The 106,502-nt window shown below is 57.0% G+C and overlaps 9 protein-coding genes across 12 annotated transcripts; 8 read left to right on the top strand and 1 right to left on the bottom strand.

Moving 5' to 3' along the window:
- Positions 1–241: 241 nt before the first annotated feature.
- On the bottom strand, positions 242–17,831 carry AIFM1 (apoptosis inducing factor mitochondria associated 1). 2 transcript variants are annotated; one of them, XM_054169547.1, is made up of 17 exons: positions 17,686–17,831; positions 15,931–16,073; positions 11,775–11,868; positions 11,335–11,364; positions 10,268–10,380; positions 10,033–10,163; positions 9,282–9,372; positions 8,153–8,237; positions 7,532–7,608; positions 6,659–6,767; positions 5,955–6,062; positions 4,769–4,857; positions 4,555–4,695; positions 3,916–4,058; positions 3,306–3,430; positions 1,645–1,841; positions 242–521 (listed from the first exon to the last, which is right to left on the bottom strand). In XM_054169547.1, exons 1-17 carry the CDS (start codon positions 17,756–17,758, stop codon positions 450–452), a joined length of 1,821 nt encoding a protein of 606 aa, XP_054025522.1. In that variant the 5' UTR covers positions 17,759–17,831; the 3' UTR covers positions 242–449. The 2 variants fall into 2 exon arrangements, with proteins under 2 accessions (XP_054025522.1, XP_054025523.1); XM_054169548.1 differs by lacking the exon at positions 15,931–16,073 and adding an exon at positions 13,897–14,024.
- Positions 17,832–17,960: 129 nt separating this feature from the next.
- On the top strand, positions 17,961–21,756 carry MARS2 (methionyl-tRNA synthetase 2, mitochondrial). The gene is made up of 3 exons (XM_054169563.1): positions 17,961–18,217; positions 18,371–18,705; positions 20,552–21,756. Exons 1-3 carry the CDS (start codon positions 18,016–18,018, stop codon positions 21,728–21,730), a joined length of 1,716 nt encoding a protein of 571 aa, XP_054025538.1. The 5' UTR covers positions 17,961–18,015; the 3' UTR covers positions 21,731–21,756.
- Positions 21,757–23,639: 1,883 nt separating this feature from the next.
- On the top strand, positions 23,640–27,624 carry RAB33A (RAB33A, member RAS oncogene family). The gene is made up of 2 exons (XM_054169549.1): positions 23,640–23,861; positions 27,130–27,624. Exons 1-2 carry the CDS (start codon positions 23,640–23,642, stop codon positions 27,583–27,585), a joined length of 678 nt encoding a protein of 225 aa, XP_054025524.1. The 3' UTR covers positions 27,586–27,624.
- A 376-nt stretch (positions 27,625–28,000) lies between these two features.
- On the top strand, positions 28,001–30,622 carry RBMX2 (RNA binding motif protein X-linked 2; the record flags this gene model as incomplete). Its single annotated transcript, XM_054169577.1, has 5 exons — positions 28,001–28,127; positions 28,211–28,262; positions 28,337–28,466; positions 28,581–28,761; positions 29,755–30,622. Coding segments are annotated over 5 exons (894 nt in total), but the record flags the coding sequence as incomplete, so codon positions are not given.
- Positions 30,623–31,116: 494 nt separating this feature from the next.
- On the top strand, positions 31,117–39,811 carry SLC25A14 (solute carrier family 25 member 14). 2 transcript variants are annotated; one of them, XM_054169657.1, is made up of 9 exons: positions 31,117–31,223; positions 31,312–31,459; positions 31,896–31,990; positions 33,923–34,008; positions 34,765–34,860; positions 36,474–36,598; positions 37,650–37,785; positions 38,425–38,505; positions 39,690–39,811. In XM_054169657.1, exons 1-9 carry the CDS (start codon positions 31,160–31,162, stop codon positions 39,729–39,731), a joined length of 873 nt encoding a protein of 290 aa, XP_054025632.1. In that variant the 5' UTR covers positions 31,117–31,159; the 3' UTR covers positions 39,732–39,811. The 2 variants fall into 2 exon arrangements, 1 of the variants encoding a protein (XP_054025632.1); XR_008462706.1 differs by lacking the exons at positions 38,425–38,505; positions 39,690–39,811 and adding an exon at positions 37,125–37,327 and having other exon boundaries at positions 37,650–37,758.
- A 1,694-nt stretch (positions 39,812–41,505) lies between these two features.
- Positions 41,506–42,489, top strand: GPR119 (G protein-coupled receptor 119). Its single transcript, XM_009908258.2, has one exon. The coding sequence runs from the start codon at positions 41,506–41,508 to the stop codon at positions 42,487–42,489; it is 984 nt and encodes a 327-aa protein (XP_009906560.1).
- A 4,084-nt stretch (positions 42,490–46,573) lies between these two features.
- ENOX2 (ecto-NOX disulfide-thiol exchanger 2) lies at positions 46,574–80,115 on the top strand. 2 transcript variants are annotated; one of them, XM_054169451.1, is made up of 15 exons: positions 46,574–46,675; positions 55,931–56,074; positions 56,500–56,634; positions 59,425–59,580; positions 62,741–62,947; positions 64,674–64,907; positions 65,526–65,738; positions 68,272–68,378; positions 71,163–71,277; positions 72,092–72,273; positions 72,717–72,824; positions 73,567–73,623; positions 76,134–76,239; positions 77,594–77,679; positions 79,556–80,115. In XM_054169451.1, the coding sequence occupies exons 3-15, from the start codon at positions 56,538–56,540 to the stop codon at positions 79,685–79,687; spliced, it is 1,800 nt and encodes a 599-aa protein (XP_054025426.1). In that variant the 5' UTR covers positions 46,574–46,675; positions 55,931–56,074; positions 56,500–56,537; the 3' UTR covers positions 79,688–80,115. The 2 variants fall into 2 exon arrangements, with proteins under 2 accessions (XP_054025426.1, XP_054025425.1); XM_054169450.1 differs by lacking the exon at positions 46,574–46,675 and having other exon boundaries at positions 55,973–56,074; positions 56,503–56,634.
- A 6,460-nt stretch (positions 80,116–86,575) lies between these two features.
- On the top strand, positions 86,576–97,613 carry ARHGAP36 (Rho GTPase activating protein 36). The gene is made up of 10 exons (XM_054169815.1): positions 86,576–86,690; positions 88,651–88,713; positions 90,549–90,805; positions 91,833–92,028; positions 92,790–92,845; positions 93,306–93,456; positions 94,404–94,552; positions 95,449–95,619; positions 96,739–96,836; positions 97,236–97,613. Exons 1-10 carry the CDS (start codon positions 86,576–86,578, stop codon positions 97,372–97,374), a joined length of 1,395 nt encoding a protein of 464 aa, XP_054025790.1. The 3' UTR covers positions 97,375–97,613.
- A 2,185-nt stretch (positions 97,614–99,798) lies between these two features.
- LOC104307221 (regulator of cell cycle RGCC) lies at positions 99,799–103,670 on the top strand. The gene is made up of 5 exons (XM_054169589.1): positions 99,799–99,928; positions 100,643–100,798; positions 101,316–101,396; positions 102,370–102,432; positions 103,652–103,670. Exons 2-5 carry the CDS (start codon positions 100,645–100,647, stop codon positions 103,657–103,659), a joined length of 306 nt encoding a protein of 101 aa, XP_054025564.1. The 5' UTR covers positions 99,799–99,928; positions 100,643–100,644; the 3' UTR covers positions 103,660–103,670.
- The last annotated feature ends 2,832 nt before the right edge of the window (positions 103,671–106,502 follow it).

Here is a 106,502-nt window from a genome sequence, read left to right as displayed (position 1 = left end):
GGGGAGCTTTAGGTTGGACATGAGGAACAAGTTCTTGCCCTTGAGGGTTGTCAAGGCCTGGCCCAGGCTGCCCAGGGCAGTGGTGGAGTCCCCATCCCTGGAGAGGTTCCAAAACCACGGAGATGTGGTGCTGAGGGACATGGTTTAGTGGTGACCAGGCAGTGCCAGCTGCTCCCATGTTTGAGGCTCTTCCATCCCATCCATTCTGTGATCCCATCTCTCACTGGGTTGCTGGAGAGCTGAGAACTCTGAGCTCCCTCATCTTCTCAGTGGTGGAGGATCCAGGGGACAAGCTGGCAGCAGCAGGGGCACAGAAGAAGGCATTGAACTTACAACAACCTGGGTTTATTGGTGCAAACTGGGAACCCTGGGTGACTGGAAATATTCACAGCCTGGCTGGGGTGGAGGCACTGCTCAGCCCTGCCATGCTACTCCCCCACTTCTGGAGCTCAGTCTTCATGGATGTTGAAGAGCTTTGCTACTTCGTTGAGATCACTGTGTTCCTCCCCATCTTTGATGATCTGAAGGAAGGAAGAAAGGGTTAGAGCCAGCACAGATGATGAATCACCAGGCTGCACTGAGGTCAGCAGCCAACAGGAAGAATCAGGTCCTGTCTGAAGCTCTGCTGGTGGGAACTTCAGCTCTCCAGAACTCAGTCCTCACTACAGCCAAGTTCAGGTGGGAGAGTCTGAAATGCAACATTTTGTGCCTACACAAATGGCTGGAGCTCCAACCAGCCCCCCTGTCCCTGCAGGACCTGTGTCTCAAGCCTGGGGACAAGCATCTCCATGTGCCTTGATCTTAGCTCAGAGAAGATGAGCCAGACCTTGTACTGGGCTAGAGGAGCCACTCAAGGTGGTCTGAACTTGCAAACCTGCCTTCTAGACAAGGAGTATCTTGAGCACACCTGGCTCTGCTTCAGGGGAAGGGCTGCCAAGAGGAGGAAAGGATCTCTCCTTCATGGGGCTGGGAGAAGGAACAGCCTCGTGGAAGCTTACAGTGAGATCCCAACTCCAACTTCCAACATGAAAGAAGAGTTCACTGTGGAACAGATCACCTGGGGACACTGTGGAATCACTCTCACAGTTTAAGCTCCTGAAATTCTCCAAGGGTGTGAGAAAGTGACCTCAGCCCAGCTGACCTCACAGAGGTACAGAATAGAATAGACCAGGTTGGAAGAGACCTTCAAGATCATCGTCTCCAACCCTATCACCCAACACCAACTAATCAACTAACCCATGGCACCAAGCACCCCATCAAGTATTCTCCTGAACACCTCCAGTGATGGTGACTCCACCACCTCCCTGGGCAGCACATTCCAATGGCCAATCTCTCTCTCTGTGTAGAACTTCCTCCTAACCTCCAGCCTAAACCTCCCCTGGCACAGCCTGAGACTGTGTCCTCTTGTTCTGGTGCTGGTTGCCTGGGAGAAGAGACCAACTTCCGTCTGTCTACAACCTCCCTTCAGGTACTTGTAGAGAGCAATGAGGTCACCCCTGAGCCTCCTCCTCTCCAGGCTAAGCAGCCCCAGCTCCCTCAGCCTCTCCTCACAGGGCTTGTGTTCCTTGAGGGTGAGGGGGTGGAGGCAGGCTCTGGGGCGTGGGGAGCCCGCGGCCCTGCCGAGCAGAGCAGCCCTGCGCTGACCTTCCGTGCGATGGGCATCCTGTTGAAGATGTTCCACAGGACGATTCCCACCACGACTTTATCCCTGAGGTAGAAAATGACACCTTTGCCATAATCTTCTCCTGGCTTTGGGACTTGAGGCTTCGGGGAGGAGCTCGGAGAAACGTGAACGTCTGAGGCTTCTGCTTCCGTTTCGCTCTCCGACCGGATGCCTGTCCCTGGTGCAACGACAGCAGGCATCAGCTACCATCATGGTGTCATACTGACAGTCAGGGCTGGAAGGGACCACAAGGATCATCCAGTTCCAACCCCCCTGCCATGGGCAGGGACACCCCACACTAGATCAGCCTGGCCAGAGCCTCATCCAGCCTGGGCTTAAACACCTCCAGGGATGGGGCCTCAACCACCTCCCTGGACAACCCATTCCAGGGCTTCACCACTCTCATGGGGAAGGACTTCCTCCTCACCTCCAGCTTCATTCCATTCCCCCTAGTCCTATCACTGCCTGAGATCCTGAGAAGTCCCTCCCCAGCCTTCTTGTAGGCCCCCTTCACAGAATCACCAAGGTTGGAAGAGACCTCAAAGATCATCGAGTCCAACCTGTCACCACAGACCTCATGACTAGACCATGGCACCAAGTGCCACGTCCAATCCCCTCTTGAACACCTCCAGGGATGGGGACTCCACCACCTCCCTGGGCAGCACATTCCAATGGCTAATGACTCTCTCTGTGAAGAACTTTCTCCTCACCTCCAGCCTAAACTTCCCCTGGCACAGCTTGAGACTGTGTCCCCTTGTTCTGGTGCTGGTTGCCTGGGAGAAGAGACCAACCCCTTCCTGGCTACAACCTCCCTTCAGGTAGTTGTAGAGAGCAATGAGGTCACCCCTGAGCCTCCTCTTCTGCAGGCTAAACAATTCCATATCAGATACTGGAAGGCCAGTATCTGGTATCTGGTGCAGCAGGTAGGCCCATGAGGGTGGCAGCAGAGTTCTGTGACAGGCTGAGGTGTTGAAGTTTCAACAACAGGAGGTTGAAGAACCCCTAAGGTGAAGCCCAGCGTTGACAGCTTCCAACCCACACCACTGAACACAGAGTGCAGAGCAGGCAGCAGGGGCACAGTGAACCAGCCCAGGCCTCCTTAGTGCAAAACCTGCAGAGGAACTCAAGCTGCACTAGAGAAAAGAAGTGCTGCTTAGAAGAGCTACATGATGTCTCCCTGAGTGTCAAGAAGAAGGGGCCAAGCTCTTCTCAGTGCTGTGTCCTGTGAATAGGACAAGGGGCAATGGATACAAACTGGAACTCAGGAACTTCCACCTCAACAGGAGAAGAAACTTCTTTGGTGTGAGGGTGCTGGAGCCCTGGAGCAGGCTGCTCAGAGAGGCTGTGGAGCCTCTGAAGGCTTTCAAACCCCACCTGGATGCATTCCTGCATGGCCTGCCCTAGGTGATCCTGCTTGGGCAAGGGGGTTGGACTTGATGATCTCCAGCTCTCTCCAACTCTCAATATTCTATGAATGTTTGCATCCCATTGCAACACCAAACCCAGCTTTTAAGGCTTGGCCTAGAGAAGCAGGAACCAGGCTGATGTCTCCTGATGCTCTCTAGTGAGGTCAGACACCTGTGTGGCCACCACAGAGGAACACAAACCCCTCTGTGGGTCCCCAGCAGGACCCCAGCCCTACCTGACTGCTCTGTGGCACTCTTGGGTGTGTCTTTCGCTGTGGCCTTAGCAAAGACCCCAACTGTTGGCAAGCTGCTGTCAACCAGGCCGATGGCTTCATAGCCCACGTTAGGACCCAGGTCACTCCTAGGGATGAAGCAGAAAGCACCTCCATTTGTGGCATCAGGGAGACAGACACAGGCAATTCCAGCAGCCCCATGGTCTGCAGGAGTGTTGTATGGGACAGACTGCGGTGCACAGGTTGGCCAAGACACATCAGCCTCCTCTGAAACGTCAGGAGGCATCACACAGGTTTCAGGCTCTTCAGTTCAGTGAAGGCCTGCTCCCTTGGAGGAAGCTGGGGGGCTTCCAAGAAGGATGGCCACCAAGATGAGCCAAGGGCTGGAACCCCTCTTCTGTGAGGACAGGCTGAGAGAGTTGGGGTTGCTCAGCCTGAAGAAAAGGCTGTGAGGCCTTCTGGTGGCCTTTTAGGACTTAAAGAGGTCACAGAATCACAGACTGCTTCGTGCTGAAAGGAGCCTCATCTGGTTCCAACCTCTCTGCCACGGGCAAGGGCACCTCCTACTAGACTGCTGCAAATGAGGAACACCAGAGGAAGACATCAGCATTACCAGAACATGGACTGGTGCCAGTAGGGCTTTGCAGCTCCTGTCATGTTTTCTCCAGCCAGCCTCCCGCTCACAACGGCGTGGTCGTGGTGCTCCACTCGTCTCCTGCCCAGTTTGATGTCATAGAAGCAGGCAGCATCCCCTGCCTTGGAAAGGATCCTGAGTGAGGGCTTGAGCACTGACATCCAAGCTTGAAGTCACACCCAGACACGAAAGGAGAGCAGAGTGGAGCTCTGCTCTGAGTTCTGCTGACAATCCCAGCCCACCCCCAAGCCCCACTCTGCAGGCTACACAAGCCCTGGTTTCACCCATCTTTGGCAAAGCAAGACAGCACCAGGTGGGGTTTTCCAGAAGAACCCAAGCCTTCACTCCCACCAAGGGGCCTCCTCAGCAGTGGATGAGCCATGCTACCATTAGGCTCCCCCAGCTCCTCTTACAGCCCATAATTACCCTGGCCAGCAGTGGCAGGGCAGGACAGAGCTGCGGTGCCTGAGCACACCTGGGGCTGCGGGCAGGAGCTGCACCACAAGTGGATGCCACCACCCACCCACTCGTGGCCCCTTCACCTCCTGGGGGTACAGCTGGGTGTATGCTGATGGCAGCAGCACAGCCAGCAGGCAGAACTCCTCAGCAGGTACTCACCACCCAGATGTTGGAGCGTGCCTGCAGCTCGGCGTTCACCCGGAACCCCCCGAAGTCGGAGTCCACCTCCAGCCCTGCCGACTTGGCCAGCTCCACGTTGGGCTCCAGCCCCACGGCGGCCACGATGTGATCGGTCTCCACCTGGTGGGGGATTCATGATTCACCATCTCCCCGGCCCTGCAAACCTCCCCCCTCTCCCTGCTGCCCTCTTCACCTTCCGGCCATCCTTCAGGTGGATCGCCAGCCGGCTGCCGCTGACCGAGACGGACTTGACCACGGCGTTGGGCATGACCTTCACGCCCTCTGGAAGCAAACACAGGGGGCAGCTGCTTGCTCAGGGCTGCATTTCAGCTGAATCAGGCATTTTTGGTGCAAACAGAGCAGGGGCCAGGTTAGAAAGCAGGGGAGGGGCCACCTTGCCTCTGCTGCATGTGTCAGTGGAGCTCTGGGTGAAGTATGAGGAGAAGGGGCAGCCTTCAGAGCTGAGTTTCTATCTCAGTGACAATCAAAAGCACCTCTGATGACAAACTCACACACACAAGTACACCTCAGCCAGGTTCTCAGGCTCCAGATCACAGCCAGACCCAGGGCTCCACCAAGGCAGCTCCCACAAGCAAAATCCCCTAAGTCAGACCTGTGGGTACCAGGATCTGCCATCTGCAGCCCCACTCTATCCCTGCTCTCTGTCCCCACTCCACCGCCTGAGGCTTGGGAATGTTCTGCACTTAATGCAGCAGATGGAAGGAGGTATCTTAAATCTGCCCTTATCAGCTCAACACTGCACCAGCTGGCCTCACAGAGGTCCCTGGGGCAGGGGGCTGCACAACCCTGATCCTAGAGTGACTCTGGGATGAACTGGGATGTCAGAAGGAAAGTCACTCAAGGCTGGAGAGACACAGAGGAGAAGAGCGAGCAATTACTGGAAGACCACTGTGGTGCCAGGATCCAGAGCTGCTGAGGGAACTGCAGCTGTGGCAGCAGGGAACAGCCAGAGGGAAAAGCTCTCTGGCACCAGGGTGTGGATTTCATAGAACCATAGGATGGCTTTGGCTGGAAAACACCACTAAGATCATCGAGTCCAACCCTCAACCCAACACCACCATGGCCATCACACCCTGTCCTCAAGAGCCACAGGTCTCTTGAACACCTCCAGAGATGGAGACTCCACCACCTCCCTGGGTAACCTCAGCTTCCCCAGAGGAACCTGCAGCCAGGAATTCACAGCAGCTCTGTTCTGCCCGAACTGTGACTTGTCCTGCTCTGTGTCTGGGTCACCTCATGAGAGCCCCATCTTCCTGAGGCTCCACCAAAGCACCAGCAGAGAGCTGTGCTTCACCACAGCTACACCCCAGCCACCAGCCTGAGTGCCTCTGGCAGAGGAGCACCATGTGCAGCTTCACCTCTTCTGACTTTCTCTGTGGTCCAGTTGCTCAAATACTCAGGGAGGACCTTGCCCATGTTGCCATTCTCTGGAAACAGCTGGATCACCTCCAGGCCCCTGGTTCGTGCTGGAAGGACAGGACAAAGCAGGACTGTCACCAGCTGTGACACTGAGCAGCAGGACACAAACACAGACAGAAGTTCCCAAAACTGGGAGTTTTTGGCTCCCAGATTTTCCTCAGGAGTCACAAAGGGACTGGCTGAGGTTTCACAGACCCCTGCAAACGCTGGGAAAAGGCAGCAGCTTCTAAGGCAGATGTTTGGGACCTGGGGAAACCCTCTTTTATTGGAAGGGTGACCACAAAGACACCACTGGCAGCCAGGCTCCAGTTGTTCACCATCTCTTGGAGAGAAGTTTTACTTGGAGGTAAGAGTTTTAGGGTGGGTTTTGGCACTGAGGGAGAAAATGGAAGTGTTTACAGGCTGGAATGGCTCTGCTGGCCTGCAGAGCTCACAGGCAGCCTAGCTGCTAACCCCCCTCATGGTCAGGGGCTGCCCAAGAGAGGGAAACTGGCTGGTTTTGCTGTCATTTCAGGTTACTGCAGGCAAACCACCAAGCTGGGCAAAAACTGCAGGTGGGCAATCAAAAAGATGCTGCCAACATCAGGCTGCTGCCGCTCAGCACCCAGCACTTCTGCCTGGGGGTGTGCAGAAGCAAACTCACCTCTCCTCCCCAGAGCACAGGCCAGCTCGCTGCCCAGAAAGCCACCCCCAATGATTGTGATGGATTTGACCTCTCTTGAAATCTTCTCCAGGTTTCTGAAGTCTTCAATCTGAAAGAAAGATTTATTTCCATCTCAAACAGGAACAGCAGCAGCAGATCCATCAGGCCCCGCTCAAAAGTCTGCCCCCATCAAGCTCCTGCATGGCTTCCAACTCCTGATTCCCCTGAGAAGGTCCATGCCTGCTCCAGGTCCCACACTCTGAAGAGGAGTTTGTCAACAAAAAGCAGCTCTACAGCAAAAGACCAAGAGCCCTGTGACCAATCTCCATGTCTTTTATTCACTTTGTCCCAAGGCACAGGATGAAGGTGAAGAAACTCCATGAAGGCTATCAGGTATGATAGAACTGTCAGGGTTGGAAGGGACCTCAAGGATCAGCCAGTTCCAACCCCCCTGCCATGGGCAGGGACACCTCACACTACAGCAGGCTGCTCAGAGCCACAACCAGCCTGGCCTTAAAACCTTCTTAGCATCCAACCTGAACCCTCCCACTTCTATTTTTGTTCCATTCCCCCTAGTCCTATCACTACCTGACACCCTAAAAAGTCCATCAGAGACCATCAGAAAATGATCTAAGCCAATCCAAGAGCTACCACCATGAGATAATCACTAATCATCCTTGCTCTCAGAGCTGGGGCAAGGAGAGGGGTGGTCTAGCAGACTCTGCCCTGGGGAAAAGGACTCAAGAGCAGAGAGAGGTCACCAGTTGAGGGAGGCAGTTGCCAAGGCCCCTGCCTTGGATGCCCAGCAGAGTGAGGCAGCTGGAAATGTTGGCTCAAAGCCTGCAGCCTCCCCCCAGGCCTGGCAGCCCTTACCTTGCGGAACAGCGTCAGCCGGCGCTGCACCTCCTTCCCTGCTCGTTCAATGGCAGGCAGGTTCCTGGGGGAGCCACCTGGGGACAAGGGGAGACAGAAAGAGCATGATGATCCCATGGCCATGCCACACTGCACATCCAAACACAAAGCTCTCCTCAACCTGGACTGCTCAATGCGTTCCACCCCCTGGTGCTGCCTCAGATTTGAATGTTGAAGTCTTCCCGGGCGAGCAGGAGGTGACCCCACAGACACTCAGGGGAAAGATCTGATGCTCTCCACCTTGCTCCACTGACTGTCTCCAGCCAGCTCCACTCACCACAGAGCTGGAGAACTGCCAGGGTTAGCTGCTGGAGCAGTGCTCTGCACAAGCAAGAGCTGATTCTTCTGCTCACTGCTGCTACATCTGCAAAGGAAGTCACCTTCTCCGCCTTCCCTGCTCATCTTCACAGGACTAAGCTTTGAAGAGAAAAGCTGGCTGGTGCCATGCAGGTGAAAAACCCCAGGGCATGGCTGTGACTGTCCTTCAGCTGGATGTCTGACACATGCTGGTACTTCCTTGGCAGATAAAGGCCACTGCACTAAAGCCTGGCACAAGACAAAGAAACAAACCCAACAACTTACCAGTGGCAATCAGACATTTGTCATAGGAGATCTGGGTGCCATCACTGAGCTTCACAGTGTTGCCTCTGACATCCATGTGCACAACCTGCAAAGTGGGACAAGCAGGAGAGCTCATCTTTGGTGCACCATGGGCCAATGGAGTTCAGCTGCACAGAGCATGGAGGAGAGAAGCAAACTGGGAGGTAACATTGTTCCACCTCTATGTTTAGGAGGGTGGGGGAAGAGTGGAAGTAGAAACTGAGGCCATGACAGAGCAGGTTGATCTTTCCAGGGTTTGATCCTAGGAAGTGGACCCAGACACCTGGTGTGGTTGAGCAGTGAGAGGAGTCACTGACATCTGATTTTGGCAGCATACAAAACACTGGGGAAGTAAAGACAGGCCTCACCACAAGCTCTTCCACCTTCCCTGCTGACTTTATAACCCACCACTCAGACCCCCCCTCCTTTTCCACCCTCTGACCAACACACAGCCCAGCTCCCAGTTTGTCCCACCTTGTCTCTAATGCCTACTCATCCTTCCCTCTTCCTCATTTTCCCCTCACTTGGCTTACTACTCCTCACAGCTTCTGTTTTCAGTCCTCAGTTGTGCTAAGTGGTGATGGAGGAGCTGGGTAGAAGGTTGGACTTTGTGACCTTAGAGGTCTTTTCCAACCCTTATGATTCTGTGAAAGGAGAGGACAGGATGACCCCAGGCCTGAGGACAGGAAATAGAAGGTGAAAAGGGAGAGCAAGGGACCACACTAAGTGGGCTGGGAAGAGGTTCTTGGGGCTGTGTTGAGTCCATAATGACATCTCCAACACCTGGAGGAACAGCTGAGCCAGGAGGAGCTCAGGCAGGCAGCTGCCAAACAAGGTTATTTCAACAGGAGATCTTCTGCCTTGCATCTGTCTGGGAACCACCAGACTCCAGCTGTCTCTTGATGACCTTAGAGGTCTTTTCCAACCTTAATGATTCCATGACAAGATCAGTGTACTCCCTGCTCCAACCCAGCCTTTCCCCAAAGCTGTGCGCTCCTCCTCAGCCAACCCTCCACAGCACAGCCCCACTTGTTCAGTCTCAGCTCAGGGGGCAGGCCCAAGGCTGGGAAGAGCTGTGTGATGCCAGGACAGCAGGCAGGGCTGTACCCACCTTCTTGCCACAGAGCACAGCCACTCCACCGTTCTCCACGAAGGGCAGGTCACGAACGGGGACGTAGAAGGAGGGCGGCTGGAAATAGATGCTGCAAAAAGCTCCGTTACCAAAGGGGTTCTGCTCTCTCCCAGCTCTTCAGCAGGCACACAAAGGGCCACCCTGGGCAGCCACAAGCACCACTGCAAGGCTTACTGATCTATCTGTATGGATTAGGTCAAGGGTTCTAGACCAGCAAAGCTTTGTCACCAGAGCAAGAGGAACTACACGTGAGGCTGGAGCTGTGCAGCTCTCCCCTCCCCTGCACTAGCCACTACGCTTCACAGGACTCCTGAGCTGGTGGTGGGTGTCCAGTGGGATCACAGCAGGGCTCCAGAGGAATGGAGCACTCAGCTCACTCTCCCACAGGAAGCAGCCTTGATGGAGTTAGAGAATGGTTGGACTGGGTGATCCTGCAGAACTCTTCTGTGACCTACACCATGGAGTCAGCCACCCCAGGGCAAACCACCACCCAAGCTCCACAGGCAGCAGCCAAGGTTCTGCCTCCCCTTTGCTCGGCCTAGCGACAACACAGCCAGCCACAAGCGCACCCCAGGGCTCCCCTCACAGCGCACACCAAGGCAGAGATGTCCCCAGTGACCCCCCACCAGCACCCTGGGGTCCCCCAGAACTCAGCAGTGGTTCTCTCACAGCAGCCTGATCATTGCCAGCTTCTCCCCAGGCCCTCTCCTGGGCCCCTGCTGCCACCCACCTCCTCTCCTTGCCATTCCACTGCTTGAAGCGCAGCGTCTCCGTCACTTTGGGGTCGTCTGAGAACCAGAGCTCTTTGGAAAGGGGTGGCCTCATGTAGGGCAGGGCAGGATCTTCAGACACGATCAGCACCTGGAAGAGGTCATGGAGCACATCAGCTCTGCCAGGCCATGGCAGTCCCCACACGCTGGCAGCAGCTCTGAAGCAGGCAGGCTACCGAGCTGGGCATCTCTTACCCGGGCACCAGGGTCCCGAGCCCGGATGGACCTGGCAGCAGCAAAGGCAGCAGTTCCTCCACCAATCAGCAGGAAAGGGACATGAGATGGGACCTCAGGGCGAGCTCCTGCAGCTGCAGGGGACAGAAGATGGGGCACAGCTCACTGGACATGCAGCAGGGACACCAGCCTAGCCCCACAGCCCTGGCGCACACAGCCCGCCTTGGACAAACTGCCCTCCTCCTCCCTGTCCTTTCCACCCCAACAGCTTTCCCAAGAGCCATGCTGCTGCTCCACACACTGCTCCAAGCTCCACTCTGCTGGCTCCCTCAAATCAAACCACATTTGACCAAAATGAGGTTTCTTCTGCCATGTGCCCAGCTGGGCTCCAAGGCCATGGTAGAGTTCTGGGACGGGCCATGAGCACAGCTTTTAGCAGGGGGCTTTTGCTCCTCCATTGCAGATCCACTTTGCTCTAAGGAGTTAAGAGGAAGGATGATCTACATAAGGAGCTCAAAGAGCCACCACTGGGGTAGCCTGTCAACAGGTCTCTGAACAAGACCAGTGGACTCAAAGAGCTTCAGCTCATAAACTGATCTAGTTAAGAACCCTGCTGACATTTGCCCAGCTGGGTGAAGTGCCTGCAAAGGCCACTAAGTTCCTTTCCAGCATCCAACAGACAACTACAGAAGCTTCACAGAAGATCAGGATGCTCTCTGCAGTTGATTCAGGGCAGTAAAACCATTCCTGGCCTCTGCTCTGGTCAAACACCACAGCAGAGACTCAACACTTGGGTCTTAAAGGAAGGGACAGAGCTGAGCTAGCAAGAGGGACACAGCCCCAAGGGGATTCACCACAGCAGGAGGAGGGATATGGCCAGGGGGTCATTCCCACCAGGAAGCAACCTTCCAAGTCAACCTCCTCAAAACACCAGGGCATGTTTTTCTATACTTGCACTCTGAGAAGAGCCCAGCTGTTGAGCTCCTCCCAGCACACACCTCCTCCCACCAGCAGGTCCTGTTCCTAAGCAACAGGCAGTTAAACCCTAAGGAGAAGTGGACCAGTCTCAGATGACCATGGAGACTCACCTGCTGTGCCCCCAGAAGCAGCACTTGTACCTGAAAGAGAAGAGACTTGCTGAGTCCAGAGCAGCAGAGGCTGTGGAGGACGCTGCAGCTCAGGGCTGACTCACAAAGATCCCAGATTCAGAGGCTCTCTGCTCCAAAGGGACTGAGCAACCTCTGCTTCAGCATCTGGGCTCTCAATCTGTCCTGCAACCTCCCTCTTGATGTTGGTGAGAGGCTGGCCCAGGCTGCCCAGAGAGGTGGGAGATGCCCCATCCCTGGCACCGTTGCAGGTCAGGTTGTTTGTGGCTCTGAGCAGCCCACCCTAGCTGCAGAAATCCCTGCTGACTGCAGGGGGTTGGGCTGGATGATCTTTAAAGGTGCCTTCAAGCCAAGCCATTCTGTGATTCTGTTTCAGAGGCCTCAAGTCTCTGAGTACAAGCAGAGCCCAGGCTGGAACTCACCGGGCGGAGAGGCTTCGCTGTCCTGAGAGCGCGTTGTGAGCGTCGAGACGCGGCTGGTGTAGTGATCCTTGTTCTCCCTCAGTGTTCTGAACACCTGCAGACAGGCAAGGAGGTGCCACCCTGTGCATCTCACACCATCGAGGTACCTTCTGCTTCCACCCCCTGACAGGCTTTTGTCTGTCCTGCTGGCTCAGAAAAACCCTGTGCTTCCAGTTTCAGTGGACCAACATAGCCCTCATGGGGGAAAAAAGGTACCCAGCAGGGTCTCTGCCTACAGCTGCAAGAGGAAAGCAGCCAGGACAGGACCTGCTCTGCATCAGATGTGATCTATCTTGGCTGTCTGGTTGCTCTCCACAAGCAATAGACCTTTCTGCAGGTGTCTGCTGTGGCTCAGTTTCACGAGGAACCAGAGAGAGCAAAGGAAATGCAGCTAAACCTACCCTGGGGCCATCTGCAAGCCACAGCACAGGGCTGTGGTAAGGGAGACACAGTCAAGGGAACAATCTACCCTCAGCTCCAAAAGCCTGCAGCAGCTGGACAGGACAGACTGGCTTCCTGGCTGACAGCACCTCTTCTCTGGAGACTTTCAAGACCCATCTGGATGTGTTCCTGGGTGACCTTCTCTAGGAGACCCTGCCTGGATGATCTCCAGAGGTGCCTTCCAACCCCTACCACTCTGTGGTTCTATCACACTAGCAGGGATGAGAGCACTGATGTCAGCAGTGCCCTCCAGACATGGGAGGTGGCTGTTCTAGGTAAGAACCTTCAGCTGAAGGCATTCCCATGTCCCATTGCCAGCTTCCTGTGTGTCTCTGTTAACCTCAGCAGCTCAGTGCTGCAGGCATCATTTAACTTCCATGAGAAACTGGTAAGGTAGAGGAGCAAAGCCAATGCTGGAGGCAGGGTCCAGTTTGATGCTTGCCAACCAGTTAGAGGGAGGCCAACACCTTCCTTAAGGCAAAACCTCCCCTTGCCAGTAATCCAGACCACACAGGCATGATGTTGAGTCTCATCCTGCATCACAGAAGAGACCAAACCTGTCAAGGCAGCCTGGAATTCAACTCTGTCCAACTGCTGGGCTTGGAGTGGTGGAGGAATAACAAATAGAGAAATAAAAGCCTCTGGAATGAGAAGTCACAACAGGGAATGCTGATGCCACTTGGTTAGCTAACCAAGTGTTGTGACATCCAAACTGTGCCTGACAAAAGTTAAGCCTTGTGGGGGGGTGGAGCTGAAATCTCTTTTGGTCCCTTCAGCATTCTGCATTTTACCACTCTGCAGAATTTGGTGTTTTGGTAACCCAGCAAACAGTCCCCAACAGCAGCTGAGGGATTCAATGCCAGGCACACAAAAAACACCCCCAAGGAAAGAGCACAGACAGACAAAAGCATGTCCAGGGAACTAAAGAATGCCAACCCCCCCAACAACACAGTGTTGAAAAGAAGTAACATGAAGATGGTTTTGGAAGCCTTATGCTTAACTATGCAGAAGTCAAGGTTAACAAAACCACCTCTGCTGCTGCAGGCAGAACCAGCAAGTTTTTTCAGAGGGTCTGAAGGGCAGCAAAGAGCAAAAGAAATCTGATCCCTTAGGGCAAAGGGGGGGAAAAAAAAAGACTGTTCTGTACATGCCAAATGGGGTCTTGGGGGTAAATCATTCCAAAGGGACACTGCCAAGCTCTTTCTGGTTGGGAAGACAGAAAACAGGAACTCTGCCAGGCAGCAGAGTGGTGTTGGGTGGCATTTCAGTGCTCTGGAGGAATCAAAAAGCAGAGCACACTTTTATTCAGTGGATGATTTCCTTTTCTCCTCCTGACAGCATGCATGGAGAGGTTAATTCAGGTGGGCTTCTCTGGTGGTTACAAATCACAAGTGGGCACTCTCGGGAGGGTTTCAGATGTGGAAAAGATAATTCCAAGGCAATTTTTTTTTTCCCTCCATCGGAACTCCTCTTGTTGGTTTGTAAGCTTCAGTTATTAGCCAGTGGCCCTTGAAACTCAATACCTGAGGCCAGGGAGCACAGGGAAACTGGTCTGAGGAAATGGTGATGTTGGGATGAGAGCCAGAAGGGTCCCTCCCTCCACCCCCTCACCCAAGGAAACACATGGATTTAAGCATCTTACATAAACTCCTGTCCCAGTGACTGCTCCTCCTACTATTAAGTACAACCATAGGTTGCTGCCAGCTTTGCCAGGGGCACCTGAAGACGTCAGGGATCTAGAAGGGCATCTTAGGTGATGACAATGCAAAACTGTAGGTGAAGACAGGCAATGGAAGAGAAGAAAGGGACAGGGCTGAGTATTGAGGAGGGTTTGTGATTAAACAGAGAAGCAGAAGCAGTTTCAGTTACCTGGTTTGTCACCAAAAGCACAGCACAGCAGGGCACAGCAAAGGATAGCTACAGGGAAAAGACTTTTCCTCCACATGGAGTCCTCACCCCTGGAGGTGTTCAGAATATGAGTAGATGTGGCACTTGGGACGTGGTGTAGTGGTCATGGAGGTGTTGGGTAGGTTGGATTTAATCTTAAGAGGTCTTTTCCAACCCTAATGATTCTGTGGTTCTGAATTTGGTTTATTCCCCAGGAGCCTTCTGCATGTGAAGAGTTTCATTAGGAGAAAACCAGGACTTGAAACTTAATGAAAATGGTCCTCCAGGAGAAAGGATTTTGAAACTGAGATTTGTAGGATATGACTCAGCTACTCCCAGGTCATGCTGCTGCTCTTCAGCTCTCCAGGAATGGGACTGACTCTCCAAGTCAGGCTGGAGAGTCTGACTTTCTTTCGGGTGGTTTGAGCAGGACATGAAGGTAAGGTCACCAGTTTGGAGGTGGCTTAGTGCACTGCATCTAAACACTGATGTTCTGAATGGAGACTGGGCAAAGAATGGTCCCCTTTGGTGTTTAGAGCATGTGTCACCCAACCCTCCCTGAACTTCCAACCCAAACAATTCTTTGACTCTATTATGAACATGGTTTAATGGCCATGGTTGTGTTGGGTTGATGGTTGGACTTGATCTTGGAGGTCTTTCCCAATCCAAACAGTTCTATGATTCTATGGCCATGGTTGTGTTGGGCTGATGGTTGGACTTGATCTTGGAGGTCTTTCCCAACCCAAACAGTTCTATGATTCTATGGCCATGGTTGTGTTGGGCTGATGGTTGGACTTGATCTTGGAGGTCTTTCCCAACCCAAACAGTTCTATGATTCTATGGCCATGGTTGTGTTGGGCTGATGGTTGGACTTGATCTTGGAGGTCTTTTCCAACCCCAACAATTCTATGATTCTAGGGATGTGGTTTAATGGCCCTGGTTGTGTTGGGCTGATGGTTGGACTTGATCTTGGAGGTCTTTTCCAACCCCAACAATTCTATGATTCTAGGGATGTGGTTTAATGGCCCTGGTTGTGTTGGGCTGATGGTTGGACTTGATCTTGGAGGTCTTTCCCAACCCAAACAGTTCTATGATTCTATGGCCATGGTTGTGTTGGGCTGATGGTTGGACTTGATCTTGGAGGTCTTTCCCAACCCAAACAGTTCTATGATTCTATGGCCATGGTTGTGTTGGGCTGATGGTTGGACTTGATCTTGGAGGTCTTTTCCAACCCAAACAATTCTATGATTCTAGGGATGTGGTTTAATGGCCATGGTTGTGTTGGGCTGATGGTTGGACTTGATCTTGGAGGTCTTTTCCAACCCCAACAATTCCATGATTCTAGGGATGTGGTTTAATGGCCATGGTTGTGTTGGGCTGATGGTTGGACTTGATCTTGGAGGTCTTTTCCAACCCCAACAATTCCATGATTCTAGGGATGTGGTTTAATGGCCATGGTTGTGTTGGGCTGATGGTTGGACTTGATCTTGGAGGTCTTTTCCAACCCCAACAATTCTATGATGCTACTAACACAAACACATCCACAGACACAGCTGTGCTTGGTTGTAGCATGTAAATGAAGGGTGAAGCCGAAAGGTAACTGAAATTACACTTCAAAACATAATTATCCTAAGGAGTAAATTTCCAGCCAGCTCAGTTAGCTCCCCTTGGATGTTTTCTGAAGGAAGGAACAGAGATACAAAGCTAAGTGAAGTCAGCTGGAGTAGAGCCAAGGCTTGACAGGAGAGAAGGACAGCAGCTTCTTCCCAGGAGCCACCCTTCTACTTACATAGACACCTGCTCCTAAGCTGGACAAGCCCACAAGAAGGGCAGAGAGCGAGCTATCGCCCTTGCCCCTGGGCACACCAGAGCCAGCCACTTGTCTGCTGGGCTGCAGGTCTAGGGGCACACTCCAGCGCTGCAGCAACTTGCCTGAGGAACACAAGTCATTAGAGAAACAAAAAGTACCAAACACAAGCAGACTGTCAATGCAAAGGTAGGCTTGGAGGTGGAGAGAAAGTATCACTTCTGAAAGCTAGGTAGGGAGCCACGAGTTTGAAAAGCCCAGAACCACAGCTGAGTGACTGCAGGGAATTCACCCTGCCACAGCAGGCAGCTCCGGGTACCAACAACATCTGCAAGATCAAAGAGTCACTCAACAAACCAACAGTAGGAGCAGCTACAAGGAAGCCAGAGACTGTTTCCAGCTGAAGGAACCTTCAGGCCATGGATTGCTGGGACAAGAGTGTGCTGCACCCGTGGTGTCCTCACCCCCTTTTTGTCACAGGCAGGGACTGGCCCAAAGATGCACTTTGCTCCACCATGTGTGAGCAGAGGCCAAAGTCACCCCACTAGGACAAGCAGTTGGTGTGGTTATACCAGCAAAAAGTCCCTCTGCCAACACTGCTTATTCCACTGAGGTCAACCACCAGCAGAAAGAGACTTCTGCTGACCAAGGGCAGCCCAAACCCCAGGAGGGCAATCCAGATGAACGCATCTTCCAGCACACAGGACAGTGTGTCCAGGTGAACAGATAAATAATGGTTTCATTTATTATAATCCAGGCTCCTGCCTGTCCCAATTAGGGCTCTAACTGGAACAACCCTGGAGGGGTTTCATAGCTGTGGGGATGTGGTGCTGAGGGACGTGGTTTAGTGGTGACCTGGCAGTGCTGGGTTAAGGGTTGGACTTGATGATCTTAAAGGTCTTTTCCAACCAAAATGACTAACCCAGCCACTCAGCTGAAGCTGGCCAAAGTGTTTGGGTTTTCCTGCACAGCACCTTCCCACCTGACACTGAAAGCATCTCCCACCTCCTCCAATGCTTAGACAACATCCAAACTGCTGCACACCTTTGATCTCCTTGCCTGGACGAAGCTGTAAGTGACACAAACCCGCAGGCACCCAGCTGGATGCCAGGGTTCTCCCCCTCACCTATGGCTTTCCAAAACGCAGAACTTCTCCCTCCCGTTCCCGGGATCTGAGCATCTGCACCTCCACCACCCTCTAAGCACCCTGGCTCCGGGCCACCCCACGCCGTATTCCACCCACAAGCCTCCTTTGATGTGGCTGGCAGCGGAGAGGAGCGGCCCGTCCTCCCGGTGCGCCAAGGGCAGCGCACCGGCCCGCAGAGATTTCGCCGCCAACAGCGATTCGGGGCCAATTACCTCCGGATCGGGCAGCGCCCAGCGCCGGCGGCACGGCGGGACGGCTGCCCTCTGCCTGGCTAACGGGAGCCCAGAGCTTCCGGGCATCTGCGGCGCTGGAAAACCCCGACTGCCGACCGCGACCTGCCGCTCCCCGGGCAGCGGACTCCGGGCTGTACCGGGCTGGGCCGAGACACCGCTCCGCCCGCGCACCCACGCGCGGCACCGCGGGCTGAGGAGCCCCGGACCCCCCGCGTCTGGCAGGAAATCATCATCGGGGACCCCTCCCGCCTCTCATAGAGCCCCGATCCGGGGCCTACCGCACCGGCGAGACCCCACCGGCCCCAGTACCGGAGGAGACTAACCCCAGCCCCAGCCCTGGCTGTGGCTCCGACTCACCGGCGGCAGCGGCGCGCCCCCGCGGCGCAGGGCTGAGGGGTCGCAGCGCGGCGGCCACGCAGCAGCGGAACATGTCGCCTGTCGCCGGTCGCCTCACGCCGCTCCGGGCTCCGCCGCCGCCCGCCCCGCGCCTGCGCCGCCGGGCGCTCCCCACTGGCCGCCGCTGCCGCGCCTCTGCCTGTGCTTCCGGCCGCCGCTCTGCCCCGACGGTGCTTCCGGCCGCCGCTCTGCCCCAACGGTGCTCCCGGCCGCCCCTCTCCCCCGCCGGTGCCGCTCTGCCCCGACGGTGCCCCTGTTCGCCGCTCTGCCGTCTCCGTGTTGGGCGCCGCCATGCTGCGGCCGCCCCGCTGCCGCTTCCTCCCGCCCCGCCGCGCCGCCTCCACCGGGGCCGCCCGGCGCCGCCTGCTCTCCACGCCCATCTTCTACGCTAACGGGCCGCCGCACATCGGCCATCTCTACTCCGCCTTGTTGGCCGATGCCCTGCACCGCTACCACGGCCTCCGCGGCGCCGGCCCCGGCCGCCTCTCCACGGGTGAGCCTGCGCCCCACGGGCGCTGTGGTCTCCCCCGGCCTCTCCCCGGGGCTATTCCCGTGCCTTGTGTCCCCAGGCCTGCCCCGGCCACCCTTGTCTCCGCGGGCGGGGTCCCAGGGCCCCCGCGGCATCCCGGCCTCTCTGCCGTTTCAGGGACCGACGAGCACGGGCTGAAGATCCAGCAGGCAGCGGCCGCGGCGGGGACGTCACCCCCGGAGCTCTGCGAGCGGGTCTCGGGGCTCTTCCGCCACGCCTTGACCCGGGCCGCCGTCTCGTTTACCGACTTCATCCGCACCAGCGAGCCCCGCCACCAGCGAGCCGTGCAGCATTTCTGGGGGCGGCTCCGGGATGGCGGGGCGCTCTACAAAGGGGCTTACGAGGGCTGGTACTGCACTCCCGAGGAGTGCTTCCTGCCCGAGAGCCAGCTCGCCGACAGCAGGGATGCCCAGGGACGCCCCTGCAAGGTGTCATTGGAGAGCGGCCACCAGGTAACGGCGGCGGCCCGGGCAAGGGTGGCCTCTCCGGGAGCATTGCTGTGGTGGACAGAGTACTTTAAACCACTTAAATCCTTTGTGGAATCCTGATTTAGGATCCTGCTGCTCTACACCAGTTGGTTACAGAAGAGCGGTTCAGATCCCCTAAAGAGTCACCCTGAAAGGTATCAGCAAAAGTGCCACTCAGCAGAGTTTGGTGACAAAGGTTCACTCATTTCTGACTGTGTGGAAGTAACACACAGAGGAAAGTCAAGTTGGAATTGGGCTGGAATGATTTACACAGAGCCTAGGGAGGAGCAGGGTGAGGGAGACCCTCCTGGGAATGAGCAAACATGGATCCTACACAAGTCTTGAGTGCGCAGCGTTGCTCTGGCCACACACAGCGGGGGTTAATGCCTCCCTGTAGCCTTTTGTGGCTCATGTCAGCTGAGGCCTGCTGTGTCGCACAGAACAGGATCTGGCTGGGCAAGGGGGAGCTGTCAGAACCCCAAAATACCAGCCATGGGTATCTCAGGTACTCTGAGGTGCTGCGTGGCTGCTGTGGAGGAGGAGACACAATCAGTCTGATGTTGCTGGGTGCAGTGCCAGGAGTGAGACTCTCCTCTGTGGAACCAAAAACTCAACTTCCTTATCTGGGAGCCTTGTTCAGCTTCAAAAGCTGAAAGCTCTTGACACGGGCATGGATCTCGTGTGTATTACATAGCTCACACCCTATCTGCCCACTGAATGGTCACTGACTTGGCTAAATGTGTCACCTCATGGATGGAAAGTTGTCATTTGGTGAACTTGAAGGTGAGGGAGTGGTGCTGTCAGTGCTGTGACAGGCTGGTAAGCCACCAGAAGTAGCAGTGAAGATGCCCTGATGGTTAAGCTGGGGGATAACAGGAGCAGAGCACTAGGGCTGGCGGTGAGGCAAGAGTTGGTGATGTCGTTTTGTCTGCTCAGGGTTTTCTGCTGTTACTGCAGAACCACTTTTTAATTAAAAGGGTCTTTGTGGCTGCCTAGTTTTTCACCTGGCACTGCAATCTGCTGTGCAGGGAGGTGTTCCATGCCTGGGGGTGGCCAGCAGGACCAGGGCAGGGATCTTCTCCCTGAACTGGGCACTGTTGAGGCCAGACCTTGAATCCTGGGTTTAGTTTTGGGCACCTCGTTCCAAAAAGGACATTGAGGGACTGGAGCAGGTCCAGAGAAGGGTAAGGAAGATGGTGAAGGGTCTGGAGAAGAGGTCTGGTGAGGAGTAATTGAGGGACCTGGGGTGGTTTAGTGAGGAGAAAAGGAGACTGAGGGGAAGACCTTCTGGCTCTCTACAACTCTCTGAAAGGAGGTTGGAGCCAGGTGGAGGTCAGGCTCTTCTCCCAAGGAACAAGTGATAGGACAAGAGGAAACAGCCTCAAGTTGCCCCAGGGAAGGTTTAGATTGAACATGAGGAACAATTTCTTGCCTTTGAGGGTTGTCAAGGCCTGGCCCAGGCTGCCCAGGGCAGTGATGGAGTCCCCACCCCTGGAAGGATTTCAAAGCCATGATGATGTGGTGCTGAGGGCCATGGTTGAGTGGTGACCTGGCAGTGCAGGGTTCATGGTTGGACTCCACGAGCAGAAAGGTTTCTTCCAACCTGAACAACTCAAATGATTCTCTGGGGAATGAACATCTCTAGAAGCAGAGAGTTGAGCCAACTCAAATCTCCCAAGTCCTGGGGGACCCAGGGTGACTAGGAGAGGAGATTCCACCATCATGGAGAGCCGTGTGGTGGGAGCAACAAACCACACACAGAACATTCCACACACGTGGAAGCACTGGCCAAGCCCCTGGGCTCTGATTCTTCTCTCTGCTGCCTCCCCAGGTGCACTGGAGCAGAGAGGACAATTACATGTTCAAGCTGTCCGCGTTCCGGGAGCCGCTGCGGCGCTGGCTCCAGGACAACCCTGAGGCCATCTCCCCTCAGCCCTTCCAGCAGCGCGTGCTGCACTGGCTGGAGGAGGAGCTGCCAGACCTCTCTGTGTCCCGGGAGAGGAGCAGGCTGCCCTGGGGCATCCCTGTCCCCGGTGACCCTACACAAACCATCTACGTCTGGGTGGATGCCCTGGTGAACTACCTGAGCGTGCTGGGCTACCCCGAGGCGCACGGCGAGTGGTGGCCGGCCGCGCACCACGTGGTGGGCAAGGACATCCTCAAGTTCCACGCCGTCTACTGGCCTGCTCTGCTGCTGGCAGCGGGGCTGGCACCTCCTGAGAAGATCTTGGTGCACTCCCACTGGACTGTGCGTGGGCAGAAGATGTCCAAAAGCCTGGGCAACGTGGTGGACCCCATGGCTTGTATCCAGCGGTTCACTCTGGATGGGTTCCGGTACTTCCTGCTGCGGCAGGGTGTGCCCGAGCGGGACTGCGACTACTACGAGGAGAAGGTGGTGAAGGTGGTGAACTCGGAGCTGGCCGATGCCCTCGGGGGGCTCCTCAATAGGTCAACAGCCCTCAGCATCAACCCCACCAACACCTACCCCTGCTTCTCAGAGTCCTGCTTCCCAAAGCTCCTGGGTGACGGGGTGCCGAGAGCTGGTGGCAGGGCTTCTGCCGAGGACTACGAGCTGGTGGCTTCCGTGGCTTCTCTGCCTCTGCAGGTGGCCACTGCTTTTGAGGCCTTCCAGATCTACAGGGCCTTGGAACACATCTGCCTGTGCGTGAGGCAGACCAACGGCTTCTTCCAGAGGCACCAGCCTTGGAAGCTGAGCCGGGACAGCCCCCCGGAGCGGCTGTGGCTGGACACCGTCCTGCACGTGACGCTGGAGTGCCTGCGCGTCTTCGGGACGCTGCTGCAGCCTGTGGTGCCGCGCACGGCGGACAGGCTGCTCTCCAGGCTGGCTGTGGGGCCAGAGGAGAGGACACTGCTGGGGCTGACCTTCCTGCCGCGCTACCACGGGCAGCCCTGTCCTTTTGAGGGGAGACCGCTGGGGCCCAGCACTGGCCTCTTGTTTCCGAGGCTGGAGAAGTCATCGCAGCACCAGGCAGGAACCCAGAAGCTCTGACAAGTGGCTCCTGTCAATAAAATCCTCCAGGAGCACCCCAAAAATGATGTCTTTGTTGAAGGCATGTTCCTGGTGGTGGAATGGAGCTGTGTGGTGTCCTGTGAGGGGACTGGTGTGGGTCTGTCCAACATGGGGAGCAGATGAAGAGCTGGGAGAGCTCCTCAGGTCACAAGGCTCCAGGGAGACCTCCTAGCAGCCTTCTAGGGTTTGATGTGGGCCCCAGGAGGGGTGGAGAGAGACTTTTTACAAAGGCATGGAGTGATAGGATCAGGGCTGATGGCTTCAGGCTGGAAGCAGCTCAGTTGAGGTGAGACATTAGGCAGAAATTCTTCTCCATGAGGGTGGTGAGACACTGGAACAGCCTGCCCAGAGAAGCTGTGAATGCTCCATGCCTAGAAGAGTTCAAAGTCAGGCTGGATGGGGCCTTGAGAGCAACCTGGTGTAGTAGGAGGTGTCCCTGCCTATGGCAGGGGATTGGAACTGGATGATCTTTAAGGTCCCTTCTAACCCAAACCATTCCATTACTCTGTGACAAGACAGCCAAGGGTGGGAATGTTGTTGCTTTTCTCCTCTGAAGTTATTTTATGGGACAGAAAAAGTGTCTGAGGCAAATGTTTATCTCTTTAAAAATCAGGAATTATTCCTGAGTGCTCTTGGGGCTCCACTGGAGACCTCTCATGAGTGTCTGCTGTCCTCCTGCATACAAACTAGAACCCAGGAAGTTCCACCTCAACATGAGGAGGAAACTTCTTTGCTGTGGGGATGCTGGAGCCCTGGAGCAGGCTGCCCAGAGAGGTTGTGGAGTCTCCTCTGGAGAGCTTCCAAACCCATTGTGGTCCTGGGCAAGGTGCTGTGGCCAGTTCTGCTTTAGCAGGAGCATTGAACTGGATGATCTCCAGAGCTCCCTTCCAACCTCACCATTCTATGATTGCCTTCTAGCCCCTTTATCTTGTCTCTGAGGAGCAGGTTGGGTGCTGTGCTGGGTACATTTTAAACAAGAATGTGGCAGCTCATCTGCTCCTTGATCCCTTCAGAGGCAGCAGCCCCTCAGTCCCTCCCTGGGCTAGGTCTCCAGAAGAACAAAGGTCTTTGCTGAGGCCTTCCTTATGTTGTCCCCCCTGGGCTGAGCAGCAGATCTGCAGTGTCCTCATCACACTGCACTCGGGTTTCTGGGCAGGCCAGGAGCTGCTGGGGGCAGTCAGAGATGGTTGCCTGGTGACACCTCTGGGACTGGGCCAACTGGATCTGCGTGGTCCATCATGGCCTTCGCTACGGGCCAGCGGCTCCACTGGGCTGCTGCCTGGTGGGGAGGGGCCTCTCCAAAGCACTTCCACATCCCCCCCAGCGCAGGCTCCCACTACTGAGAGGGGGACACAGGAGAGTCCCCATCCTGTCCTCTCCGTGTCGTCCCTGGTGCTGGCAGCAGCTGGTGGGCACCAGTCCGGTCCCGGGAAGCCGGAGAGGGGGATCTGGTGCTTCGGGCTGTCGCGTAGCCCGGGTCAAACGGGAGCCGGGACGGTGCCGTAGCCGCTAGGTGGGACGAGGCGGGTCCCGGTGCATGGGGCGGGGCTGGGGCCATACCCTCTGTGTAAGGTGGAGCCGTGCCGGTACCGGTGACGGTACGCGGGGTCGTGCCGGTGCGTGGGGCGGGCTCGGTATCGATGCCGGTGCCGTAGCCGGTGCGTGGGGCGGGGCCGCTGCCGGCACGCGGGGTGGGGCCATGCCGGTGCCGTAGCCGGTGCGTGGGGCGGGGCCGGTGCCGATGCCGGTGCCGTAGCCATAGCCGGTAACGCGGGGCGGGGCCGGTGCCTATAACGGTGCCACAGCCGGTACGCGGGGCGGGGCCGGGGCCGTAGCCGGTAGGCGGGGGGCGGCCCCATGAGGCGGTGAGGCGGCGGCGGGGTGCGGGATGGCGGCGGGGGGCGGGGGGCGGCCGCCGGGCCCGGAGCCGTGGCCGGAGCCCTACGTGCAGACCCGAATCTTCAAAATCATCGTGATCGGCGATTCCAACGTGGGCAAGACCTGCCTGACCTTCCGCTTCTGCGGCGGAGCCTTCCCCGCCAAGACCGAGGCCACCATCGGCGTGGACTTCCGCGAGAGGACGCTGGAGATCGAGGGCGAGCGCATCAAGGTGGGCATCGGCCCCGGGGCTGCGGCAAAGGCCCTGCCCTAGCATCCCTGCCCTAGCATCAGTGCCGGCACTGGGGCCGTTCAGCATCCCTACACCGGCGCCGGGGCTGTCTGGCATCCCTGCCTTAGCATCCCTGCACCGGCGCCGGGGTTGTTCGGCATCCCTGCCGTAGCATCCCTGCACCGGCGCCGGGGTTGTTCGGCATCCCTGCCTTAGCATCCCTGCACCGGCGCCGGGGCTGTCTGGCATCCCTGCCTTAGCATCCCTGCACCGGCCCCGGGGCTGCTCAGCATCCCTGCCTTAGCATCCCTGCACCGGCGCCGGGGCTGTCTGGCATCCCTGCCTTAGCATTCCTGCACCGGCCCCAGGGCTGCTCGGCATCCCTGCCTTAGCATCCCTGCACCGGCCCCGGGGCTGCTCGGCATCCCTGCCCCAGCGCCAGTACCAGCCCCGGGACTGCTCAGCATCCCTGTCCCAGCACCAGCCCCAGCCCCGGGGCTGCTCAGCATCCCCGCCAGCACCAGAACGGGGCGGGGCTGACCAGTATCCCGGCATCAGTACTGGCAGTGGGGCTGACCAGCATGGCTGCCCCAGCACCAGACCTGCCCAGGATCCCTGCCCCCAGTACCAGCCCCAGGGCTGGCCAGCACGCCTGCATCAGCAGAAGTACTGGCACCAGTATCCCTGCCCCAGCAGCAGCCCCTCATCTCTGCCTGAGCCCAGGGAGGGGGACAGGGGACAGTTTCCTGTCTCCATGGTGCAGAGCCCCCTCCACCACTGCCTTCTCTCCACCAATGGGGTTGCCACAGGCTGAAAGGGGAGCTCAGGGTGACCACTGTGTCCTCTTGCCCCCAACACCCAGCAGCCGCTCCAGAGGCTGGACCCAAAGCTGAGGGAGCCGGGGAGCTGGGGGTGGAGTTGGTGTGTTCTGGGAGGTGCAGATGGTTGTAGGCTGTCAGGAGCTGCACTGGGGGCCAGGAGCTGAGGGAAGCTAGCACTGGAGGGCTTGGCAGGCACGGATCTGAGCAAGGCTGGCAGCGAGCACCGGGGCAGGTGATGGCATCAGAGCTAGAACTGGATGGGTCTCCTACCTGAAGGCCACTGAGCCATGGTGTGACAGCAGTGTGAGGGCTGAGGGGAGACCCTCTGGCTCTCTACAGCTCCCCGAAAGGAGGCTGGAGCCAGGTTGGGGTTGGGCTTGTCTCACAAGGAACAAGAGACTGCACAGGAGGAAGGGACCCCAAGTTGCCCCAGGGGAGGTTTAGTTTGGACATTTCTTCCCCTTAAGGGTTGTCCAGGCCTGGACCAGGCTCCCCAGGGCAGTGGTGGAGACCCCATACCTGGAGGGGTTTCCAGGCTGTGGAGATGTGGTGCTGAGGGACATGGCTTGGTGGTGAACTGGTAGTGCTGGGTTCATGGTTGCACTCCATGAGCTGAAAGGTCTCTTCCAAGCAAACATTCCCAGGAGCTGAGGCAAACCCCAGGAGCTGAGGCACTCATCACCATCAAAGTGGAGCTGCTATTGGTGGGTAAGAACTTCAGCTATGCTTTTAACGCCCATGGTTTTCCTGTCTCTCCTTGAAGAGCTGCTTTCTCTGCCTCCCCCAGCTCTAGCCCACCCCTTGCAGCCCTGGTGTAAAGGCTGGCACCCAGCCTGTCCTGCTGCCACCAGCCAGGGAACCTTGCCAGGCTTTCTACCTCTGGGCATCATTTCTGCTCCAGCAGGCAGAGCAGGAGGCAGAGCAGCAAACTGTCCTCTTCCTGCTCTGGAGGGGAGGTGAGAGGTGGGACAGGTTCCCAGATGGAACAGTCCAGCAGAGACTGGCTGGGAAATGAAGGAGCAGCAGCTCCTCCTTCCAGCATTTTTCTGCTGTGAAGGACTCTGGAGCAGGTGCTGTCTCAGTGGGGCACAGCGTGGTTTGGATTGACCCCAGACACTTGCTTGGGAAACTGCTGCTTCCAAGCTTCCAGACATGACCTGCAAGGGCAGAACTCAGAGTCACGGACTGACAGCAGTGGGCTGGAAGTGACCTCTGGAGTCATCTGCTGAAGCAGGGCAACCCAGAGCTGCGGCCAGATGCCTTTTGAACGTCTCTGTGGAAGGAGACTTCACAGCTTCCCTATGCAGCCTGCGCCTGCGCTCAGTCACCCTCACAGATCACTGCATCTCCTGATGCTCAGGTGGAATCTCCTGAGCCCCAGTTTGTGCCTGTGTCCCTTGTCCTCTACTGGGCACAACTAGGCAGAGCTGGGCTCCATCCTCTTTGTGGTCTCAGGTATCTATAGTAAGATTTCCTCTCCCTTGAGCCTAATCTTTGCCAGGCTAAACAATCCCAGCTCTGTCTTTCCTTGTAGGAGAGAGACTCCAGTCCCTTCATCATCTTCATGGCCCTTTGCTGGACTCTTTCTAAGAGTCAGAAGCTCTCATTAGCTCCTCACCCATCTCCAAGCAGAGCTCCATGCCCTCCTGCTGCTCTCACACAAGGGGTGGTTCTTTCTCCTCATCCTTCACCCTGACTCTGGGGAACAGTTGGGTTTTGTTTTAATTAGAGAACTCCAGCTTGGAAGGGACCTCAAGGATCATCTGGTCCAACCTTTCTTGGCAAAGGCATGGTCTAGACAAAATGACTCATCTGTCCAGCTGCATCTAATGGTGTAGGATCAGGTTGACAAATGTCCTGATCTGGCACAGGAGCTGAGAAGTCCTTTGTGTGGTTCTTCTCTGTGGTGGGGATGGAGGTCAATGCATTGGGAAAAGGACAAGAAGCAGGGACCAGCACTCCCTGATCACAGCTGTGATGTGATGTGATGTGATCTCTCTTCCTAGATGAGCTGGGCTTGCTTGGTAGAATTCCACAAGCATGTGCACTGTCAAACACAGCCCTGGGCACTGTCAGTGTACAGCCCAAAGCTTGTGGCACCCACCCATCCATCCAGGTTCATCTAATGAAAGGTTTCTTCTCCCTGCAAAGCCGACTGCGCCTGTGCCCTGCCTTGGGGCAGTGTGGTCAAAGATGGACCTGCAGGAAACCCTCTTCCATGCCAGGTTGGGTAGGGCTTTGAGCAACCTGCTCTAGTGGAAGGTGTCCCTGCCCACGGCAGGTGGGTTGGACTAGCTGATCTTTAAGGTCTCTTTCCACCCAACCCATTCCGTGGTTCCTGCAGGGAGCTGAACAGGGCTGCCTGCTTGCCAAGCAGCAGGTCCTGCCCCGGGGGGCGGCCCCTCGGTGCTCCCGTAGCCATCTTCCCTGTCTGCTTTGCTTCCCAGGTGCAGGTGTGGGACACGGCTGGGCAGGAGCGGTTCCGCAAGAGCATGGTGGAGCACTACTACCGCAACGTCCACGCCGTCGTCTTCGTCTACGACGTCACCAAGATGTCCTCCTTCACCAACCTCAAGACGTGGATCGAGGAGTGCAACGGCCACGCCGTGCCCGCCCTGGTGCCCAGGGTGCTCGTTGGCAACAAGTGTGACTTGAAGGACCTGATCCAGGTGCCGTCCAGCATGGCCCTCAAGTTCGCCGACGCTCACAACATGCTTTTGTTTGAGACCTCGGCCAAGGACCCTCAGGAGAGCCAGAACGTGGACGCCATTTTCATGTGCCTGGCCTGCCGGCTCAAGGCCCAGCGCTCGCTGCTCTGCCGGGACCTGGAGGGGCGGCCGGGCCCGGGCCGCCGCCTGCCGCCGGTGCACGACGGCGCCGGTAAATCCTCCTGCCCGTGCTGAGCGGGGTCCAGCCCCCGGCACCGGCCCCCCAATAAAGGCTCTGCGGCCCCACTCAGCTCTGCCTCTTGCTTTGCGCGGCTCGGCTCGCTCTGGCCGCGCTCGGCTCGGTTCGCCTCTGCGTTCGGTTCCGTCGCTCTCGGCTCGGTCGGGCTGCGGCCGAGCTCGGCTACGCTCGGGCCAGATCGGCCGCGCTCGGGTTGGCTCGAGGCCGCTCGGGTCGGGTCGGCTGCACTCGGCTCACTCCGACTGCGTTCGGCCAGGCTCGGCTGGGGCGGAGCTCATCGCGCATGCGCGGCGCCGGGGCGCAGGCGTAGTGCCGGCCGGCTCCGTCATGAAGTAAGTCGGCGGGACGGGACGGGAGGGGGGTTCGCTCGGTCCGGCACGGCTTGGCCGCTCCCGGCGCTGACGCTGTGCCCTTGCCCGCAGCCCCCTTACGAAGGTGAAGCTGATCAACGAGCTGAACGCGCGGGAGGCGGAGCTGGGCGTGCAGGAGGCCGTGTCTTGGCACGCCGAGTACAAAGACAGCGCCTGGATCTTCGTCGGTAAGGGCCGGGGGTGGTGGGACCGTGCCCACCGGCCCTGTGCGGTACCCCGGCCCGCTTCCCTGCTCTCTCTGTTTCCGCAGGCGGGTTGCCCTACGAGCTGACGGAGGGGGATGTCATCTGCGTCTTCTCACAGTAAGTGCTGCAGCCCCCCGCGCCCCCCGCCCTGCCCCGCCGCCGCTGCCCCGGCTGCTGAGCGTCTGTTGCAGGTACGGGGAGGTCGTTAACATCAACCTGGTGCGGGACAAGAAGACCGGCAAGTCCAAGGGCTTCTGCTTCCTGTGCTATGAGGACCAGAGGAGCACCATCCTTGCTGTCGACAACTTCAACGGGATCAAGGTGAGCAGGGCAGCTCGGAACGTGGTCCTGGCTGCCTCCCTGGGCACCAAGGGGAGGCCTGGCTGCTTGGGCTGCAGCTCGGTGCCTTCCCTGATGGTGTAACTTCTGCCCCAGATCAAAGGAAGGACCATCCGAGTCGACCATGTGGCAAACTACCGGCCCCCCAAAGACTCTGATGACTTAGATGACATCACCAAAGCCCTCCACGCCAAGGGATGTGGGGTTAAAACACCACCTCATTCATCATCTGATTCCCTCTCAGAAGATGACAGTGTGCCTGTGAAAAAGCAAAAAGGTGAGGCATGTTCTGGCCAGGGGTTTCTGCATGGAGCCCTCAGCCTTGTGAGAGGAACACCAAGGAGAGAGCCACAGTTTGGATGTCCTGGCTGCCTGCTGTCATCTATGGGGTGCCCAGGTTGCTGTGTCCAACCCTTGTCTGTGAGTGTCTTCTCCCATGCTCCAGAGAGCTGGATCTTGCAGACAATAACAGCATTTTTCCTGGGAAGAAGCTGCCCAGGGTCACTGAAGGTGGAGCAATGCTGGGAGGGATTGGGAAAAGCATCTCTTGATCCTAATGTCTGGCTGCTGCTGTAGGACTGGAGTGCTGCAGGGGTGAGGAATTTGGCCTGTGTGAAGTAATGGAGTGGAACAGGACAAAGCTAGCAGAGCTAGATGGGATTCTGTGCCTGGAAAGGGAAGCTAAAGAAGGGCAGAGGGGTTGGACTAGTTGACCTTTCAATATCCCTTCTGACCAGGATGAGAGAGAATGGCTGCAAGTTGCATGTCCAAAGAAAGATAGCAAAGCTGTTGAAGGGTCTGGAGAATGGGGCTGGGGAGGAGCAGCTGAGGGAGCTGGGATTGTTCAGCCTGGAGGAAAGGAGGCTGAGGGGAGACCTTCTGTCTCTCTACAACTCCTGAAAGGAGGTTGGAGCCAGGTGGGGGGTGGTCTCTCCTCTCAAGGACAAGTGACAGGAGGAAATGGTCTCCATTTGCCACAGGGAAGGTTTGGGTTGGACATGAGGAACAAGTTCTTGCCCTTAAGGGTTGTACAGACCTAGCCCAGGCTGCCCAGCGCAGTGGTGGAGTCCCTGTCCCTAGAGATGGGGTTCAAAGCCATGGAGATGTCATGCTGAGGGTGGTGGTTTGGTGACCCGGCAGTGTTGAATTAGTGATCGGACTCCATGATCTGAAAGGTCTCTTGTAGTTATTCTGTGAAAGGCAGCAAGCTGGGGGAGCAGAGGTGGTGCTCACAGGTCTGTCCATGCTGAAGTTGACCCTTGTGTTCCAGAGGAGAAGAGCAGACAGGAGCGGCACAAGCCGAGCTCGCAGCCTGGGAAGAGGGTGGCTGCTGATGAGGAGACACAGCCCAGGGTCAAGATCAAGAAGGAGAAGGAGGACCCAGCCTATGAGCGCTACACCAGTGGGAGCCAGCAGCCCTGGAGGGGCTCTGACGGGAAGCCCTCGAGCAGGACCCAGCGAGAAGAGGACGAGCGGAAGCACCAGAGACCCTCAGAGAGGAGAGGAGGGGAAAAGAGCAGCCAGGACCAGAGAGGGCAAAGTAGTTCAAGGGAGGAGAGGGAGGCTAGCAAGAGGAGCAGGCGAGAAGAGTGTCCTGAGGGGGGCAGATCCCGGGAGCGTGGGGAGCACAGGCACAGGGAGCGGGGCTCTGCCCGAGGCTCCAGCCGCTGCTGAGCTCCAGGGGCTGGGGGAAGCCCTAACCCTGACTAAAGGCCTGCTTTGACCTTCTCCATGCTGAGGGAGAGGCCCTGAGCCTGCCCAAATACTTTCTCAGTTCCTCTCCATGATAAGAGAGGCCCCAAACCTGCCCCAAAACCTGCTCAGAGCCTCTCTTTGGGCCACCACAGATGGACTGTTCACTTCCACCACCTTCCATGTGGATTCTCCGCCATCCTGGGGCTGATCTTGTTGCCTGTGCCACCAGCTTGGTACAGCAGGTTTGTTGCCTCCCTGGAGCTGGTCTCTGGGAGCAGCAGGATATTCTCTCCTAAATCACTTGCTTTTGTCTGTCCTGGTTGGGCTGTCCCCACACTGCTTTCCAGGGAGAGGTCAGGAGGTGGCCTCTCGTCCTCCATCTTTGGGTGCTGAGCACCCACCCAGCAGCACCTGGCATCCGGGGGAGCCCCCAGAGCTGTGGTGCTGACTTGGGTCCAGTCTTGTATTCTGGTTTTGTTCAATAAATGCTACCTGGCCCCGGGAGTAGCCTTTCTCTCCCGGTAACCAGAGGTATATGTGGTTCTTACACTCTTTTGGGGCTGATTTGACCCCAAACGAGTAGTTGTCAGCACGGAAACGGGGGGGGGCATGGTGAAAGGGAGGGGTGAGTTAATTGGAACGGGGTGGTACAGGGCAGTAACCTCTGCTCTGGTTTCTGCTAGCTGCCCAGCAGTAGGAGCAGAGGAAACCGTGGGGGTTGTGTCCCCCCAGCAGCAGGAACGGGGCCCTGACAGCGGCCACGGGAGGGTGGTGGGGTTGGTGTGGTGATAGCTGAGCCCGGGGGCCCCGGCCTTCGCATGGCTCCATCCTTCTGTTATCCCCGGGGGTGACGGCGGCGGGGGAGCTCCCGATGAGAGGAGCCGGAGCGGCCGGCAGGGGGCGCCGAGCGCCGCCGAGCGCCGCCGCGGCGGTTCCGGTTCCGGTGGCGGCGCCGCGGGTGTGTCCGGCCCCGCCATGCCATGTCCGCGCTCAACTGGAAACCCTTCGTCTATGGCGGGCTCGCCTCCATCGTGGCCGAGTTCGGTGAGGCGCCGCTGGCTGGGGGGGTGCTGGCGGGGGGCTCGTCGGGAGGGCCGGTCCCGGGGGGTGCTAACGGCGGCTCTCCGCGCAGGCACCTTCCCCGTGGACCTCACCAAGACGCGGCTGCAGGTGCAGGGCCAGAGCGCCGATGCTCGGTTCCGTGAGGTCCGGTACCGCGGCATGTTCCACGCTCTTTTCCGCATCTGCCGGGAGGAGGGCGGCCGAGCCCTCTACTCGGGGTAAGCACCGGGCGGCCCCGGCGGCGCGGGCTTCGGGCTCGGGTTCCACGAGCTCGAAGGCCTCTTCCGAGCCAGACGACTCCATGGCTCTGCGAGTCTGTGTGACAGACGCTCACACCTGATCAGCCTGCGCTGGTTGGAGATGTCCCTGCTGACTGCGGGGGGCTGGGCAAGGCGACCTCTGGGGGGCCCCTTCCAGCCCGATGTCAATCTGTCAAGGGCTGTGTGGGGACGCTCCAGGGCGCTCCGCAGGCTCCTGCGGTTGGCCCCTAGCAGAGCTGTGCTCCTCAGGAGTGTGTGAGCCACGGCAGGGCTACGCCTGGCCCAAACTGTGCCCCTCAGAGTCGAGGGTCTGGTGGGGGCCTGGCACTGATGTCCCTGAGGGGCAGTGCCACCCTTCTGGTGGTGCTCAGAGCTGTCTTCTGCTCCCTCTAAGGATTGCTCCAGCCTTGCTGCGCCAGGCCTCGTATGGCACCATAAAGATTGGCATCTACCAGAGCCTGAAGCGGCTGTTCGTGGACCGCCTGGAAGGTCAGTGGTGGTCAAGGTGGCACCTCTCCTGTTCCCTGTGCCCTCTGGTGTGGCTCCTTCCTCTCTTCTCCCTCCCAGCCTTGGGTTCCCACAGAAACTGAGATTGGTTTTGACTCCACGCTGGGGTTCTGTTGACGTAGCAGCAGCAGGGGTGGGTCGGGACAAATGTGGCTCTCGCTGGGCTTGGTGCACAGTCTCCAGCACTCTGCCCCGCCAGCCAGCTCTGGTTTACAAAGTCAGAGACAAAAAAAGGTGCTGGTGGCCCTGGCTCATCCCTTCCTTCTGCTTAGTCTCAGGGGAGTCATCACCTGGCATCACTGCTGATCAATAGCTAACTGGTTGGGGGCAAGAGGATAGGGTCAGGCTCTTCCGACCTGGTCTATCCTTATCCTATCCTTATTCTATCCTATCCTTATCCTATCCTTATCCTATCCTTATCCTATCCTATCCTAGTCTTCTCAGTGGTGCTCACTGACAGGACAAGGGGCAATGGGCTCAAACTGGAACCCAGGGGGTTCCTTCAGAGGATGAGAAAATTCTTGTGGTGTGAGGCTGCTGGAGCCCTGGAGCAGGCTGCCCGGAGAGGCTGTGGAGTCTCCTTCTCTGCAGAGCTTCCAAACCCAGCTGGCCATTGTGATTCTTTGGGTGACCCTGCTTGAGCAGGGCATTGGACTGGATGATCTCCAGAGGTCCCTTCCCACCCACACCATGCTGGGATGCTGGGACCACATCCCATCTGTCCATCAGATGTGGGGCACAGATGAAGAGCTGCAGCAGTGAGTCTCTCCTGTGCTGCTGCTGGAGTCTTGGAGTCCTTGTGCCTGACTGCAGCACATCTGGGTGGGCTTTCTGTTCTGCTCTCCAGCTGTACCTCCAGCCACAGAGATGGGACTCTGTGTGCTCTTGACCTGTGTGCCTGTGGTAGGAGGGGCTTTTCCAGCTGCAGGCAGCTGCATTTTTCAGCTGTGAGTGCCAGTTTGTTGTTTCCAGCTGAGCAGAGTGCTTCTAGCTGTAGCGCTCTTTCACTTCCAGCTGTGAGCAGCAGCATCTCCAGCTGTAACAGCATTTCCTTTCCAGCTGTGAGTAGCAATGTTTCCAGCTGTGAGTAGCAGCCTTGCCTTTCCAGCTGTGAGTAGCAATGTTTCCAGCTGTGAGTAGCAGCCTTGCCTTTCCAGCTGTGAGTAGCAATGTTTCCAGCTGTGAGTAGCAGCCTTGCGTTTCCAGCTGTGAGTGGCAGCCTTTCCATCTGTGAGCAGCACTCTGAATGTGTGTCTCCCCACAGGCCTGGGGCAGCCAGTGGCCAGGTCTCCTCTGGGAAGTGCTGTGGTCAGTACCAGCAAGGGGCTCTGCCTTGCCCTCACCCTCATACTGAGCCTGGAAGTCTGGGATTGTGCCCCAGAACTAACTGCCTCTAACTCTCTCTGCCTGGGTTGCCTACTCTGTGTTTTCTCGAGGTGCCTGGGGCTCCAGATCAAGGTGCCTTGGGTGTCAGGTGGCCTTGAGAGGCGCTGGGTTGTCCCTCTCTGCCTTGGCTTCACGAGAGCTGCATCCTTGGATGCTGCAGTGCCAGATAACTGCTCCAGACTGTCGCCTAACAGCGGTGTTGGGTCAGTGGTTGGACTTGATGATCTCAGAGGGGTTTCCCAACCAAAACAGTTCTATGTTTCTATCACACAGACTCCTCCTTGGCTGCCCAGCCTGACCCACCACTCGGACCCACTCTGCTCTGAGTGCTTCAGCTCCTGCTTTCTGTCCCCAGCCGGGGTGGGGACATCCCTGCTGTCAGCTGGTGGTCACTGGCCAGGCCCTGCTCGTGCAGCTGCACCCTGTGATTTGTGACCCGAGCTTTCTGCTCTTCTCAGAGCTTCCTGCTTGTTCAGTGGGGTCTCTGCAGCTCCTCTTCAGGAGCTGACTTTCTCCTCTTGATTGCAGATGAAACGTTGCTCATCAATGTGATCTGCGGAGTGGTTTCAGGGGTGATCTCCTCAGCTATTGCCAACCCAACAGATGTGCTGAAGGTAAGAGCTGCTCCTGGCCACACACAGCTCCTGGCTATGGTTTGACATGCAGGAGAAGCTGCCTTCCACTGGAGACACATCTCTCCTAGCTGCAGGGAGGGAGAAAACATCAGTCCAGGAGGAGAAAACATCAGTGGGAGGGGAAAACAAAGCCACAATCTTCATGATGGCCAGGAGTGAGTTGTGAAATGCTGGTGAAGAGTCAATTCATGGACTTGATGGAGCTCTTAAAGAGCATGAAACCTTCTCTGGCAAGGGGTGGAGGCTCTCTTATCCTAACTGAGTAGGGTGGTGGAAGCCAGCTACTCCTCAGACTTTCTCAGCTCTGGTCACTCTTGGGCTTTGACCCTGCCACAAAGTCCTGCCTGTCCCATGGAGCAACTAGAGCCTGCTGGAGACTGCTTGGTCCCCTCTGTTCCCTGGTGCAGGGTCACTGAGCTCAGGGTAGCTCTTCCCTGAGCAGAGGGAGAACTTTCCCATGCTTCTCCTTGCCTGGAGCAACCTTTTTGGAGTGGGAAGGCCTTGCCTGTCACTTCTTGGTCCTGCCTGAGCATTGCACTGTGCTTCCACCCTGTCACTGTCCCTGCTCCTCACTGGCTGTCACCCTTTGCAGGGAGAGGGCAGGTGGGCAGTGATGTCTGCTCCAAGTTGCTCTGATGTTCTTCCTACCAGGAGGTCCACTGGGCTGCCACCTTTGGGCACTGATGCCATGCTGCTGATGCCATCCCCCTCCCCTGACTGTCCTGTTTCTTCCAGATCCGAATGCAGGCCCAGGGCAGCCTGTTCCAGGGTGGGATGATTGGCAGCTTCATCGACATCTACCAGCAAGAAGGAACCCGAGGCCTTTGGAGGGTGAGCACCAGCTGCTGGAACCTCCCACCAGCAGGAGAACTCAGAGCTGCCCCAACTCATTCTCTACACATGGGTGCAGCTCTTGGAGAGCCTTGAACCAAGGGTGGAAGCAAGGTTCTGGTAGCCAGACCAGCAGGAGAAGGGCTGTGGTGGAGTTTGGGGCTGTGCTGAGCCAGGCAGGGTTCTTGCTTCAAGGGCTGGTGTGTATCAGGTACAGAAGTGTTCTCTGAGTGTCCCCCAGTGTTTGGGGCTGGATCAGAGGGTCCTGCCTCAAGGGGGATGCTCAGCCTGGTGTGTCTTGGAGTCAGTTGGAGGTGAGACAATTCATCTGCTCCTGAGTTTAGAATAGAATAGAGGTAACCAGGTTGGAAGAGACCTCTGAGATCATCAAGTCCAACCTATCATCGAGCAGCTGAGCTCCTCATGGGGAGGGGGAGTTGTTCCCATGACCCCAAGGGACACCAGTGTCATCCAGTAACTTTCTGAAGTTCCAGAGGAACAAATTCATTCTGTGTGTCCCCCTGCCCAGTCTTACTCCTCTTGAAACTTGCTCTCTGAGCACACAGAGTAGGACAGAGTGGTGGCTTTGGGGGAAGCTGCTGACCATTACCAGTGCCGAAGCCTTGCTGGTTGGGTTTCAGCAGTGGCTCTTCAGCTTGGAGCTGCTTCCTGGTGCTGCTTTTCAGCACAGACATTAGTGGGGCCTGCACTTTGTGCTCTGTAGGGTGCTGGTGGTGGTGAGTGGGATACTAAACTGGGAGGATTGGCTGATACACCATTGGGCTGTATCAGCCAGACCTGGACAGAATGGAGAGCTGGGGGAGAGGACAGCCTCAGGAGGTTCAGCAAGAATAAGCACAGAGTCCTGCACCTGGGAAGGAAGAGCACCATGCACCAGTACAGATCAGGGACTGACCTGCTGGAAAGAAGGACCTTGGATTCCTGGTGGACAATAAGTTTAAGTAATCCATGAGCCAGCAGTGTGCCCTTGAGGCCAAGAAGGTCAATGGCATCCTGGGCTGCATTAAGAAGAATGTGGCCAGCAGATCAAGAGAGGTTCTTCTCCCCCTCTCCTCTGGCCTGGTGCGGCCACAGCTGGAGTACTGGGTCCAGTCCTGGGCTCCCCAGTTCAAGAGGGACAGGGAACTGCTGGAGAGAGTTCAGTGGAGGGCTGTGAGGATGAGGAAAGGAGTGGAACATCTGTCTGATGAGGAAAGGCTGAGAGACCTGGGCTTGTTTAGCCTGGAGAAGACTGAGAGGAGATGTTAGTGATGTTTATAAATAGCTGAAGGGTGGGGGGAAAGAAGAAGGTGCTGTCTCTTTTCAATGGTGTCCTGTGACCAGGGCAAGGGTCAGTGGACACAAATTGGAACTCAGGAAGTTCCATCTCAACATGAGGAAAAACTTCTTTGGTGTGAGGGTGCTGGAAGCCTGGAGCAGGCTGCCCAGAGAGGTTGTGGAGTCTCTTTCTCTGGAGAGCTTCAAAGTGGATCTGGCTGCATTCCTGCTCAAGGTGACCCTGCTTTAGGAGGGAGGTTGGACTCAGTGATCTCCAGAGGGCCCTTCCAAGCCAACAATCCTGTGTCTGTGTGACTGCTCTTTGTGCTCTGCAGGGTGTTGTGCCAACAGCTCAGAGAGCTGCCATCGTGGTGGGGGTGGAGCTGCCAGTCTACGACATCACCAAGAAGCACTTAATTCTGTCAGGCCTGATGGGTGACACCATCTTTGCCCACTTTGTGTGAGTACTGGCTGCAGCTGCCATGCTCTCCAGGCTTGGCAGGGGGCTGTGAAGCAGAGGAGCAAGGTGGGATTTAGGCTGGGATCTGTTCACGGAGCTCTGGATCTGCAGAGAACAGGCTTGGTACTTCTGAGGGACCTGCTGCATTGGCTGGGGCAGCTCAGAATTGACCACATGTACCCAGAGGGACCTCCCTGGGGAAGGAGCCTGGCAGAAGTGCTCTGGTGACATGAAATACCAGCTTGACTTCAGCTGGCTGGTGACCTGAGGTGCTGCTGCTCCATGTCTGGCCCTCTTGTGCACAAGGCAGGCGTTCAGGTGTGTGGCTGCTGCAGCAGTTGCTTGAAAATGCTGCTCCAGTCCCAGGCCCCCTTCTGGAGACACCATCAGCTTGTGGGCATTGCTCTGAGAGCTTTGGGAGGTTCACAGGACCTTGAGTGTCTTGATGGGTATTGCTCTGAGCAGGAGGTGAGTTAGGGACCTCCCAGAGTCTTCTTTCACCCACATGTTCCTGTTTTCCTGGCAGACACTTTAGCTGGAGGTGCTGCAGCTCTTCTCTGGGGTTTGCCTGCGGTGGGCTGAAGGTGACGAGCTCTAGACCATGCGTGGAGGGAGGAGGCTTGCAGCTGCATGCTCCCTTCTGCTGCCCTTGATCTTCCTCCTTCCCCACCCTGAGGAGATGTTTGCTCTGGGGAGAAGGATGTTGTGCTTCCAAGAAGCTGCCTTCAGGTCTGTGTCACCTCTACAGCACCCAGAGGACTTGCTGGATCACGGGCTGCCCTGGCAGAGACCCAGTGCTGGCTTCATGATGGACTGGGTTAGGCAGAGCTGAGGTGTCCTTTCTCCTGGCTATGAGGGTCCTGAGCTGGCTGGTTCCTCCCTCTGCCTGGTTTCTGGGTGGGAGCAAGGAGGAGCAGCTGACGTTTGTAGCTAAATGGCAGGGAAAGATGTTCTCTCGTGGCTACACCGAGGCCTGTCTGAGCTGGGATGGTGCCTTCAGAGCTGGGATGGTGTCTTCAGAGCTGCTCCTCTCCTCTCTTGCTGTCTGCAGGTCCAGTTTCACCTGTGGGCTGGCTGGGGCCATCGCCTCCAACCCGGTGGACGTGGTGCGGACGCGGATGATGAACCAGCGAGCCATCGTGGGCAGCACGGAGCTCTACCGGGGCACGCTGGACGGGCTCGTGAAGGTGGGGGCTGGCACGGGTGGGCAGAGCCCTCTGCTTGGGGGTGGCCAGGATCCAGCACCACACACCACTGGGATGAGCAGTTAGAACCATAGAATGGTTTGTGTTGAAGGGATCTTTCAAGGTCATCCAGTCCAAGCCCCCTGCAGCCAGCAGGGACGTCTGCAGCTATAGCAGGTTGCTCAGAGCCCCAACCAACCTGACCTGCGGTGGTGCCAGGCATGGGGCATCTCCCACCTCTCTGGGCAACCTGGGCCAGGCTCTCACCAGCCTCAGTGTAAGAATGAGGTAGCCAGGGTTGTGTCTTTAGCTGGTGGGATCAGCACTGGTCTGTAGGTTCCGCAGCCAGCAGGACGTGCTGGCCAGTGAGCGTTCCACACAACAGAGAAGGACCTAGAGCCACTCTTGAGGTCATCATCAGCTTTTGAGCATCCTTCTCCCAACCTTCTGGGCCAAAGCTTTGCTGGTGCTGCAGTTTGGTTAGGTTCACCTACTGTGAGAGATGCCTCCAGGAAATCTCCAGGAGCCCATCTGCTTCCTGCAGCAGCTCTAAGGGTCCATGACAGCACACCTGGTAGTGAGGAGATGGGCAGTGTGGAATTCCTGTGTCTCAGAACTGCTTTGTCTCTTCTCTCCTCCCAGACATGGAAGAGTGAGGGCTTCTTTGCACTCTACAAAGGTTTCTGGCCCAACTGGCTGAGGCTTGGTCCCTGGAACATCATCGTATCCTTCAGTGTGGGCATGGGGTGGGCAGGAGAGGACCCAGCTGGGAGGGGAGGCACAGAGCAGACACCCTGGTGGGACACCTCTTTGTCCTGTCCACTTCAGGCTGCACAGCCTGGAGCACACTGCCTGTCCTGCCTAGACAGGCACGAGCTGGGCATGGCTACTGCTGGTTCCAGTGACAGAAGGTGGCGCTGCCTGTGGCTGCTGCTTCCAACAGCTCCGGCAGGGACTTCAGCACACATCTTGGGGGAGTTGCTGGGGAGTGAGTGCTTGGCTTGAGACTTCTTTGGTCTGAGTTTGTGGAGGTGCTGCACATCAGAGATGTCAGGAGAACCTGCTGCTGCTCCAAGATGGTGCTGATTTGCTCTGCAGAGCCAGTGCTGCTGTGTTGCTGGACCAAATAATAGACCCACAGACTGGTTTGGGTAGGAGGGCACCTTCAAAGCTCATTCAGCCCAACTGCCCTGCAGTCAGCAGAGACAGCTGCAGCTAGAGCAGGCTGCTCCAATAACCTGACCTGGGGCATCTCCCACCTCTTGGGGCAACCTGGGCCAGGCTCTCACCACCCTCAGTGTCAAACATTTCTCCCTTCTCTCCAGTCTGAATCTCCCTCTTCGAGTTCAAGCCATCACCCCTTGTCCTGTCCCAGCTTTCTGATTGACCTCCTGAAGTCCTGAAAGGCCACCAGAAGGTCTCCCTGGAGCCTTCTCCAGGCTGAACAATCCCACCTCTCTCAGCCTGGCCTCACAGCAGAGGGCTTCCAGCTGTGGTCTCCTCTGGCCCTCCTCCAACAGCTCCATGTCTGTGCTGAGGGCTCCAGAGCTGGCCCCAGCACTGCAGTTTGGGTCTCAGCACAGCAGAGGGCAGGATCCCCTCCATCCACCCACACTGCTGGGGTGCAGGGTTCTCCTTGCCCTCTGAAGTCTGGGACATGACTCATTTTCATCAAGTCCCAGTCTGGGGTCAGAGCCACCTCCCATGCTCAGTGGTCTGGGCAAGCTGGGCCCGTTTGCTTTGAGGTCTGTTCCTGGTAGGTGTTGCCCCACAGCTCTCATCTCCCCATGCAGGCCAGAGGGGCATCCCTGTGCTGATGTCCACCTCGGCAGGCCTGGCCTGGTCCCCTCTGGAGGCCCAGAGCAGCTTCTGCAGTGTTTTGCCCAATTCCTTGACATTCCCTGCAGTTTTTTATCACATACGAGCAGCTGAAGCGCCTCCCGTTCTGACAGCTGCCTTCATCCCACCAGAGTCCTCCTCCAGACCTGCAGCAGCAAGTTCTGCTGCAGCCTCCCTCTTCATTTCACCCCCCCCCCCCCCATGGTTTGATGTCTGGGTAGATGTGGGTCTGGGCTCTCCTCCTCCTCCCCCCAAACGCACGGTCCCCGGAGCACGGCCTGGCTGGAGGGTAGCTGGGTGGTGCCATCAGCTGCGGGGTTGGTCACGCAGTGTTCATGGGGTACAAGTGTCTGGGCCCAAAGTGATGTCTTCTGTGAAGATCTGTGGGTTGTGGTGGCCTTTAGGTGCAGCTGAGGTTTGGGGGTTGGCTCGGGGCCGGGGTTGGTGCCGTGCCTGTGGGGAGAGGCTGGGGGCTGGGCAGGTGCTGTTGTGTTTCCTCCAGAACTGTAACCTCATTAAATTATTTATTGACTGGGCTGGCTGGGGACCCTGGTGGTGAGGATTTACAGCAGGGCTCTCACAGAGCAGGTGGCTGCTCTGCTCCTGAAGAGAATCACAGCCTGGTCTGGTCTGGGTTGGAAGGGACCTGGCTTAATGGCCATGGTGGTGTTATGTCCATGCTTTGACTCGATGATCTTAGAGGTCTTTTCCAACCATAACAATTCCATGATTCTGTGATTAAAGATCATCTGGTTCCAACCCCTCTGCTGTGGGCAGGGACACCTCTGATGAGACCAAATTGCTCAAGGCCCCATCCAACCTGGCTTTGAACACTCCCAGGCTTGGGGCCTCCACAGCTTCTCTGGGCAACCTGTTCAAGTGCCTCACCACCCTCATGGGGAAGAATTTCTTCCTGATGCCTCATGTAAATCCAGCTCCTTCCAGTTTGAGGCCATCACCCTTTGTCCTGTCACTCCATGCCTGCTGTGTGCCATGTCGTGCCCAGGCCCTGCTCTCAGCCTCTCCCCAGGTTACTGTTTGACAGAACAGCTTCACTCTGCCCCATTTCCTGGCTGCCAGCTGGGATTTTTCCAGCTCAGGGGGCAGGAACAGTGGCTTGGAGCTGTTTAAAGGGACAGGGCAGTCCCAGTCACATACCAAAGATCACAGAATCCCAGAATGGTTTGGGTTGGAAGACCACCTAGTTCCAAGGCCCCCACCATGGGCAGGGACACCTCCCACTCGAGCAGGTTGTTCAAGGCTTCATCCCACCTGACCTTGAGCAGCTTCAGGGAAGGGGCATCCACAACCTCCCTGTTGCAGTGTCTCACCACCCTCATAGTGAAGAGCTTCCTCCTAATGTCCAACCCACATCTCTCCTGCTCAGGTTTGATACCATTGCCCCACGGCCCTATCACCACAGGCCCTTGGAAGCATCTGATCCAACCCCTCTGCTCCAGCAGGGTCACCCACAGAAGGTTGCCCAGGATCACAGTGCCCAGGTGGGGGCTCTCTTGGCTTGTTCCCACGTCAGAGCAGGGCAGTGGTTCTGCTCAGGTGCCTGGTGCTTGGCTGGGGGATGTCCCCCACCCGCTGTGTGCCACGGTGGCAGCTTCCTGCCCAGGTACTCGCTGCTCAACCCCCGCTCCAGGGTTGTCTGGAAACGTGGCTGGAGGGAGGGCCCTCCGTGGGCACAGCGGGCGCTGAGAGAGCTCTGGTGACTTCAGCAGCTGCAGGCTGGGCACAGCTCCTCTCCACAGCTTGGAGACACCACGGCTGCCACCCTGACACCCAGGGGCTGGTGAGCTCTGCCTGCTGAGACGCCCCGGGTGAGGGATGCCCTAGAACTGGGCTGGGGAGGTGGTGTGGATGGGTAGAAGAGCCATGAGCACCGAATCAGCCCTGGGAATCATCCTGGCTGTGCTGGCCCCGCTCGTCATCGCTGCCAACGCGGTGGTGGCCGTGGCTCTCCTCCGCCTCATCCAGAAGAGCAGCTCCAAGGGGCTCTACTTCGTCCTGAACCTCGCCGTCGCCGACGCCACCGTGGGCTTCACGGTGGTGGGGCTGGTGATAGACGAGTTCTCCCAGACCGTGAACCGGCCCCAGGTCTTCTGCGTCCTGAGAATGGCTTTCGTCACCTCCTCTTCGGCCGCCTCCGTCCTCTCCCTGGTCCTGGTGGCGAGTGACAGGCACCTGGCCATCAGGAAGCCCTTCCACTACCTGCAGCTGGTGACGGGCACGCGCGTGGGCCTGCGCCTGCTGGGGGTCTGGCTGGTCGCCGTCCTCGTCGGCTTCCTCCCTGCCCTCAACCCGCGCTTCCAGAAGGTCTCTGCCCACGCGAAGTGCTTCTTCTTCGGGGTCTTCCATCCCGCCTACATGCTCACCGTCTTCTGCGTCGGCTTCCTCCCGGCGCTCTTCGTCTTCGCCTACCTCTACTGCGACATGCTGAAGGTGGCCTCGGCGCACGTGCAGCAGATCCTGGAGGTGCAGCAGGCCGGGCTGGCGGGGGGCTGCCCGCCGCCGCGACCCGCCGGCGAGGTGAAGGCCATGCGCACCGTGGCCCTGCTCATCACCTGCTTCACCCTCTCCTGGCTGCCCTTCTTCATCGTCAGCATCCTGCAGACCGCCTGCTCCAGCTGCTACACGCACGGCGTCGTAGAGAACTACCTCTGGCTGCCCGGGCTCTTCAACTCCCTCCTCAACCCCCTGCTCTACTCCTACAGGCAGAAAGATGTCAGGCTGCAGCTCTCCCAGTGGGTTGCTGGGGTGAAGAGGAGAATCTTCCTCCGCCTGGGCAATGGCCGCCGCTGCCCGGACAGAGGCGCCAAGGCTCTGCCCACCGTGTCCTGCCTGCAGCTCCAGGGCTGACTCGGTAAGGAGCAGATGGCACCAGCTCTCCAGCTCATCTCCTGCAGGCTTTTTGCAGTGGTGCCCAGAGACAGGACAAAGGGTAACGGGCTCAAAGTGCTGAGGCCACATCTGGAGTCGTGGGTCCAGGTCTGGGCTCCCTGGTTCAGGGACAGGGACTTGGCTGTAGAGGGTGCTGCAAAGATACTGAGGGGACTGGAAGACCTTTCTTAGATGGAAAGACTGAGAGAATTGGGGCTTTTTAGGCTGGAAAAGCAGACTGAAAGGGGATCTCATCAATGCTGATCAATACTTCAAGGGTGGGTGTCAGGAGGATGGGACCAGCCTTGTTTCAGTGGTGCCCAGTGAGAGGATGCACACACAACTGGAACATAAGTTCTAACACAGGGAAGTGTAAACACAGGGAGAAACTAATTTAAGGGTGAGGGAGCACTGGAATGGGCTGCCCAGAGAGGTGGTGGAATCTCCTCTGGAGACATTCCAAACCCACCTGGATGCATTCTTGTGTTACCTTCTCTAGGTGAACCTGGGGGCAGTGGGGTTGGGCTCTGATTTCCAGAGGACCCTTCCAACCCCTAACAGGAGGGGATTGATTCTGTGACTGTGCTGTGATCTCTGGGCCCACCAGCTGTGGAGGAGGTCACAGAATGAGTGGGACTGGTAGGGATGCTAATTTGTAGACATCAGCATGCCCCAGTTCCAGCCTGCCCAGGGCACAGCCTATGTCCAACCAGCCAGCCCCAGGGGAGATTCACCTGGAGAACTTCAGCAGAAGCAGCCTGATGTCTTCTGGGACCAAGCCCTCAGTCCTTACTCCACAGTCTGAAATGTGCCACCCGGCTTCTCCTGCCCACATCTAGGAACTACCAGTCCTTCCTCTGTGCACAGCCCTCTGGGGACAAGCCCTGAGCACCTGGGACAGTGCTGGTACAATGATGGCCATTGGCCTGGGTGGCAGAGGCTGGGGGGAGCTGTGTGCGTGTCCTAAATCCATCAGGGACTATTCCCCTTCCTAAATCAACCTTGCAATCCTGCAGCCCTAGACTGGGCCACCTCCAAACTTACATCCAGAGAGGTGACAAGGTCAGCCCTGTGCCCACCCAAGGTATAGCTCTGGGCTTTCAGCTGTGGCACCGGGGCAGCAGCTGCTCCTTGGCAGCAGCTGGCTCTGCCTTGGAGCTGGCATGACAGCATGGTGCAGGGCAGCAGGGGCTGAGCTGTTGCTGTTTGGCCTGGGCTGTAAAATCAGTTAATGAATAACAGTCTGAGCAGAGGGGGGCATGGCTGCCCTAGAGAGCCCCAGGCAGCAGGGCTGCTGGGACCAACCAGATCTGGGTCTGCCAAGGTCCTTGGTTTGGATTGGAAGAGACCTTAAAGATCATCTAGTTCCAAATCTGCGTCATGGGCAGGGACACCTCCCACTAGGGTAGGTTGCTCAAGGCCTCATGGAACCTGGCCTTGAAGACCTCCAGGGAGGGGGCATCTACAGCATCCTTGGGCTACCTGTTCCAGTGTCTCAGCACCCTCACTCTAAAGCACTGCGGCCATGGTGATGTTTAACTGCTTCCTATAAACCTGGGTCCATTTAATCCAGAGAGCAAGAAAAGATCCCTTAAATGAGGTTTCTAGCAGAGAGGTTTCCCTCAAAAGAGATTTATCAGATAAGAGGTTTCTCTTGAAAAATGTTTCTTACCTTTCTCCCTAGTATTGGGTGATAGAAGGAGAGGAAATGGTCTGAAACTGTGCCAGGGGAGAGTTAGGTTGGAGATTAGGAACAGTTCCTTTCCTGCAAGAGTGGTCAGGCACTGGAACAGGCTGCCCAGGCAGGTGGTGGAGTCCCCATCCCTGGAGGGGATGTGGCCATGGCACTTTGGGACAGGGTTTAATGGCCATGGTGGTGTTGGGTTGATGGTTGGACTCAATGATCTTAGAGGGCTTTTCCAACCCAAACTATTCTGTGATTCTAATCTGAAATGAAGGTGTCATGCACAGAAGCAGCCCTTGGTTCCACCTCTCTTCTTGTCCCACCAGCAGACATGAAGGCTCAAGACCATATCCAGCAAGAGGCAAAAATCAAAGAGCCTTTCGCACACAAGGTCCTCTGAGGGGTTCACCTCAGCTGAGGAAAGGCCTCAGAGCAGCTATTGCAGGGCAGTTGCTGCTGCTGGCTGCACAACATGAAGTGAGCCCAAGAGAAGCCTCCACAGAGGGCTGTGTGGGTGGGCTGGTGCCTGGTGGGTGGATCTAGCAGGTGGATCCAGTCTGATTGGGTGTTGGAGATCCACAAACCATCTGTCTGCAAGCTGTTTGCTGCCTGCTCTTGAAGCTGAGCTCCAGAGACGCCTGGCACATGGGCCTCATGCTGCCTCCACCATGGTTCTGCTGCCCACAAGGGTGGTGATGGCTTGGAGGGGAGTTCAGACACTTCTCCAAGCTCTTGTGTGGATGGAGGACATGGTGCAGCAGGACACAGATGATGGTCCCACCGTGGAGAATCCCTTGCTAAGCACCAGCATTGCTTTGCTAACCACTCTCTTCAAGCCTTGGGTAGGGGAGACCTTCTGGCTCTCTACAACTCCATAAGAGGAGGTTGGATCCAGGTAGGGGTTGGTCTTTTCTCCCAAGGAACAAGGGACAGTTGCCCCAGGGGAGGTTGAGGTTAGACATGAGGAAAAATTTCTGCCCCCATAGAGTTGTCAAGGCCTGGCCCAAGCTGCCCAGGGTAGTGCTGGAGCCCTCATCTCTGGAGGGGTTTCAAAGCCATGGAGATGGGGTGCTGAGGAACATGGTTTGGTGGTGCACTGGCAGTGCTGGGTGAACAGCAGGACTTGAGGAGCTTAAAGGTCTTTTCCAACCAAAACAATTCCATGATCTTGTGGAGGGGGTGATCACAGGCTGGAATACTTGGAGCTCCGTTCCTGGAAGATGCCTCCAGATCCTAGTGGGACAGCCTGGACCAGCAGTTGTTCTTCTTGTGACCTTGTGTTTTCATCACCTGTCCTGGGGAGCATCTGTCCCCCTGCTCCACCACCCAGTGACTCTGTGTTCTGAGCCCTGTGCACCTGCTAGGAGCACTGCAGAGGCTACAGGAGTGTGGCTGGATGAGGGTGGACACACCTGAGGCTATGGGGCAAGCAGGGACAGATAAATCCTGCCCTGAGGGAAGAAGAGGGAAAGGCTGAAGAGCATTTCCTCTGCTTGCTGTCCTTCAGCTAATAAACTCTTTGCTAATGGCCTGTTCTTTTTTCCCTGTGAGCTGAGGGAAGCTGGCTATTCACACCCCCACCCAGTTTCTGGAGGGGACACCTCTGGTTTGTGTCCAAATCTGCCTCTGGTTTACGTCAAGCACCCAGAGGAAGCATTTGCTCCAAAGCTGACTGAATGTTGCTGTCTTGATGCTCTCTGAATTCTTGTGTCTTGTTTCTGCTTATTTTAACCTCCAAGGTCATTCAGTCCTTTAGTCTCAGGCATCTTCCAACCTCCTTATGCTGGTTTCAGAACAGTTCGTTATTTCAGCCCAAAAGTTAACTCCATCCTTCCCACATCACATCCGGGGAGCCGCAGCGCCATGGCCCCTACCCAGCCCACTCTACTGCGGGCCAGACCAGCATCGCCCGCCAGGCTTGGCAGAGCTGTGCCTTGGGTGAGGGCAAGGGCAGGTGGCTGTGGCTGCTCAGGAGAGGCAGAGGTTTAGCCCGGGAGCGCTGGGCCTGCAGGACCGAGCAGGGCGGGCGTGGCGCCGGGGATGGGGAACGACACTGGCAGACCCCGAGAAAGGCGGGGGAGCAGCGGCAGGACTAGCCCCGGGTTCTCCACCGGGACGCAGGTGACGGGCCCGGACTCGAAGGCCAAGAGGCGCCGCCGGTCCGGCAGAGCCTCAGGGCCGCGGCGGCTGCCCCTGCCCCGGCGTGCCGCCTGTGGGACCGCAGCCAATCAACGGCCGCGGAGGCTGCCGCCGTCCCGGCACGCCGTGCGCGCAGCGCCCCGCCCCGCCGCCGGGCCGCAGCCAATCAACGGCCGCGCAGGGAGCGCCGGGGCGCCGCTGGGCGGATGTCAGCGGAGGGCGGCGGCGGCGCGAGCCCGAGCCCGAGCCCGAGCCCCGCGGCTGGGGCCAGGCCGTGCGGCAGGGGCTGGCTGAGCGAGCCCGAACAGCGCGGGGCGGGGCCGGCCGAGCCCAGGCTGGGCGGTGAGTGCGGGGCCGGAGCGGGGCCGGGGCCGGGGGAACGGGGCCGTACCGGTCTAGGGTTGGGCGGTGAGCTGGGGGAACGGAGAGCAGGGTTTAGCCGGGCTGGGTTAGGAGAGCGGGCTCAGGCCGGGCGGTGAGTGCGGGGCCGAGGGGAGCGGGGCCGGGCGTAGCTGGGCGTAGGTGGTGAGTGAGAGCGGGGCCGTGCCGGGAGCCTCATTGTGTCTGGGCGGCTCGGCCGGGCCCGGCCCGGCCCCGGGAGCGTGCCCTCGGGAGCGGCTGAGCGGAGGTTGCGGCCCGACCTGCTGTGCCCACGGCTTGGGGTTGGCCGCTCGGGGAGCGGGGCGATGGCAGCGTTTTGGGCCAGTGCTTCCGTGGCTCTTCCTCGCCAGCCTGCTCCGCCCGGGGGGTTCTCCGGTCTCTCGCCGGCCGGGCGCACGGCTCGCCGGGCTGACCCGGCTGTTCCTTCCCGGGAGACGTCTCTGGATGTCGAGCTGTATGGCCTTCGCTGCTCTTCACCGACAGCATGACTCCATAGCGTATATAACAACAACCCGATGGGAATGCTCGGAGCATCCGGGGACCTGCTGGTGGCATCTCCAGTGCCTCGGGGGTCGGTGGGTAGTGGGGAAGCTGCCCTGAATATTTTACCCTGTGTGAGAAGTTTCCATGCAGCCCTTTGGGTTCAGTGATGATTAAAGTGTCACAAGAGGGAGGGACGGGTAAGTAGAGCTGAAAGAGATGATTTGAGCCTGGCTGCTGGTTACACAGAGCAGTTCCAGTGCTCCAAGAGCGGTGGGTCTGCAAGTGTTGCTTGGGGTTCTCAGCCAGGTTGGCTCTGTTTGCACAGCAAAGACAGAACTGGGGTTCAGATCATGGAATTGGTTAGGTTGGAAGCGTTTTCAGATCATCAAGTCCAACCCATAAGCCACCTCCCTCAGCACCACATCTCCACAGCTTTGGAACTCCTCCAGGGATGGGGACTCCAGCACTGGCCTGGGCGGCCTGAGACAGGCCCTGAAAACCCTCAGGGGGAAGAAACTGTTCCTCATGTCCGACCTAAACCTGCTGCTAGTTAATCAGGAAGGAACAAAAATAGCTTTGAAGGCTCCCACTCTCCTTGGCTTGTGCTCAGAGGAGCTGGTGAAGCCTGCAGATCCAGCTGAGCACCGGTGACGACATTCCTTCTATGTTCTACCTCTCAGGTGGATTTCTAGGAATCAGTTTTTAAGGCAGCTACTTTGCTTCAGCAAATGGTGTGGTTATAGTTGTGTTTGTTCTGCTTTTGCTGCTCCTAATCAATGCTTTTGGCTGTGCTGGGTTAAGGATTGGGATTTATGGTCTTAAAGGTCTTTCTCCAACCAAAACAACGCCATGATTCCTTGCTAAAGGTGGCAGCAGCTGTGTGTGACTGGGTGGGTTCTCTCCTGAACCCTGGGTGGGCTCAGCCCTGTAGCTCGGTGTGTGCTGGATCCATCCTGTGGCAGCCAGACTGTGTGTGGGAGGCACTGGTGGGCTTGGTCACGCTTGTACCAGTAAGCTCAGCTGCCAGTGGGCTGGAGCTCACCCACAGCCCCACTCCACACAGATACCTCTGTGCATGTTTATTTGGGTCCTGATGCATCCTACTTGAGGTTCTTGACGTGTTTTGTACTGGTCTGATTATTTGGGTCATGTGTGAGGAGCAGCAAGGAATGTGTGTGGAACTGCTGCTGTTCTTCAGTCACACATGAATGTGTCAGTCCTTGGAGAGGTGACTCCTTAGTCTCCTTTGGGTCACAACGACCCCATGAAGGCTCCAGGCATGGGATCGAGTGGCTTGAAGCTGCCCAGCAGAAAAGGACCTGGGGTTGCTGGTTGACAGCATCTGGAGATGAGCCAGAGTGAGCATCAAAGGAGATCAGGTTGGTCAGGCAGGACCTGCCCTTCCTGAAACCATGCTGGCTGGGCCTGAGCCCTTGGCCATCCTGTGAGTGCTGTGTGACTGCACTCAGGATGCCCTGTTCCATAATCCTGCCTGGCACTGAGGTCAGGCTGACAGGCCTGGAATTCCCTGGCTCCTCCAACCGGTCCTTCTTGTGGATGGGCACCACACTGGCCAGTTTCCAGTCTTCTGGGACCTCTCCAGTGAGCCAGGACTGCTGAAAAATGATGGAGAGAGGCTTGGCCAGCTCATCTGCCAGCTCCCTCAGCACTCTAGGATGGATCCCATCCGGTCCCATGGGCTTGTGGGGATCCAAGCGGCCAAGATGTTGGCACTGGGAGAATGTCAGCAGAAAAGTTGGGGATTAGGGGAGCAATCTCACACCATCTTTGGAAGGTGCCCAGGATGCCTCTCTAGCAACACCTTATCTTTGCAGTTGCTCAGAGCTCGAAGCTCAGCCTTTCCACCAGCTCAAGTCACCCACACCAAAAGCATGACCTTCAGCTGGGAAACCTGAGCTTGGGCAGCGCTTTCAACAGCTTCGAGCAGGGGGCTTTCTAATGAGATCCCTCAGACAAAACCCTGACCAGCAGAAACCCCAAGCAGGCACCTTCCAGTGAGAGGCTGGTGTGGGAAGGAGCAAATGCAGGTCTGCTGGACAAAGCCCAGGCTGCTCAGCACTTCAGAGATGCACAGGATCATTTCTGTTCCAGAAGACCTGTGGGATCATCCAGTCCAACCATTCTCCAGTGCTGCCAGGCTGGGGCTAACCCACGTCCCTCAGCATCAGATCTCTGGGGTTTTCAAACCCCTCCAGGCATGGGGATTCCACCACCTCACTGAGGAGCCTGTGCCAGTCTTTGAGAACCCCTTCAGACAAGAAATTCCTTCTCATGTCCAACCTAAACCTCCCCCTAGGGGCACCTGGAGGCCATTTCCTCCTGTCCTATCACTTGTTCTATGGCAGAAGAGACCAACCCCCACCTGGCTCCAACCTCTTTTCAGGGAGCTGTAGAGAGCCAGAAGCTCTCCCCTCAGTCTCTTTTTCTGCAGGCTAAACCAGCCCAGTTCCCTCAGCTGCTCCTCACCGGCCCTGAGGAGAGAGACTTGGGGGTGCTGGTGGATGAGAAGCTCACCAGGAGCTCTCAGTCTGCACTTGCAGCCTGGAAAGCCAACCAGAGCCTGGGCTGCAGCAAGAGAAGTGTGGCCAGCAGGGCAAGAGAGGTGATTCTCCGCCACTGCTCAGCTCTGCTGAGACTCCACCTGGAGTACTGCCTCCAGTTCTGGAGCCCCAATTACAAGAGGGATCTGGAGGTGCTGGAAGGTGTCCAGAGAAGGGCCATGAGGATGATCAGAGGGCTGGAGCACCTCTCCTGTGAGGACAGACTGAAGGAGTTGGGGCTGTTCAGTCTGGAGAAGAGAAGGCTCCCAGGTGACCTTATTGTGGCCTTCCAGGATCTGAAGGGGGCTACAAGAAGGCTGGGGAGGGACTTCTCAGGATCTCAGGCAGTGATAGGACTAGGGGGAATGGAATGAAGCTGGAGGTGGGGAGGAAGTTCTTCCCCATGAGAGTGGTGAAGCCCTGGAATGGGTTGTCCAGGGAGGTGGTTGAGGCCCCATCCCTGGAGGTGTTTAAGCCCAGGCTGGATGAGGCTCTGGCCAGCCTGATCTAGTGTGGGGTGTCCCTGCCCATGGCAGGGGGGTTGGAACTGGATGATCCTTGTGGTCCCTTCCAACCCTGACTGATTCTGTGACCCTTCCCCAGCTTTGTTGCTTTTCTCTGGACCCGCTCCAGCCCTTTGATGCCCTCCTTGGAACGAGGGGCCCAAAGCTGGCCCCAGGATTGGAGATGTGGCCTCAGCAGTGCCCAGCCCAGGGAAACAAGCCCTGGCCTGGTCCTGCTGGCCGCAGTGCTGCTGTTGCTGCAGCCTCTGTTGGTGCTGCTGGGGATGTGCTGCGGAAAGCAGCCGCGCTGCGCAGAGCCCTCTGCTGTCCCTGATGCTTTCATTCTGGCAGGGTCAGAGAAGAAAAGGACTCTTTGTGTCTCTCCCTCTCTTCTCACAGAGCCCTGCTGGCACAACCAGCTTGTCTGGAGCGTTTAGGGTTTGTTATCATTTCTCCTGAGCACAGGCTGCCAGCCTGGGGAGGTGCTGTGTCCGCTGCCATGAAGGATCACCCCGAGCTAATCTGTGCGAAGGCAGCTAATCCCAGGCATGCAAACAGGGCTTGTTCCACCTCCTGCCAGGGCTACTGGGTGGAATCCTTTCCAGATTGAGAGAGAATCACTGCTGATTGCTCCCCCACCTGCTCCTCCACCTCCATCCCCGTGCCCCAGAGGCTGCCCATCCGTGTCACTCACTGCAGACTGATGGTGACACATGGAGCTGCTCTCTGCCAGCTCCAGCCCCAACCTGTGCTCTGATGCCCACGGGGCAGCGCGCTGCCACTTTCACCGTTATTAAGACCCAGCTTTTGGGGTTGGAGCTGGAGCTTGGAGGCTGGTGCAGAGCTGTGCTGAGCTTCAGAGCTCAACCCTGGGCTCTGGCCTGTGAGGAGCAGCAGCAGAGCTGGCTGGGATCCTGGCTTCTGATCAGCTCCTTGCCATGTTCCTCGTGCAGTACACAGGTAAAGGCTGTGCTTGCTGTGCTCTTCTCCCACCGGGTCTCAGTCAGTGCTTGCTGGCAGGCAGAGGGGATGGAGGGTCCCACCTCTGAGCCTGGCCAACTTCTGGGTCAAACTGGTGGTTGCAGAGCTCTAACCATTGACACCCAAGCTGGGAGTGCAGTAGCAAAAAAGAGTGCAGGAGCCAACAGCAGCTTTGGAACCTGGGGTTTAGTCTGGGGGAGCGAGTGGTCGGTGTCAGAACACCGCTGCAAAGCCTGCACATCTTCTCTCCTTTCCCTTCTCTCCTGGTTTCTCTGCTTTTCATCCATTGCTCTGTGCTTTGCTTTCTTCTGAAGTGCCTTTCTTTAGAGCTTGAAGCAAGCAGTGTGTGATCTGAGGGCAGGCTGGGTCCTGGGCTGCAGGGGGTTTCTGAGCAGGGCCCCCTCCCCAGGCTGAGCCGGGCTTGCTCCATGCCCGTGCTGGCCAAGGTAAATCCATATTTATAGCAGAGCTGTGTCAGCCCATTGCTGAGCTCCCTCTTGGTGCTGCCTGGGACACAGCCCTGATCAGTGGGCACAACCTGCAAGGGCTTCTGAAGTGTCTGAAACCGCTTGTGGGAGCGTGGAGGTGTCTGAGCAGCTGGCACTGGGGGGGTGGGTGGCTGAGTTAGGGGGCAGAGGTTTCAGAGAATCACAGAGTGGTTTAGCTTGGAAGGGACCTTCAAGATCATCTAGTTCCAAACCCCCTGCCATGGGCAGGGGCACCTCCCAGGAGCCCAGGTTGCTCAAGGCCTCATCCAACCTGGCCTTGAACACTTCCAGGGAGGGGGCATCCACGACCTCCCTGGGCAACCTGTTCCAGTGTCTCCCCACTATAGAATGGTTTGGGCTGGAAGGCTTTGTCTGTCTGCTGTCCCTTTGCTGAGTGGACATCAGGAAATCCACTGGAGGGTCTGAGGGGCAGCAAGGCTGCTGTGGGAACATGGTTAGCTCTGAGCGAGCTGCTTCCTGCCTCTGAAGCAGTGCTGGGCTGGTGGCCAGAGCTCCTCTGGTTGAGCACTGGTGAGCCCAGGTTGGGGGCTTGGGGTACAAGTCTGGAGCTGGCAGCGCTTTGGGTGCTGTTTCGCTGCACAGCTGTGAGAGCCTCAGTGAGCCCACAGAGCTCTGTGTGTGTGGTGGAAGTGTTCAGCTGTGGGTGACAGGGGTCATGTGTAAAGCAGCTTTTTGGTTCACCTTGCTGGCTGTTTCTCATCTCCTTTCACTGGTCATGAAGGCAAAGGGCTCGGTTGGAAAGTGAAGCCCTGCCTGGGGTCTGGCACAGGACCTGGTGAGGGGAGAGACTTCTCTTGATTTATGCCTGGAACATTGAGAACTTTCCTGTCTCTGAATGTGTGCTGTGAAGGCTGCAGCTGTATAGAGTGACAGCACAGAACTGAGCAGGGATCTGGGGTTGTCCAGCCTGAAGAAAAGGAGTCTGAGTCTGACCTTTTGGCACTCTACAAGTCCCTGAAAGGCTGAAGCCAGGTGGGGGTTGGTCTCTTCTGCCAAGGAGCAAGTGATGGGACAAGAGGAAACTGCTTCAAGTTGCCCTAAGGGAGCAGATTGGATATGAGGAAAAATTTATTGCCCTTGAGGGTTGTCAGGACCTGCCCCAGGCTGCTCAGGGCAGTGGTGGAGTCCCCATCCCTGGAGGGGTTTCAGTGCCATGGGGATGTGGTGCTGAGGGCCATGGTTTGGTGGTGCCCTGGCAGTGCAGGGGTTATTGTCTGAAAGGTCTCTTCCAACCCAAACCATGCTGTGACTCCAGGCTTTGTAGGGCTGTTTCTGCTCCTTCCTGTGCACATCAGGTTAGAGTTGGAGCTCCTGTGAGTGACTTGGACATGCTGATCCTAGCAGAACTTCATCCACTTCCCAGGAGCTGCATTAATTTCTGCCTGGGGTGTGAGCTGAATCAGATCACAGGAGGCCTGTGGGGCTGGCAGGGGTGCAGGGGGTGTGTTGGGCAGCTGGGAGTGGGGCTGGCAGGAGCTGCTGGCTTGGCTCAGACACATTCTCATGGCTTGACTCATGCCCTAACTAGCAGGTTGTTGGCTGTGCAGCTGGGAGAGCTTCCTTGGCTTCCTCTAGACTCCAGAGTTTGTCCTGCAGCTATGAAAGCTTTTGGGTTTTCCCCAGAACTGATGAAGAAAGCCTTTTTTGTGAAGAGCACAAGGACTCTGTCACTCCTTGTTAGCTCAGCTCTGCTGCCTCCCTCCTGAGCACAGTTGGAGGAGCAGATGTAGGCTGAGGGCTCCTCCTGTGCCACAGAGCTCGATCAAACATCCTTGCCCAGACCCATGATGGAAATAATTAGATTAATTGGCTCTCTGTGCCCTTCAGTGGGTCAGGAAGTGATCATCTGAGTGCTGTGTGGTCAGGTTGGAAAGGCCTTGAGCAACCTGCTCTAGTGGAAGGTGTCCCTGCCCGTGGCTAGGTCTTTAAGGGCCCTTCCAGCCCAAACCATTCTGTGCTGGAGAGGGTACAGCAAAGGTGCTGAGGGGACTGCAACATCTCTGTGAGGAGGAAAGGCTGAAGGAATTTGGGCTTTTTAGGTTGGAAAAGAGCAGACTGAGGGTGAATCTGATCAGTACTCCAAGGGTGGGTGTCAGGAGGATGGGATCAGTCTTTTGTCAGTGGTGCCCAGTGGGCAGCAGGCACAAGCTTAAGGATAAGAAGCTCTACCTAAACATGAGGAGGAACTTCTCTCATTTAAAGATGGTGGAGCACTGGGTCAGGCTGCCCAGAGAGGTGGCAGAGATTCCAAAGCCACCTGGATGTGTTCCTGTGTGACCTTCTCTAGGTGACTCTGTCTTGGCAGGGGGCTTGGACTCCGTCTCCAGTGGTCCCTTCCAACCCCTACCTCTGTGAGGTATTGGTTACCATTGAATGTCAACCAGAGCAGAGCCTCCAGCCTGGTGACACCAGCATCCAGCTGGATCCCTGCTTCTCCAAGCTGGGGGCAGGAGTTGATCTGCTGGAGGGTAGAGAGGCTCTGCAGAGGGACCTCGACAGGCTGGGCAGATGGGCAGAGTCCAAGGGCAGGAGATTTAACACATCCAAGTGCCGGGTTCTGCACATTGGCCACAGCAACCCCATGCAGAGCTACAGGCTGGGGTCAGAGTGGCTGGAGAGCAGTCAGGCTGAGAGGGACCTGGGGGTGTTGGTTGATGGTAGGCTGAACATGAGCCTGCAGTGTGCCCAGGCAGCTAAGAGGGCCAATGGCATCCTGGCCTGCATCAGGAACAGTGTGGCCAGCAGGAGCAGGGAGGTCATTCTGCCCCTGTACACTGCACTGGTTAGGCCACACCTTGAGTACTGTGTCCAGTTCTGGGCCCCTCAGTTTAGGAAGGAGGTTGACTTGCTGGAGCGAGTCCAGAGAAGGGCAACAAGGTTGGTGAGGGGCTTGGAGCACAAGCCCTATGAGGAGAGGCTGAGGGAGCTGGGGTTGCTTAGCCTGGAGAGGAGGAGACTCAGGGGTGACCTTATTGCTCTCTACAACTACCTGAAGGGGGGTTGTAGTGAGGCGGAGGTTGGTCTCTTCTGCCAGGCAACCAGCACCAGAACAAGAGGACACAGTCTCAGGCTGCGTCAGGGGAGGTTTAGGCTGGAGGTTAGGAGGAAGTTTTACACACAGAGTGATTGCCCACTGGAATGGGCTGCCCGAGGAGGTGGTGGGGTCGCTGTTGCTGGGGGTGTTCAGGGCGAGGCTTGACAGGATGCTTGGTTGCATGGTTTAGTTGATTGGATGGTGTTGGATGATAGGTTGGACACGATGATCTCGAAGGTCTCTTCCAACCTGGTTTATTCTATTCTATTCCTCCTCCTTCCCTCCACCCAAGGCATGGAAAAACACCCCTCCAAGTTTACCCTTGGCCTTTTCCCTCAGCCAGCAGAGGTGAACCTCACAATTGTCCCTTTCCGGCCCTCCCTTTGCTCACGACCTCTTGCTATATTTATCCTGCTGCACCCAGAGTTGTTTTCCCGGGCTGACCTTGGTCCTGTTTGGACTTTGGGGTATTTCAGCAGCAGCATTGTGGGCCTCTTTGAGGGCCAGGCGTGACTATTGTTGTTGCCAGGCGAGCGGGAGCTGCTTTTTTGGCCGCTCCTGCTGTTCTCGCCTTTCAGCAGCTCGTGGCTCGGCCCCTCCGGGCTGCCCCTGGCCACCTCCTGGCTATTTACAGCCCTGCTCCTCAGCTGTGTTTATCAACAGCTTCTTGGAAGTGGAGCCCTCTGGAACAGAAGTGGCAGCAGGGTGTCTGGAGCAGGGTTTGGGACCAAAGCCTTGGGCCCCTTGGTGCCCTGAGATGGTCCCATGGTCGTTTTGGGGGCTCCTCGAGCTCTGCTGCTCTCCACAGGCATGGCTTGGCTTAAAGGAAGCTGTTGCATAGGTTCTTGGCTTCCACTGAAAGGGTTCCAGTGCTCAGAGCGAGTTTGCTGAGCCAAAGCTACCTCAGGCTGGGTGTTTTCACGTCCCTGTTCTTGCATCCAAGGGCTGGGTGTGACAGGAGGTGGAATAATGAACTTGGTGCTCAGTTGTCACAGAACCCTGGAACAGTTTGAGCTGGGAAAGGCCTTAAAGCTCTAACTCCAGCCCCTCTGGGGTTTCTCCAGGGACCTGAAGGCCATTTTGGTATCCCCATGATCCTCCAACGTCACAGCCCAGTTTAAAGGGGTGTGTTTTTTCTCTCTCAGGTTTAAACCCTCTGCCCTTTGATCCTGCCAGCAGCAGCAAACCCCTGCAGCTGGGCAGCGCCGTGGGCCCGCGGGCGTCGGAGAGCCCGGCTGAGGATGGAAGTGACCCAGGCAAGAAGAGGAAGAGACCAAAGGTTCCTGCAGGTGAGCTGGCAGTGGAGAAACATCTGTGTATCAGCAGGGCCAGGGCAGGGATTGTCCCCCTGGCCTGGGCGCTGGTGAAGGCCACACTTTGAGTACTGGGGTCAGTTTTGGGCCCCTTACTCACAGACTGCATTGGGTTGGAAAGGATCCTTCGAGGTCATCTTGTCCAATTTCCCTCCAGTGAGCAGGGACATCCTCCAGCTAGATCAGGATGCCCAGAGCTACATCAAGTCTGATGTCCTCCAAGAAGGACATGGAGGGGCTGGAGCATGGAAGAGAAACACCTTCAGTTGGCAGTGGAAGCACTGTCTGCTGGGACAGCCTGGCCTCCTCTGATAAGTTCAGTGCAGTTATGACAGTTAATGCCCTGCAGAAGGCTTCAGCTGTGCACCAAGCTCTTAATCTGCTTTTTGTCTTCCTCCCAGCAGATGGTGCCAGAAATCTAACCCTGGACTCCATTCCGATGGGCTTGCCAATGTCTGACCCCACCGCCTGGGCCACTGCCATGAACAACCTGGGGATGGCTCCCATGGGCATGACAGGACAGCCTCTCCTGCCTGGTAGGTCAGCTCAGCCCAGATCACACCAGCTACCCAGTTCTGCAGCTTTCCAAGCCAGGTGTCATGGCCCAGGCCACCCCAGATAAACCAATGCATCTCTTTAAGGTCCCATTCACGTGTATCCCTGCGTCCCTGTTCCCCTGCTGGCTACAGGATGGTTTCATGGAATCACAGAGTGGTTTGGGTTGAAGGAACCCTTAATGCTCACCTAGTTCCAATGCCCTCCAGTCAGCAGGGACATCTGCAACTAGAGCAGGTTGCTCAGAGCCCCACACAACCTGACCCAAAATGGTTCCAGGCATGGGGCATCTCCCACCTCTCTGGGCAGCCTGGGCCACGCTCTCACCACCCTCAGGGTCAAACATTTCTCCCTTCTCTGCAGGCCCAGGCTGAATCTATCTCTTTTGAGTTCAAACCATCACCTCTTGTCCTGTGATAACAGGCCCTTCTCAGAAGTCTGTCCCAGCTTTCTGTTGGCCCCTCAAAGTCCTGAAGGGCCACCAGAAGGAGTGGAGCCTTCCCTTCTCCAGGCTGAACCATCCCACCTCTCTCAGCCTGGTCTCACAGCAGAGAGCTTCCAGCCCTCCCATCATTGCTGTGGCCTCCTCTGGCCCTGCTCCAACAGCTCCATGTCTCTGCTGTGCTGAGGGCTCCAGAGCTGGCCCCAGCACTGCAGGTGGGATCTCAGCAGAGCAGAGGGGCAGGATCCCCTCCCTGCCCATGCTACTGGGGATCAGCCCAGGACACAGCTGGCTCTGGGCTGGCAGTGCATGGTGCCAGTTCATGTCCAGCTTTTCACCCCCAAGTCTTCCTCCTCAGGGCTGTGGTCCATCCCTTCATCCCCAGCTTGGATTGAGACTGGGGATTGCCCAACCCCAGGTGCAGGAACTTGGCCTGGCTGAACCCCAGGAGGGTCACACTTTCTGCCAGGGGCACAGCAGAGGGTTTGCCTCGGGTCTGTGTTTTGAGTGTCACTCTTCACACATGACATCAACCAAAGAGCAACCCTTGCTCTGAGTGAGAGAAAACCCAACCCAGGCAAGGAAAACAAGGCACAGAAAGGGTGCTGAGATGTGGCTCCAGCTTCTCAATCCAAAGGAAAACCGAATTCAGGCACCACACTTGGACCCCAAACTCGGAGCTCCCGGTCGGATGCTGCAAGCTGTGCATCCAGACTTCTGTTAGCAGTGGTGGTGAGGAGAAGAGCTTGGGAATGTTTGGCTGCTCTGGGGATGTGAGCAGCGTCTGTGATGATGGCATCAAAGCTTAGGATCAAAGGGAGATGCTGCCTGTTTGCAAGCTTCCCTCTGTGCCTTGCAAAATTCATGTTGTCTGTCTGTGAGCAGGCAGAGCTCTGCAGCGCTCCTGCTCTGGGGTAGTGAGTGTCCTCTGGGGGTGTTCTGGGGTCATCTGGATCTTCAGAGGCTCTCTTGCCTGGTGGGAGAGGACAGAGATCTTGGGTGCTTGCAGGAGGGAGTGAGGTCTTGTCCCAGTCCTACCAGCTTGCCCTCCTGGTGCTGTCTGTTCAGCTTAGCTTCTGATATTAACAGCTCCACGAGCTTGCTCCTGAAGGCATCCATCCAGGAGCACTGGTCACATTTCTGCTTGCCCACAGCTATTGCTTCCCCAGGGTTCACAGCTTCTGAGCAGACAAGACCCCTCCCCTGGCAGTTCACTTTGGTTTAGCTGGCAGTGGAGACAAATCCAAGAGTGCAACCCAAGTGAAGTTCTCCTTGGATACAGGCAGAGTGGTGACTGAAGCCCAGACCCAAGTTGAGCAGGGCAAGGCTTGCAGGAAGGGGTTTCCTCAAATTATTCTGCTGAAACTGGTCCAGTTGTCTGCTTTGCAAGGTGATGCCCTTACCCCATGGGTCACATGGCTGTCCCCACTGCTCAGCTGCTTTATGGAACCTGCCCAGGTTGGGTTCTTTACCTGGTTTCTGCATGCCACAGATTTCCTTATGTGGATAATGCAGTCTGTAGTGGGCAGGGTCTTGACCCCAGATCATAGAATCATTTTGGTTGGAGGAGACCTTTAAGCTCATCAAGTCCAGCTGTTCACCCAGCACTGCCAAGTCACCACTAAACCATGTTCCTCAGCACCACATCTCCATGGCTTTGAAACCCCTCCAGGGATGGGCACTCCACCAGTGAGTGCCATGGACAGCCTGGGCCAGCCCTTGACAACTCTTTGGGGGCAGAAATAGCTCCTCATATCCAACCTAAACCTCCCTTGAGACAATTTGAAGCCATTTCTTCTTGTCACTTGCTACCTGGGAGACCAGACCAATGGTTCTCCAAAGAGAGCCATCTCCCACAGACAGGAGATGTTGTCTACAGAGGAGAAAAGGAAGCTGTTGATTTGAACAGGCAAAATCTGTTTGGCTGAGGCAGTCAGCAATGAAGCAGTACTTAAGGAGTTGTTCTGAGGGCACAGATCAAAAGTTGTGGTGGGGTGGTTGATGATGCTCCCTCTCCAGTGCTCTTGGTCCAGCCCCTGGTCAGCAGCACGTGTGGGGAGAGTTTCATAGAGTCACAGAATGGTTTGGGTTGGAAAGGACCTTAAAGATCATCTACTTCCAAACCCCCTGTCAGGAGCAGGGGGACACCTTCCACTGGAGCAGGTTCCTTGAGGCCTCATCCAACCTTGAACACCTCCAGGCAGGGGGCATCCATAACCTCCCCAGGCAACCTGTTCCAGTGTCTCACCACCCTCCCCTCCATCTGCTGTCTGCATAAACAAACAGTTCCAGAGCACTGCCTGACCCCTTGCTTCTCTCCTTTGTTTAGACTTTGATCCTGCTCTTGGGATGATGACTGGAATCCCTCCCATCAACCCCATGATGCCAGGCCTGGGGATAGTGCCACCTCCCATCCCTCCAGACATGCCTGCTGTGAAGGAGATCATTCACTGCAAGAGCTGCACCCTCTTCCCACCCAACCCACGTAAGTGGCCACCTTCTGTCCTCTCTGTCCAGTCAGGAATGTGTCTGTCTGTCTGAGGCCTTTATGTATGTGTTTAAAAACATTACACAGGAGAAGATCTGTTCCATTGCCTGGATCTAGCAGCTCTGGAGTGACTCACCATGGACCAAATGCTGACCAGCAGGTGACAGTGATAGGAAAAGCCTCTTCTTGTCGCTGAGGGTTTGTCATTCCATACAATCCTAGAATGGTTTGGGTTGGAAGGGACCTTCAGGATCATCTGGTTGCAATCCCTTTGCTATGTGGAGAAACTTCTTTGCTGTGAGGGTGCTGGAACGGGCTGCCCAGAGAAGTTGTGGAGTCTCCTCCTCTGGAGAACTTCAAGACCCACCTGGATGCATTCCTTGTGGCCTGCCCTAGGTGATTCTGCTTTGGCAGAGGGGTTGGAACTGATCACCAGAGGTCCTTTCCTACCCTTCCCATTCTATGATTCTGTGTGCAGGGACACCTTCCACTAGACCAGGTTGCTCAAAACCCCCATCCAACCTGGATGGACACCTTCAGGGAGGGGGCATCCACAGCCTCCCTGGGCAACCTGTTTCCAGTTCCTCACCATCAGAAACCTTTTCACCTTGCTGGATTATAAGAACTGGAGAAGAAATGATTGCACTCCCTGGACACATGCTCTGATCTTCATGGTGTCCAGTTTTGGGCTCCTCAATTTAAGGAGGACATTGAGACTCTTGAACATGTCCAGAGAAGGGCAACAAGGTCTGGAGCACAGCCCTGTGAGGAGAGGCTGAGGGAGCTGGGGTTGTTTAGCCTGGAGAAGAGGAGACTCAGGGGAGACCTTACTGCTGTCTACAACTCCCTGAAGGGAGGTTGTAGCCAGGAGGGGGTTGGGTTTTTTCCCCAGGCAACCAGCACCAGAACAAGAGGACACAGTCTCAAGCTGTGCCAGGGGAAGCTTAGGCTGGAGGTGAGGAGAAAAATCTTCAAAGAGAGAGTAATTGGCCATTGGAATGTGCTGCCCAGGGAGGTGGTGGAGTCCCCATCCCTGGAGGTGTTCAAGAGGGGATTGGACGTGGCACTTGGTGCCATGGTCTAGTAGTCATGAGGTTTGGATGATCTTTGAGGTCTTTTCCAAGTTTACTGATTCTATGATTCTATGGTGTGATTCTTGGATGTCATGTCTAAGGCTTCTGGAGGGGCTGGCTCAGGCAGCATGGTCCATGGCCCTCACACAATGGGGTGGAAGAAGAGCAGAGGCAGCTGGAAATGAGACAGAAGATTAACAAACAGACAAGCAGGGGCCACCAGACCACAGCAAGAAACAAGAACCCCCCTTTCAGACCACTGATGGACTCTTTCTCCTCAGTTCATTGTGAAAACCAGAGGGGGGACCCATGGGTGCCTGTCAGCTGCCTGGGCTTGTGCAGGGAAAGAGGAAGGCAATGAAATGGCCCAAAACTGGAGGTCTGATAGAGGTAAGGAGGAGACCTCATTTCTGAGCTTTGGAGGAGACCCTTAACCATTGCTGTTGGAACCTTTACCACTTCCCTCTTCAGCACCCAGTCTGCTCCAGGTCTTTGGGTCACTTTGGGATTTTTTTCTGGCTGAGGAACCTCTTGGTGTCCATTCAGAGCTCCTGACTGGCCGAGAAGAGAGTCATCAGGACAAATCTTCTCCCCTTTGGCAGTCTGTAGGCTTGCAGGAGCCCACAGGTGGCGCTGGAGACGCTCCTGCCTGCGAAGTGCTGTCCTCTAGCTGCGGGGACTGGTTTGGCAGAACTCTCAGGAAGGTGCCAGCAGGTGGCACCCGAGCCTGGTGGGCTCTCAGCCAATGGCATCTGAGCCTGGTGGGCTCCAGAGTCCATGCCTACCATTTCAAACACAGCTCCTGCAGTGCCCCTGCTAATGATTTATCTCTTCGTCCACCTTCATCTCTTCCTTCCATCACATCTCCTTAGTCCAAATTTGGTTCATGACCTCCCCATTATCATTAAAATTTGGTACCCTCTGGAGCTTTTTTGGCTCTTTAGGACCTCCTGTAAACCTTTTCTAGGTGTCCTTTATGTTAGGACAGATGAGCTGTGCTTGTGTAGCACCTCCCACGACACGGTTTTGAGGTCCTGGTGCTGCTCATGTCCTGCAGCTGGGGAGAGCGTTTGGAGGACTTTGTGCTCCAGAGATGGTCTGGTTGGAAACAGGCTGGTAAATGTGTTTGTCTAGCACCTCAGCTGGGAGGTTCAATGAGGATGAGTGCAGAGTCTTTCATCTGGGAAGGAATAATAAACTGCACCATACAGGTCAGGAGGTGATGTGCTGGAGAGCAGCCCTGTGGAGAAGGACCTGGGAATCCTGGTGGATAACAGGCTCTCCATGGGTCAGCAAGTGTGCCCTTGTGGCCAAGAAGGCCAATGGTATCCTGGGGTGCATTAAGAGGAGTGTGTCCAGCAGATCAAGGGAGGTTCTCCCCCTCTACTCTGTCCTGGTGAGGCCACCAGTGGAATATTGAATCCAGTTTTGGGCTCCCCACTTCAGGAGGGACAGGGATCTGCTGGAGAGAGTCCAATGGAGAGCTACCAGAGGATGGTTGAGGGATGGGAGCACTGCCCTATGAGGAGAGGCTGAGAGCCCTGGGGCTGTTCAGTCTGGAGAAGAGGAGACTGAGAGGGGATTTAATAAATGCTTACAAATATCTGAGGGCTGGGGGGCAAGAGGGAGGGGACAGGCTCTGCTCACTTGCACCCTGTGAGAGGACAAGGGGCAATGGATAGAAACTCCAGCACAGGAGGTTCCACCTCAACACAAGGGGGAACTTCTTCACTGTGAGGGTCCCAGAGCACTGGAGCAGGCTGCCCAGAGAAGCTGTGGAGTCTCCTTCTCTGGAGACTTTCAAGACCCATCTGGATGCGTTCCTGTGTGCCCTGTGCTGGATTCTATGGTCCTGCTCTGGCAGGGGGATCTTTGGAGGTCCCTTCCAACCCCTAACATCCTGTGAGCTGTGCTGCAGGTGTGCTGCTGGGTGAAGCTGGATGCAGCACAGCCAGGCGTGCCTTGGAAGGAAGCCAGGGAGGGCCTGCTGTGGGGAAAGTCCACCTCGGGGAGGTGAAGGGAGCCTGTGCCCACACCCCCAACAACTCACCCGCTCTGCTTTCTTCCTCTTGCCCTCTCCTCAGATCTGCCCCCTCCCGCCACAAGAGAGAGGCCCCCGGGGTGCAAGACGGTGTTCGTGGGGGGCCTGCCGGAGAACGGGACGGAGCAGATCATCATGGAGGTGTTCGAGCAGTGCGGGGAGGTCATCGCCATCCGCAAGAGCAAGAAGAACTTCTGCCACATCCGCTTCGCCGAGGAGTTCATGGTGGACAAGGCTCTCTACCTCTCTGGTGGGTCTGTTTCTGCCTCACAGGGCAGCTCAGAGCTCAGCAGCAGGGTCGTAGCGCCTCCTCCAGGGCTATCTGTCGCCATGGGCTCTGTGGCAGCCGGGTGGTTTCTCTCTGAGGCCAATCCACCTCTTTTTCTGCTGCTTAAATCATAGCATCAGCTAGCTTGGAAAAGACCTCAGAGATCATCAAGTCCAACCTATTACCTAATATCTAGCACCTCCTGACAACTAAACCGTGGCACCAAGTGCCACATCCAAGCCTTTTTTGAACACCTCCAGGGAGGGTGACTCCACCACCTCCCTGGGCAGCACATCCCAGTGGCTGATTGCTCTCTGTGAAGAACTTTCTCCTCACCTCCAGCCTAAACCTCCCCTGGCACAGCTTGAGACACTGTCCTCTTGTTCTGGTGCTGGTTGCCTGGGAGAAGAGACCAACCCCCACCTGGCTACAACCTCCCTTCAGGTAGTTGTAGACAGCAATAAGGTCTCCTCTGAGCCTCCTCTTCTCCAGGCTAAGCAACCCCAGCTCCCTCAGCCTCTCCATGAGAACAGCTCCTGATAGAATCACTGAGTTGTTTTGGTTGGAAGGCACCTTCAAAGACCATCCACCCAACACCACCATGGCCATTAAACCCTGTCCCAAAGTGCCATGTCACACATTTCTTGAACCTTCCCCACCTCCTGGAGTTTGTGAAAGCGTGGAAGAATCCAGGGCAGGTCTTGGATCCAAGCCTTCCCTATGTGAACCCCTGGGATTAGTCCCCCAGCCTGAGAGCTTACATGGCATTAAACAGTTGCTGCTTGGAACAGGCTGCCCAGGGAGGTGGTGAAGTCACCATCCCTGGAAGTGTTCAAGGAATGTGTGGACATGGTTTAATGGCCATGGTGGTGTTGGGATGATGGTTGGACTCTTATCTTAGAGGTATTCTCTACAAAACCAAAACAGTTTTATGATCCAGCACCTGGATTTGGAGATGTTTAGAAGAGGAACAGCCCATGGAAGGTTTCACCTAGCAACCCTCCTAAGAGCAGTTTCCTTTTCCAGCATCACTCTCTTGCACTAAACTGTTTGAACTCCTCTGTCTGGGCTTTTTCTGGCTCTGTAGGGCTTGAGGGGTGGGCACTGGCAGCTGGTTAGAGCCACAGCTTTCAGCTCAGAAGGCAGCCTTGTCCTAGGCTGCATCAAAAGTGTGACCAGCTGGATGAATGAGGTGATTCTGCCCCTCTGCTCTGGTGAGATCCCACCTGGAGCACTGCATCCAGTCCTGGAACCCCCAGCCTAAGAGGGACATGGAACTGCTGGAGCAGGTCCTGAGGAGGCCATGAAGATGATCAGAGGGCTGGAGAAACCTCTCCTGTGGGGACAGGAGAGGAGAAGGCTGCAGGGAGATCTTAGAGCAGCTTCCAGTACCTGAAGGGGCTCCAGGAGAGCTGGGGAGGGACTTTTTCCAAGGACTTGTAGTAACAGGATGAGGGACGGTGGCTCTGAGCTGGAAGAGGGGAGATTTAGGCTGGAGATTAGGAGGAGCTCTTTAGAGTGAGGTTGGTGAGACACTGGAACAGGTTGCCCAGGGAAATTCTGGCTGCCCCTGCCTGGAGGTGTTCAAAAGCAGGCTGGACGAGACCTTGAGCACCCTGCTCCTAGCGGAAGGTGTCCCCGGGCAGGGCAGGGCCGATGTGGGAGGTCCCTTGCAGGCCAGGCTGTGACCCGCGGGTGCCCCTCGCAGGCTACCGCATCCGGCTGGGCTCCAGCACCGACAAGAAGGACACCGGGCGGCTGCACGTGGACTTCGCCCAGGCCCGCGACGACCTCTACGAGTGGGAGTGCAAGCAGCGGATGCTGGCCCGGGAGGAGCGGCACCGCCGCCGCCTGCAGGAGGAGCGCTTCCGCCCGCCCTCCCCGCCGCCCGTCGTCCACTACTCCGACCACGAGTGCAGCATCGTCGCCGACAAGCTGAAAGGTGAGGCCTTGCCTGCGCCCTCCAGGGGTCGTCTGGCTGCAGCGGGGCCCTGCTGTCTGCTCATCAGCCTGCAGTGTGGGTGCCCGCGGGGGCCCTCCCAGGGGGCTAAGGGTCTTGGTGTCATCCTAGACCTTGTAGAGCCTGTTCAGCCCAAGCCCTCAGGCTGCACCCAGCAGCTCTCCAAGCCATCTCTTTCAGAAGTTTTGGTCTTTTCATAAGACCAAGCACAACACTTTCTTCCAAGCCACTTTTCTTCATGTTAATGGCACTTAGCTCTAAGTCCAAAGACCTTCCTTGAAGGCCAAGTTCCATGTCTGGCCTGGTTATTTTGAAGCTGGACTGCGTTCTTCCACGAAGGAGCACATCTGAGTGGGCATATGAAGTTTCCCAGGAGGTTTGGTGGTCCTCTTGTGGCCTCACAACAGGGGGCTTGCTTCACCAGCTTGGTGTTGGACCTTCCTGCCCTTGCAGAGCTCTGTGTTCTGCTAGCACCAGGCTTTCAGGACCTGTGGTCGATGCCTGGAGCTGAGGTGACCTTTGTGAAGAGATCACCAGCGCTAGGAAAAGGGCTTGTGAGCCTGTGCCTCGGTGGTGGAAAGGTGTCCTTCCTTGCTGCAGATGACACCAAGTTCCTGGAAGCCATCCAGACCTTGCTGACCTGGATAGAGCGTGGGGAGGTGAACAGGAGGACTGCCAACAACTTCTACTCCATGATCCAGTCGGCCAACAGCCACATCCGCAGGCTGGTGAACGAGAAGGCAGCTCACGAGAAGGAGATGGAGGAGGCAAAGGAGAAGTTCAAACTTGCTCTCTCAGGGATTCTGGTGCAGTGTGAGTAGTGTTACCACGCTGGGTGGTGGTGGTGGTGGTGTCTGTTGGAGGGAGGAGGCTTCATTTCTAGAGCCTGGAGGAGCCACACTAGAAGGGCTCCAGGAAAAGCAGCACCTTCTGTGCAGCCACAGTTCATGATTAACTTGGCAGGTGTTCCTTGGGAGTGAGAGCCCATGTTTTGGGGAGAAGGAGAGAATGAATCCTTCTGGTTTTTTTTTTTCACTTTCCTCTTGTAATGCTGGTCTGTTGGTAGTTGTCACCTTTTTCCCTTCACCTCTGTGCACAGACAAGGTAAGTCCTGGGTGATCTGGTGCCACAGCCAAGTGTAGAGGATTTGCTCGCCAAAGGTAGGATGCAGCAGAGTGTTGCCAGCACCCTGTCCTCAGGCAGGACCACAAACCTGGTGTAGAAGAGCCTTTGGAACCTGGGTTTGTCCAATCCCAGTTCTTTCCTGACCTGTGAAATGGAGGAAGAGGTGTTAGGTCCAGGATGAGATTCCTCACAGTTCCTCACACCACTCATAGCCTCTTGCCCATCCTTGCTTTAAGCCTGAATGTTTCTCTTTACATGTTGTTTTGACTCCCTTTAACAGGACCTTCTCCCTACCTGCACTAGAGGTCTCCTGGAGCCCCCTGTCTAGGTTGTGAACACCCCTAACTTGTTTTGGCTGAGGATGGGGATCCTGTCCCTCTGCTCTGCTGAGACCCCACCTGCAGTGCTAGGGGCAGCTCTGGAGTCCTCAGCACAGGAGAGACATAGAGCTGATGGAGCAGGGCCAGAGGAGGTCACAGCAATGATGAGAAAGCTGGAAGTCCAGGCTGAGAGAGTTGGGGTTGTTCAGCCTGGAGAGGAGAAGGCTCCAGGGAGACCACCAGGTAGACTTTCAGGACTTTGAGGGGCCAATCAGATATCTGGGGACAGGCTTCTGCACAGAAGCTGCTGTGACAAAGGGTGATGGTGTGAACTCAGAGGGAGATTCAGAATGGAGAGATGGGAGAAATGTTTGACCCTGAGGGTGGTGAGAGCCTGGCCCAGGTTGTCCAGAGAGGTGGGAGATACCCCATGCCTGGCACCATTGCAGGCCAGGCTGGTTGTGGCTCTGAGCAACCTGCTCTAGTTGCAGATGTCCCTGCTGACTGTGGGGGCACTAAAAGCTGGCTGATGCCAGGATCCTTTTGCTGTCGCACCCCTGGGTGGGCTTAGGTGGTGCTAAAGCTGTGTGCAGCTCTCTGGGCCAGGAGAACAAAGTGGCAGCATTGCTTTCTTTGTCCTGTCTCTCCCCATTTCAGTGCTGCCTGGCTGTGTCTGCTCCACCCCTCCCAGCCTGGTGCAGCTCTCAGGCTGTGAATGGCATGGTCCAGGCATCTCCTACCTGGAAAATGAGCACAGGGGTGTTGAGTTGCCCTCATGAATTTGGGTTTGCTTTCTCCATCACCTGTAACTCCTTCTGGAGAAGTGCTCACTCACCTCTTCAGCTGAGAATGAAATTGGCTGTTTGCAGCCTTCATAAGGGAGCAGGTTGGTTGAATTTAAGGAGTGTCCAATAAGATACTGGAACTGGTTGTCCAGAGAGGTGGTGAAGACCCCATCCCTGGAGACATTCAAGGTCAAACTGGATGGGGCCCTGAGCAGCCTGATCTAGAATCACAGGATGGCTTAGGTTGGATGGGACCTTAGAGATCATCTACTCTAACCTCCCTGCTATGGGCAGGGATAACTTCCACTAGACCAGATTGCTCAAGGCCTCATTCAGCTTAGCCTTGAACACCTCCAGGGAGGAGACATCCACAACTTTCCTGGGCATCCCATTCCAGAGTCTCACCACCCTCATACTGAAGAATTTCCTCCAGGCTAACCCTGCTCTCCCTCAGCTTAAAACCCTTCCCTCTTGTCCCTCTCCAGCCTAACCCTGCTCTCCCTCAGCTTAAAACCCTTCCCTCTTGTCCCTCTCCAGCCTAACCCTGCTCTCCCTCAGCTTAAAACCCTTCCCTCTTGTCCCTCTCCAGCCTAACCCTGCTCTCCCTCAGCTTAAAACCCTTCCCTCTTGTCCCTCTCCAGCCTCCCTGTAGGTTCCCTTCAGGTACTGGAAGGCAGCTATAAGGTCCCCCTGGAGTCTCCTCTTCTCCAGACTGAACAGCCCAGCCTCCCTCAAGCCTAGCAGAGGTGCTTCAGCCCTAGTTGCAGGCATCCCTGCTCACTGCAGGGAGGGGTTGGACAAGATGACCTTTGAGGATCCCTTCCAGCCCATTGCATTCCACGGTTTTGGAGCTCAACACCTGCTTTCCTTCCTTCCAGCTGGGAGCAGAGCCCTGTGTCCTCGTTGCTGGCTGCTGTGTGCTGGCCTGGTGAAGCCTCCCTCTCTCCTTTCCGGGCGAGCCGGCCCCTTTCCCTGAGCGTAGCTTCAGAGCAGTGTTAGGAGAAAAGCTCAGCCAGACCACCTGCCTGATTGCACTTTTTTACTCCTTTACTCCTCCTTGTCTGCCCTCTCTGGATGCTTTTGTGGCCTGGTTTGCCTGCTGGCTTGATCCTCCAGTCGAGCAGATCGTGGCCGTGTACCATTCTGCCTCCAAACAAAAGGCTTGGGACCATTTCACGAAAGCTCAGCGTAAGAACATCAGCGTGTGGTGCAAGCAAGCAGAGGTTGGTAACTCTCTTTTTCTTGTGCTAGACCTTCCTCCAGCATGGTCTCTCTCTTGTCAGGATGTTGATGTTAAGCTTGCCTGGTGGGTGACTCCTCCCTTCCCAGCCTCAGCTGGGGGTCGCTCCATCGGCTCTCCTCTTCCAGGTAACGCCGAGGCTCGTGGAGCCCTGCAGCGGGCTGGCTTGGAAGGCACCTGCAAGTTCCAGTCCCCCTGCTGTGGGTAGGGACAGCTTCCACTAGATCAGGTTGCTCCAGGCCTCAGCTGAGCTGGTGGTTGTATTGCTGGCAGCAGTATTGTTTTAGACCTGGCTGCTGGTGGAAGTTGTGCCCAGTAACATCCAGCCTGGATCAGTTTCCTGCTGGGTTTCATCTTAAAGCAGGAAGGATCTCTAGGGAGGTTAAACCTCCACAGCAAGCCCTGAGAGGAGGTTGGATGGGGCCTGGAGCAACTGATTGGGATGAGACATGAGGAGGAAACTCTTCCCCATGAGGGTGGTGAGGCACTGGAACCAGAGAAGTTGTGGAGGCTTCAAGCCTGGATGTATTCAAGGCCAGGTTGGATGGGGCTTTGAGCAGCCTGGAAGATGTCCCTGCCCATGGCAGGGGGGTTGGAAGCAGATGATCTTGAAGGTCCCTTCCAACCCAAATCATGCTATGAATCATCCTACAACACCAAAAGAGAGCTGAGGTAAAGTAGGACTATCTCTTGGGCTTGTGAGGGTCTGGGGAGATGTTTGCCCTGTAGGCTGGGATGAAACAAGTCTCCTCCATGGTAGGGATGTCACACTGCTCAGCTGCATCTGGCAGTGGAGCCCATCCTGATGTTTGTCTGGCCTGAGGAAGAAGGGAGGAGATAGCTCTTGCTCCTGAGAATGTGGAGGGGCTACCAAGAGCAGTGGGAGAGCCCCATGGTGGGTCTGCTATCCAGAGCTCATCTTCCCTGGGGTCTCACTTCTGTGTCCCTTCCCTGGAAGGGTCAGTGCTCAAGATGAGTTTTCCCTGCTCAAGCTTTTGAAGGAGGATGGAGCTTGAATCCATTTTTACCACTGCACCTGAAGACTTGTCCAAAGCAGTGGGACCCACCAATGTTAGAGCTAAGGTTTCATCTCCTACCCAAGAAGCCAGGAGGACACTCTGGTTCAGAATGTGCCTCTGCTTCAGCCTTAGAGCTCCTGTTCCTGCTTACTGAGGGGGCTTATGATGACTGGGGTGGGAGCACACCCTCCATTTGGAGCTCTCTTTGGTGCCAAGGTAAGTTCTCCCAGTGAGAAGAGGTGGTGAGACCACTGGTGTGGCCTCTTCCAGGAGAGCTTGCAGCTGGGTTCAGCCTGCTGGTCTCCAGCTTAGGGCCTTCTCTTAAAGGCAGGTGGGCCCCCAAGATGCACCTTGGTCCAGCTTCTAGCAGATTGTAGTCCTGTGGATCAGCAAGGGCCCTGGAGCAGCTTGGGCAATGGGGATGTGCTGGGCAGTCACGAGGCTAGGACAGGGTTTGGTTGTATCAAGGGGAGCTTCTTCCAGGCTGCAGGCAGCTCATTAGGCAGCCACAGAAGCTTCACCTGCTGAGCCACCATGCTGTGGTAGCTACCAGGCAGCACAGGCCCTTGCTCTGAGGAAGGGCCATGCTCAAGTGTTTGGCTTCTCTGATGCTTGCTCCTCCACTGTTGGGTGCAGTCAGGGCCCTGGTGACCCATGGCATAGCCTGGCCCTGCTGGGGTGCTGTGCTCTGCTCAGCCCTCTCAACTTGGAGGCCTCTTTGGGCTATCAGCTGCTGAGCAGAGCCAGTTAAAGAGTGGGGAGATGTTCCTCAGACCTTCAATCCAACTGCCCTTCCAGGAGTGGTCTCTGGGGCAGGCAGCAGTTGCTTTGGAGGTGCCCATCACAGGTCTGCCATGCTCTTGCACTGGCCCCATTGCTGTCCCCAGGGGTGTCCCTTCATCCACACTGCACACGTGGTCATTTCCCCCTTTGGCTGCTCCTGGTGGACAGAGCTTGGGGTGCTGGTGAGCAGAGAAAGAGATGCCAGGGGGATGCCAGCTGGCAGCCAGGCTGCCACAGGCCAGTTGTTAGGAGAAGTCATCCTTGTGGGGTTAGATAAAAGAGTTTTAATGAAGGTTTAGGTGAGATCTAAGGAGGAAACTCTCCCCCATGAGGGTGGGGAGAGACTGGAAGAGGTTGCCCAGAAAAGCTGTGGAGACTCCAAGCTTGGAGGAATTCAGAGCCAGGTTGGATGGGGCCTTGAGCAGCCTGGCCTAGTGGAAGGTGTCTCTGCCCATGGCAGGGGGTTGGATGGGTCTTTAGATGGTCTTTAAGGTCTCTCCCAACCCAAACCATTCCAGGGTAATGGATGACTGAGTGATGATTAAATGGCAATCAGGTGGGGATTAAGCAGTAAGCGACTGGTCCAGAGGTGTGTCACTGACCTCATTACAGCTCTCAGCTGCCAGGTAAAGGGTAGCTCAGCCTTGAGGGGAATATCCCTTGCTGAAGGGATATCACCACCATGCAGAGAGCTCAGGGGGGCTGCCAGTAGCTGTAGGGTGAAGTGCTGGACTCCTGGCCAAAGCCGAGTCAAGCTGAGGCAGGGATACCAGCAGCAGTGAGGGGCTGACTCGTGCTGGATGTTGTCCTTGGGCTAACAGTCTGTGCCAAGCTCTTTCTGTCATTCTCCTTCCTTGCATCATGGAGCTATGTTTGGCAGGTGTAGGCTTGAGCATTTTGACCCCACCACTTGCTGCTCAGGGCCTGTGTCTGACCCCCATTCCCCTCTGCTTTCTGATCCTTAGGAGATCCGGAACATCCACAACGACGAGCTGATGGGCATCCGGAGGGAGGAGGAGATGGAAATGTCTGATGAAGAAATAGAGGACCCACCAGAGATGAAGGAAACAGAAGAGACAGGTAGAGTCACTTCTGACAGCCCTTAAGCAGGACTTGTTCTTTTGTTTGCTTTTTGATTCAAGAGGAGTGTGGCCAGCAGGTCGAGGGAGGTTCTTCTCCCCCTCTACTCTACCACAGTGAGGCCCACAGCTGGAGTCCTGGCTCCAGTTCTGGGCTCCCCAGTTGCCAATAGGGAACTACTGGAGAGAGTGCAGTGGAGGCTACAAACATGCTGAGGGGCCTGGAGCATCTCTGAGAGGAGGAAAGACCAAGAGTCCTGGAGCTGTTGAGCCTGGAGAAGAGCAGTCCCAGAGGGGATCTGAGCAATGCTCAGCAAGAGCTAAAGGACCTGTGGGGGGCAAGAGAAGGGGGCCAGACTCTTCTCAGTGGTGCTTCATGATAGGACAAGGGGCAATGGACACAGAGTGGAGCCCAGGAGGTTCCACCAGAGGATGATGAGAAACTTGTTTGGTGTGAGGGTGCAGGAGCTCTGGAGCAGGCTGCCCAGAGAGGTTGTGGAGTCTCCTCTGGAGAGGCTCAAAATCTGCTTGGCCATTGTGATCCTGGGCAAGCTGCTGTGGCTGCCCCTGCTTTGGCAGGAGGTTTGGACTGGATGATGTCCAGAGGTCCCTTCCAACCCCCACCATGCTGGGAAGTCTTTCTTCCACCCTGCTCAGGGAGCTGCTTTAGAGTAATCGGTGCTTGGGACAAAGCTCATGTTGCTATTCTGCCTTTAACTGGGCACTTGGAGCGATGGGGGCACTGGGGAAGAGCCCCCAGGGATTTCTTGCACCTAGTTCTTTGACTTCTGAGCCCTTCCTGCCTTGTCCTCCAGCCCTGGTGTCACAAGTGGAAGCCCTGAAGGAGGAGAACGACAGCCTGCGCTGGCAGCTGGACGCCTACCGCAACGAGGTGGAGCTGCTCAAGCAGGAGCAGGGCAAAGCCAGCAGGGATGAGGACACAACCAAGGAGCAGAGGATGAAGTTCCTCCAGCAGGCTCTGCAGGGCATGCAGAAGGTGGGCTTAGGCTTTGCTTATAGCTGCCACCTGGCTGGTGGCATTCCAGCCCCGTGGTTGCACAGCCAGGCTGCTTTAGCCAGCTCCTAGGCAGAGCTGTTTCTAATCGTGTCCTCCTTGTTGAGTGTGAATTGTTCTGAGGAGGAACTTCTGCCCTTTTAAGGGTGATGGAGCATTGGAGAAGGCTGCCCTGAGAGGTGGTGGAGTCTCCTTCTCTGGAGACACTCCAAAGCCACCTGGATGCATCCTTGTGTGACCTTCTGTGGGTGAACTTGCCTTGGCAGTGGGGTTGGACTCTGACCTCCAGGGGTCCCTTCCAAGCCCTACCATTCTGTCTGTGAATCTCATCTGTCTGTCTTCATGGAAAAGCCTTTATCCCTTCTGTGGGCTGTAGGAGGAGGTGAAAGGCAGGTTAAGAGCTGGGTTTCTCTTTCCTCTTCCAGCATCTTCTCAAAGTGCAAGAGGAGTACAAAAAGAGAGAAGCTGAGCTGGAAAAAGTGAAAGAAGACAAACTGAAAATGGAATCATTACTGGAGAGCCTGAAGGAGCAGGTGTGTGCCACCTTGTTCTCAGCACCAAATGCAGTCCTGGGGTTCTGTGCTCTCACAGGGGTGGAGGAGGTGCCTGACCCTGGCTTGGGGAAGCTAGAAGGGGTTGCTTGCCATTTTGGAAGGTATCAGTAATGGGGTGGCTGGTGGCTTGGTGTCCCAGTGAGGCCACTTGCCTGAGCTCCTGTAGGAAGAAAAGATCAGCCTTCATTTGAGGGTGCACAGTGATACTGCCCCTGGGATGTGGCTTCCTGCAGCCTGAGCTTCCAAAGATAAGAAAGAAGAGTCTCAGTTATCAAATCTTGATTAGTGGGTTTGGTTTTTAGGGACATGTTCTGGGCTGACCTCCAGGAAGCCCTCCAGTGGAAAGGGTTTGTTACAATGTCCTCAGCAGTCCCCTCTGTCCTTTCATGGAGGATCCATGCATGAATCTGAACTTGTTTGGTCCTGCAGCACAGCCACCATTACACAGGGCAGACAGTGGACCTTTGTTGGGGTTGGACTTGATGATCTTAAAGGTCTTTTCCAGCCTTGATGATTCTATGACATTGATGCAGAGCTTCTTGCTGAGGGCCACAGAGCCAAATCCTGGGTCTTGCCTTGCCCCATCTCTTTGTGTCTTTCTGCTGATGAAGAATGACTTTATAGGCCAGTGATCTTCTGCAGGAGCTTTGGTGCCTGGTGCTGAAGAACAGAGATGCCAGCCTGTCATCAGTAACCTCCCCTTTTCTTCCCCTCCCTGCAGCAAAGCATGGCAGATGAAGAGGACAAGGAGAGAGATGCAGCTGATGGCCAAGGGAATGTAAGTGAAGAGTTTCTGCTGCTGCTTTAGTCAGGTGTCACTGAGGAGGGAAGTGCTGGCACCTCCCTGTGAAATGAGGGCTGGTTGTGAGGTGACCAGGGTGGGACAGACTGTCCCTCTACAACTTAAAATCATCCCCAGCAGCTGCTGGCTGGCAGAAGCAGAGCAGGAGACCTTTGCACCACTGTGGTGTCCAAGGCACTGCACTGCTGTTTGAACAGGTCTTCAGAAACACCTGTTGCATCTCCAGGAGAAGGCAGGCAGTGTGTTACCACTGCCACAATCCCAGCTCCGTTTCCACAGCCCAGGGCTTTGCTTTGCTTCCCCAGGGAGCAGCTCTGGGGGTCCTGGTGGCCAGCAGGATGGGCATGAGCCAGCAATGTGCCCTCATGGCCTAGAAAGCCAAGGGCATCCTGGGGTGCATCAACAAGAGTGTGGCCAGCAGGTTGAGGGAGGTGCTTCTCCTCTTCTATTCTGCTCTGGGGAGGCCTCATCTGGAGTACTGGGTCCAGCTCTGGGCTCCCCAGAGATACAGGGAACTGCTGGAGAAAGTCCACTGGAGGCTGGGAAGATGCTGAGGGTCCTGGAGCAACTTCCTGAGGAGGAAAGGCTTGAGAGAATTTGGTGTTTTTAGACTGGGAAAGAACAGGCCGAGGGGGGAGCCTCATCAGTGCTGATCAATGCTCCAAGGGTGGGTATCAGGAGGATGGGACCAGGCTTTTGCCAGTGCTGCCCAGTGACAGGACAAGGGGTGAAGGGCACAAAGTGGAACATAAGAAGAGGAGAAACTTCTGTACTTTAAGGCTGCTGGAGCCCTGCAGCAGGCTGCCCAGAGGGCTTGTGGAGTCTCCTTCTCTGGAGAGCTTCCAAACCTACTTGGCCATTGTGGTCCTGGGCAAGCTGCTGTGGCTTCCCCTGCTCTATCAGTGAGGTTGGGCTGGATGGTCTCCAGAGGTGCCTTCCAACCCTCCCCAGGCTGGGATTCTCCTGCAGAAGCAGCTTGCAGCATGTTTAGGCCAGCACTGCCCCAACTCGGCCCCCTGCATAGCTGAGCACTGCACTGGTGCAGAAGCTGAGCAGACCCTGGGGACCACTTAATCCTATCTTTGTCACTGGCCCAGCTCCAGTCCCTGCCACTGGAGGCTGTTTCCAATTATAGCTGGCTGTAGCTCTGGGACCACTGGAATTCCACAGGAAGAAAAGGAAGCTCAGCTTCTAGTCCACCCATCAACTCCTCTCTGCATCCCTGGCAGCCCTGTGTTGATTTGGGGGATAAGCAGGCATGCAAACTGTTGCTTTTATTGAGCACCACAAGCTGGAGTTGAGGACAGCCAGGTCCTAAGGTCCTCTGCAGCCACAGGGCACTGGTTGATTGTCACCTCTGTGCTGGCAGCTGCAACACAAACCCCAGCAGCTGAACTGGGCTCTGAAGGGCTTGCTTTGCCCTTAGTTTTTTAGCACTCAAACCAAGGCCCTTCAGAGCAGAGGTGCCAGTGAGCAGGGTGAGGAAGGAAGTGCTGGGGCATCCTTGAGTGCACCCTCGGTAGGTCTGCAGTGTGGATCTGCTCAAGGGTAGGAAGGCTCTGCAGGGGGATGTGGCCAGGCTGAGGTCAGTGGGGTGAGGTTCAGCAAGGCCAAGTGCTGGGTCCTGCACTTGGATCACAACAACCCCATGAAGGCTGCAGGCTTGGAGGAGAGTGGCTGGAAACTGCCCAGTGCAAAAGGACCTGGGGGTGATCCTGGCTTGGATCAGCAGTGGTGTGGCCAGCAGCAGGTACTCCTGCTTCCCTTCGGCCTGCACTTGTGAGGCTCTGCTTTGGCTACTGGGCTCAGTTTTGGGCCCCTCACTCCAAGAAGGACATGGAGGGGCTGGGACAGGTCCAGAGAAGGGCAACAAAGCTGGGGAAGGGTGTGGAGAACAGGGCTGGTGAGGAGCAGCTGAGGGGATTGGGGTTGGAGAAGAGGAGGCTGAGGGGAGACCTCATTGCTCTCTACAGCTCCCTGAGAGGAGGTTGCATTGGGGTGGGGGTTGGCCTCTTCTCCCTAGTATCAGGTGATAGGAGAGGAAATGGCTTGAACTTGTGCCAGGAGAGGTTTCTTTGGAGATGAGGAAAGTTTCTTTCCTGTGAGAGTGGTCAGACATTGGAGCAGGCTGCCCAGGGAGGTGGTGGAGTCACTGTCCCTGGAAGTGCTCAGGAAACCTGTGGACATGGCACTTGGGGTCATGGTTTTAATGGCCATGGTGGTGCTGGGTTGATGGCTGGACTTGATCTTAAAGGTCCTTTGCAACCCAAACCATTCTGTGCTCCTGCTGATCCCCCTGGGCTTTTATCTGCCTGAATAACTGGGCCCCAGCAGCCTGAGCCCAGCTGTGCCGGGAGCAGTGGGCAGGATGAGCAGTGGAGACCCGGAGAAAGGAGAGCAAGGAGAGGCACTGAGCCTGCCTGAGCTGCTGCTTGATGCCTGCTCTGCTGCTAGCATCTGGAACTGGGTCTGTGGGTTTCTTCTAGGAGAGCAGCACCTCCAGAGTGTGTGCCTGCAGCCAGGAGGAGTGTGCAGCTGAGAAGACGCTGAGCAATGGCCTGGTGAAGTCTGAACGAGAAGTCCTCTTAGTTGGTGAGTTCTGCTGGTGGGCTGGGTGGCAGTGCTGGAGTGGGACTTGCTTCAGGGTGGCCTCACAGCTCCTCCTGGCCACCTCCTCTTCCTTTGGCTGTGCTGGTGGAGGTGGAAGCCAGCAAAGCCTTCAGCTTTGGTGGGGTTGGGGCTCTCACCTTGTGCACGTGGAGAGCTTTGTGCTGTGCAAAGACACCCAGGTGTGCAGGGGGCTGGTGTGTGGTGGCTTCAGCTCAGCACATGCTGGGGTGCAGGATGCTGGGAGCCATCACTGAAGGTGATGGGTTACAGAGGAGGATTAGTCTTGAGCCAGGTGCAACCTAACCAGCCTCACAGGATCCCAAGTGTAAGCACTGCAGCTCCTCGTGGTGTGGATGACATCTGAGGACCCTCAGACCATTGTGTCAGGTGTGGTGTGCCAGGACCCTGAGGAGATGACCTTCAGAAGCTTATCTGAAGCTTTAGGAGCTGTAGGCAGAGAGGAAGGGAGGGTGGGGAAAGGTGGCAGGGACAGAAGGCCAAGTTCAGTGGGAGAAGAAACGCTGCCAGCATCTTCATGTGGTGCTCCTGAAGGTTCTGGTGACCTCTAATTCATGCATGGGTGCATCTGCTCCTCTTGCCTTTCCTCTCCCCTCTCCTGCTCCTAGGAGTACTGGAAGAGAGCCAAATGTGGCTTTTCAGCCCCAAGTTGGGGGTTTTGAGGAGCAGTGCCAGGAGGAGCAGGAGCCCTTGTCTTGCAGGCACAAGGCATTTTCTTCAGTGCTTTGTCACTCAGCCAGGTTCTCCTTGGCCACCTCCTCTGTCTGCCTGGAGGAGCACTAAATCATTTCTGGTCATCTGTATGGATCTCTTTGTGCCAGAGCACAGGCTGGGAAGGGACCCTGGGGGGAAACCAAAGGCAGGGCCTTTTCCTGCAGGTGTTGTCCAGAAGTGTTGGTCAGTCTGTGCTGGACAGTCCTGGCCTTGAGCTGGAGTCTCCTGGGGGCAGGCTGTGCCCTTGGCTTGCTCCAGTTCAGTGCTGCAGAGCTGTTGGGGTGGGACACAGTGCCACTGCTGCTCTCCTCCTTTGCCTTCTGCCTTTCCCTGCTCTTCAGCCTCTGGTGGCAGAACAGGAGGGCTTTGCTTTGCCTCTCCTTGGCCCTGGCATCCCCCCCTGGGCCGGGATCTCGATGGGTTCATCACGGGAGCGTGGGGAGCTGGTTACCTCTTTCCTCACAGCCTGTGAGCCAAACCTTGCTGTGATTAGACCCCAAAAGCCCCTGGAGATCCCTCTGGGCTGTGCCAGGAGTGGTGCAGAGCTGGTGTGTCCCCCCTGGCTGTTGCCTCAGGGGAGTGACACTCGTGTTCCTCTCCCCAGGGATCATCTCGACGTTCCTTCACGTGCACCCCTTCGGGGCCAGCATCGAGTACATCTGCTCCTACCTGCAGCGCCTCGACAGCAAAGTAGGTGTCCCAGCACCTCCACTTCCCTGGGCCAGCTGGGTGGCTGGGAGAGAGCTTCCCTCCCTCCCTGGGAGCGCTGGGGGCTGGGCAGTATGAGCTGGGATGTGTTAACCACCTCTCGACGAGCAGCGCTGGGGGGCAGGAGGCTGGGGCCAGGCTCTTCTCAGTGGTGCCCAGCAACAGGACAAGGGGCAGTGGGCACAAACTGGAACCCAGGAGGTTCCCTCTGAAGATGAAGAGAAAATTCTATGGTGTCAGGGTGCCTGGAGCAGGCAACACAACAAAGAGGTTGTGGAGTCTCCTTCTCTGGAGAGCTTCCAAACCCTCCTGGCCATTGTGATCCTGGGCAAGCTGCTGTGGCTGCCCCTGCTTGAGCAGGGGGCTTGGACTGGATGATCTCCAGAGGTCCCTTCCAATCCCCACCATGCTGGCATTCTGAACTGGAAGAGGCCCATGGAAGGGGTAAACCTTCTTAGACTCACAAAATGGTTTGGGTTGGAAGGGACCTTTGGAAGTTAATCCAGACCATGGCAGGGACCTCTCTCAGCAGATCAGGCTGCTCCAAACCCCCCAGCTTCAGGCTTAGCCCTTGCACAGCTTCAGGTTACCACAACCAGGGAGCCAAAGGTGATGTCCTTGCTGCAGATGTTGCTGTGTAACCCTGCTCATAATCCAGGAAAGCCCTTTGGCCTCCCTCCCTCCCCACCAGCTCCATCCAACACATGGGCTTGTTCATCCTGGAGAAGTTTGCTGCTCTTGTTTCTCTTACCCTCACGACCCCAAAAGGCAAACAACTGCCTCTTGGATGCTGTCTGTTGTGCTAGAACATCTGCCATGCCACTGTTTGTTTGTGCTCTCTCTAAACTAAACTCAGCAGGCCTTGTTTTGGTGGCTCTGAGCAGAACTTGGCTCTTGTCCTGAGCTTGGAGCCCTTCTCTGAGCCTTTTCTGCCTCTGGATGCTGCCAATGAGGCCACTTTTAGGAGGCTGCTGTGCAAGGGCTTTCTGCTGGCAGAGGACAAGTGGTGAGACACAGAACCTGCTGACAGGGTCTGCATGAAGTGCAGGGGTCAAGTCAACAAGGGCAAGTGTAGGGTCCTTCACCCAGGGGAGGAATAACCTCCTGCAGCAGGACAGGTGACCTGCTGGGAAGGAGCTGGGGATGCTGAGCCAGCAATGTGCCCTGGTGGGCAAGAGGCCAACAGTCTCCTGGGGTGCATGAAGAGAGTGGCCAGCAGGTCAAGGGAGGTGGTTCTTCCCCTCTGCTCTGCCATAGTGAGGCCACAGCTGGAATCCTGGGTCCAGATCTGGGCTCCCCAGTTCAAGAGAGACAGGGAACTACTGGAGAGAGTCCAGTGGAAGCTACAAAGATGCTGAGGGGCCTGGAGCATCTCTGTGAGGAGCAAAGGCTGAGAGCCCTGGGGCTGGGGAGCCTGGAGAAGAGCAGCCTGAGAGGGGATCTGAGCAATGCTCAGCAAGAGATGAAGGACCTGTAGGGGCAAGAGGATGGTGGGGGCCCAGGGACAGGACAAGGGGCAATGGGCACAAACTGGAACCCAGGAGGTTCCACCTGAACAGGAGGAAAAAATTCTTTGGTGTGAGAGTGCTGGAGGCCTGGAGCAGGCTGCCCTGAGAGGTTGTGGAGTCTCCTTCTCTGCAGAGCTTCCAACCCCAGCTGGCCCTTGTGATCCTGGGCAAGCTGCTGTGGCTGCCCTGCTGGAGCCAGGGGGTTGGTCTGGATGATCTTCAGAGATCCCCTCAAGTCCCACCATGAGGTCTGCCCACCTCTGTGGTTGACTTTGGGTCCTGGCAGTGTGTGTCCTTCAGCCCCCCCCCAGGCTGTGATCCACTCTGACCTTTTCCTTCTGTGGCCGCAGATCTGCACGGCGGAGGTGGAAGTGCTCATGACTCGACTCCAGAACACCTTCAGGCAGGAGCTGAGCGGGGTTGGGGCCAGCCTGGAGAAGAGATGGAAGTTCTGTGGCTTTGATGGGTTGAAAATGACCTGAGCTTTGACTTGACTCTGGAAACAACCTGATCTGTACACCAGGAAGCCCTGGGCCGCCTCTTACCTCTGCTGCTGCTGACTGCCTTGCACGCATCGCGGCCTCGGCTGGGACGATGTGGAAGTGAAACCAAGTCCAGAGCAGCACTGGAAGAAACCTCAAGTTCTGCAGCTTCTCTGCTGGCTTCCATGTGAAGGGACAGGTGCTGCTCCATAGATTTCTGTTGTTTTTTCCCCTCTTGGTCAGACAAGTCCATGTCTGATGTTTGGAGGCACCACGTGGGGATTCTGTCTTGCCGACGTCGTGTGTGGTTTGTGTGCCCGGGTCTCTCGCCCTCCACCACCTTCCTGCTGCTGGCACCAGCCATGGACTATCCCTGAAGCCACAGCAAGAGGACCATTTCTGGTTTCTGGAACCACCAAAAAGGGGTGGGGGGGAAAAGGTGTTGGTTGGTTGTTTTTTAAGCTATTTCTCCTATTAAACCCAGAAGCTGTGGGTGGCTCAGGGTTCTCTGGCTCAAACAGTTGGCTCTTCTTCATGCTGGTTTCTTTACAAGTGGGCTCACAGCTGATGCAACATCTCTGAGAGCTGAGTGTGCTTCCAGCTGGTGGGCTGTCCATGGAGGAGGCCCCCTGCACCTCGTTCCTGACATAGGGAAGGGATTTAATCTTCTGTTGATCAGACTTCTAGCAATGGCTTTACCACCACCTTGCTCCTCCTGCTTTGCTTTGGAGGCCAAGCTGCAAGCAGCACAGACTCTTCTTCTCCTGAACCTTCCCCAGTCTTGTTCCTCATGCTCTCAGTACCTGCCAGGCTCCTCTTGAACCTTCTGCAGGAGGTTAGTGAGATGTAAAATACCTCAACCCATCGATGCGGCCTGGGCTGATGCCTCTGGAGAACCTCCCTGCCCTCCAGCAGCTCAACACTTCCACCCAGCCTCAATCCCCTCATCCAGATCCTGCATGAAGATGCTGAAGAGAGCTGACTGCAGTACTGAGCCCCAGGGAGCACCACTTGGGACCAGCTGGACCCTCAAGCTCTAGGCAGTCACAGCTCCCTGATGAGCAGGGCTGCCCCACCACCTCTCCATCCCATCCTGGCCCTTCTGAAGCGTTTGGAACCACCCCTTGCAGCTCTCCAGTTGCCAGGCCACCAGCCCTCCATGGTGACAGTTAGATCCAGCTGCACAGCAGCTCTCCAGGCACTGGTGTTGATGCCCTTCAGCTGGGTTGTTGTCCCCAGCGCCTTTGTCTGGGGAGAAGCCCTAACTCCATGAGAATTCTTGTGCTCTCCAGCACTTCTGTGGTCTCTAGCCCATCAACAACCCTTCTGCCTTTGCTGCCATCTGCCTCTCCATCCCCTCCCCCCACTGAGGTGGCTGATGTGGGATGGGACATTGCAGCTGTGCTCCAGTGTGCTCAGTGCATGGTGGAGCAGATGGAAGGACCTCACTAGCATACTTTGTCTCCAGCAAGCCTGGGTTTATCCCCTTCCCCTTTCAGATCTACCTTGAAGCTCTTCTGTGAGCCTGGCCAGATCCTTTCCTCCCCTTTGAGGCAGGTGTGCCCCATCTGTGTCTGGTGTCATGGAGACCAACCCATGATCAGAGACCCCAGCTTCTGTTGGGGGCACCAGGCTCAGAGTTGGGTATTGATCTGGTGGCCCTTCCTGCTTCTGCCCTCATCAGGGAGGGGTAGAGGAGCTCACTGATCCCTTCAGTGGTTGTCCCAAGGCCCTGAAGGTCTCTAGTGGTTGTCCTCAGACTTCTTACTGCAACTTCATTGCTGTCTACCTGGAAGAGCAGTCCTGGGGCCTCCTTGAAAAGCCATCACCCTCCTTGTTCAGTGCCAGGGGCAGAGCCTGGTACCTCTAAGACAAGGGCAGCTGGGATGGTGGGGTGGCCAGGGAGGAGATGGGCCTCCTGCTCTGGGCAGGACCTGCAGTCACTAAGCTCTCCTGGATAGAGAGAGGACAGGGTTGCTGTGTTCAGAGACCTTTCCTTTGGAGAGCAGGAGGGAAGCTTCACCCAGCTGGGCTGGTTTAGCCCCAGAGAGCAGCCAGGGTGAGAGCTCAGAGGGGTGAGGACAGGCAGGTCCTGCACTCTGCATCCAGAGAGCAGCTGGAGGAGCTTGTGCTGGGGATGGAGGAGCTTCACAGGTGGAAGCTGATGCAGCAGGGCTTGTTGGGCTCCTCCAGTGTCAGCAGCAGGGTGGGAGCTGTGATTGGGCCAGCAAGGGCCCCATCCTGTGGGGTATGGTGTGGCTGGGCTTGTGCCTTGGAGCTGTGGCTGAGACTCTTGGGCAGCTCCAGGAAGGAGCAGGGAGGTTGTGAGGGGCAGCAGGAGGAGCGATGGCTCTGTGCTGGAAGATCCAGGACAGGGCCAGAGGAGTCCTGGGTCCTGCTGCTTCCCTTCTCCAGGATGTCTCTGCTGAGCCCCTTCCAGTGGGGCTGATCTTTCCCTGAACCCTCATCTGCTCTTTGCCACCAGGAGAAATCCATTCTGCAGGTGGGCAGGGAGGAGGCTGGGGAGATGGCACTGCAGGCACCCAGGGCCACCTGCTGTCCTCACTCCTGTCACTGCAGGTTGCCACACTGGGGGTGGGTGCCAGGCAAGGCCCTGAGGAGCTGTGGCAGTGCAGGAGGCTGTTGGGTTTGTAAGGAATAAACAGTTTTTAAGAGCAAATCTTGGTTCTGCTGCTTTCTTGTCCTCCCCTACTTTATGTTGCCCACCTCAGGGAAGGAGATGCTCCATCCCAGGTCCTCTGCCCACCTGGGGCTTTGCTCCCCTTGTAGGGGGCAGCAAGAGCACTCAACTTACAAGGACAGCAAGTGACCAGTGGCCCTTGGCTGCAACAGTCCCTGTTTCCCCTCCAGCTCCTGGTGTTTGACTCAGGAGGCAGTGAAACTGTGGTCTGTGACCACCTCCTCCTTGACAGCAGCTGGCTCTGCTGCTTCTGGCTGTGCCTGGGGTGGGCATCTGGTGCACCAGTTTGTACTGGGTGCCAGCAGCTGGGCTCTGAGGCACTGTGTGGAGATAAGGACCTCGGCAGCCTCCCCAGAGGTGTCTCCACCTGCAAAGGAGGTTCTTTGGTAGCTTCATGCTTTTGGAGGAGGCTGCAGGCCTGCAGCAGCATGCAGCTGCTGTGGGGAAGGGTCAGGTCAGTTGATGACAGCAGAGGGCTGCTGGATCAGGAGGGACAGAAGTGCCCCAGGCAGCTGGGAGTGGCCCAGAGGGACAGGAGGGGTCTGGTTTAAAATGGGAGCTTGTGGAGAACTCAGCTGCTCTGGAGGCACAAGGGGTGGGCCTGGGGTGGGATGTGTCATAGACTCAGAGAGTGGGGTGGGTTGGAAGGGACCTTTAAAGGTCACCTAAATGAGCAGGGCCATCTTCATGCAAGGTGTCACACAGGGCACCAGCTGTGCATCTAGCCCACCAGCACCATGAGCTCTTCAGTGCTGTGCAGGGAACCTCTGTGCTCCCTCAGAACCCCCTGGTGGATGTGGAGGGCAACCTGGCCAGGCTTGAGCATCCTGCAGGCTTGGTCCTTGTGAAGATACTCTGATGGTCTGCAGGGGGGAAACCATCCCTGCCCTCCCAGGCATAGAGTGCCCCTTGTGAAGATACTCTGGTGGAGCAGCTGAGAGGTCTGCAGGGGGGAAACCATCCCTGCCCTCCCAGGCAGAGAGTGCCCCTTGTGAAGATACTCTGATGGAGCAGCTGAGAGGTCTGCAGGGGGAAACCATCCCTGCCCTCCCAGGCAGAGAGTGCCCCTTGTGAAGATACTCTGATGGAGCAGCTGAGAGGTCTGCAGGGGGAAACCATCCCTGCCCTCCCAGGCAGAGAGTGCCCCTTGTGAAGATACTCTGATGGAGCAGCTGAGAGGTCTGCAGGGGGAAACCTTCCCTGCCCTCCCAGGCATAGAGTGCCCCTTGTGAAGATACTCTGATGGAGCAGCTGAGAGGTCTGCAGGGGGAAACCATCCCTGCCCTCCCAGGCAGAGAGTGCCCCTTGTGAAGATCCTCTGATGGAGCAGCTGAGAGGTCTGCAGGGGGAAACCTTCCCTGCCCTCCCAGGCAGAGAGTGCCCCTTGTGAAGATCCTCTGATGGAGCAGCTGAGAGGTCTGCAGGGGGAAACCTTCCCTGCCCTCCCAGGCAGAGGTTGCCCCTTCCAGGTGTCATCTGCTGGAGCAGCTCCTGCTCTGCTGGGTGCCCTGGTTACTGCTGGGGGAGTGGGGAAAGCACAGGGGAGGTTTTCCCAGGGCAGTGCCTGAGTCCCCATGCCTGGACTCCAGGCTTTCAAAGCCCTGGAGCTGAGGGCCAGGGTTTGGTGGTGAGCTGGCAGTGCTGGGGTAAGGGTTGGGCCTCCATGAGCTCAGAGATCCTTCCCACTCCAAATGGTTGTGTGGCTCCGTGAGCTGGGCTGAGGAACGATCCATCCCTGGCCAAGGCACCAACACCAGCAGGCGTGGGAAGAGCCATTCCTTCCCATCTGACCCTGCCCTCTCTTTCCACACAAGGATGTTTCTGGTTCTCATTTCTCTTGGCACAGTCTCCACATTCTCAGTCCCCCTCTCCTCCCCTCGGCTGCCTTTGGCTGCAGTCTCCTCCCCACTGCTGCTCCTCCGGCCAGCAGGCACCGGGAAGCTTCTGCTGCCTGATCTCCATCACTGGAGACACTGCTTGGGAAACCACCAGCCAGAGGAGGAGCAGGGAGCCCAGGCTGCTGCTGGGAGGAGCAGAGCAGGCAGGTAAATGTCAGCCCCCGGCTCCAGCCGGGATGGGGGAATGGGGAGCGAGCGCAGCGCCCGGGGAGAAGGGGTGGCCAGGCTCAGCTCTTCCCCTCAGCTTTCCTTATGTAAGTCCTCAGCCTAAAAATACTCCAGGAAAGCCACAGTGGGGAGGAGAGGAAGCTCCAAGTCCATGCTTCCAGCCCAAGGCATCTCAGCTCTGGTTTGGAGTCGGGGACACTTCTTCCACGGCTTCCACCACCCAGGGAGGATCTGCAGCCCTCCGGCTGCTCCCCTGCTGCCTGTCGGTGGTGTCCTCCTTGCAAGGGGCACCACAGGCTGGAGCAAGCTTCTCCTGCCCACCTGGTGCCACATGGGGCTCTACAGGGTGTCACCAGCTCAGGCAGGGACACCCACCCAGCTCTTTGCTGCCATGGAGCTGTCACTGGTGTGGAGCACAGGGCTGGTGAGGAGCAGCTGAGGGAGCTGGGGGTGTTCAGCCTGGAGAAAAGGAGGCTGGGGGGAGACCTTCTGGCTCTCTGCAGCTCCCTGGAAAAAAAGCTGGAGCCAGGTGGGGCTTGGTCTCTTCTCCCAAGGAACAAGTGATGGGACAAGAGGGAACAGCCTCCAGTTGCCCCAGGAGAGGTTTATGTTGGACATGAGGAACAGTTTCTTGCCCTGGAGGGTTGTCCAGGCCTGTGGCAGGCTGCCCAGGGCAGTGGTGGAGTCCCTGTCACTGGAGGGCTTTGAAAGCTGGGAAGATGTGGTGCTGAGGGCCATGGTTTGCTGTTGAGCTGGCAGTGCTGGGTTGGACTCCACGATCTGGAAGGTCCCTTCCAGCCAGGGCAGTCCCAGGCCCTGTGAAGCAGCAGCCCCAGGAGCTGCTCTGGCACTGCTGGGGTTTATGGAGCTATTCTGGTGTTCCCTGGTAGCACCAGATAAGAGGTGCCTGCCCCAGCTCCTTCCTGCTCCCTCTCCTCATCATTTCCTCCTCCTTGCCCCAAGGCAGCCTCCTCCTTGGGACTTCTCTGGGACCTTCCCTGTGGCCCTGGCAGGAACTGTGGACGTGGGCTCTGTCCAGAGCTGGGAGCTTCTCCTGCAGAAAGGTAATTTCCTTCTGTGTGTCCATCTCCAGCTCTGCAGCCTCTGCTGCTGGCACAGCTGGTCCTGTCCAGCCAGGAGGCTGCTGCTCCACCACCACTTGGCTTGTCCCTTGCTTCTGCTGAGGCAGAACCCTAGGAACTGGTGTGTCAGGTCCTGGCCAGGAGCAGCTCTGCCCAGAGCACAGAGGGGGGTGGTGGGCAGCTGCTGACAGGTTGAGGTTGGTTCTTGTCCCACCCCTGGGTGCTCTCACCCTTGTCACTGGCTCCAGGAGGTCTCTAGGTGTTTATTTGTCCTCTTGGAGAAGGCTTCTCTGCAGCCTGTCCTCTGGCTCCATCTTTTCCATGCACGTGCTGGTGACCTTGGTCCTCTCCTCCATTTACTGCTGCTCTTTGGACCATGGCTGGGCTTGCTGGGTGCTGCTGAGGTGATGAAGGGTGTAGCACCCAGGTCAGGAGCTCAGAGCCAGCATGGCACAAAGAAGCAGAGAATGGTTTTAGCTGGAAGAGACCTTTGAGCTCATCAAGTCCAACCATTAACCCAGCACTGCCAGGTCACCACCAAACCATGCCCCTCAGCACCACAGCTCCAGGGCTCCACCACTGCCCTGGGCAGCCTGGGCCAGACCTTGACAACCCTCAAGGGCAAGAAATTGTTTCTCATGTCCAGCTAGAACCTGCCCTGGGGCATCTGGAGGCTGTTTCCTTTTGTGTTGCTTGTTCCTTGGGAGAAGAGACCAATCCCCACCTGGCTCCAGCCTTCTCTCAGGGAGCTGTAGAGCCAGAGAGTCTCTCCTGAGCCTCCTTTTCTCCAGGCTGAGCAACCCCAGGACCCTCAGCTGCTCCTCATGGGTCTTGTGAAATTGTGGGTCCCTGCCTGACCCCTCCTTGAGGCTGCAGACAAGAGGGGGAGCTGCCCAAAAGATGGGTGAGGGGATGAGGCCCTTGGCCATGCCTGCAGGGGCGGTGGATGTCTCCATGCTGTGCTCCTGCCTTGTTTGTACGTCTCTGTGTGTTTCAGGGGACCTTCACCCGGGCTCTTCTGCCAGGATAAAGCCCCAGGATGCAGCCCATGGCCCTGCACAGCCTCTCAGAGCTGGAAAGAGCCAGTCTGCAGGAGATTGCTCTCTACAAGCTGCAGGAGAAGCTGCTGGTTGGAGATCTCAGCCTGGCCGAAGGTAGAGGAGGGGAGAGCGCAGCTCCTGCCGAGGGAGGGCTGAGGTCTGGGCGCTCCTTGCCTCTCATCCCCACACCCACACAGCACCACAGGGGCTGCACTTGTGGCCATTTGTGACACTTTGGGTCCATTTTGCTCGCTGTTCCTCGCTCTGCTCTGAGCCTTCAGGGCCTCAGCAGCCTCTGGAGGAGGGTTTGCATGTCCATAGCAGTGTGAGAACCTGACCTTGCCTGTGGTCTGCCTCTGATCCCCCTGATCCAAACCAGATGTGGGATGACTTGGCAGGGTCTTCCACTGGGGCTGCCTCAGTGGCTCCTGGGATGGGACAAGCTTTGCTTTCTGGATTAATGTCCAGCACGAAGAGGAAACAGGCTCCAGTTGCCCTAGGTTGGACATGAGGAGCAATTTCATCCCTTCCCAGGCTGCCCAGGGCAGTTGTGGAGTCTCCACTCCTGGAGACCTTTCAAAGCCCTGCAGATGTGGTGCTGGGGGCCATGGTTTGGTGCTGCCCTGGCAGTGCTGGGTTAAGGGTTGGACCTGATGAGGTTCAAAGTCTCTTTCAGCCAAACCAATTCTGCAGCTCTCTGGTTTGAGCAGGAGGTGACCACGAAGGAGGAGCCCTTTGAGGGATGCACAGCATCCAGCTGGCTGTGAGGCATCCCAGGGGAAAGCAGTTGTCCCCACCTCCAGGGTCTGTCATGGGTCAGACATGCTGCTCTGTCATGGAGGTACCAGCTCAGGGGGATGGACTCTTTCAGGTCCTGATGGCCACTTTCTTATCTGCTGCCTGCTGGTTTGTTTCTCTTGGGAACATCTGCTGAGCTCCAGGAGCGGAGGGTTTGTGCTGCTGCTCGGCTTCAGCACGTCGTGTCCTCCCTCCTCACCCTCTGGTGGCCTTTTGTCCCTTGGCTGGGTGTGTTTTGTCTCCAGGTTGTCCTTCATCTTCCTGCTGTCTGCTCAGCTGAGTGGAGCAGCAGCCATGGTGCTGCAGAGGAATCCCTGCAGGCAGCTCTGTCTGCGTGTTCCTCATTCCAACCCTCTCAGCTTCCTCCAAAACTCTCAGAAGAACCCAAACATCCCCACCAGCTGTTCCTGGGAGGAAAATCCCTCAGGAACAAGGAGCCCAGCCAGGCCAGGGTGATGTCTCCTGGAAGGTTTTATGGTGGGCAGTGGGCAGCTGCTGGCTGTGGTCCCTGGCTTGCCTCTGGGCAGTTCTGAGGAGCAGCACTGGCCCCTCGAGGGCTGGCTTGGGACTCCTGGTGAGGCTCTCATAACCTCACCAGATGGGTCTGGCCAGGAGAGGACCTTTAATATCATCTCTCATGAGCAGGGACACCTTCAGCTAGACCAGGTTGCTCAAAGGCCCATCCTGCAGTGAGGCATGGCAAGGTAGGAAGCCACTGCAGCCATCAGCTGTGGTTCATTTGGACTCTGTTCTCTCCGTGGTTCATGTTTGTGAACTCCTGGGTCACACAGCTGAGCAGGGAGACATCAGAGAACTCTGGTGGGCTGTGCTTTGAGCCAGCTGGGGTGGGTCCCACCCCACAGCTAGGGCCTCTTTGAACCAGCACTCTGGTGTAGTGCCATAGAGACCGGGTGCCTGAGTGTGGAGGGATCACTTCCTCCACCTGGGGAGGATGGTGGAGGAGGTGGTCAAGGCCAGGCTGGATGAAGCCTTGAGCAACCTGGTCTAGAGGAAGGTGTCCCTGTCTATGGCAGGGGGAGTGGAACTGGATGGTCTTTAAGGTGCCTTCCATCTCGAGCCAATCCATGATTCTGTGGTTGCCCAGCTCAGGGCTGCTTGCCCCAGCTTGTCCCACCATGCCATCTCCATGTCACACCTGGCCCACACCATCCCCCTGTCCTCAGAAGGTTCCTGTGGCTGCACTCTGCCCATGAGGGTCAGAAAGGTCTCAAACAGCTGACTGATGCAGAACCTTTGCTTCTTTTTCTCCTGCCAGTTGCACCTAAAGGCAGCAAATCCCTCCGCCAGAAGCTGGAGAGCTTCTCAAAGGAGAAGAAAGGTGAGCAGAGAGCCCTTCCCCCACCTCTGGGCTCTGCTCTGGGAGGGAATTGGTGGTTTTGGGTGGGGCTGAGCTGGGAGGTGCCCAAACAGAGCTTTGTCTTGTGGTGCTTGGTCCATGGTGTGCTGACATTCACCAGAGGAGCTGGGATGGGATGGAATGGAATGGGATGGAATAGACCAGGTTGGAAGAGACCTTCAAGATCCTCGAGTCCAACCTATCACCCAACACCATCTAATCAACTAAACCATGGCACCAAGCACCCCATCCACTCTCCTCCTAAACACCTCCAGGGATGGTGACTCCACCACCTCCCTGGGCAGCACATCCCAATGGCCAACCACTCTCTCTGTGTAGAATTTCTTCCCAACACCCAGCCTAAACCTCCCCTGGCACAGCTTGAGACTGTGTCCTCTTGGTCTGGTGCTGGTTGCCTGGCAGAAGAGACCAACTCCCTCCTGGCTACAGCCTCCCTTCAGATAGCTGTAGAGAGCAATAAGGTCTGCCCTGAGCCTCCTCTTCTCCAGGCTAAGCAACCCCAGCTCCCTCAGCCTCTCCTCATAGGGCTGAGCTTCAGACCCCTCCCCAGCTTTGTTGCCCTTCTCTGGAGTAGTGGAGACAGGAGGGGATGGGGCTGTGTGTGGGTGTGGACATGAATGCTTCTGTCTGCTCAAATATCTTGCCCCTCTTGAGCTCTGTTTTGTTGTCCCTTGGAGGACATCAGCCACAAACCTGAGGAGATCAGAGGTGTGGAGCAGAGCTGAGGGGGAAGGAGCACTGGGGACCCTTTGTCTCAGCAGTGCAAAGCCCCCTCAAGGAAATCCTTGGGTTTCTCACTGCTGTTTTACAAAGTGGATCCATGGCCCATGGCGGTGTGGAGGCTGAAGCGAGGAGGTGAAGTTCCTCCTTCCATCTGCAAGGGGAAGGTTACCTGGGGGAACACACATGAAGGCCAAGGCTGTTCTTGGACAGAGGTGGTCACCACAAACCCTGTAGAAGACTGGAGGTTAGAATTTGCTGAGGATCCTGTGCATCACACATCTCTGGTGCTTTATGGAGTCTCACAGGTGTGATGGCATCTTCACAAGGCCAGCAAAAGGAAGGAAAGCTCAGGAGAAAGTGGACAGACTGCAAGAGTCTGTGCTGATGGAGATCAGCTTTCCTGGTGTCTTCCCAACACCCCTGTAAAGCCTTCTTTGCTCTCCAGCAAACCACTTCTCAACCACCCCATGTGGTGCCCTGGGGCTTTCCAGGGGCAGCAGCTCCCCTCTCCATCATTGGAGTTGCTCTTCCCACCCACCCCAGGACATGCAGGCTCCTGGAGAGCTGGAGGAGAAGCAGGGAGCAGGAGGGGACAGGGCATGTGGAGGTACTGCTGGTTACAGGGTGGCCATCCTGAAGCCAAGCTGCAGATCTCCTTGTCACATACTGGACTGGTGTCACAGGCTGTGCTCTTCGCTCTCCTGCTGGTGGTTACCACTATGGAACCATGGCATTCCCTGCTCCTGGAATCCCAGGCTGGTTTGGCTGGGAAGGGACCTTCAAAGCTCATCCATCCAACCCCCTGCAGCCAGCAGGGACCTCTGCAACCAGAGCAGGTTGCTCAGAGGCACAACCAACCTGACCTGCAGTGGTGCCAGGGATGAGGCTTCTCCCTCTCTCTGGGCAGCCTGGGCCAGGCTCTCAGCACCCCCAGCATCAAAAATGTCTTCCCTAGATCTGGTCTGAACCTCCTCTACATCTGCTGGCCATTGATGCCACCCAGACATGTCCCTGCAGCTGGGCCACGCTCCCTCCTGGCCAGGCTGTCCTGATGCTCCCTGGTTTCTCCCCAGACTCCTCTCCTCAGACCTTTGGGATCCCTCTGCACCAAGTCATTGCCAACGACCGTGCCTACCGGCAGCTGCAGGAGGCGGTGCGGAAGAGCCGCCGCCTCTGCCTGGAGGTGGAAGCCACAGTAACCAGGTTTCGGGCTCAGAGGCAGAAGAAGTCCCCAGCAGGCAGGAGCTGTGGGCTGGTACCTTGTGGAGTCTTCCCAGAGGAGCCACTCTCCCCAGTCTTTCCTGACAGCAGCTCCCGGAGCCAGCGAAGGGTAAGGCGAGAGGCTGCGACCCTGGTGGTGCTGCGGGGCTGGGGAGGCTCCAGCTTCACACAGGTGGCTCCCCCAAGGGGTCTTCCTTCGTGGAATGTGAGCTCCTCCTGCTGCACTTTGGCTTGGTCCTGGTCTGCCCTCAGGGAAATGGTCACAGATTCAGCCAGGTTGGAAGAGACCTCCACGATGACCAAGTTGAACTGATCACCCAGCCCTAAGTAACCAGCTAAACCGTGGCACTAAGTGCCTCAGCCAGGCTTTTCTCTGTCCCCTCAGAGATTCAGAGCTTTGTAGAGTGGGCTTGGGTTGGAAGGAGCCTGAAAGACCATCCAGAGATGGACCATGATGGGTGGGGTGTGCTTTATTCCCTCCTCTCTCATGGAGCTGAGGTTACCAGGAGGACACGTCCAGGCAGATGGAGGTAGCTAGGGGTGGGAGGAGGTTGCCCATCAGTGGTGTGGATTTTTCTACTCCTCCACTGCCTCACATCTTGGAGATCTGGCTTCACACTTGTGAAATCCCCACTGGAAGTCGTGGTCATCCCTGTTGGGTCTGGCAAATTTGATGCTGGGGGGGAAATGCCAACCCACCACAGCTGCTTGGCTACAAGAGGCCCCTTGCTGCTGTGGGGGACATCAGCTGCTCTGCTTTCAGTGTGGACTACCCAAGGTGCTCTGTGGGAGGCTCAGGTTTGTCATGAGGGTCCTGAAGGGTCGCCAACACCTGGCCCAGGCTGCCCAGGCAGTGGTGGAGTGCCCATCCCTGGAGGGGTTTCAAAGCCCTGGAGATGTGGTGCTGAGGGCCATGCCCCACTAGGAAGTCTGTGCTTAGAGACACCTTCCACCAGGAGGAATGAATGCATGGGAGATGAGAGGTCTCCCTGTGGTCTTCCAGGCTCTGTAGACCTCTGGAGTGTGCTTGGAGGTGGTGCCTCCCATTCCCACAAGCTCCTGAGGTCACACTTCTGGGATGCTGGCGGGTAGCTCCTGCCGCCCTGCGGACCCACACCGCCTCTGCTCCATCCCAGGGCGCAATGTCTGTGGACTCCATCACTGACCTGAGTGACAACACTTCCAAGCTGCTGGAGGCACTCCAGTTGTCCCACCCCCACGAGCTGGACCCACGGAGGAGCCTGGGCAAGAAGCAGATGTTGAGCCTCAACCCCATCAGCTGGCAGGTCCCACGGATCGTGGACAGCTGCTGCAAGCACATCGAGACCCACGGTAGGCACCCGGCGCCCCTCCGGCCAGCTGGCAGCAGAGGGGCTGCCACAGGGCCTTGGTAGAACCCAGCTGATGGGATGGGATGGGATGGAATGGGTTAGGATAGGATGGAATAGAATGGGATAGGATGAAATAGAATTAACCAGGTTGGAAAAGAGCTTTGAGATCATCAAGCCCAACCTATCACCCAACACCATCTAATCCACTAAACCATGGCACCAAGCACCCCATCCAGTCTCCTCCTAAACACCTCCAGGGATGGTGGCTCCATCACCTCCCTGGGCAGCACATTCCAATGGCAAACAACTCCTTCTATGAAGAACTTCTTCCTAACACCCAGCCTAAACCTCCCCTGTGGTGGGCTGGGACATTCTGGCCTGGTTCCCTCAGATGGGAGGAGGCAGCTGAGCCCTGGGGCAGGGCACAGCCCTGGCAAGCCACCTGGGGAGGGTCCTTAGGGCTGGGTGAAGTGTCTTGGCTGAGAAGTGGTTGTCACTGTGGGGCATCTCCTGGTGCCTTCTGGCCATAACTCCCCCTACAATTCCAGCATCTGGCACACAGGGAGCCTAGAGGTGAGAGCTGCTCCCTGACTAGCAGACAGCTCCAGGAGGTCTGCTGGCTCCAAACACACCCTGCCAGCAGATGGGAGGGACTCACTGCCTCACCTGCAGTGCAGGAGGACCACCTCCATCACATTGAGGTGCTCCAGGGGTGGGCAGGGGACTGTGGGAATGCAGAGCTCTAACCTGTGTGTCCCCCAGGTCTCCAAACAGTGGGCATCTTCAGGGTTGGGAGCTCCAAGAGAAGAGTTCAGCAGGTGAGTGAGATGTTGGCTGCATCCCAAGGACAGGTGGAGGATGCATAAAGCAGATGCTGTCATGGAGAGGTCCAGGGCATCACAGGCACCTGCTGGATCACAACCAGCCTGCTGCTGCTGGCTCCTTCTCCCAGCCATGGAGAGGTGGCTCCATGTCTCCAAGCTGCCTTAGCAGATGAACCTCCTCACCTTGGCTGGCACTTCAGAGCCTCCTCTGGGCTCCTTTCACCAGCCAGCAGCTCCTTCTGGTCCTGTGGCCCATCCTCTGGGCAGCAGCAGGCTGTGGGGCTCTGGGATGCCTTCTTTGGGGGTGACCTGCATCAGGAGGACCCTGGGAGCAGCCAGCCCTCCTGTCTGGCCATGGCAGTAGCTCTATGAAGGGCCAGATCCTGACTGTGGCTTGTGTGAAGAGGAAGCACTGACTGTTGGTGTTATTCTTCTCCTTCCTCCCATCTTGCAGCTGAGGGAAGAGTTTGACCAAGGGCTGGATGTTTTCTTGGACGAACAGCAAAGTGTCCATGATGTGGCTGCTCTGCTGAAGGAGTTCCTGAGGGACATGCCAGACCCCCTGATTCCCAGAGAGCTCTACAGCCCCTTCCTCAGCACAGCCTGTGAGTGGAGCCATGGAGCTGCTGGTGGAGCACTGAGGTTCTTCAGGACAAGCAGATCCTGAGCCTGGAGCATGTCTCAGCACATGGCCTCCCTGGGGAGAGCAGGAGAACCTGGAGGGAAATCTGTGACTCAGGGATTCATAGAATGGGTTGAGGTTGGAAGGGACCTTAAAGATCATCCTGTTCCAACCCCCTGCCATGGGCAGGGACACCTCCCACTAGCCCAGGTTGCTCAAGGCTCCATCCAACCTAGCCTTGAGCTCCTCCAGATGAAGGAGGAGATCCTGGAGCACAAGGATGAACTCAGTCTGCCAGGAAAGGGTCAGTGAGTTGGAGCCATCTGGGGCTGGAACTGGATGATCTTTAAGGTTCCTTCCAACTCAAGTCATTCTCTGCTTCCTCACAGGAGGTGCAGATGTTTTTGGAGGAGGTAGGGGCAGCTTTGCTTGGGTGCCACTCTCCACAAGCAGCAAGAAGGGTGATGAACCTACAGGATCTGGGCAGAGAGCCCTGCAGCAGGCTGCCCAGAGTGGCTGTGGAGTCTCCTTCTCTGGAGAGCTTCCAAACCCTCCTGGCCGCTGTGATCCTGGGCAAGCTGCTGTGGCTGCCCCTGCTTGAGGAGGGCATTGGGACTGGATGATCTCCAGAGCTCCCTTCCAACCCCATGCTGTGATTCTGTGGGGTGAGACCACTGACCTCAGCAGATGGTCAGCTGCTTGTTAAGAGCCCAGAGAAGGAATCCCAGATCCTTCCTTAAAGCTCTTCTGTGCCAAAGCCACGAGACAGTGGTGGGACTGGGGATGTCCTCCTGCTGCTGTGGGGTTTTGGTGGGGTCCTTGGTGATCGGATGATCCCTCTGGCCTAGGCCAGGCCAGCTCCTCCAGAGCTCGTTAGCATGGACCTAAACGAGGGCTGAGCACTAATTAACAGGCTGCTCTCTGCCTTAGCCATGGAGGGCCCAGCACAGTTGGCCACCCTCCAGCTGCTGCTCTTCCTGCTGCCCCCCTGCCACAGCGACACCCTGCACCGGCTCTTGAGCTTCCTCAGCCAGGTGGCCCAGCACGCCCAGAGCTCCCAGGGCCCTGATGGCCAGGAGGTAAGGCTGGCACAAGCACCCACACAGCATCAAGAAGGGGTGGCCCACATGTCCTTGGTTAAAGCCAAACAGAGCTGCTGGCAAGCTTGGGTGGATGCTGGGGTAGAACCAAAGTGTTGGTCAGTTCCCTTGTCCTTGGCAGCTCTGGGTGGATGCTGGGGTAGAACCAAAGTGTTGGTCAGTTCCCTTGTCCTTGGCACCTCTGGGTAGATGCTGGCGTAGAACCAAAGTGTTGGTCAGTGCCCTTGTCCTTGGCAGCTCTGGGTGGATGCTGGGGTAGAACCAAAGTGTTGGTCAGTGCCCTTGTCCTTGGCAGCTCTGGGTGGATGCTGGGGTAGAACCAAAGTGTTGGTCAGTGCCCTTGTCCTTGGCAGTTCTGGGTGGCTCTGAGTCCAACTAAGGGATTTTCTGGGTGGCAAACACCCCAGAGAGACCTGGTCCACAGGGGCATGTTTTGTGGTCCAATTCTGGTTCCCCATCTCCAGCTTTCATGAAGGACTTCCCATCATACACTGATAGTGATTTGGGGGTCCAGAGCTTGTTTGGACAAACCAAGCTCTATGTCTTCATGACTCAAGGAGGCTGGTTTTGTCCTTTAGCATAAGGGGGTACAGAAGTAATTGGCTGTCACCTTCTGGTGGGGGTTGTCAGAGTGAGGTAGATGGGAAGGGAGGGTCTGGTGCAAGGAGGGACAAACACATGCTCCAAAAACACATACCCTGGCTCTACCAGCAGCTTGGAGAGGACCAAACTGGACTCACATTGACACCCTAGCCTCCCTCAGCAGCTCATGGTTCCATCCTGGGGGGTGGGGGAGTGTGGTAGCTTCAACCCACCACAGGGAGGCTGATCTGGGACCTCCCTAATCTGCAGTTTCCTCTTGTGCTTGCTGCCAGATTCCTGGGAACAAGATGACAGCTTCCAACTTGGCCACAGTCTTCGGTCCCAACATCCTTCAGAAGGAGAAGCCTGGGGAGAGAGATGCTGTGGCCATGAACTTTGAAGACAGTGCTGCCATCATCCTGGTGCTCCAGAGGCTGATTGAGCACCACGAGACCTTGTTCATGGTAGGTGAGGCTTGCTCAGGGCAGCTTCTCTGCTTGCTGACAGTAGGCTGAACATGAGCCAGCAGTGTGCCCAGGCGGCCAAGAAGGCCAATGGCATCCTGGCCTGCAGCAGGAACAGTGTGGCCAGCAGGAGCAGGGAGGTCATTGTGCCCTGTGCTCAGCACTGGTCAGGCCACACCTTGAGTCCTGTGTCCAGTTCTGGGCCCCTCAGGTTAGGAAAGATGTTGAGCTGCTGGAAGGTGTCCAGAGAAGGGCAACAAAGCTGGGGAGGGGTCTGGAGCACAGCCCTGTGAGGAGAGGCTGAGGGAGCTGGGGTTGCTTAGCCTGGAGAAGAGGAGGCTCAGGGCAGACCTTATTGCTCTCTACAACTCCCTGAAGGGAGGCTGTAGCCAGGAGGGGGTTGGTCTCTTCTGCCAGGCAACCAGCACCAGAACAAGAGGACACAGTCTCAAGCTGTGCCAGGGGAGGTTTAGGCTGGATGTTAGGAAGAAGTTCTTCACAGAGAGAGAGATTGGCCATTGGGATGTGCTGCCCGGGGAGGTGGTGGAGTCACCATCACTGGAGGTGTTTAGGAAGAGCCTGGATGGGGTGCTTGGTGCATGGTTTAGTTGATCAGATGGTGTTGGGTGATAGGTTGGACTTGATGATCTCAAAGGTCTCTTCCAACCTGGTCTGGTCTGTTCTATTCTGTTCTGTCCTGTCCTGTTCTGTCCCTTTCCTCCCCCTCTGCACTCTTACAGTGGCAGCAGAAGGAAGTGCCACAGCTCCACACAGCAGCAGCCGACTCGAGTCCGCTTGTGAATCATGGAATGGTTTGGGTTGAAGGAACCTTCTGGGGTCTTAGAATGGTTTGGGTTGGAAGGGACCTTAAAGATCATGTAGTTCCTACCCTGCTGCCATGGGCAGGGACATCCCTGCTGTGGTCAGCAGGGACATCTGCAGACAGAGCAGGTTGCTCAAGGGGTCGAAGCAGACCCCAGGGGGTGTGACAGCGCAGCCGTGCAGGGAGCTAAAGGACCACGGCCAGTGTGTGGGAAGCAGAGCCCCAGGAGGTGTGTGGGAAGTGCCACCAACAGGGTGGGTCTGTGAGCACGTATTGACCCTGTGCATCCCTGCCAGGTCTCTCCAGAAATGCAGCTGGACATCCTAAGGAGGCTCTTTCAGACAGACCCTGATGTCATCGACTACCTCCTGCGCAGGAAGTTCAGCACCGCGCTGTAAGTCCCCACGGTGAAGCTCCTCTTCCACAGGACAAGTGAACCAGCCTCAAGATGCCCCAGGGGAGGTTTGGGTTGGACATGAGGGACAATTTCTTCCCCTTGAAGGTTGTCAAGACCTGGCCCAGGCTGCCCAGGGCAGAGGTGGAGTCCCCACCCCTGAAGGGGGCATGGTTTAGTGGTGACCTAGCTCTGCTGTGTTACTGGTTGGACACCATAATCTGAAAGGTCTCCTCCAACCAACAATTCCATGTTCCATGAGCTGTGCCAGGCTTGACATTCCTTTTGGGACTGTCCAAACAGATGGCCAGTCTTCAGGGTCCCTGCTAGAGGCCCTGTGGTGGTGGGGTTGGTGGCAGAAGCACTTTGCAAAGAGCCCCTCTGTCTTTTCACTCCTAGGAGCACACAGGGTGAGGACTCAGCAGAAGACCATGCTCCAGCCCTGCCACCTGCTCTGACCCACACCCTGGAGAGAAGCTCAGTCTCATCAGACTTGTACAACAAGGTCTCCTTCCTAAACCTGGATGTTGAGATCTAGCAAGCCTGGGGCATGCCCTCAGCACTGCTGCTGTGGGCACAGCTGGGCAGCCCTTCCCCAGCAAAAACAAGTCCTCTCTCCCAGCCTGGAGGAGTGGAGAAGTGAAAGGAGTGTGATGAATGTCTGTGGGAGCATCTCTGCTGAGCAGACCCATCAGGTTGTTCTGGTGGTGGCAGATCCACGGCAGAAGTGTCTGCAGGTGGCAGCAGACAGGGCTCCAGCTGTGGGTTTGCAGGGCTCTGATGGTGCTGAGGGGCCTGGAACATCTCTGTGAGGAGCACAGGCTGAGAGCCCTGGGGCTGCTGAGCCTGGAGAAGAGCAGCCCCAGAGAGGATCTGAGCAATGCTCAGCAAGAGCTAAGGGGTGGGGGGCAAGAGGATGGGCCCAGGCTCTGGGGGTTCTCAACCCCAGTTTTCTGTGAGTAGAAGTTCTGGAGGATTGCAGAGCTTGTGGTGTCCTCTCGTGATCTCTGGCTGAGGATGGCTGCTCTGCTTTTGTCCCCTCTGCTGTGAGGGCAGGCTGAGGGAGCTGGGGGTGTGCATGCTGGCTGTTGGCAGAGGAGCAGTCATGCTGACATGCCAAGGGCTTCTTGAAAGGCATTTGGGAGGTGTTGGAGCAGGTACAGTCCTGCCCTTGGCTATGGTGCTGGTCACCCAGCTGATGCTCAAGTGTTCTGGTGACCCTGGAAACCTTCAGCAGCCCCATGGTGTCCTGGGTTTATCCTCCCCTCCAGACTCAGCTGCACTGCTGGTCTCTGGAGAGCTTATCAGTTCTCAGGAGGCTTTCCCCAGCTATCTCTCAGCACACACATCCCTCCTCAGCCTGCTGTGCTCCGGGAACTACCTCTCCACCCATCCACAGGGAAGGGACCTTTACAAAATAAAAGCTCAGACCTGTGAAGGTGCAGCACCCCCAGACAGGCTGCAGCCAGGGGGCAGATGCAGCTGAGGCTGTTGGTGGGCTGCCCTGTGGTGGAAGGACTCTTGGGTTCATTAATAACCCTCTTGGTGCTCCAAGGTGTAGCCAAAGCCATGACACAAGCTGAGCCCTGGGCTCCCTGCCCACACACAGAACATTGCTGGAGGACATGTCCCCACCAGCTGAGCATCTCCCACCCCTGGCTCTGGTGCTCAGCAAATCACAGAATCACCAAGGTTGGAAGAGACCTCAAAGATCATCGGGTCCAAGCTGTCACCACAGAGCTCATGACTAAACCATGGCACCAAGTGCCACATCCAAGCCCCTCTTGAACACCTCCAGGGATGGGGACTCCACCACCTCCCTGGGCAGCACATTCCAATGGCTAACAACTCTCTCTGGGAAGAACTTTCTCCTCACCTCCAGCCTAAACCTCCCCTGGCACAGCTTGAGACTGTGTCCCCTTGTTCTGGTGCTGGCTGCCTGGGAGAAGTGACCAACCCCCTCCTGGCTACAACCTCCCTTCAGGTAGTTGTAGAGAGCAATAAGGTCTCCCCTGAGCCTCCTCTTCTCCAGGCTAATCAGCCCAGCTCACCCCAGACTGGTCCAGGGAGGAGGTTCTGAGGAACAAAGAGGGCAAGTCCTGACACATGGGACCTTGGCTGGGCCCTGCCTGCCTTTATGGTGGCTTCTCCTGAGCTCTTGCTCTGCCTCAGCTCAGTTTGGTCCAGGGCCAGAGGAACTGAGAAGGAAACCTCAGAAATGAGCTGCTGCTACATTTCTTTCTGCCAGAAGTGGAAGCAGAGGGGCATGGAATGGTTTGGGTGGGAAGGGACCTTTAGAGGTCATCCAGTTCAAACCCCTGCAGTCAACAGGGACATCTGTACCCAGCTTTCATGGTGGAGAAACTCTTCCCCATGAGGGTGGTGAGCCACTGGAACAGATTGCCCAGGGAGGTTGTGGCTGCCTCCTCCCTGAAGGTGTTCAAGGGCAGGTTGGATGAGCCCTTGAGCAACCTGGGCTGGGGGAAGGTGTCCCTGTCCATGGCAGTGTGGTTGGAACTGGATGATCCTTAGGGTCCCTTCCAACCCAACCCAGTCTGTGATTCTATGATTTGTTGACCCTCTTAAGCCCTGAAAGGCCAGCAGAAGGGCTCCTGGAGCCTCCTCTTCTCCAGGCTGCAGGTAACACCTCAGCAGCTCCAGTTCTTGATGGCACACTGGAAGAACAGGGGTGTCCCGTGGGGAGTCCCTCCAGCTGGGTCACCCCCTGCTTCGATTTGAGTTCCTGGGGGCAGAGGAACTGTCTGCAGGGCTCAGCAGGGGCTGGAGGTGACAGTCCCCAGGCAGGTCCCTTTTCCCCATCCCGGGGCTGTGCTGAGTGCCAGGGGTGGTCACCATTTGCTGGAGCTTGACCCAAACTTCTCCCTGCCCCAGCTTGGGGGCGAGGGCGTGGCAGGGGCGGGCCCTGCAGAGCCACCCCCACGGCCACCCCCACGGCTCCGGGCGGTCCCCGAGGCTAAAACCGTCGCTGCCGCCGCCCGGACCGGAGCCCGCTGAGCCGTCCCGACCCGCTCCGAGCTCAGCCGACCCGAGCCGTGCCAAGCCTGCCAGTGAGTGCCGAGCCGTGCCTGTCGGTGAGTACCGTGCCGAGTCGAGCCGTGCTGAGCAGCCGAGCGCCGGTCGTGCTGAGCCCGCTGGTCCGTGCCAGCCGAGCCGAGCCGTGCCGAGTCTGCTGGTCGGTGCCAGCCGTGCCAAGCCGTGTCCGCTGGTCGTTATCAGCCGTGCCGAGCCGAGCTCGCCCGTCAGTGCCAGCTATGCCGTGCCTAGGCGATCCCGCCGGTCGGTGCCAGCCATGCCGATCCGGTCTGCGCTTCCCCATAACCCTGGGCACGGCTCCTGCAGGGCTCTGCCCCTGTGCCCCGAGCAGCCACGGGGCTGGTCGGTCCCCGGGAGCAGGAGGACAGGTTCTGGGGGAGCTGCTGGGTGTTCCCTGGGCTCAGCAGGGTCCAGGAACCCCCGTTCTGCCCGGCTGGGACCCTCCCGAAGGTGGAGGCAGGAGCTGGGTCCACAATAAAGACCTTCCCAGTTCTTGTCTGAGCCCAGCTGGGCAGGGGGATGAGCCGGGAGGGTGGCTGAGCACAGAGCTGATGGTCCCTGGAGCAGAAGGGTAAGGAGCAAAGTCAGCCCTGGACCTGCTGCATGAGAACACTTGGCAGCTTGCCCCAGAGAGGTGGCCAGAGCCTGGATCTGCCCCATCCCAGCCTGGAGCTGCTCCTGCGAGGCTTTTCTTGGGGGTGTCTGCACGGGACATGCCTGAAGCCCTCCCTGTGGTGGCTGCTTTCCCCCAGCAATGGCTGATGAGCTTGGTGAGCTGCTGCGAGAGTTTGAGGAGGTGATGGAGGACTTTGAGAGGGGCCCTGCCTGTCAGTATGAGCAGCACCTGCAGGAGCTGAAGAAGAAAGCAGGGCACAGTGTCTACGACAGTGGCATCGACGAGCTGGAGAGTGAGTCCAGGGCTGGGGGGAGGAGGAGACCTGGGGAGGGTGATGGCCACTGGGGTGGGGCAGCTTTGGAGCCCTGTGGTAAGCCATGGGGCCTCTTGCTCATCCCATCTCTGAGTTGCCTGCCTGACTCATCTCTTGTGGGCTGGGTGGGCAGCATGAGGTGGTGACCACTAGATACTGGCTCAGGGCCTGCGGCATCTCCTGGGCTGGCTGCTGCAGGGCTGCGTGAGGCTTGAGGTAACTGCTTTGGAGCTCAGGGGGGTACTGGTTCACCACAATAACCCCAAAGTGTCCTGGGGGCCGTGTCCAGGCAACTCTTGGTGCTGTCTGGCCTGACAGAGGAGCTCAGTTCCCCTTTCCCAAACCTTCATTGCAGCAGAGGAAGATCAGATGGGCTGGCTAAGAGTGAGAGTGGACCAGGGACACTGTACCATGCATGTGACCTATCCCTGGTCCTGCAGCTGCTTGTAGAAGGTGGCTGTGGACAGGGATGGTGACTGCTGCTTTGCATCTGCAGGTACCAGCACATCCCCAGGCAGCAGTCTCAACTCCAGTGAGGAGGACCTCAACACCCCTGCCAACACCTACCCCACCAAAGGTGAGGCTGGAAGATCTTGAAGGGCTTCCTTTTGGGTGCTTAGCTTGGCTCAGTAGCAATGAGCAGGGAGGTGCCAGTGGGACCTGGTGGGATTTGTGGGTGGGAATGAGCTCTGGGGTCCCAGCTGGGTTGGCATGCATCTAGTCAAGGAGGTGTGAAGCTGGGTTGGCATGTACCTAGTTGAAAAGGATGAAGCTGCTGGGTGGCATGTTCCCAGCTGAAGAGGGTGAAGCTGGGTTGCATGTTCCCAGCTGAAGAGGGTGAGGCTGGGTTGCATGTTCCCAGCTGAAGAGGATGAAGCTGGGTTGCATGTTCCCAGCTGAAGAGGGTGAGGCTGGGTTGCATGTTCCCAGCTGAAGAGGGTGAGGCTGGGTTGCATGTTCCCAGCTGAAGAGGGTGAGGCTGGGTTGCATGTTCCCAGCTGAAGAGGGTGAGGCTGGGTTGCATGTTCCCAGCTGAAGAGGGTGAGGCTGGATTGCATGTTCCCAGCTGAAGAGGATGAAGCTGGGTTGCATGTTCCCAGCTGAAGAGGGTGAGGCTGGGTTGCATGTTCCCAGCTGAAGAGGATGAAGCTGGGTTGCATGTTCCCAGCTGAAGAGGGTGAGGCTGGGTTGCATGTTCCCAGCTGAAGAGGGTGAAGCTGGGTTGCATGTTCCCAGCTGAAGAGGATGAAGCTGGGTTGCATGTTCCCAGCTGAAGAGGGTGAGTCTGGGTTGCATGTTCCCAGCTGAAGAGGATGAAGCTGGGTTGCATGTTCCCAGCTGAAGAGGAGGAGTCTGGGTTGCATGTTCCCACTCCAGGTCAGACCAATCCAGGGGTGTGTTTAGGAGGGAAGTGCAGGACTGTGCAGGGAAGGTGGACACCCTGCTCAGAAGAAATTTGGGTTAGACAAGAGGGGTGGGGAGTGTTCTTCCCCCAGACTGGAGCTGGAGGGGCAGTGGGAGGGACCTGATTGTGCGTTTCTCCCTGCTAGCCAAGCTTGGAGACACGCAGGAGCTGGAGGAGTTCATTGCAGACCTGGATAAAGCCCTGGAGGGTAGGTAGCTGCCTCTGATCCCTGTGCTCCTCGAGCTGCACCCAGGTGGGGCTGGAGCTTCTCCACTGCCTGTGGCTTGGTGGAGGCTGGCAACCAGTACCCTCCTGGTTGGGCTTCCCTTTGGGAGGGACTTATATTATGGTTTGGAATCCTTCTGTCTTTCATGGGTGGTTCACCTGCCTGCCATCTCCCCTCATCCTCCTTCAAGCTCTCTCACCCCGCTGCTTGTATCCTTTCCCCTTCTGGTGCCTCACTTTCTCCTGGCTGGAGAAATGGAGCTGGAGACTGGTGGGGACTGGTGAGCTGAAGCCCAGACTGGTCTGGCAATGAAGACCTTCCAAAAGGCAGCCAGACAGAGCAACCTGCAGAGCTATTGATGCTTTCCAGAAGCTCATGGACTCACAGACTGATTTGGGTGGGAAGGGACCTTTAAAGGACATCTACTCCAAGCCCCTTGCAGCGAGCAGGGACATCTGCAGCTGGAGCAGGTTGCTCAGAGGTGTTCAGATGCTTGTGGCTCTCTGCCTGCAGCATCTCTCCAGCTGCTGCCCTAAAGCTTTTCTTGGCTGGAGGGAAGAAGGTGAGCTGGAGAAAGCTCTTCCTTGTGGTCTTCAGCCCTGTGGAAATATCCCACCTGGAGGCAGCAGAGTGAGGGTTTGGGCCTGAGAAGGTCCACCCAAGATGTAGTGCTGGCTCTGAGTGAAGTTGTGGGCAGGTCTTGGGATGGGACTTCTCCATCTGTGGAGCAGCTGTTAGTCTCCTGGTGTGGCTGTGGGTACCCTTGGGGAAGGTGGTGGTGCCATGCTGGGCACCACTGGCAGCTGCACTGGGCAGCTCTGTGGTCCTGTGAGGCTACCGGTGCCCAGTCGCTTCCCTACTGGGGAAACTGAGGCAGAGGCCACACTTCCTCTCAGAGCAGGGGGTTGGGCTGTAGGCGGAAAATGTGAGTTAATAAGCCCCAAAATATTCCCCTGGCGAGTCCCAGTTCTTGGTATCTGTTCCTGTCCCTTTGGGGTGCCCAGAACCCAGGTGGCTGGTGGGAAGTGCTGCTTCTGCTGGCCCTGGGCCATAGCGGGAGGCAGCCAAGCAGCAAGAGAGGAGCCAGATGCCCCCTCGGCAGGTTTCTGCTGTGGATGGTGCCTGGAGGAGTCCAGCACAGCTCCTCCCTCCCCCTTCAGTCACCTCACCAACGTCCTTGTCCCTCTTGCTTGTCCTGCAGAGATGTGAGAAGTGTTCCTTGGAGAGGAGGACCCACAGCAGACCAGCCCCGTGCCAACCCGCTGCGCCTTCTGCTTCTGCATCCCTGCCACCCTGCTTGGGTGACAGCTCTGCCCGTGCCACCCTGCCTGGGTGGCAACCCTCCTGTGCCAGCCTGCTCCACAGCAGGGATGGAGCCAGCAATGGGGTGGCCAACTGGACTGTGATGGTGGCCGGACCTCGCTCCGCTCCAGGACCCTGCCAGCATGAGATGGGACAATGCCCAGCACTGTGCCAGCTCCCAGGAGGGGAAACTGGCTCAATCCCAGCTGGAACCAAGCCAAGCCAGCTCTTGCTAGGGGTGCCAGGCCTTGCCCTGCACTCACTGAGTGGATTTTGGGGGGCAGGGGTGTGTACCACTGGTGAAGCCCCAGGAGAAGCTCTGGGTGGTTTGAAGGAAGATCGGCAAGACCTTGGTGTCCTCTCCTGGGTTGGTAAAGGCCCTTCCCGCCTCTCAGGGGGTGCCAACTGCTGCTGCCCCCACTTGGCATGGGAAGGTTTGGATTTGGCACTCCCAGCACCCCCAAATCTGCTGTAAAAAGAGGGGGGAGGGGGGAGAGGGGAGCGCTATGCAGGGGGGCTTCAATGAAAGGGGTTGAAGCCTCAGTGGTGGTCTGTGTGTCTGTCCTGGATAGATGGATGCATGGATGATGGATGGAGGGAGGGAGGGAGGGATGGAGGACAGCAGGGAGGGAGGGAGGGAGGGAGGGATGGAGGACAGCAGGAAGGGAGGGATGGATGGGGGGATGGATGGATGGAGAGATGAGCAGAGAAGAGGAGGGAGTAAGGTCTGCTGGAGATGAGCTCCTGATGCCCAGAGATGTGCCCATGCTGTGACTGTGCCACGAGGGCCAGGCCACCCTGCTGTGCTCCGTGGGGGTTCTCAGCCTACCCCAAGAGGAGCAGGGAAGCAGCAGCAGCCGTGGGGACTGTCCCTGGTGACAGCAGCCACCCCGACGTCACCCGCGACAGCTTCCCCTCTGACTCACTTGCTCTCCGCCTGGGGGCTGGTGCCACCCACGGCCCTGTTCTGGCTCTGGGCATCACAAGCAGGACCCAGCCGGTGTGGGAAGGGAGTTTTGAAGCAGCCACCCCCGGCAGCACCATCACTGGCTGGGTCATGGCAAAACTCAGCCATGGGCTGGGGAAGCCCCACGCTGTCACCTTCCCTGGGTGCCACCAGCTCGCTCCGGTGTGGTGGCTGCAGGGGTTGCTAAGCAGCTGCAGACACAAATATCTGCAGCCCCGAGATCTGCTGCCACTGATCCACCCTGCAGCAGAAAACCAGACTGGGGGAGCTCAGGGTTGTTTGTTGTGGGGTTGCCAGGGGAGGACTTGGGTTTCACCCCATGTCTCTTCTGTGTGGGTACTGCTTGGGCTTCTCATTCCAGGAAAGACACTGAGGGGCTGGAGCAGGTCCAGAGAAGGGCAATGAAGCTGGTGAAGGGTCTGGAGAAGAGATCTGGTGAGGAGCAGCTGAGGGACCTGGGGTTGTTCAGCCTGAAGAAAAGGAGGCTGAGGGGAGACCTTCTGGCTCTCTACAGCTCCCTGAAAGGAGGTTGGAGCCAGATGCAGCTTGGTCTCTTCTCCCAAGGAACAAGTGATAGGACAAGAGGAGATGGCTTCAAGTTGCCCTAGGGGAGGTTTTGGTTGGACATGAGGAACAAATTCTTCCTGTTAAGGGTTTGTCAAAGCCTGTGCCAGGCTGCCCAGGGCAGTGCCAGAGTCCTCATCCCTGGAGGGGTTTCAAAGCTGTGGAGATATGTGGTGCTGAGGGTTATTGTGACCTGGCAGTGTTGGGGGAATGATTAGAGTCGACCTTAAATGCCTCTTCCACCCAGAATGATTCCATGATTCTATGGGGTGACAGCTGTCCATGGGCTCTTCTGCAACTGGGGGCACCAGGGCCTCCTGGCCATGCTTCTGAGGCAGCTGGAAAGCCAAGAAGAGGGAGTGCTGAGGGTGTCCCAGGCAGCTGGTGGGGAAGGTTGGGTGGCTCTCCTGTGCACGTGCAGAGGAGGTGCTGCAAAAGCAATCATTGTGAAGGGCACGTCCTGCAACACCTCACTTCCTCCCCTGGGACCTTCTTCCCCTGCAGCCTGGAGGAGCCTGGACCGGGATCAAGGAGCCCAGAGAGCAGCAGGGTCAGGCTGAACTTTGTGTGGAGCTCTGCAAAGGGCCCTTTGGACCTGCCATGGTAGGAGGCAGCAGGAGCCTGCAAGCTGCTCGCTGCTTTTCTTAGAAGCAAGACCCACTGAGGACGGGAAGTGGTTAACCAGAGTGGAGGCATCTGCAGGGGCCTCCTGCCTGCTGCTTTTCCTTCCAGCCCAGCTGCAAGACAGCCTTTCTGGAGCCCACCATGGCTATCTCTCAGCTGAGCTGCCACCACAGGTCCCATCTGCCCTTTTACAGGGTCTGCAGCAAGCCCCCTCCTACAGGATGGGGGCAGCTGTGATGCCAGAGGGGCATCTGGGGACCTGAACACCCAGGCTGGGGGCATGGAGGTGGGAGACGGAGAAGAGGTGGCCCATAGCCATGAAGGGGCTGGGTGGCAGCCACTCCTGTCCTTCACTGCAGTCAGGAGCCTCCCTGATGGCCCTTGGCTGGATGGAGACATCCTCCGAGGCTCATGAGGGGGCAGGGCAGGGATGCAGATGTCGGCAGGGATGCCGATGGAGCTGGACATGCTCCCTCAGCCCACTCAGGCTTCAGGTTCCTTGAGGAGGCTGCTTCTGTCTGGAGGGATCTCCTCAGCTGCAGTGGGGTTACAAAGAGTCACCAGGGTTCTTCTAAAGAAATGAGAGGGTGAGTTT

The sequence above is a fragment of the Dryobates pubescens genome, chromosome 18 (genome assembly GCF_014839835.1).
Source record: "Dryobates pubescens isolate bDryPub1 chromosome 18, bDryPub1.pri, whole genome shotgun sequence".
NCBI classification, from domain to species: domain Eukaryota; kingdom Metazoa; phylum Chordata; class Aves; order Piciformes; family Picidae; genus Dryobates; species Dryobates pubescens.
The sequence above is the reverse complement of the archived record's forward strand: the minus strand, read 5'-3'. Positions and strand labels throughout refer to the sequence as shown.

Bases quoted from the DNA above. Each gene is read 5' to 3' on its own strand.
- AIFM1 (XM_054169547.1), bottom strand. From the start codon at position 17,758: ATGTTCCGCTGCTGCGTGGCCGCCGCGCTGCGACCCCTCAGCCCTGCG. The intron at 4,696-4,768 runs GTGAAGAGGGCA...ATCCCCCACCAG, and splicing joins ACCTGAAGGATGGCCGGAAG to GTGGAGACCGATCACATCGT. The intron at 522-1,644 runs GTCAGCGCAGGG...TCCTTCCTTCAG, and splicing joins GGATGCCCATCGCACGGAAG to ATCATCAAAGATGGGGAGGA.
- MARS2 (XM_054169563.1), top strand. From the start codon at position 18,016: ATGCTGCGGCCGCCCCGCTGCCGCTTCCTCCCGCCCCGCCGCGCCGCC. The intron at 18,218-18,370 runs GTGAGCCTGCGC...CTGCCGTTTCAG, and splicing joins CCCCGGCCGCCTCTCCACGG to GGACCGACGAGCACGGGCTG. The intron at 18,706-20,551 runs GTAACGGCGGCG...CTGCCTCCCCAG, and splicing joins CATTGGAGAGCGGCCACCAG to GTGCACTGGAGCAGAGAGGA.
- RAB33A (XM_054169549.1), top strand. From the start codon at position 23,640: ATGGCGGCGGGGGGCGGGGGGCGGCCGCCGGGCCCGGAGCCGTGGCCG. The intron at 23,862-27,129 runs GTGGGCATCGGC...TTTGCTTCCCAG, and splicing joins TCGAGGGCGAGCGCATCAAG to GTGCAGGTGTGGGACACGGC.
- SLC25A14 (XM_054169657.1), top strand. From the start codon at position 31,160: ATGTCCGCGCTCAACTGGAAACCCTTCGTCTATGGCGGGCTCGCCTCC. The intron at 31,460-31,895 runs GTAAGCACCGGG...GCTCCCTCTAAG, and splicing joins GGCCGAGCCCTCTACTCGGG to GATTGCTCCAGCCTTGCTGC. The intron at 34,009-34,764 runs GTAAGAGCTGCT...TGTTTCTTCCAG, and splicing joins ACCCAACAGATGTGCTGAAG to ATCCGAATGCAGGCCCAGGG.
- GPR119 (XM_009908258.2), top strand. From the start codon at position 41,506: ATGAGCACCGAATCAGCCCTGGGAATCATCCTGGCTGTGCTGGCCCCG.
- ENOX2 (XM_054169451.1), top strand. From the start codon at position 56,538: ATGGGCTTGCCAATGTCTGACCCCACCGCCTGGGCCACTGCCATGAAC. The intron at 59,581-62,740 runs GTAAGTGGCCAC...CCCTCTCCTCAG, and splicing joins CCTCTTCCCACCCAACCCAC to ATCTGCCCCCTCCCGCCACA. The intron at 68,379-71,162 runs GTTGGTAACTCT...TCTGATCCTTAG, and splicing joins TGTGGTGCAAGCAAGCAGAG to GAGATCCGGAACATCCACAA.
- ARHGAP36 (XM_054169815.1), top strand. From the start codon at position 86,576: ATGCAGCCCATGGCCCTGCACAGCCTCTCAGAGCTGGAAAGAGCCAGT. The intron at 86,691-88,650 runs GTAGAGGAGGGG...TTCTCCTGCCAG, and splicing joins AGATCTCAGCCTGGCCGAAG to TTGCACCTAAAGGCAGCAAA. The intron at 93,457-94,403 runs GTGAGTGGAGCC...TCTCTGCCTTAG, and splicing joins CCCCTTCCTCAGCACAGCCT to CCATGGAGGGCCCAGCACAG.
- LOC104307221 (XM_054169589.1), top strand. From the start codon at position 100,645: ATGGCTGATGAGCTTGGTGAGCTGCTGCGAGAGTTTGAGGAGGTGATG. The intron at 100,799-101,315 runs GTGAGTCCAGGG...TTGCATCTGCAG, and splicing joins TGGCATCGACGAGCTGGAGA to GTACCAGCACATCCCCAGGC. The intron at 101,397-102,369 runs GTGAGGCTGGAA...TCTCCCTGCTAG, and splicing joins CAACACCTACCCCACCAAAG to CCAAGCTTGGAGACACGCAG.